This window comes from Saimiri boliviensis, chromosome 1 (genome assembly GCF_048565385.1).
Source record: "Saimiri boliviensis isolate mSaiBol1 chromosome 1, mSaiBol1.pri, whole genome shotgun sequence".
Lineage (NCBI taxonomy): Eukaryota > Metazoa > Chordata > Mammalia > Primates > Cebidae > Saimiri > Saimiri boliviensis.
This window is the reverse complement of record NC_133449.1, coordinates 269,287,245-269,431,423: the sequence shown is the minus strand read 5'-3', so window position 1 is coordinate 269,431,423 and position 144,179 is coordinate 269,287,245. Positions and strand designations below refer to the sequence as shown.

General features: G+C 42.0%; 1 protein-coding gene across 2 annotated transcripts; it reads left to right on the top strand.

Annotated features, from left to right (window-relative positions):
* Positions 1-46,601: 46,601 nt before the first annotated feature.
* Positions 46,602-110,033, top strand: NPR3 (natriuretic peptide receptor 3). 2 transcript variants are annotated; one of them, XM_074386737.1, is made up of 8 exons: positions 46,602-47,927; positions 58,518-58,640; positions 64,982-65,148; positions 97,369-97,504; positions 101,968-102,062; positions 104,587-104,722; positions 106,515-106,602; positions 107,932-110,033. In XM_074386737.1, the coding sequence occupies exons 1-8, from the start codon at positions 47,159-47,161 to the stop codon at positions 108,041-108,043; spliced, it is 1,626 nt and encodes a 541-aa protein (XP_074242838.1). In that variant the 5' UTR covers positions 46,602-47,158; the 3' UTR covers positions 108,044-110,033. The 2 variants fall into 2 exon arrangements, with proteins under 2 accessions (XP_074242838.1, XP_003936260.1); XM_003936211.4 differs by having other exon boundaries at positions 46,603-47,927; positions 106,518-106,602.
* The last annotated feature ends 34,146 nt before the right edge of the window (positions 110,034-144,179 follow it).

Below are 144,179 nucleotides of genomic sequence, written 5' to 3'. Positions count from 1 at the left end.
CCAGCGGTCTCATGTTGCAGCGTGTCGTCATTTCAGTGTGTGCTCTGACTCATCCACAGGTAAGGAAGAGGAAAATTGCTTCTGTGCTCCAGTGCACAGACAGTTGTTAGTTGCTCCTGAAATTTTCACTGTAAGACCCCAAAATCATAGCACAGGAATACATCTTGAAATAAAAACACAAACATTTCAATAAAAGGAATGGATGAGGGGGAAATTATTTAGTTAGTTACAGAGATGTCGATTATCTTCATGAACAACCATCCTTTTGTTAGATGATAAAAGTTATTACATATCTAATCCACTGTTGTGATCTATAAAAGCTAGAGACAGTTTCCAACTTTCAAAAGTAAAGATCATTGTACAGAAAGTAACCACTTTATTAATTCAACACTGTAAACATTTGCTGTATCTTAAAGCTCAAGTGTGTAACATCCTGTGTTTTAAAATTATTATTATTATTATTATTATTATTTTGAGACAAAGTCTCACTCTGTTGTCCATGCTGGAGTGCAATGGCACAATCTTAGCTCACTGCAACCTCTGCCTCCTAGGTTCAAGTGATTCTCTGGCCTCAGCCTCCAGAGTAGCTGGGATTACAGGTGCCCACCACCACACCTGGCTAAATTTTGTATTTTTATTAGAGACAGGGTTTCACAATGTTGGCCAGACTGGTCTCAAACTACTGACCTCAGGTGATCCACCCACCTCGGCCTCCCAAAGTGCTGGGATTACGGGTGTGAGCCACTGCACCGGGCCTTGTCTTGTTTTATTATACTTACTCTGTGTTTTTGGTTCAGATACTTCAAGAAAAAGTGGCCTATTTGCATTTCAAATTCTAGAATTAAATCTTACTTATGATTCGGATGTTCTGCTGATTGTCTCAAGGCTGCTATTTGGTGATGTATTTTTGACACGATGTCAGGAATGTTGTGTAAAAAAAGAAAAAACCAACAGCTTGAGAAACCTGAGTCAAACTGAGGCAAGCATGAGCAAACTGCATCCAAATGAGAAAGAAATGTGCAGTTTCCACCAGCCATTTAAAAAGGCAGAGTTTTTGTTTTATTGAATTTCATTGCATGAAATTAATTCCAACATTATTGAGTGGCTATTGCATACTCTCTATTCAGTAGCCTTGGGTTGGCATATGGGGATAAGTTCAACATTCTCATTCTTGCCCTCAGCAAGTCTGAAATTCAGAAATACCATTGTTGATATTTTCTTCTAAAGTTTGATTCAATTTGATGATGACTGAGGGCTTAATGTGTTCCATGCAACATACTAAGCATTTGAAAGTCATTATGGCACCTGAAGTCAGGAGTTTGAGACCAGCCTGACCCATGGCAAAATCCTGTCTCTACTAATAATACAAAAATTAGCTGGGCATGGTGACACTGTAGTCCCAGCTGCTTGGGAGACTGAGGCAGGAGAATTGCTTGAACCTGGGAGGCGGAGGTTGCAGTGAGCAGAGGGCGCACCATTGCACTCCAGCCTGGTTGAGCAGAGTGAGACTCTATCAAAAACAAACAAACAAACAAACAAACCAAAACACGGTATTAAAAATGGAATATGTAGTTTATTAATACTGTAAGATACCACTGAGGTGTTTACAAATACAAGAATTAAATTATCTTTCAGAATGCTGATGTTTTCTGGAAAAGGAAATGCTGTGAGGCCACAGGGATGCTACCATCTTTCCATCATGGGGTCCCTTCCCTCTCGGAACCTTGGAGCATGTGCTGTATTTTGTTCAAACCATCACTGAGTTTGTTGGGATGCCTTTTTCACAGGGTGGTCAGTCTTTGGGACACTTGCGTTAGTCCGTGACTATTTTCAGTTTTATTGGACACTCAGCATAGGGCAAGATGGCTCCAGGAGCTGGGGAATTGCTTTCTTTTATTCACATATTACTTATTAGATTTCATTTAGGAAACAGTAGTGCCTGTAAGTAATTATCTCCCACCCCCAATGTTATAGAAAATAATAACCAGATCCTTTAAAGTTCATCATAGTAGGAGAACATCCTGGGGGGAGGAGCAGCTGGATCTCACAGCCCCGGTGTTGGTCCCCCAAGGCTAGCCGTCTTGTGGAGGGTCTCATGTGTAGTCTGCCGCTGCCTCTACCCTGGGTGGAGTAGGGATGGGAGTGGAGACTATCATTTCCTTTTTAATAAAGCTGGCTTCAACAGAGAAGCGTGGGCCTTTCACTCATGCCCTATGGCCCAGTCCAGCCAAGGCTCTGTCATTCATGAGACACTTTCATCAAAGCAGTGGCATGACCAAAGGCAGAGGCTTACTGACTGTGGCAGGGAGCACAGAAGCCTTTGGACAAATCTTCCCTGTTTACGGTTCACTGGTGAGAGCTTCCTCACTGTCCAGTTCCTGTTGAAGATACCTGATGTTGAAGATACCTGAAGCTGCCAAGTTCTAACTCGAGAGAATGGCTAAGCTCCGTCTCTCTAGTTCCCGTTTCCCTCGCAACTGGTTACTTCAGCCATGACCACCCACCCCGCTCAGAGGAGGCCAGAGATGGCCGTGGAGGCAGAACTCCAGCATGACGAACATGCCAGAATGTCCTTCAACGTTTAGTAACAGGATGGCCCCTTTCCAGGAGTCATCACTACCTTGGTCCATGGATATGGCTAAGGGGTGAGTCACGTGTCTTTCCAGTGTTTGAGATTAAGCATGTTAAGGCCTCTTTGTGGGATATGTAGTTCATGTGTCATTTTTTTTTTTTTTTTTTTTTTTTTTTTTTGAGATGGAGTCTCACACTGTCGCCTGGGCTGGAGTACAGTGGTGCAGTCTCAGCTCACTGCAACCTCCGACTCCTGGGTTCAAGCAATTCTTCTGCCTCAGCCTCCCATGTAGCTGGAATTACAGGCACCCGCCACCATGCCCAGCTAATTTTTGTATTTTCAGCAGATACAGGGTTTCACCATGTTGACCAGGATGGTCTCGATCTCTTGACCTCGTAATCCACCTGCCTTGGCCTCCCAAAGTACTGGGATTATAGGTATGAGCCACCATGCCCAGCCCACGTGTCATCTTTCTATCTGGGCCCTAGGTGATATTCCCTTTCAACATCAGCCCATTTCCTCTTGCATCATTCTTCCCACATGACAGATATCCAGTGCCTTCAATAATGACATCAAAAGGGATGCTGAAAAACAGATCAGAACTTGCTTGGATAACTTATTTTTCCTAATTACTAGACAACACTAGACAACATGAAAATGTATCCTAAAACCCCTACAGGCTTACCGGTAGTTGCAAGCAACAATGAAAGGTCTAAAAATATTTACACTTAGACATTATGAGCATTCAATCTTTGTGACATTTTTAAAAATTCTGTTTTCATACTTGCATTTTTATCTACCAAATAAAAATTGGATAGAAAATGTTTGAGTTCATGAAAGAGAAACTTAGCAATAAAAACCAAGATTTAATTACTTTTTCTAAACAAACTGAAGCTATAATGCTCAGCCTCCTGCTGTCACTCTTTATAGCAGATCCTCAGTCTGAGGTCTGGGGCGAGGACGCCAGTTTCCAATCCCGTTCCTGACTCTCAGCAATCAGGATCCGCTTTGGACATTCCTTTGAAGAACTCAGACCCACTCTCTGAAAGAGAAAATGACAGAAACATAGAGCCCTGTGATCTCATTTGAGATGAGGCAAGTGTTCAAAAGGAATTTTTATTAACAGATGATAGGAAAGGCCAGGAAGACAGACTCAGTTTCTCTTTGAATGTTTAATTTCTGTGCTTCCAGTCTGGTGTATTTGAGCATGATGATAGCTGCGAGCAAAACCTCCTCAATTCACCGATGTCTTGGAATTAAAACAAACCTCTGCATCATCCTTTCACACAGCAAGCATTTGTCAAGGATCACCTGTGAGCATAGTGCACCAGAGAGGTCCTGAGGCACACAGGAGAGGCAAGCTACATCCTCCTGGCTCCAAAGGGTTTACCGTCAGGACCTCCACTGGGGTGAACAGTTCCTCGAAGGAGCTAAACGGCAGGTGGTTTAGCCTAGTGGCCTTGGTAGGGAGAAGGGCGGCTGTGCATTAGAGCCGTTTGGAATGAATTGGGGTTGCGTGTCCTGCAGGACCTGAGCTGCCGGGTGGTTTACAGCTATATGAAATAGTATGCCAAGGGGACAATATGGCTGTGCGGATTCCTGGCTTCTGCAGGAAATAGCCAGAAAGCAAGTTATTTAGATGACTCAATAAAAAGAAGAAATGGAGACCTATGCTTCTTGACTAAACGTGGCTTATTCACAGGAGGATGAGGCGAGGAGAGGAGAGAAAGGGGGGAAAAGCGTGTATGTGCAGGTTAGTTAGTACAAGCACATTAATCAAAGAGGCAGATGGGGTTGCCCAGAAAGGGAAAATCTCAAGGCGAATGCACCAGAATGGCCTGATGATGACAGAAAAGTTCTAACACGATGCCTGATGAATCTACACCACCTCTCCTGGAAAGACTCAGAGGACTTTGTGATGTTATGAAATTAATTTTTTTTTTTTTTTAGTTGGAGTCTCGCTCTATAGCCCAGGCTGGAGTGCAGTGGCACGATCTCGGCTCACTGCAACCTCTGCCTCCCGGGTTCCGGTTCAAGCAATTCTCCTACCTCAACTTCCCAAGTAGCTGGGATTACAGGCACCTGCCACCACGCCTGGCTGATTTTTGTATTTTTTAGTAGAGATGGGGTTTCACCATGTTGACCAATCTGGTCTTGAACTCCTGACCTCATGATCTGCCCACCTCAGCCTCCCTAAGTGCTGGGATTATAGGTGTGAGCCACCACGCCCAGCCAAATTAATTTTTATTAAGTGTGTTTAACACCCTAAAATACATTCCAATCTCAGTGATCTCTCTTCTGCTATTAATTTATTCCAGCTCTTTCTAAACTATCCATGGGAATCTTCCCATCCCCCATTTACCAATCCTTTGAGTCCTCAGGCTTAGCTGATTTTATCTAATCTGCAAGGTGGCAGTGTGTAACGGTCAGTAGATGCCACTGTCTAATAGTGAAAGTGTCCACTCAACCAGCTGGTAGGTCAAAAGCTTCAGGTTCCCTGATGGATTAGCTCCCTGCTTGGTTGTCTGTGTAAGGTCTCAAATCTGTGCATAGTATTTACTTAAGTCAGGGATGTAGCCACCTCTCCATTTCAGAGATGACGTTAGAGCTGTGATTTGCCCCGGCCTCTGGCTGTAGCACATTGCCTCATGCACTAAGAAGCCACAGTTGCCCTTCAAGGCTGATTCAATGGCATTTCATGGCATCTAACCCTGGCCCATTGCCCTCTGGACTTAGGTCTGTAAGTTGTGGCCAAAATCTGAGCTCGGAAGATGGAGACGGGATCAGGTACCACATGGTCCTGAGTGCAGGAGCCAGTCTGAGTATGTCCCGTCACTTGATAGCAGACAGACACTCTTCATCAGCTACTCAGGACTCCAGGCGCCAGGAAGCAAGTTGAGGTCAGGGAGTTTGTTTTATCTACTGATTTGGAAAAATATTTAGCCTCCCTGGAACAGAGATGTGCATTCCGTGTGCCTGAAGCCATGAAATTTGGCAAGTCCCATATCAGATACCTAAAACTGTTATACAACTCAGTATAATTTACACTGTAAGGCTGCCAGAGGGAACTAGGTCTTTCTCTTGGTCCAAAAGTCTGCTCTGACAATTCTAAGGGCCCAACAATCAATATCAGTCATCAACAACAACAATAACAGTAATAATGCTATCCATTGCCTATGTTTCACCTATTCAAGGCCGGTAGCTTTGGGTAATCAGAAGTGAGAATTTGGCTGAGAGGGACATGTGAGTGACTCGTGCAACAGTTTGGCCATCTTACAAATGAAGACATAGGTGCCTGATAGTGTGAATTAGAATGAAAACATCTCCCAAGCTAGCATTTCTTCCACAATGGGCTCTTGCTGCCAGAAAAGAAAAGCTATCTTTCATGCCATGTTTCACCAAAGAGGCCATTGCACATCTGACAATTTTTTTTCAAAATTGTTTCTTTTTACATTTAAATGTTTGTTTTTCCTAACCACTAGACCACCAGGGAAAAATTGTTTTTTAAAACCTTAATTCTGCCACTTAATTTTACATGGGATGTGTGAATCTGCAGGGGCAAGAACTTAAAACTGTGCTCTCTAGGGAAATAACACTTACAATGGAAAGGCAAACTCAGAATCAGTGTGTGTAGCACTCACCTTTCAGACAACTAATGGTGACTGTGGTGCGTGTACGTATATGGGTGCAGATCTGTCAAAGAGCATCCATTTTAGATTAAACAGCTCTGGGTTCCACTTGAGACTCAGCAAATTCTTCAGTTTTCTTGTATGGATTTTCCATTCATCACACCAAAGTCTATTCTGTGAAATGGTAATTTTGCAGAATAGGAAAAAAAGATCACAAGAAAAAAAAGGAAATCGCAGTTAAATAAATGTAGTTCAAGTGGCAATGGTTAAATGAAGTTTAATCCTAGGGTCACTCAGCGCCTTTAAAATATTAAAATACAATGTGGCTGTCAAAGAAGTAACAACATATAAATTAAAATGCAATGAATACCCAAGAGTTTCCCAAACTTATCTGACTATGAACATTTTTTTTTTTCATAGAGCCACTCATGAAATTGATGAATTTAGGGAAATCCTATGTTCCTCTGGACTTCAGGTTGAAAGTAATGAAACCAAACATTAGCTTAGGCAAAAAAGAGAAAACCATTTGCTCCACACCAAATCGCATCAAAGGCAGGACGAGGCTGGAGGTAGCCTCCTGGACAGCTGGAGTAGCTGATAATAGTTAATATTTATTGTGAGGTGACCATGTGCCGGGCTCTGTTCAGCATGCTTCTTGTGCATTAATTCATTCAATCCTCACAACAGGTCCGTGAGTTAAGTACTATTATTATTTTTTTACAGCAGAGGAAACTCGGGTTTAAAGAGGTTCAGTTTCCCAAGGTTGCCTAGGCAGTCTGACTCTGAGCCACACTTGGAACCACTGACCTTGTGCTTCTCCAGGGACTTAAGTGCTGTCAAAGTTTATCTTTTCTGCATGACTCTTGCGTCCTTGGGCCTATTTAATTCTCTTCAACCAGCTTTCCCCATGAGACAGAGACCTGGCTCCCACCTCTCAGCCTGCCCCCTACCTCCTTCCCGGGAAAGGGCTTCCTCTTCCAATTCCTATTAAAAAACATTCTGGCCTGGGCGTGGTGGCTCACGTCTGTAATCCCAGCACTTTGGGAGGCCAAGGCAGGCGGATCTTTTGAGGTCAGGAGTTAGAGATCAGCCTTTCCTAAACACACACACACACACACACACACACACACACACACACAATTAGGTGGGCGTAGCGGTGCACGCCTGTAGTCTTAGCTACGTGGGAGGCTGAGGTGGCACAACTGCTTGATCCTGCAGGCAGAGGCTGTAGTGAAGCTGAGATTATCGTGCCACGGTGCTCCTCCAGCCTGGGTGACAGAGCTAGACTACATCTCAAAACAACAGCAACAACAACAGCAACAAAACATTCTGGAGAAGAGCTATGATGAGCCCCTGACTTGAGGTCATGTGCTGAACCTTGGGCCATTCACTAGGGTAGAGAGGTGGGTGGGGTGTTCTCATCAGCTCAGCTCACATACCACTATTGTGGCCAGGAGAGCAGTGAACTGTGATGGCCACTTCCACTATATCAGCATGATCATTACGGGTGATAGGGAGCAGTTCTCTGAAAGAAAGAAGGTATGTTTTCTAGAGGAGGTGGCCAGGGACACTGATATTCTGAACTGTGACATACCTGGGGATTTTAGAAACAAATGGGGTATGTGTGTGTAGCTGCCAGCATGGTTCCTGGTGCTGCAAGAGGCTGTTGATTCATCGTGGCTACATTTCTATTCAGGTTGCAGAAGAGAAAGACTTTCTTTTTAATGTGCAAATGCTTAATTAAGCAGGTGGAAGAACTAGCTAGGAAGGCTGCTTTGTACAACCAGTCCCATAGTTAAAAAAAGACAGCCAGGTCAAGGTCTAGGTCTGAGAGGTCAGGCCAAGCTGGCAGACAAACAAAACAAGTTCAGGGGATCGTGTGGCAAGATCCAAATTTATCATAAAGCACAGACATGTTCATGGAACAGGCCAGGGTCAATCTCAGAGGTCCAATTTGAGTGAGAGGGCATGGGCAGGGGTCCAGACAGGCAGATGGACCAGCCCACAGCAAGGTCTGGAGGAACCCACTCGGGCTGGAGTGCAGGATCCCATTGGGGTAGAGGTTAGGGAGCCATCCCCAGAGGCAGAACAGGGAGACAGAGAATCTCAGATTCCAAGATAAGGCAAGTGTGTACCGAGTGAAGTCAGGGGTTTTCTATGGAGCCAAGTGATGCCACAGAGAATTTCCTCCAAGCCCTAGAAGAGAAAGTCGACATACACCACCCATTGAGTTACTTCCACCAGCTATACCCACATATCCCAAAGTCAGCATGGACCACTTGCAGTAATGGGTTTCTGAATCCCAAAGAGGGGCATGTGTGGTACTCGCTGGCCGATAGCTTCAGTTCTGAAGGACAGCTCTTCTCAGGCCTGTCTTGTTTCCTCGCCCTTTCGCTTTGCATTACCCAGCTCCGTGCGCAGGATCGGTGAGGCGCGCTGCCTCCTCTTCTGTGATGATCCACCGGGTAGATCCTCACCCACCTTTGCTGTTGTAGCATCTACTACTGCTGCTGTGAAAAATGACCATGGACCTAGTGGCTTAAAGCAATGCACATTTATTATCTAGCAGTTCTAGAGATCAGAACTCAAAAATGGGTCTCACTGGGCTCCTGTCAAGGAGCTGGGAAGGCTGTGTTCCTTCTGGACACCCTTTCCCTGCTCTTTTTTTTTTTTTTTTTAACCTCCATTTTACAACAAACAGTTCAGGTTTTTTTTTTTTTTTTTTTAAGGTAAGGTCTCTCTGTGTTGCCCAGACTTGTCTTGAACTCCTGAGCTCAAGCGATCCTCCTGCCTCGGTTTCCCAAAATGCTGGGATTACAGGTGTGAGCCACTGTACCCAGACCCTCTTCCTGCTCTTTCCAGCTTCTAGAGGCATCTGCATTCCTTGGCTTATGGTGCCCTCCTCCGCCTGTGGAGGCAGCAGCGCAGCCTCTTCCAGTGTCTGACCTGACTCTCCGCCTCCCTCTTGTAAGGGACCTTATGATTACATTGGACTGTCCCCTCCCCCATAATCCAGGATAATTGCCTCATCTCAAAGTCCTTAACTTGATTGTACCTACAAAGTCCCTTCTGGTATGTGAGGAAACATATGCACAGGTATCAAGGATTAGGATGTGGACATCTTTGGGGGTTCGTTAATCAGTCCACCAACGTTGTCATGTTCACCTTTAAACCTCATTTCCCAGTGCACACATCTCCACAGTGTTTCCGTTGGCCCGTCTCAGGTTTCATAAACACCTGCAGACGTACCACGGGGATGGAAGCTTGTGTGCCTGGTGCTAGTTGCTCTTTGTGGAGGAGGGTGGGGCTAGAAGGTAGGTGCTGTCCCTGAGTGAGGTGGGCTTCTGGAAGAGCTGTTGCATTTGGTAAGGCCTCATTACCCAGAGACCCCCACCGTTACATTTTCCTTTACAAAGGCAACGATCTCTTAGCAGCTTCTGTTGAGAACTAGTCCTACCGAGCTATTATACTTAAGCAGATTTTACGGAAAAGCAAATGGGACTGATAGGTCTTTTTGAAAAAAACTCTCACACTTGTGCTCTAGGAAATATGCATGATCATAGTCTTGTTTGTAACGGTGAAAAAATCAGAGACAACTAAAACTTCCCTCAGTAGCAGAAAGGACAAAGAAACTACTGATAAACCTGTAGTAATCACTATAAATGAATTAGAAGTGCGTATGTTAATATGGAAAAATATCAGGAATAGAATGTTAAGTGAAAAAAACCCCAAGTTATACAATCGTATTGTCTATGGTTATGTGCGTAGGAGGTAAAAGTGTAAAAATATGTCTGGGATGGAAAGACCCCCCACTTCAGAGTAGGGGGTCCCACTGGACAGGAGGGTCAGAATGGGACTGGAGAAGGCCACAGAGAGGACAATAGTCCCACTGGTAAATTTAAATTTCATTTCTTTTTCTTTTTTTTTTTTTTTGAGATGGGAGTCTTGCTCTGTTGCCCAGGCTGGAGTGCAGTGGTGTGATCTCAGCTCACCGCAACCTCCACCTCCTGGGTTCAAGTTATTCTCCTGCCTCAGCCTCCTTAGTAACTGGGACTACAGGCATACACCACCATGCCCAGCTAATTTTTTGTATTTTTAGTAGAGATGGGGTTTCACTATGTTGGCCAGGCTGGTCTTGAACTCCTGACCTCAGGTGATCCACCCGCCTTGGCCTCCCAAAGTGTTGTGATTACAGGTGTGAGCCACTGCACCTGGCCCATTTCATTTCTTTAACAAAAAACTGGATCGAATATGGCAAAATGAAAATATGTGTTATGGCTAATGGCAGGCATCATGTGTTTGTTATAGCATTCTCTATATTCTCTGTATAGTTTGAAATATTTAATAATAAAGAAATAACTCATTTAAAATCTAAAAAAAGACATACCTTAGCTATTTGAAGTGTTTTTAAAAGCAACATTTAAAAAAATAATAGAATGTTAAAAAGGAATTTCAACTACTCCCATTATAGAGTAGACCGAATACACAGCCAATTAATGATTTATAATTTTTCAACACTGTATTTTGACTTAAAGACAGATTTAGCATCCAAAGTTTAAGCTTTTTAATGATTACATAATTAGCCAATTAGTAATTGGTTTACTTGCCTTTCTAAACAGCACAGCGAGAATGCATTCTCTCGTTTTCTTTCTTTTTCTTTTTTTTGAGATGAAGTCTTGCTCTTGTCGCCCAGGCTGGAGTGCAGTGGTGCAATCTTGGCTCACTGCCACCTCCGCCTGCTGGGTTCAAGCAATTCTCCTGCCTCAGCCTTCTCAGCATCTGGGATTACAGGCACCCACCACCATGCCTGGCTAATTTTTTGTATTTTTAGTAGAGATGGGATTTTATCATGCTGTTTGGGCTGGCCTCTGACTCCTGACCTTATGACCCAACTGCTTCTGCCTCCCAAAGTGCTGGGATTACAGGCGTGAGCCGTGAGCCTCAGAGCCCAGCCTCATTTTCTTTTTATGCAAAAATCCACTTGAAAAAGGAATAGGGATTTTTATATTGACTCTAATTCTTACCGCAGACCTTTCTAATGTGAGTTCAGCATAAACTTGTTTTAGTAGCATAAAATTGGCTTTTTAGATTTTTTTTCCTCCAGAGACTTATGCAACAGACATTAATTTTCTCTATGAAACTAGATGGGAAAATATGTTAGTTAAAAATTTTATAATGAATACAGAGTTAGATCTCTTCACTATGGCAATATTGAATCAATCAAACTTTACCCAAATAATGATATGAGAATTCAGCTTTACCAGTTCTACATTTCTGCCTTATACAAAATGTTACAGGCAAATTTAAAAGTAATTGCCATTTAGAAATTTAATCGAATACCCTGCCCCTTCTTTTCTAGTCCCCTCGTACTTTGTATACTTACACTGCAAGTATCACATTGAATTAATTTTTTAGTCTTCCAAAATTGCAAGGATGAAGTTCCTGACACCTTGTAGAGTAAGATTTTTCTTTTCTTTTTTTTTTTTTTTTTTTTTTTTTTTGAGATGGAGTCTGGCTCTTTCGCCCAGGCTGGAAAGCAATGGCACGATCTTGGCTCACTGCAACTTCTGCCTCCTGGGTTGAAGCAATTCTCCGTCCTCAGCCTCCTGAGTAGCTGGGGTTATAGGCATCTGCCCCCATGCCTGGCTAATTTTTTGTGTTTTTAGTAGAGATGGGGTTTCACTATGTTTGCCAGGCTGGTCTTGAACTCCTGACCTCGTGTTCCGTTCACCTCAGCCTCCTAAAGTGCTGGGATTACATGTGTGAGCCACCGTGCCCGGCTGCTGAGTAAGAAAATTTGTAGATGAAAAACATGATTTTATGGAGTTGAGGGCGTGCAATTAGAAGTGAACAAATAAAAGTCATACAATTTGTTTTGTCATTCACAAAGTTAAAGCAATAAAGATAATACATTCAGGGTGGCTGTTAGGCCGTACAACTTCTCTGTTTGAAATTTAGAAGGCACCTCTTTCTCTGGGTGGTTACAGCCCCAACTGGACAGGTGCCCTACTGCAGGGCACAGCCTGCTTGAGCATGCGTGGCTGAGAAGGATTACTCATAACATTTTACAAATCTTAAAAGAGTAATATGAGTACGATACAGTTTAAATTTGCAACCCCTTGCCTGAAACGTTGTAGGATTTCTCTCCTCTGCACTTGCACTAATACGGATGCAGATTTATCTGGCTTTAATGAAACAACATATACAGTAAGAGGCATTTTACTTCATCTGGGTCCGTGTGTCTCTTCAAATGGGGTCTGTGAGTCAGGACTGTTGACAGTCATTTCCCACACTCACCCATGGTTTCAAATATGATGCCTCCAGCCCAACAGAGCCTGGGCAGTGGAGGTGGAAGCAGGTGTCTGCTCAGGGCAGTCATCCATAGGGTGCTCAGGCAACAGGAATACAGAGGGGCAGCATAGGTTGGTTGTGCAGATAGAAAACAGCCTTGAGTAGAGATAAATAACTTGAGGCTGGGCGTGGTGACTCAGGCCTGTAATCCCAGCAGTTTGAGCAGGCAAAGCAGGAGGATCACTTGAGCCCAGGAGTTCGAGACTAACCTGGCGTCTCTGTCTCTCTCTCTCTTTCTCTTTCTCTCCACACACGTGTGTGTGTGTGTGTGTGTGTGTGTGTGTGTGTGTGTGTGTGTATGTGTGTATTTGGAGTCTCACTGCGTCGCCCAGGCTGGAGTGCAGTGGTGTAATCTTGGCTCACTGCAACCTCTGCCTCCTGGGTTCAAGCGATTCTCCCACCTCAGCCTCCCGAGTAGCTGGGATTACAGACATGTGCCACCATGCCCGGCTAATTTTTTCTATTTTTAGTAAAGATGGGGTTTCACCATGTTGCCCAGGCTGGTCTCAAACTCCTGACCTCAGGTGATCCGCCGCCCTTGGCCTCCCAAAGTGCTGGGATTACAGGCATGAGCCACCGTGCCCAGCCCTGTCTCCTAAATACGTTTGCAGCACCTCCTCATGCAGTCTCATCCAGTCAGCAGCCCCAGGGAACTGGAATTCTGAAACCGAGTGAAGTGAGGCACGGGCAACTTCCTCACAAATGATTTACTTTATTATTTAACATGCCCCCAATCACTGGCTAGGATTAGAAAAGGATTTCACACCAGTAACTCCAATTCCAATCCAACACCATGGGGCTCATTCATCCTTTCCATATTTGTACCTCTCTTCGGCACGATAAACCTGGCTCTCACTATCTTCACTTCAGTCCTTTGATGGACCCCTCTGCATATAACCAGTCTGCCGTGCCTTGCCCTGTATAGGTGCCCTTCTTGCTCCGAGGGTACTGACACCCCTTGCTGGGCCCCTCCACAAAGACCTTCCCTTGCCCCAGCGTCCCACCTGCCTCCTCCCCGCAGGGATCCCTCCGCCTCACTCCGGCTCTGACGCACCCCACTGGCCTGCCCCACGTGTGAACGCTGTTCTTGTTGGACTCAGCTCCCTGCTCTGGGCCATTAGGGCTCTTTCATCTTCTGGTGAAGATGCCTGCCTTGTTCCGCCTTGCCTAGTAGCTTTAGGACTGAATGGTTTGAGATGAAAAGAGAAGGCAAGGGGAAGAACAATTACAAGCACCTTTATTTTTAGAGACAGGGTCTCGGCCAGATGTGCTGGCTCACTCCTTTAATCCCAGCACTTTGGAAGGCCGAGGCAGGCGGATCGCTGGAGCTCAGGAGTTTGAGACCAGCGTGGTCAACATGGAAAGACCCTGACTGTACAAAAATAAATAAATAAATAAATAAATAAATAAATAAATAAATAAATAAAAATTAGCTGGGTGTGGTGGCATGCACCTGTAGTCCCAGCTACTCAGGAGGCTGAGGTGGGAGGATGGTTTGCGCTCAGGAGATAGAGGTTGTGGTGAGCTGAGATTGAGCCACTGTACTCTAACCTGGGTGACAGCGCCAGACCCTGTCTCAAAAACAAAACAAAAAAAGAGATAAAGTCTCATTCTGTCACCCAGGCTGGAGTGCAGTGGTGTAACCATGGCTCACTGCAGCCTCCCGGGCTCAAGTGACCCTCACGTCTCAGCCTTCCTAGTAGCAGGGATTGCAGGTTCATTCCACCACACCCAGCTAATTGTATTTATTTTTATAGAGATGGGGTGTCCCTGTGTTTCCCAGCCTGGTCTTGAACTCCTGAGCTCAAACAATCTTCTGGCATCGGCCTTCCAAAGTGCTGGGATTCCAGGCATTAGCCACTGTGCCCAACCTATGTATACTTTTTAATAATATAACCCTTAACCCCACTAAAGAAATGTTGAACCATTTGAAAAAATAGTGTTAATATGAAACCGTGCTAAATTGTCCTGCCTGGGGCATCTTTGTGTCACCGCTGAGCCCTGGCTGTTAGACCAGGGCTATGTACATCTCCCTTCCTCCCTTCTGGACAATGCAATCCCCAGGACATAGGCTTCTCTCAGCTTCCTTCATCTTCCTGGACTTCACTGCAGAAGTGCTCTGTGATCCACTTTCCTTTTCCATTTTCGACTATCCCATTTCTACCATGTTCTTCCTTTTCTAAATATGCCTATCGGGAATGACTGGTTTACTGGCATCAGAATTCTCAGGCTTGCCAAGGAGATGGACTGCAGTGAAGGTTTGTTGCTAGAATTTGTTTATCAGGAACTTGTGAGAGAGTTTCTAGACATGTTTATCCCCGAGTCTGGAGCTTTTTCATAAGTACTTTTTTTTTTTTTTTTTTTTTTTGAGACAGAGTCTCACTCTGCTGCCCAGGCTGGAGTGCAGTGGAGCAATCTCAGCTCACCACAACTTCCACCTTCTGGGTTCAATTGACTCTCGTGCCTCAGTCTCTCAAGTAGCTGGGATTACAGGCATGCACAATACACCCAGCTAATTTTTGTTATTTTTGGTAAAAAGGAGGTTTCACCTTGTTGGCCAAGCTGGTCTCAAACTCTTGACCTCAGGTGATCCTCCCACCTTGGCCTCCTAAAATTCTAGGATTACAGGTCTGAGCTACCATGCCCAGCCTTGTTTTTTGAGACTTGGCATTCTAACTGGCACATCACAGGCAAGTGATGATCTTCGAAAAATGTTGAAAAAATAATTTTTTTTTGTTTTGAGACAGAGCCTTGCTCTGTTGCCCAGGCTGGAGTGCAGTGGTGTGATGTTGGCTCACTGCAACCTCTGCCTCCTGGGTTCAAGTGATTCTCCTACTTCAGTTTCCTGAGTAGCTGGGAATATAGGCACATGCCAACCATGCCCAGCTAGTTTTGTATTTTTAGGTTTCACCATGTTGGCCAGGATGGTCTCGATCTCTTGACCTCGTGATCCACCTGGCTCGGCCTCCCAAAGTGCTGGGATTACAGGCGTGAGCCTCTGTACCTGGCCAGGAATGTTGAATTGTAACAAGTGATCTTGACCAGTATTATGCCCCACGCTTGAATACCTGCTGAGCTAAAACTGGAAAAAGTGTTGATTCCAGTCTGCTGACTTTTAGTCGATTGAGTGGCTTGTCCTTTTGTGTGTGGGAACTAGTCACCCCGGCCTTATTAATAAAACATGGAGGGAAGACAGACCCTCTTCTGGAATGGATAAGAGTGAGCCAAGTGCCGTGTCTGACTGTGCACATGGGGGCCGCTGCGGCAGAATCACCATGTGTCCGTTTTCTTTAGGAGAGGTTTTTTCAGGTCCAGATCCAGGCTGTGCTGTTCTGTACGTCACTGGACATTGGAGCAGTGGGCGGTCTTGCTCCCAGGTTAGGAGTGCAGACCTCGAGTCTGGAGACACACGCAGGCCACAGTCTTTTCTTTCCTCGTGCTGGAGGGCAGGCTGGGCCAAGGAATTCTGCTTGGAGCACAGGGATCTGGATGGGATTATGACTGACCACACACGGTGTTTTTAAAGACTCAGTAACCCGCTTGGCAAACGTATGAGCACAGAAATGTGTTCTGATGTCTTTGGGGCCTCAGAACAATTCTACAGTTCTGTGGGTGGAGGGAGGAGTTTTCCCTGAAGGGAGTAGAGAGTCCAACTACCAGTCATCCTGAAAAGAGGCTAGACTTGGAGGAGGTAGTCAGGACATAGGAGGTGGGCCTCAGCCTGAGCTGGAAGAATAGCTTTCTCCTTTCTCTGAGGCCTCTGGTTATATAAGCTGGGCTGCCTTCCAGAAACCTCCTGCCGTGGTGGGGTGCCCTGGGCCACGTGACCTTAAGACAGATGGGAATGGACTCAGGACAAGGTGCAGTAATTTAATGTGTTCTCTATGTTGTATTTATTTTCTGTGATTTCAGAAACGCACACACACGCACGCACACACACACGCACGCGCACACACACACACGCACACACACACACATATACACACACACACACGTTTTTGTTCTGGTCACCTAGAATGGAAAAAAAAAAAAGACCCTGAAGCTGTGGTAGATTTAATCACCTGTAAAATAGGAAAAATAGGACATACTGCTTCAGGTTGCTGGTGAGTTGGGTGGGATAGCGCGTTTGGGCCTCTTTCGTCTTGCTTGGAGCACTCCATTCCAATCAAACAAAACCTGTTCTTGACTCCATGTTTCTTTCTTGATAAGCATGCTTGTATACATCCTGCTGCCTCACAGCATTTTACTACTTGGTTCATCCAAAATTGTTGTAAAGAAATGATGACATAAAATAAAATGATGAACCGTCAAAGTGGGCTGGGCACAGTGGCTCACACCTATAATCCCAGCACTTTGGGAGGCCGAGGTGGGAGGATTACTTGAGCCCAGGAGTTCAAGACCAGTCTGGGCAACATGGGAAGACCTTGTCTCTACAAAAAATGCAAAAATTAGTGGGACATGATGGTGCTCACCTGTAATCCCAGTTACTAGGGAGGCTGAGGTGTGAGGCCCAGGAGGCAGAGGTTGCAGTGAGCTGAGATCGCACTACTGCACTCCAGCCTGGGCTACAGTGAGACCCTGAATCAAAACAAACAAACAAACAAATGAAATCTCCCCAAACCCTAAGAAACTAACGTCAAAGTGAAAAGAACTTTAGAAATGCTCTAGTTGAGTTTCCTGATAAGGCTATGTTTGTTTTCCAGTGGGACAAGTCTTTGTTGTATGGGACTGCCCTCCCGTCACAGGGCATGTAGCAATTCCCAGTTCTCTTATTTTTTTTGATGACCAAAAACACCCCACACATTTCCAAATGTCCCTGGGAAAGGAGAAAATATTGTTCCTGCTGAGAATCACTAACACCTTTATTTTCACTAAAGGATAGGCAGGCCTAAGAGGTCACATGACTTGCCAAAATGACAGAGTGAATTAAAGAGCTAGAAAAAGAAACCCAGGTCTCCAACTCCTGCAGGTGAGTCTTACCATCCTCCGTCGAGTTAGAAAATGAAGACCGTGACAGGCTTGACACTTCCTATAAGATACTCCCCTCACCCCCAACTTAACACCAACTGAGGGTTAATCCATAGATTTCCTGATATTTCTAAAATTTTCTAATTTGTTTCACCTCAGGTACTATAAAAGGTGAGACTGAAAAGTGAGAGATGATGCAGAAATCTCTAAAAATTTTTGTGTTATCACCCAACTCTTCCCTCACTTTGAACTGTGTGCAAACACTTTAACTTGCCCAACCCTACATTCTTAGAGTATGACCAACTTCATCAGAGGAGTTTTCATACAATGTTGACAGAACATTTTATCAAATATACAATGTTGACAGAACATTTTATCCTAAATGTATTACTGTTAAAGGCAAATTCTTTGAATATCTCGCTGTAGAAGTTAAGGATGATTACAGTTTGTGTAAAATGAAACTGAATATCGGGAACCACCCTTCATAAATGAAGTACGTTAACTAGTTCTTTTAATCTACTTAGTAGGAATCATTTTGACCTGTTGAACTAGCACACACAAGACTGCTTTTTCTTATGGGGGTGACATGAGAACTACTCTCTCCTGAAATATTCTCAGTTCTGTTTGTTCATGTTTCCAATATACTTGTAAACAAGGAATAATTATGAATGAAAGAGATGGACTCTACCAGCAAAAATGAAAATCTCTCTTACTGTAATATACATGGGCACCTAGATAAATCATAACATGCTAATATTAAAATTTTTGAGATTATTTTAGGAAAATACATCCAAAATTTAAACATTCTTTCAGAATTATCCTTACCTCACATGTGAAAGCATTTCTTTTCGACCATCAGTTCTTTTTCCTTTTATTTTAGGTGTCATAATTCTTAATCTAATTCAGCCATAAAATTTAGAATAATTTTTAGAATTTATTTAGAAAGTCAATGCATGTGAAATTTGGTCATGTTGAGTTCATCTTTTTAAATAAATCAGAATGTTCACTTAGCCTTTATGGATCAAAAATGTTTCAAAATCAAGTACTGCATTTTATAATCAGTAGAAAGTAAACTTCTCCATATGTGCCTTTACTTAGAGGAATATCTAGATAATTATTAGCAATTAATTTTACTGTTTCTATTTTTAGGATGCATATTTTCTTTTTTAGTGTGAATTATAATTTTTTTTCTTTGAGGCAGAGTCTTACTCTGTCACCAGGCACCAGGCTGGAGTGCAATGGTGTGATCTAGGCTCACTGCAACCTCCACCTCCTGGGTTCAAGTAATTCTTCTGCCTCAGCCTCCCAAGTAGCTGGAATTACAGGTGCGAGCCACCACACCCAGCTACTTTTTGCATTTTTGTAGAGACAGGGTTTCACCATCTTCGTCAGGATGGTCTCGATCTCTTGACCTCATGATCTGCCTGTCTCAGCCTCCTAAAGTGCTGGGATTACAGGTGTGAGCCACTGTGACCTGCATGAATTATAATTATACTCTGATATATTTATTACAATTATAAAATAACCTGTAGTAAACAATAATTGTACATTTAAAAATAAAGTATATAATTGCATTGTGTGTAATACAAAGAATAAATGTTTGAGGTGACGAGTAACTCATTTACTCTGATGTGGTTACATATTGTGTGTCTGTATCAAAATAACCCATATATAACATATATATGTGTATATATATATATATATATGTGCACTATGTACACACAAAAATTTTTAAAAAATTTAAGTAAGAATAAAAATTGTGACATGGGAACAATATTCTTCAACTTATTTGCTGTTTACAGCCACTGGAAAGAGAGACTAGAGATGTCATTCAGCTCTGTTACCAGATAGTATATTGTTACCATCTTTTACCTACACCCTCGAGTAAGGTGAGATAGGTGAAAGTTGGTGGCGTAATAGCACTTCATTCAAGGCACAATAATTTTAACACATTAACAATTTTTTAAAAAAAATTAAGTTCACACATAATCTTAAAAGATAATTTTAAAATTTACTGCATTTTATTACATTTATTTTATTACCTAAATGTATAATTGGCAAAACAATTCACTACTACAATTCAGATTGTTTTCTCTCACTGTAATGCAAAGTATTACCTGAACACCTACCTCATGCATATATGATGCATATTTCTAATTAGAGAAATGATCTGAATTCCAACATCTACCCTATGAACTCAGTTTACTTATTTGGATACCATTTGACAATGAAGCTAAGTAAGTTAATGTAATCATAGAAATGAGAGGTTTCATCTACTTAATGGCAATTATCAAGAGGCTGTAAGGTATTTTCATTTTTAAAATGATAGTATGCAAATAGCAAGGGCATAAGAACTGTCAGAATACCTTTGGAAATTTTACAGCAAATGTATATATAGGAATTTATAGAAGTGAATGATTACAATACTCTTTGAAAGGTTCATCTTAGGAGGCCACACGTTCATTCTAAGAATGATGTTAAGTGCTCTGTTTCTCAAACTGGGTGTCATGATCCTTTGGATTCCAAGGATATCTTCTCTGATAACCATGAGTTCTCCATATGAATGTTTAAAATCTACATTTATATTTTAAAAGAAATCTTTAAAAATGTCATATCAGCATATTATAGATCATCTGGGTTACCATCTCATAACTGAGTACTGGTAAGGATTTTTTTTTTCTTTTTTAACAGAATCTTGCTCTGTTGCCCAGGCTGGAGTGCAGTGGCGCGATCTCGGCTCACTACAACCTCTGCCTCCTGGGTTCAAGTGATTCTCCTGCCTTAGGCTCCCGAGTAGCTGGGATTACAGGCACATGCCACCACACCCGGCTAACTTTTGTATTTTTAGTAGAGACAGGGTTTCACCATATTGGTCAGGCTGGTCTCGAACTCCTGACCTAGTGATCCACCCACCTCAGCCTCCCAAAGTGTTGGGATTATGGGCGTGAGCCACGGCGCCTTGGCCATTGGCAAGGATTTTTATGCCCCTGTTTGCATTTGTGTTTCCAATTCCCCATCAAATACTACTAGTCTATCATGGGCTAATAAGAAAAGACCAGAGATATTTTCACACCAAATGGGAGGTCAAGAAAGGACTTGGCTCTTCTTATCCCAAGGTTTTCTAGTAGATTGAAGGGATAAAGTGGTGGGAGAATTGAGTTATCACAACACATGCAATAGCATAGCAGTCCTGAACCCCAAAATACTTGTAATGTAGCAGTTGTATTATATTCACATTGGGAGTAGCAGATCAGTTTCAGAAAGGTATCATCTTTCAAGTTATACAGGTAATTTGAATAATATTGGTTTTGTCATTTCATTTGAATTGCACTAAAAGTTATTGTGGATTTATAATTTTATAAGTGCTATAAATCCAAGGATGATTATCCCTGGTTTTATGTTGGTACACACCTAAGTAATGTGGCAGTAAAAAGTATTTTAAGACAACACTAGATGGTTTGTAGGAGCTTTTCTTTTAAACATTTTTATTTTTTAAATTAAAAGTGGTTCTTTTGATACAACAAAAAGTGATCCTTTTAAGAAACAGTGGTCTGAACATTTTGAACTATTTCTTTAGAAATTGCCTCTATAGTGCATCTTTTAAAATATTTTCAATAGGATAAATCTTGCTCCTCCAATGGTGGATGTGTTAAAGCCACTGTAGCAGACATCTTGTATTTGCCTGCTCAGTGTCCATGAAACCTTTTGCCTTCCGTGTTTCTTTCTGGAATGCAGTCTTGGTGGAACTGTCAATCACAGCGCCCCATCTCCCTCATCCCGTATTCCCTGGCCAAGGGCTGGACAGGGTATCCAAGTGATGGCAGCCAGACTCTTGCTGGAATTTGAGGCTTGAAGTGGAGTGACACAAGAACTGAAAATAGTTGAAGCTGATTCATCCCAATGGTGGCGGCCCCGAGAGTCTGTCCCATTAGTTACTGTGATGTCATTCTCTGGTTTTGACTGGAGTCTGTCTTTCTCAAGACTGGCTGATCAGCAGTTGCTTTACTTCTGTGGACACTGGTTACCTTTCAACAAATCCTGTTATTTTTGGTTAATTTAGCCAGAGTCGCTTTCTGTTACATGCAGCTCTTGGCAGAGTCATAAAGAGTAGACATCTGGCAAAAAGGCTGAGTGACAATGCTAGGGTATTTTGTTTGGGGTCACCCAAATATGTGGAACTGAAATCATAAAAATTAAAATATAGGTGTAGCCATTATTGGGGCTACTCATCTGGCTGCATTCTATTAACACTGTTGAAAGAGCTATGCTGTCTACGGCTTTAGGATCAAATAGAGCTGTCTGTCTCACTTACCAGCTGAGTATAACGTTGAGTATGTTACTTGGACTCTGTAAGCCTAAGCTTTGTCATGATTTCCTCATGAGGATAATAACAGCATTGTTGTGAAGATTAAATATTATACATAAGACACATAGCAAACATCAAAAATATAAATTATTGTTGTTATGATTTTGATGTTTGACAGTCACTGAGTTATATGCTGAGGATGCAAAAGTAAGAGAAAAGAAATATAAATCACTCATATTTTTCTTGGAAAAACATTGAATTTGTTTGGAAGAAGTATGCTTACATTCTGCTTCAACTGGAACGCAAGATCCCCAAGGGAGTGCTTAATTAACAGCTGAGTTGGAGTAGAAAAGAGAAATTCCTGCTGGCAAAGTAGGGGAAGACACAGTGTTTGGAAGCCAAAGAATGACAGAGTGGAGATTTTAGGGTGAAAGTTATATAATATGATCCTTTTCCCTGACTCCACAGTATTTATCAAAGACTACTAAAATTTCACAAAATGATCATTGTAGTTCAATTTTAAAAATAGAAACCGAGAATCAGGTTTGCACCCTGGTTGCCTTGGATACAGAATGGAAAACCCAGCATATGTAAAATGCAAGGAACGGTTGTCATCTGTTATATTTCTACTGTGTTACATGGGACTATTGAACTCGGGGACAGCACCCTGTTATTATTTACGTTAGTTCATTTATGTTCCAAAAACATACTCGAAGCAGGATTTTGGGATTGGGTTGTGTATACGTTCAAGAACACAGAGATTATTTCCTTCAGAGGGGTAAGGGGAAAACAGGATGTGGGTAATTCATGGCACGTGGTGGCATCATGATTACTCAGATCATCACTGTGAGTTATGAAGCCATGAAGTGCAGATGAAGGGAGAGGTGTGGGAACATCCAGTGGCTATCGGACTTAGTGGCTATGTTGATGTAGTGGTGTTTGTAAAGATTGTGAAGTCACCTGACTTCTTTTGACAAACCTAGATGGTATAAGAGAAAAGAAAAGCTATGAATGCAAAATTGAGAACGCACATAGGGAAGCAGACGGCCCCATGGCAGCTTTGAGGGAATCCTACATCTTTTGTAATTGCAGGGTTGGTGCAGCTAAGGGTCAAGGGGGAAACGTCTCAGCAGCAACTGAAGGCTAAAACCCGCCAGACTTCTTACCCTAGGGTAGAGGCACTGTTGGGCTTGATTTAGACATGAGCCGTGGGATGAAGACATTTGAGCAGATATGGACAAAGCTGAGAAGTTGGCACCTGTAAATTCCTCTTAACTCTCTTGCTAGCACAGAAACAAACCATTCTCTGCAAGAAGTCTTTTAAATGGGAACACCCGGCAGTTGCCTCCCGTGCTAATGGTACCACTCATCACCTCTAGGCCTATACAAGAGTTAAAACCCAACAGAGACCAGATGGAGAGGTACAAAGCCTGGTGGCTGGGGAGAGAGCCTGTGCACAGAGTTATGATGCTGATCTGTGTTGATGGGAGTTTGGGGAGCATACGTGAGTATGGATTTTAAAGGCATTAGACTAAAAAGGATATCATTGAAAACCCTTTTGCTCAAATTTATTAATGTAAGAGGACTCATTCAGGATTCTGGATTTAATGTGTTGGCTTTAGCTCCTAGGAGTCAAATTAATAGTGTACTTAATTGGCTGATCAAAGTCTGGACTCAGCCATAGTGTAACAGATTGCATTTTCCAAAGTACTGCGTTTGGAATATACATCCAGGTCCAATGCTTAGTCCTAGGTCTAAGCCAGTTCTGCTCTCTATTGTAACATGGTTTGGAGGATTTTTGATCATTTTCGTATCCCATTATACCAATGAACCTCATGGTCAGGAAGTAACAAACTTTTCTGCGGCCTTAGCAAGACACATGTATGCCACAGGAAGAAAAATAAACCCCTTAACAAGAAAGTTTAGGGCCTTGCCATCTTGGTATGTTTCTAGAGTAAAGTGATCTGGACATTTACAGATATTTCTTCTAAATTAAGAGACAGGTTGTTGTACCTTCCCTTGCTCAGAATGAGGCTTAAAGCTTGGTGAGCCTCTTTAAATCTTGGAGGTACTTATACCCCATTGGGTTGCTTTGACTCATTTAATGGGCAACCCACAGGGTACCAGTTTTGAATGGGGCCTGAAATAAGAAACGGCTCCACAGCAGGTTCCGGCCACTTGAGCTTTGGGGCCTGGCAAAACTGACAGTAGAAGAAAATATGTTAGGGAAAAGAAACCCTAGTCAAATAAAAGCAAATGCGATTTTTATTACCCTCGGGTACCCTTCCTGCAGTCCAGAAAGTAAAAATTGCGTTACTGAAAGATCCTTTGTCTCAGTGCTAATTTTTCTTTGCGGCATTGAGCATCTATTTCCAGCAGGCTCCTAACACACTTTTAAGGGAACATTCTTATTGACTCCAGGTACAATGTTGCATAGAAGATCTCTGGATCTTGTTCATTTTGCTTGACTAACTTTCTGCCTGTTGATAAGGAGCTCCCATTTTCCCCACCCTCTTTTTACAGGCATGTAAATTCTTTCTTTCAGAAAAGTAGATCATATAGAGCATGGAATTTCATAACTTAAAATTTTAATTAACTTGATATACGTTAATTAACTCATTATTCTTCAGCATTATTTTAAACACCTGTTTTGTGTTTTGTTGTATGGATATCTCATTATTTAATTACCATCTTGACTTTTGAATATTTAGGCTATTTTTTTTTTTCCTGAGACAGAGTCTGGCTCTGTCGCCCAGGCTGAAGTGCTGTGGCACGATCTCAGCTCACTGCAACCTCCACCTCCCAGGTTCAAGCAATTCTCCTGCCTCAGCCTCCCGAGTAGCTGGGGTTACAGGCATACACCACCATATATTTTTAGTAGAGTCGGGGTTTCACCATGTTGGCCAGACTGGTCTCGGACTCCTGACCTCATGATTCACCCACCTTGGCCTCCCAAAGTGCTGGCATTATAGGCATGAGCCACTGTGCCTGAACTTTTTAGGCTATTTTTAATGACTAGCTACTAGGACAGATGTTGCTGATCAACACATTTACATTTTTGTTTTATTATTTTATTTTATTTTTCTTCTTTTTTTGAGACAGGATCTCACTCTGACACTCAAGCTAGAGTGCGGTGGTGCAGTCATTACTCTACGCCCCAGGCCCAAGCCATCCTCCCACCTAAGCTTCCCCAGAAGCTGGGACTACAGGTGCAAGCCACTACACCCAGCTAGTTTTTGTACTTTTTGTGGTGACAAGATCTCACTACATTACCCAGGCTGGTCTTAAACTCCTGGGCTCAAACAATCCACACATTTTGGCCTCCCAGAGTGCTAGGGTTACAGGGGTGAGCCACTGCACTGGGCTTAAAAGTTTTATTTTAAAATTACAAACCTAGTAAAGGAAGAAAACTTATCTGAAAGTAATACGTCTTTTAATAAAAGACTATTAATATCGAACTACACCCCCACCCCCACCCCCACCCCCACCCCCACCCCATACACACACTTTTTAAAAAATTGGGGAGGTAGGCCAGGTGCCTGTAATCCTAGTACTTTGGGAGGCCAAGGAAGGTAGATTACCTGAGGTCAGGAGTTCAAGACCAGCATGACCAACATGGAGGAACCCTGGTTCTACTAAAAACTACAATATTAGCCCGGTGTGGTGGCTCATGCCTGTAATCCCAGTCACTCGGGAGGCAGAGGCAGGAGAATCACTTGAACCCGGGAGGTGGAAGTTGTGGTGAGCTGAGATTGAGCCATTTCACTCCAGACTGGTCAACAAGAGCGAAACTCTGTTTAAACAAACAAACAAAACAAAAAACCCAAAACACCCATCTGTCCTTACAACAGTGTAAAACTTCCTGTGCTTACTCCTACTTATGTGAGTTAGGCAATTAGTTGAGTAACACATCCCATCAGCACCTGGAAATGTCCAGAACAGAACCATATGAAAAAGCCATGGATAGTATCCATTTCCCCTGTGTTTTTCATATGAGTTGCCAAACATCCGCTAGCAGGTCTACCATAAATTTTGGTTTTGGTTAATTTTGCCAAAGAACAACTTGCCTGCTGGTTGTGTTAATAACGTTTTTTATTTTCTATATTTTTGAAATCTTGTGGGATTTTGTAGATTGGGGAAAGACTGCCCCTCCTACTCTATGTAACCCAGTGCCCTCTGAGATTATTCAAACTATCCAACCCTACACTTGCTCAAACATGCCTACTTTGCCTTATTCATTCCTTTCCAGGGAAACAACAATAAAAGCTCCAGGTCATGTTTTTTCCTTTGCTCTTGCCTTCTGAGGACCTCAGGGTTTCCCTGTGTGACTCTGCCTGTCATGGCATGTCCCCCTGCTGTTGGAAAATGTAAGTAATAAAGTCCTCTTTCAAAGGCAATTTGTCTCTGTATCTGTCACCTTACCACACCTGATTAAAACAAATCTCAGTTTCTTTTATTTCATTTTATTATTATTATTATTTTTGAAATGGAGTTTCACTTTTGTTGCTAATGCTGGAGTGCAATCATGTGATGTCATCTCACCACAACCTCTGCCTCCCCGGTTCAAGTGATTCTCCTGCCTCAGCCTCCTGAATAGCTGGGATTACAGGCATGCACCATTGCACCTGGCTAATTTTGTGTTATTAGTAGAGATGGGGTTTCTCTATGTTGGTCAGGCTGGTCTTGAACTCCTGACTTCAGGTGTTCCACCTGTCTCAGCCTCCCAAAGTGCTGGGATTACAGGTGTGAGCCACCACGCCTGGCCTATTTTATTTTATTTGAGACAGGGTCTCACTCTGTCACCCACAGTGGGGTGTAGTAGCACCATCATAGTTCACTGTAGCCTCAAACTCCTGGATACAAATGATCCCCCTGCCTCAGCCTCCGAGTAGCTAGAACTATAGGCACATCCCACCACACAGAGCTAATATTTTAATTTAATTTAATTTTTTCTAGAGATGAGGTCTCGTTATGTTGCCTAGGCTGATTTTAAACTCTTGGCCTCAAATGATCTACCTGTCTTGGCCTCCCAAAGTGCTGGGATTCCTTGCATGAGCCCTGGCCCTGGGTACATTTTAGAACACCCTCTTTCCTTAATTCTAAACATTTTGAAGCTGCCTGGGGTCCCAGTTCCATGACAGTCCTCAGCGTGTTTTCCCAGTGCATAGCAATATTCACACAGGGCTGGTATGCATCTGAGGTTTAAGGATTGCTCCAGCCTCAAGGCTCTGTGCATTGTTTGCACAAAGTTTCTTCCATAATACAGAAAGCCCTTTAGGTATTGTGATTTGTTTTTATTTGTCTTGGTTTTTAACTGTCTGCATGACTTTTTCTTATTCAAAAGAATAAAGCAATCTATTATTTTGCTTCACTGTCTTTGAATAGCTGCATGAAACAAGAGGCCTTCTGGATTTTATATGATGAAAATATGTCTATAGCCACTCCAATGTAAATTTTACACAATGCGAATCTTTCCCCAAGGCCCAGCAACTAGACGTGTAAAAGATGTGTCAAGCAAAGCCTCTGCTTGATCTCCATAGCTCTGGCAGATTAAAAATAACTCCCACTGAGAAATAGAGGCATGCAGGCTCACAGTGAGACTATGAAACACAGGGACTTCTAAGAAAGCACGTGATTCTCTAGGAAAGGACAAATCAAACAAATAGAACCAAAAGACTAAGAGAATATGACAAACTATTTTCCACTGGGCGTGATGGATCACTCCTGTAATCCCAGCACTTTGAAAGGCCGAGGTGGGCGGATCACCTGAGGTCAGGAGTTTGAGACCAGCCTGGCCAACGTGGTGAAATGCTGTCTCTACCAAAAATACAAAAAGTAGCAGAGTGTGGTGGTGTACACTTGTAATCCCAGCTACTTGGGAGGCTGAGGGAGGAGAATCGTTTGAACCTGGAAGACAGAGGTGCAGTGAGACGAGATCGTGACATTGTACTCCAGTCTGGGCAACAGAGTGAGACTCTCTCTCAAAAAAAAAAAAAAAAAAAAGGATAAATGGTTAAAATGAAAAAACTTTGACAATAACTTAAAAAAATTTTTTATTATACTTTAAGTTCTGGCATACGTGTGCATACCATGCAGGTTTGTTACATAGGTATACACATACATTGGTGGTGGTTTGCTGCATCCATTGCACCTTCATCTACATTAGGTATTTCTCCTAATGCTATCCCTCCGCAATCCCCCCACCCCCTGCTATCCCTCCCCTAGCCCCCAACCCCCAGGCTCTGGTGTGTGATATTTCCTTCGCTGTGCTCCTGTGTTCTCATTGTTCAACATGCACTTATGAGTGAGGACATGTGGTGTTTGGTTTTCTGCTCTTGTGTCAGTTTGCTGAGAATAATGGTTTCCAGTTTCATCCATGTCCCTGAAAAGGACACAAACTCATCCTTTTTAGGGCTGCATAGTATTCCCTGGTGTATATGTGCCACATTTTCTTTATTCAGGTTGCCATTGATGGGCATTTATTTGGGTTGGTTCCAAGTCTTTGTTATTGTGAACAGTGCTACAGTGAACACATGTGTGCAAGTGTCTCTATAATTGAATGATTTATAATCCTTTGGTTATATACCCAGTAATGGGATTGCTGGGTCAAATGGAATTTCTATTTCTAGATCCTTGAGGAATCGCCACACTGTCTTCCACAATGGTTGAACTAACTTATACTCCCACCAACAGTGTAAAAGTGTTCCTATTTCTCCACATCCTCTCCAGCATCTATTGTCTCCAGATTTTTTAATGATAGCCATTTTAACTGGCGTGAGGTGGTATCTCAGTGTGGTTTTGATTTGCATTTCTCTAATAATCACTGATGATGAGCTTTTTTTTTTTTTTTTTTTTTTTTTTTTTAGACAGAGTTTCACTCTTGTTACCCAGGCTGGAGTGCAATGGCATGATCTCGGCTCACCACAACCTCCGCCTCCTGGGTTCAGGCAATTCTCCTGCCTCAGCCTCCTGAGTAGCTGGGATTACAGGCACGTGCCACCGTGCCCAGCTAATTTTTTGTATTTTTAATAGAGACGGGGTTTCACCATGTTGACCAGGATGGCCTCGATCTCTTGACCTCGTGATCCACCCGCCTCGGCCTCCCAAAGTGCTGGGATTACAGGCTTGAGCCACCGCGCCCGGCCGATGAGCTTTTTTTCATATTTGTTGGTTGTATAAATGTCTTCTTTGGGGAAGTGTCTGTTCATATCCTTTGCCCACTTTTTGATGGGGTTGTTTTTTTTTCTTGTAAATTTGTTTAAGTTCTACATGGGTTATGAATATTAGCCCTTTGTCAGATGAGTAGATTGTGAAATTTTTTTCCCATTCTGTTGGTTGCCGGTTTCTTTTGCTGTGCAGTTTCTTTTGCTGTGCAGAAGCTCTTAAGTTGAATTAGATCCCATTTGTCTATTTTGGCGTTTGTTGCCATTGCTTTTAGTGTTTTACTCATGAAGTCCTTGCTCATGCCTATGTCTTGAATGGTATTGCCTAGGTTTTCCTTTACAGTTTTTATGAAGTTAGGCCTCATGTTTAAATCTTTAATCCATCTAGAGTTAATTTTTGTATAAGGTGTAAGGAAGGGATCCAGTTTCAGCTTTCTGCACATGACTAGCCAGTTTTCCCAACACCATTTATTTATTTATTTATTTTTTGGAGATGGAGTTTTGCTCTTGTTATCCAGGCTGGAGTACAATGGTGCGATCTCGGCTCACTACAACCTCCGCCTCCTGGGTTCAGGCAATTCTCCTACCTCAGCCTCCTGAGTAGCTGGGATTACAGGCATGCACCACCATGGCCAGCTGATTTTTTTGTATTTTTAGTAGAGACGGGGTTTCACCATGTTGACCAGGATGGTCTTGATCTCTTGACCTCGTGATCCACCCGCCTCGGCCTCCCAAAGTGCTGGGATTACAGCCTTGAGCCACCGTGCCCGGCCCCAACACCATTTATTAAACAGAGAATCCTTTCCCCGTTGCTTGTTTTTGTCAGGGTTGTCAAAGATCAGATGGTTGCAGTTGTGTGGTGTTCTTTCTGAGGAGTCTGTTCTGTTCTGTTGGTCTATATATCTGTTTTGGTACCAGTACTATGCTGTTTTGATTACAGTAGCCTCATAATATAGTTTGAAGTCAGGTAGCATGATGCCTCCAGCTTTGTGTGTTTTTTTTTTTGTTTGTTTTTTGTTTTTTGCTTAGGATTGTATTGGCTATGCAGGCTCTTTTTTGGTTGCATATGAAGTTTAAGGTGGTTTTTCCAATTCTGTGAAGAAAAGCATTGGTATCTTGATGGGGATAGCACTGAATCTATAAATTACTTTGGCCAGTATGGCCATTTTTATGATATTGATTCTTCCTAACCATGATCATGGAACGTTTTTCCATCTGTTTGTGTCCTCTCTTATTTCCTTAAGCAGTGCTTTGTAGTTCTCCTTGAAGAGGTCCTTCACATTTCTTGTTAGTCGTATTCCTCAGTATTTGATTCTCTTTGTAGCAATTGCAAATGGGATTTCACTCATGATTTGGCTCTCTGTCTGTTATTGGTGTATAGGAATGCTTGTGATTTTTGCACATTGATTTTGTATCCTGAGACTTTGCTGAAGTTGCTTATCAGTTTAAGGAGATTTTGGGCTGAGACGATGGGGTCTTCTAAATATACAATCATGTTGTCTGCAAATAGAGACAATTTGATTTCCTCCTTTCCTAATTGAATACCCTTTGTTTCTTTTTCTTGCCTGATTGCTCTTGCTAGAACTTCCAATACTATATTGAATAGGAGTGGTGAGAGAGGGCATCCTTGTCTAGTGCCAGATTTCAAAGGGAATGCTTCCAGTTTTTGCCTGTTGAGTATGATATTGGCTGTGGGTTTGTCAGAAATATTTTTTATTAATTTGAGATATATTTCATCGACACCTAGTTTATTGAGAGTCTTTAGCATAAAGGGCTGTTGAATTTTGTCAAAGGCCTTCTCTGCATATATTGAGATAATCATGTGGTTTTTCTGTTTGGTTCTGTATATGTTTTGCTTATAGGCTTGCGTAAGTTGAACCAGCCTTGCATCCCTGGGTTGAAGCCTACTTGATCATGATGGATAAGCTTTTTGATGTGCTGTTGCAATTGGTTTGCCAGTATTTTATTGAAGATTTTTGCGTCTATGTTCATCATGGATATTGGCCTGAAGCTTTATTTTCTTGTTAAGTCTCTGCAGGGTTTTGGTATCAGTATGATGCTGGTCTCATAAAATGATTTGGGAAGGATTCCCTCTTTTTGGATTGTTTGGAATAGTTTCAGAAGGAATGGCACCGGCTCCTCTTTGTATGTCTGGTAGAATTCAGCTGTGAACCCATCTGGACCTGGACTTTTTTTGGTTGGTAGGCTCTTAATTGCTGCCTCAACTTCAGACCTTGTTATTGTTCTATTCAAGGTTTCAACTTCTTCCTGGTTTAGGTTTTGGAGGGTGCAAGTGTCCAGGAATTTATCCATTTCTTCTAGGTTTACTGGTTTATGTGCATAGAGTTGTTTGTAGTAATCTCTGATGATGGTTTTTATTTCTGTGGAATCTGTGGTGATATCCCCTTTATCATTTTTTATTGCATCTATTTGATGATTCTCTCTCTTCTTTTTTATTAATCTGGCTAGTGGTCTATTTTGTTGATCTTCTCCAAAAACAAGCTCCTGGATTTGTTGATTTTTTGGAGGGTTTTTGTGTGTCTCTATCTCCTTCAGTTCTGCTGTGATCTTAGTTATTTCTTGTCTTCTGCTAGCTTTTGAGGTTTTTTTTTTATTTTTTATTTTTTATCTTGCTCCTCTAGCTCTTTCAATTTTGATGATAAGGGGTCGATTTTAGATCTTTCCTTGCTTCTCATGTGGGCATTTATTGCTATAAATCTTCCTTTAGACACTGTTTTAAATGTGTCCCAGAGATTCTGGTATGTTGTGTCTTCTTTCTCATTGGATTCGAAGAACATCTTTATTTCTGCCTTCATTTCATTGTTTATCCAGTCAACATTCAAGAGCCAGTTGTTCAGTTTCCATGAAATTGTGCAGTTCTGTGTTTCTGAATTCTGAGTTCTAATTTGATTGCACTGTGGTCTGAGAGACTGTTATGATTTCTGTTTTTTTTTTTGCATTTGCTGATGAGTGATTTACTTCCAATTATGTGGTCAATTTTAGAGTAGGTGTGATGTGGTGCTGAGAAGAATGTATATTTTGTGGATTTGGGGTGGAGAGTTCTGTAAATGTCTATTAGGTTTGCTTGGTCCAGGTCTCAGTTCAAGTCCTGGATATCCTTGTAAATTTTCTAACCTGTTGATCTGTCTAATATTGACAGTGGATGGTTGGTTAAAGTCTCCCACTATTAGTGTGTGGAAATCTAAGTCTCTTTGTAGGTCATTAAGAACTTGCTTTATGTATCTGGGTGTTCCTGTATTGGGTGTGCATATATTTAGGATTGTTAGCTCTTCTCGTTGCATTGATCTTTTTACCATTATACAATGCCCTTCTTTTCCTCTTTTGGTCTTGGTTGGTTTAAAGTCTATTTTATCATAGACTAGGATTGCAACTCCTGCTTTTTTTTGCTCTCCATTTGCTTGGTAAATCTTCCTCCATCCCTTTATTTTGAGCCTATGTGTATCCTTGCATGTGAGATGGGTTTCCTGGATATGGCACACTGATGGGTTTTGACTTTTTATGGAAATTTGCCAGTCTGTGTCTTTTAATTGGGGCATTTAGCCCATTTGCATTTAAGGTCAATATTGTTATGTGTGAATTTGATCCTGCCATTTTGATGCTAGCTGGTTGTTTTGCCTTTTAATTGATACAGTTTCTTCATTGTGTCAATGCTCTTTACCATTTGGTACATTTTTGGAGTGGCTGGTACTGGTTGTTCCTTTCTATGTTTAGTGCCTTTTTCAGGAGCTCTTGTAAAGCAGGCCTGATGGTGATGAAATCTCTGAGCAATTGCTTGTTTGTGAAGGATTTTATTTCTCCTTCACTTATTAAGCTTGGTTTGGCTGGATATGAAATTCTAGGTTGAAAATTCTTTTCTTTAAGGATGTTGAATATTGGTCCCCACTCTCTTCTGGCTTGTAGGGTTTCTGCCAAGAGATCTGTTGTGAGTCTGATGGGCTTCTCTTTGTGGAAAACCCGACTTTTCTCTCTGGCTGCACTTAGCATTTTTTCCTTCATATTAACCTGGTGAATCTGATGATTATGTGCCTTGGGGTTGCTCTTCTTGAGGAATATCTTTGTGGTGTTCTCTGTATTTCCTGGACTAAAATACTGGCCTGCCTTGTTAGATTGGGGAAGTTTTCCTGGATAATATCCTGAAGAGTGTTTTTCAGCTTGGATTCATTCTCTCCATCACAGTCAGGTACACCTATCAAACGTAGATTAGGTCTTTTCACATAATCTCATATTTCTTGGAGGCTTTGTTCATTTCTTTTCACTCTTTTTTCTCTATTCTTGCCTTCTCGTTTTATTTCATTGATCTTCAATCTCTGATATTCTTTCTTCTGCTTGGTCAATTCGGCTATTGAAACTTGTGTATTCCTTGTGAAGTTCTCGTGTTGTGTTTTTTAACTACATTAATTCATTTATATTCCTCTCTAAGCTGTTTATTTTTGTTAGCATTTTGTCAAACCTTTTTTCAAGGTTCTTAGTTTCTTTGCATTGTATTAGAACATGTTCATTTAGCTCTGAGAAGTTTGTTATTACCCACCTTCTGAATCCTGTTTCTGTCAATTCATCACACTCATTCTCCATCCAGCCTTGTTCTCTTGCTGGTGAGGAGTTATGATCTCTTGGAGGAGGAGAGGCCTTCTGGTTTTTGGTGTTTTCATCCTTTTTGCACTGGTTTCTTCCCATCTCTGTGGATTTATCTACCTATGGTCTGTGGTCTTTGTAGCTGGTGACTTTCAGATGGGGTCTCTGAGTGGTTGTCTGTTTGTTGATGATAAAGTTATTTCTTTTTGTTTCTTAGTTTTCATTCTAACACTCAGGCGCCTATGCTCTAGTACTGCTGGAGGTCCACTCCAAACACTGCTTGCCTGGGGATCACCTCCAGCAGCTGCAGAATAGTAAGGGTTGCTGCCGGTTTCTCTTCTGCTATCTTTGTTCCAGAAGGATACCCACCAGGTGTCAGCCTGAACTCTCCTTTATGAAGTGACTCTTTGGCTACATGGGGGTCAGAGGTGCTTGAGGAGACAGCCTGTCCCTTATGGGAGCTCAAGTGCTGAGCTGTGAGCTCCGTTGTTCCAAGCTGCTGTGGACTCTGCCCAGCTGCTGTGTAAACTTCCTTGCAGTTTTTTAAATAGGGGTATAGTTAGAACTGCCTGGGTAATGGTGGTCTGCCTCAGTAATGGCGGACTGTCTCTGTAATGATGGACAGCCTTGGTAATGGCAGACTGCCTCGGTAATGGTGGACTGCCTTGGTAATGGTGGACTGCCTCGGTAATGGCGGACTGCCTCGGTAAAGGCAGACTGCCTCAGTAATGGCGGACTGCCTTGGTAGTGGTGGACTGCCTCGGTAGGGCCGATGCCCTGCCCCCCACAGAGCTGGACTGACCTGGGTTCATCTGCGCTTGCTGTGAATCTCTCAATCCAGAGCATTTCAGATTGTTGGTCTTTGTGGGGGTGGGGCTGGCTGAGCCAGATCACCTGACTCCCTGTTTCAGTCCCCTTCTGTTCAGTTGAATGGGCGACTCTGTCTCCCAGGTGTTCCAGTCACCAGTTGAAATGGTGCCCAGATTTGTGTGAGTTTTTGTGTGGAGACCCACTGTGCAGGCTGAAACAGCCACACTGGCAACTCATGGTGCTTTTCCACCCGGGAATCTTCTGGTCTGTGGGCAGTAAAAATCCATTTGGAAATGTGGTGATTGCTCACCTTCTGCATTTTCGCTGGGAACTGCAATCCAGAGCTGTTCCTATTCGGCCATCTTGGATCCGAGTCCTGCTATTCTTATATTGAAAATTTTTGCACCCAAGTTCATCAGAAATATTTGCTGTAGTTTTTTTTTTTTTTTTTTTTTTTTTTTGTCTTTCTCTGGTTTTGGTTCAGGGGCAACACTGGCCTCATAGTGTGAGTTTGCAAGAATTCTTTCCTCTTTGATTTTTCAGAGTAATTTGGGTAGGATTGGTATTAGTTCTTCTTTAATTATTTGGTAAAATTCAGCAGTGAAACCATTGGGTCCTGGGCTTTTCTTTGCTGAGAAACATTTTATTATGGCTTTAATCTTGTTACTTGTTATTGATCTGTTCAGGTTTTGGATTTCTTCATTATTCAATCTTGGTAGATTGCATGTGTCTAGGAATGTATCAATTTCTTCTAGATTTTCCAATTTATTGGCATATGGCTGCTCATAGTGGCCTCTAATGATCCTTTGAATTTCTGTGGTATCAGTTGTAATGTCTCCTTTTTCATCTCTCATTTTGTTTATTCAGGTATTCTTGTTTTTTTTTTTTTTCTTAGTCTTGTTAAAGTTTTGTTGATTTTCTTCATTTTTTCAAATCACCAACTTTTCATTTTGTTCATCTTTTGTATTGTTTTCTTTGTTTCCATTTCATTTATTTCTGCTCTGATCATTATTATTTCTTTTTTTCTACCCATTTTGGGTTTGATTTGCTCTTCCTTTTCTAGTTCTTTCAGATGCATCATTAGGTTGTTTAATTGAAGTTTTTCTACTTTTCTTTTGTGTAGGTTCTTATAGCGATGGACTTTCCTCTTAGTACTGCTTTCACTGTATCCCAAAGGTTTTGGTATGTTGTATTCCATTATCCTTTGTTTCAAGCAATTCTAAAATTTCCTTCTTAATTTCTTCATTAACCCACTGGTCATTCAGGAGCATATTGTTTAATTTACATGTGGTTATATAGTTTTCAAAATTCCCCTTAGTTTTGATTTCAAATTTTATTCCATTGTGGTCAGAGAAGATACTTGATTTAATTTCAATTTTTTTTTGAAATTTTAAAGACTTGTTTTGTGACTTAACATATGGTCTTTCCTTAAGAATGATTCACGTGCTGAGGAGAAGAATGTGTATTCTGCAGCCATTGGATGAAATGTTCTATAAATATTTATTAGGTCAATTTGGTCTCTAGTGCAGATTAAGGTCAATGTTTCTTGTTTGATATTCTGTTTGGATGATTTGTCAAAGGCTGAAAGTGGGATGTTGAAGTTTCCACCTATTATTGTATTGAGATCTTTCTCTCTAGGTCTAATAATCTTTACTTTATACATCTTGGTTCTCCAGAGTTGGGTGCATATATTTGCAATTGTTATATACTCTTGCTGAATTGACCCCTTTATCATTATATAATTACCTTGTTTGTCTCTTTTTGTAGTTTCTATCTTAAAATCTATTTTGTGTGATGTAAGTGTAGCTACTCCTGCTCTTTTTTGGTTTCTATTTGCATGTAATATCTTTTCCATTCCTTTATTTTCAGTCTATTTGTGTCTTTGCAGACAAAATATATTTCTCATACACAACAGATTGTTGACTCTTGTCTTTTAAAATCCATTCAGCCAGTTTATGTCTTTTGATTGAAGAGTTTAATCCATTTACATTCAGTGTTATTATTGATAAATAAGGACTTAACTCCTGCCAGTTTGTTATTAGTTTTCTGGTTATTTTGTGGTCTTCTCTGCTTTCATTTTTGTTTGTCTTCCTTTTAGTGAAGGTGATTTTCTCTGATGGTATGTTTTAATTTTTTGCTTTTTATTTTGTATGTATCTGTTATATGTTTTTTGATTTGAGGTTACCATGATGCCTGCAAATAATATAATCCATTTATTTTAGACTGATGGCAACTTACCACTGATTGCATAAAGAAACTAATAAACAAGAAAAAAGCAAACTAACAAAAACTCTGCATTTAGGCTGGGCGCGGTGGCTCAAGCCTGTAATCCCAGCACTTTGGGAGGCCGAGGCGGGTGGATCACGAGGTCGAGAGATCGAGACCATCCTGGTCAACATGGTGAAACCCTGTCTCTACTAAAAATACAAAAAAATTAGCTGGGCATGGTGGCGCGTGCCTGTAATCCCAGCTACTCAGAAGGCTGAGGCAGGAGAATTGCCTGAACCCAGGAGGCGGAGGTTGCGGTGAGCCGAGATCGCGCCATTGCACTCCAGCCTGGGTGACAAGAGCGAAACTCCATCTCAAAAAAAAAAAAAAAAAAAACAAAAAAACAAAAAACAAAACAAAAAAACCCAAAACTCTGCATTTAATTTTTTTATTTTACTTTCATTTCTGGAATTTTCTCTTTTTCTCTTGCTGCTTTTAGGATACTTTCTTTACCCTTGACAATTGGAAGTTTTATTATTAAATGTGTTGAGGTCTTTTTTGGGTTAAATCTGCTTGGTGTTCCATAACCTTCTTATTACTGAATATTGATATCTTTCTCTAGGTTTGGAAAGTTCTCTGTTATTATATTTTTGAATAAACTTTCTTCCCATCACTCTCTCTACTTCCTCTTTAAGGCCAGTAACTCTTAGATTTGACCCTCTAAAGCTATTTTCTAGATCTGGTAGATTGTGCTTCTTTTTGTAAAAATTATTTTTTGTTTCCTCTGACTATGTATTTTCAAATATCCTGTCTTCATGTTCACTAATTCTTTCTTCTGTATGATCACTTCTGCTGTTCAGAGACTCTGATGCATTCTTTAGTATATCAATTGCATTGTCAACTCTAGAATTTTTCTTTGATTATTTTAAATTATTTCAATCGCTTTGTTGAATTTATCAGATAGGACTGTGAATTCCTTCCCTGTGTTATCTTGGAGTTCATTGAGCTTCCTCAAAACAGCTATTTTGAATTCTCTGTCTGAAAGATCACACATCTTTGTCTCCCCAGGATTGGTCCCTGTTGCCTTATTTAGTTTATTTGGTGAGGTCATGTTTTCTTAAATGATCTTGATGCTTGTGGATGTTTATCAGTGCCTTGGCACTGAAGAGTTAAGTATCTATTGTAGTCTGTGCATTCTGGGCTTTCTTACACACATCCTTCTTGGAAAGACATTCCACGTATTCAAAGGGACTTGGGCATTATAATCTAAGTTTTTGGTCACTGCATCTGCATCTGCATTAGGGGAAACCCTAAGCTCAATAATGCTGTGGCTTTTGCAGACTTATATAGGTACTGGCTTGGTGGTCTTGGATAACATATGAAAGAATTCTCTGGATTGCCAGGCAGAGACTCTTCCATTTACTTTCTCCCAAACAAATGGAGTCTCTCTCTCTCTCTCTCTCTCTCTCTCTCTTTCTCTCCCCCTCCCTCCCTCCCTCCCTCTCTGTGATGAGCTGCCTGAAGCTGAGGAGGGGTGACATAAGCACCCCTGTGGTGGCCGCCACCACTGGGATTGTGCTGGGTCAGACATGAAGCCAGCACAGCACTGGGTATTGGCCAAGGTCTGTAGTAACCACTGCCTTGCTAACAGTTAGTTTGCTCAAGGCCCTAGGGCTCTACATTTAGCAGGTGGAAAAACCAGCAAGACTTGTGTTCTCTTCATGCTGGTGAGCTCCCCCTAGCCCCGGGTGGCTCCAGAGGTACCAACCAGGAGCCAAGGCCTAAAGTTGGAAACCTTAGAATCTACCTGGTGCTCTATTCTACTGCGGCTGAGCAGGTACCCAAGCCACATGACAAATTCTGTTCCACTGTTCCCTTCCCTTTCCATAAGCAAAGGAATCCTTGCCTGTCATCATCTCACTTCAGTATTATAATGAGTACTTTGGGATTATGATGAGTACTTCCTGGCCACTGCTGATGTTCATTCATGGCCCAAGGACTCTTCAGTCAGATTGTCATAAATGCTGCCAGGCCTGGGAGTTTCCCTTGAGGGCACTAGGCTCCCCTCTGACCAATGAATGTCCAGAAATGCCATCCAATGGTATCTTGGGGGTCTCCATTTCCAAGAGCCAAGCCCTGGAATTGGGGACCCCAAGAGCCCACTTAGTGTTCTATGCCACTGTGGCCAAGCTGGTACTTAAGCTTTGAGACAAAGCACGCTCTACTATTCCTTTTCCTTTTCTCAAGCAGAAAGAGTCTCTCCAAGTAGCTACTATGACTGGGAATGTGCTGGGTCACACCTAAAGCCAGCATAGCCCTGGGTTTCACCAAAGGTCCACAGCAAATACTTCCTGGCTATTACTGCTGACTATTCAGGGCCAAAGTGCTCTTTAGTCTGCAGGTGATGAATCCTGCCAGGACTAGGTTCTTCTCCTCAAGGCAGCAGCTTCCTTCCTTGCCTAGAGTATGTCTAGAAATGTCATCTGGGAGTTGAGCCTGGAATGGGGGCCTCAGGACTCCTTCTGGTGACTTTTCCTACTGTGGCTGAGCTAGTATCCAAGCTGCAAGACAGCACTGGGTATTACCCAAGGTCTGTAGTACCCACGGCCTGTTTTCTCTTCCATTTCTTCTTCTCGAGTGAAAGGAAGGAGTCTCTCGTGGAACTGTAAGCTGCACTGCCTGTGGTTGGGAGGGGTGGTGCAAGAATTGCTTTGGCTACCCCGGCTGGTGTCTCACTAGGTCATGTGTCCCCCATGTCCACTGACTCCAGGCACCACGTCCACAGCATAGCACAGGGACTTGCCCGCAAATTGCAGTCCCTGTGGCCTAGACTGCCTTTCAGGTTTATTTAGGATGCAGAGCACTTTAGCCCACTGTGGCAAGGCTTGTTGTATCTTAGCTTCCAACCACAAGGATGGATGATTCCCCTCTGGTTAGGGCTAGTGTAAATGTTCCCTACATGGGCACTGGCTGAGTTCTGCTCAGTGTTACTTTCTGCTGTTAAAGGACAGCACTGAGTCCCAATGCAAAGTCTCACTGTCATTGCACTCTCTCTCTCAAGTGCACAGCTTCTCTCTCCACACCACGTGGCTGCTGCTGGGGGATGGAGGAAGGGTGGCATTGGCAATTCAAGGCTGTGTTTCCTTCCCTCTTTAGTGTCTCTTTCAGTGATATGAAATGAAAACCACGTACTGTGATTTCTTATCTGGTTTTTGGTTCTTGTGAAGGTTCTTTGTGTGCGTGTGTGTGTAGTTGCTCTATTTGGTATTCCTGTGGGGAGGACAACAGTGGAGGCTTCTATTTAGCCAGCTTGCTCTGTCTCCCAATTGATATCTCTATTTTAGAAGTGAGAAAACTGAGAGAAGTGAGAAAATGAAGGTGAAACATGTTAGGTGATAATGTGCAGGCATGTTTATGAGGCTTCTAAATGCATCAGTACCGCTCTAGAGACTGGATCCCAAGCCAGACATATTTTCCTGCAAATGGTAACAAAGTTTGTTGTAATCATAAATATGAGGAATGTTATGGAAACGGAGATGGGAGAGGAGATCATGTCTGACTGTTACTAACAGTGTGAGGAAGAAAGTAGAGCAGCACAAGAGAGTAAGACCCAATGGCTCTGCAACACGCACTGGCATTTGCACATGGTCCTGCCCATTTCCTACACTCCTCAGGCAGTGCAGGAAAGTTTCCTAAAATTTGATTGTACATATTTATGTGCTTTCTCAAATCGTTTTTGGAAGAATCATTTACAATCAAATAAACCACTTAAATACAGTCAATATTGGTATGCATGAAGTCGAACTGCATATAAGGGGTCTTCGAAAATTTTGTGGAATATGTGTATTATGAAAAAAGCTATGCATAAATTTCAGAATTATTTTGTAACAAAATAAACTTATACTAACTTTTTATGACATGTCTGAATAGGATTTAGTTTGAGGCACTATCAGAGCAAAATGAATTCTGCTAAAATTGAAGCAAGAAGAAACATTAAATTTATGGTGACTCTTGGGTGGAAAAATGGTGAAGTGCTTTACAAAAAGCCTGTAAGGACAATGCCTTAAGGAAATCAGAAGTTTGCAAATAGATAGCTCATTTTGAGAAGGGACAAGATGATGTTGATAATGAAGCCCATTATCAACATAATGTGGTGGCAGACCATCCAAATCAAGTTTTGAGAAACAAAAAAACAACAACAAATAACCTTGTTTTTGCTTGTATCAGTCCATTCTCACACTGCTGTAAAGAAATACCTGAGATTGGGCAATTTATAAAGAAAAGATGTTTTATTGGCTCACTGTTCTGCAGGCTGTGCGGGAAGCAAGATGATGGCCATTTGCTCAGTTTCTGGGGAGGCCTCAGGAAACTTACAATCATGGTAGAAGGCAAAGGGGAAGTAGGCATGTCATACATGACTGGAGCAGGAGGAAGAGAGATGGTTAGTAGGAGATGCTACACACTTTTAAACAACTAGATTTTATGAGAACTCTATCACCATGGCAGCACCAAGGGGGATGGTGTTAAACCACGAGAAACTGCTCCCATGACCCAATCACCTCCCACCAGGCCACTTCTGAAATACTGAGAGTTACAATTCAACATGAGATGTGGTCAGGGACACAGATCCAAACTCTATCAATGCTGTAATTCATGAAGACCCGTGATTAACATCAGAAACAGCAATCAACACCATAGATATCTAAATTGGTTCAGCTTACATATTTCCAATGGAAAAATTAAGGCCCAGCAAATATTTCAGCCAACAGGTGCCAAAACTGTTGCAACCAGATTCGTTGTAGACAAAAGTGGAACTTTCAATGGAAATTTTAAGCAAGTGAAAGATCCCAAAGCATTTGTTTGGAGAATTGTAACAGGACAATATAGTTTGAATATATGTCCCTGCCAAATTTCATGTTGAATTGTAATCACCAATGCTGGTGGTGGGGCCTGGTGGGAGATGTTTGCGTCATGGGGGTGTATCCCTCATGACTTGGTGCTGTCCCTGGCAATAGTGAGTGAGTTCTCATGAGATCTGGTTATTTAACTGTGTGGCACCTCCCGGGCAACCCTCGACCCTCTCTCAGCTGTGAGATGCCTGCTCCCCTTTCACCTTCTGCCATGCTTGTAAGCTTGCTGAGGCCCTCATCAGAAACCAAGCAGATTCGGTTGCCATGCTTCTTGTACATCCTGCAGAACCATGAGCCACTGCAATGTCTTTTCTTTATAAATTACCCAGTCTCAGGTATTTCCTTATGTTACTGCAAGAATGGCTTAATACACAGGAGATGAAACACTGCTTTACCGACATGATCCTGAAAACAAACACAATCAAAGTAGTGGCTACTAAGAAGTGGAAGTGGTCGAGAGCAAAGGTCATAGCAATGGTTTCTTGGAATGCTTAAGGCATTTTGCTTGTTGACTTTCTGGAGGATAACTTTTGTTTATTGTGAGAGTGTTTTGACCAAGTCAGCCAAAACTTCAGCAGAGAAGTATCTGGGAAAGCTTCACCAGAGACTTCTTCCCTACCATGACAATACTCCTGCTCATTCCACTCATCAGACAAGGGTGATTTTGTGAGAATTTTGATGGAAAATCATTAGGTATCCACATTATAGTCCCAATTTGGCTCCTTCTGACTTCTCTTTGTTTCCTGATCTTAAATAAATCTGTGAAGGGCACTCATTTTTCTTCAGTTAATAAAGATTGCATTGACATGGTTAAGTTTCCAGGACCCTTAGTTTTTTTAGGGCTAAACTACATGGTTGGTATCACCACTCAGAAGAGTGTCTTGAATGATGGTTGAGAAATGAAGTTCATATTTTAAATTTTTATCTTTTAATTCCATTTTCCAGCTTTTTAAGTCCCCCCACATACTCACTTTTTTTGTGAATATGATAATCTACATCAAGTAATTTGTCTATAAATCAATGATATGAAATTTCTTCATATAGTTTGCAAATCTCATGCCAGTATTCAGGTTAAATCACAACTAGGTCATACATTTTTCAGAAGTCTTTCTAATGTCACTTTGCCTCAGAACATCTTCAAAGAAGTGAAAGATTGTAGTTGATGGAAATCTAAGAGGGTTATAATAGAGAAACAACTCTGTTTTTTCAAAAGAACCCCTTAAGGTCACAGTTAGCTGTGGCTTATGATAAAATGGAATCACAGAAAATATAAAATTATTATTATTTATAGTGTTGGCAAATTAAAATCATAGATTTGTATAATAGAAGAAAAGGATAATTTAATAAAGTCCCTGCTAAGGAAACTGAGAATCTAGAGACAAAGTTTTAATTTAATTTTTTGGCATCCATTAATTTTTTCTCCCCATTTCTTGAATGGGTCCCTCTAAAACAACAACTATATGTTAAGAATGAAATCTCAACACTCATTACATTACATAAATATTCTTGAATTATTTGTTATGTTCTTTCATCTTTTCTGCCTCTAGGGGGGAGTGTGTTTTCAACAATTCTGTCCTCAGAAGGTATTTTATTGTGGGCCACAGGCTTCACAGGGGTATTCTTGAATACAACATTAGGGTTGGCTCAACAAGGGAGAAGAGGCCCTTTGAAAATCTGGATGGGCTTTTACTTTAGAAGTTGCAGCCAGGATGCCAAGTGACAAGAGTTACAGAGACTGTTACAGTTGGTGGAGAAAACTTCTGATAGAATTTCTAACAATACTTCACAGAACCACATGTTAGGTTGCCTATATTAGTGGTGTCTTTCCTGGTAGTGAGAAATAACATAAAGACAGTAATTTCATTTTGTAGAGCTGGAAAACAAACTGTTGAATACTCTGTGGAAAACTTGCCACCTTAGTGTAGTAGCTTAAAAAAACACAAAAAACCCAAACAACGAAACATGGCTTGTGGCTGTTAAGTAAAACATTTCTAGGCCTCACAAAAAGTCTATTAGTTTCTGAAATATCATGTTTAGGGCCAACATTGCCTTTCTTTCAAATGGCTGATTTTCTTTTATTTTGCATCATTTTCTCGTATCTTTCCTTTGCTTCCTTCAACAACTGAATCCAGAAAGGAAGCAGCCAGTAAAAAGGTTATCACTCTTTTGAATGTTAAAAAAGTACTTCTTTTTTCCCCATTTTGGTGTTTTAAAGAATTGAAAGAAATAGTATTTAAAAATTGAGTCAAAGAAATGTTATTTCTATTTTTTTCCTCTTTTTTTTTTCTTTTGGTTTGTTTTTGTGATTAAAGTGCTGCAAAAATTCTATCATAAAATATTATTTTTGGGTTTATTGTGCTGTATTAGCCTCAAAACTTTGCCATATATATATATATATATATATATATGATATAAAGAATATCACATATATCACACATATATATATGATATAAAGAATGTTATTACTTAGAGTAGGAATTAGCTTTGTTCCTAACACTTTTTACATGATGTCACTGGTGGTCCATGCTTTATTTTAAGTCCAATCCCATTTAAAAATATTCTCAGGGGATGAAGACGTCCCTTTTGGATCTTAATTCGTCTAGAGAGTGAGGGGTGTCAGGATGGGTGACTTCTTAAGTCTTCTGGCCTGAAGATTTAGAACTACATATTTGCACAAACTTTCAGTTGGTTACAAAAATTCTAATTTGATGGAAAGTAAACAAACTTATAACATTAAAATCCATACACTTATGTTCCTTGGTGGGTCTTCTTATAATCTTGTGACTCTTTTCATTTGAAAAGCTTTAAAAAATTTTTTCACTTTTGCTCATTGGAATTTTTAAGGGGGTGTTTTGAGCCTCAGCATAGAGCATAACACGGGCTTTTTGTTTTTTGTTCTGCTGGGTGGTTTGGGGGCTCTTCCCTTCCGCAGCTTGGTCTTGTTGGTGCTCTTAAGTGTGACAAGCTGCAAGTCGACGGCTCCGGTCCAGAAGGAGAGGCTACGGGGCACTCACCCTACCGTAAGCGCCTGTTGAACTGCAGGCGAGGCTGGCTAGCATCTGGGATGACACAGGCGTTCACACCGGGGCCACTGAAACCCCAGACTCTCCGAGCAAACGCACACCAGACACGGCCGAATCAAATCGCCATCGACTGGTGTTCCCCACACGCAGGGCACACCGCGGAGTAATAGGAAACCCTGGTTCCTTCATGTCTCCTGGTAACCAGTTTTGAAATCCATTAAGACCCTTGGAATTGGAGATTTAGCCCTTGTTTTGTTGCTGTCAGTTTTTTTTTTTTTTTAAACCTATGCTGCCATAAACGTAAACGCCTGTCCTTCTGCAAATTCAGGAAAGAATTAATTGTGAAGCACTAAAGCTCAATTTCCAGTCTGTGTGTATTACCCTGTTGGTCGAATGACATTTTATATAGATGTCTCTTTTGCTCCCTAGTTAGTGGCTCTAATCAAATAAATGAAAGTTCTCACAGGAATTAGAAGCTCGTACATAGCAGTGAAGATTTCGGGATCACAGTGCAGTAATCTGAAATCTAAATGACCCAGAAGCTGAAACGTTACCCACAATCACACTGACGGTTCCAGAAAGAGCTACAGGACAGTGCTGCTAAGGGCGGCGAGCGCGGACGCCAGAAGCTGCCACATCCCCAGAACCCCCAGTTTGCCTTTTCACCGCCAAAAGTGAGAGAACCAGAGCGCGTTGAGGCCTCGGAGCAGAATCGCAGCGTCTGGGATTCCGGGTTGAGTCGGGTGCAAGTGTCTGCCGAAAGAGGGCGTTGGTCTGAGACGAAAAGAAAACGTGTGGACACGGGCGCTTAGTCAAATGAAAGACCGTTTTAACATATTTTCAATGGATTTCGATTTGCGGGACTTAATTGTCAGAATTCTCCCGCCCAGTGTAGCACGTTCACATTGCAAATGACTCGGGTGCAGTAGGCACAGGAGGTCCAGTTCCATCTTGACCCGCCCCGCGGCGCGGCTGACTCCGGCGATGCTCCTCTGGTCACGGACTCTTCCAGAGCCGCTTCCCTCCGGTCTCCACCGCTGTTGTGGCTGTGGCCAGTGGTAGGACTGGGTCTCTGAGACAGGACCTTTCTTGGCGTCGCAGAACCCCAGCACGGTGCCTCGCGCGCTCCAGAGGAGGAACGCTTGGATGTCTGAGCGCTCAGGTTGGAGGGGAGCGTGCATCGGACCAAGGGGACCTGCCGGGAACGTTTTGGGAAAGACAGTCTCTTTATTTAGATACCTGGTTTAGCAAACAAAGCCCCGAGGACGCTTTGGGGATGCTTTCCGAGCTTTGTGACACCTCCAGAAGTTGAACCTTTCGCTTGCCTTTGGGAGCAACAAGTTTCACTTTCCTGCTCTCAGTGCGCGGGCAGAGGGTCTGTGAACTGGGACACCGTGGGCCCGGCATCGCTGCGATACCAGAGCGAACCTGCGTGGCCCAGCAGGAGGGGCTGAAGCGGGGCTGAGGAAGGCGGGGTGTGGGTGACGCCCGGGTCAGCAAGGCAAACCAGGTCCGCGAAGGAGCCATCTGCACTGGGACCTTGATACTGGTTCCCTGACCTTGCGCGGAGGGACCAGGAAGATCAGGTGCTCGCCCCGCGTGGGTGCGTCAGGAGGGAATGTGGCCGGAATGAGAAAGGTGAGAGAAAGCTGCATCTGAGGATTTTTGCACCGAAACCACAATTTCTAGAACCATTCCTCTCCCCGAGTCTTTGTTTTGTGCATGGTGTGTGTGTGTGTGTGTGTGTGTGTGTGTGTGCGCGCGCGCGTGCGCGCATTTCTCTACTTTCAAGCACATTTCCTTCTCTAAAGTCGGGAGCTGGAGAGCGTGGCAAGGGAGAGGCGGGGATCTCAGGCGCGCGGCGTGGTGGGGGCTCTCGCCGAGGCAGACGTGGGCGATTTCAGGTTTAAGGAAAAGGCAGAGGGCTGGCAGCGAGTGGGGGTTAGGGACAGGGGAGCGATGGGTAGGGAAGGGGTGCGGGGAGGAGCCCTGATGTAAGAATGTTAATGAGAGACTCCCCCAGCCCAGTCCCCACCTTTCCCCACCCCCACCCACCCCACCCGCTGGAAATACAAGCCCGGCCTCGGCGCGCCGTGTGTGGTGACACGCTCAGCCGCTGCCACGCTATTTAAACGCGGGCTATGGATCCAGGAACCGGCGCGAATCAATGAGATCAAACGCGAGGCAGATGCACCGTCAATTACAAACACTTAGACAAGGCTAACTTTTTTTTTTTCTTTTACAAAAACGCTTTCAAAGGCAACCTTAGCAACGCCCAAATAAGAAGCCACCTCTAAACAAAATAGTATGTGTATGAAAAGAGGGCGAATATATATATGTATGTATATTACAGACGCACAGGTTTACACCAGGTGAACTTTTTCTTTTTCTTTTCTTTCTTTCTTTCTTTCTTTTTTTTCTTTTTTTAAAGAAAAACTAGTGACATTGAAGAGAAGGACTCTTCCTCTCTATCTTCTGGCGCGCCAGTGAAGGGGGTATTCTATTTTCTTAAAGCGCCCAAGGGGGCGCAGGGACCTCGGAGAGAAGAGTGGGGAGGAAAGAGAAAGGGTGGGTAGGGGGCACAGGGCGAGTCGGCGGCGAGGGCAAGCGCTTTCTTGCGGCACGATGCGGTCTCTGCTGGTGCTCACTTTCACCCCGTGCGTCCTGCTCGGCTGGGCGTTGCTGGCCGGCGGCACTGGTGGCCGTGGCTTTGGCGGCGGCGGCGGGGGCGCGGGCGTAGGCGGCGGACGCCGGGAGAGAGAGGCGCTACCGCCGGAGAAGATCGAGGCGCTGGTGTTACTGCCCCAGGATAACTCGTACTTGTTCTCGCTGACCCGGGTGCGGCCGGCCATCGAGTATGCTCTGCGCAGCGTGGAGGGCAACGGGACCGGGAGGAGGCTTCTGCCCCCCGGCACTCGCTTCCAGGTGGCCTACGAGGACTCGGACTGTGGCAACCGTGCGCTCTTCAGCTTGGTGGACCGCGTGGCGGCGGCGCAGGGCGCCAAGCCGGACCTTATCCTGGGGCCGGTGTGCGAGTATGCTGCAGCGCCAGTGGCCCGGCTTGCGTCGCACTGGGACCTGCCCATGCTGTCGGCCGGGGCGCTGGCCGCCGGCTTCCAGCGAAAGGACTCTGAGTACTCGCACCTCACGCGCGTGGCGCCCGCCTACGCCAAGATGGGCGAGATGATGCTCGCCCTGTTCCGCCACCACCACTGGAGCCGCGCGGTGCTGGTCTACAGCGATGACAAGCTGGAGCGGAACTGCTACTTCACCCTCGAAGGGGTCCACAAGGTCTTCGAGGAGGAGGATTTGCACACTTCCATCTACAGTTTCGACGAGACCAAAGACTTGGACCTGGAAGACATCGTGCGCAATATCCAGGCCAGTGAGAGAGGTGAGCAGGAGTGCGTCCCGGGCCCCAGGCCCTAACCCAACAGCTCTCCTTGGCTCTCCCTACACTCCCGTCCACTCTGCAGACCCCACTCCCCTCTGCGGCGCTAAGGGCGGGTGCGCGCCGGCAGTTGTTTAGGTGTGCGCTGTGTGGCTGCGACGACCTTTGACGACTGCCCATCGCGGTCGCGGGGTGTTTGTAGAGGGCCCCAGGGAGGTGAAGAGTTTGGAGGGGAGAGCGTCTGAGTCCGCAGCTCCTGTCCTACAGGTGCTGTGAAACCACTTGGGTTTCTTACTTGATTTCCACTTTGCCGGCGCCCGGCTGGCGATTAGGGGGCGCACTCCCAGTGCCTGGCTCCAACCAGGGTCTGAAGCATCGGAGGCGGAAAGAGCTTGTTCCCCAGTCCTCTGCCGGCATGCGTCCGCTCATAGGGCGGAAATGTCCGCGGACGCCCGGCAGCCAGGCGTCGCCACTTGGCTCGCCTGCTGTCGGGGTTTCACTGACTGCTGTTTCCACAGACCCCTGGTTTCTTTTAAAGGCTTGTTGAATCACTCTTCTCATTCCTTTCATTTCCATTCCAGCCCCTTATAAACGAGCTTCTGTGGCCTCCACCAAAAATGCCCCTGTGTGTCTGGACTCTGGCGACACTCACTTCCCCCAGCGCGTTCTGCATCGCAGTCTCTAATGCGCCCAGAGCTAAGCTTTGTGGGAGCGCCTTTTGAAGAAACGGGCGCTGAATCTTCTTTCCACCTGTCTCCCAGGTTTTATCCATGAGACTTTGGGTACTGGAATAAAATCAAACTGGACAAAGAACTCGAGGCTGAGGATGTGGCTATGGCTGCAGGGAGCGGGTGGATGCGGGTGTGTAATTGACACTGTGGCCCATTTTACTGTAGGGTAGCATCCAAGGGAAGGCGGGTTGAGATCCCAGCATAGCGCAGCTCCCTCCTCCCTTGAGTCCTGGACTGAGGGCACGGCGTTGAGGGAATCTGGTCTCTGCTCCCTTCGGCGCGCACGCGCCTGGAATTTGAGCAGTGCAATCCCGGCAAAGCTCCCCGAGACCCCAGGGCCTAGCGGATGAGACCGAAGGGGAGCGGAGCTCAGCCAGGCGGGGGGCGAATCCACAACTTGGCTTGGCCGGGCACCTGGGCGCTGGTCATAGGGGAGAGCGCAACCTGAGGCCGAGGGCCCCACGAATAGATGAGAGTGGGCAGAGAAGCCATTGATAATGGCGCTGCAGCCATTGCCTTGCGATCCTGGCCACTTCGGACTCACCCTTTAGATCAAAGAGGCGAGAGGTGTTTGACAGTGAGAAAGCAGGGCCAGGGTTTGAGCTCTCGAACTCCAGGCTGGGTGCCGAATCCCTGCCAGACAAGCAGGCGGGTCGCAGGCTTCGCTGATTATGAAAAAGGACACCTGTATCCAATGGCTGCGGACTTGCCACGGCTCGGCAAGGAACCCACATCTACGCTCCCAACTCCCAGTTGCCGGGTTACCGCAGCCTCAATCGGGGAGTCTGCGCCCCGGGCTGCAATGGCTCCTGGAACCTGCTTCTTCAGTTCTCGGCTTTCGAGGGCAAGGAGCTAGAAATCAGAGACTTATCAAGGCGGGCAGGGGCTGGGGGTGTGTCCCCCTACGGGCGAGATCCGCAGTTTGCTGACAGGTCCGTGATGCCACTGCCCGGTAGGTCCCAATGTCAGCGGCTGCCTCATCGCACGTGGCCTAGTATACTAAACCAAGGGCAGTGTGACTCCAGAGGAGGGCAGATCGCGGCCCGGGGCCCCTCAGCCTCACAGTGGCGGCTGAGGCCTGGGGGTAGGCGGGCAGCGGTGTCCTGGCGGGCCTGGGGACTGGTGCGCCCTGGGCTTCAGAGGATTAGGCTGCAGTCGGCTGTTGGAAATTACTTTTTAATTCCAAAAGCCTCATAGAGGTTCCGAGGTCTCTTTGCTCTCCCCACCGCCAAGTTTGCATTAAGTGGTGAAAATTGGCCTAACTGACCTGTGTATTTTACAAGTGATAAGATTAAGATCTTACAATTCTTACTCTAAAAAATATTTCCAACAGTGACCTGGCAGATATTTAGACATATGAAACAAAACAGTTTCTCCTCTAATCTTCCCCGCCCTTCCACCCCGAAATTCCTTATATCAGGAGAGAAAGTTGCTTGATAACAAAGCTCTCTTAGGGGACCTTTTACAGACACAGTGAATCACAGTTACTTTGCCATACGCAATTAATGCATTAAATAGGGCTTCAGAATATGGTTGCAGCGGAGTTTGTGGCTCAGTCACTGGACTGCTAGGAAACCCCTGTACCTCAAGCCCCTCAGGTAAAGTGGGGGTAGTCAGAGCACCCACATCTTTGGGAAGCTGGGAGGCTTAGGGGAGCTAACACAGGAATGCGTGGGAGCAGTGCCAGATGAATACGAAGTGCTCAATAAATGAGCAGTTTCATTGTAGTTACTATTTTATATATGACCATGATCAACTTTACCCCAGGGGTGAGGCCAGGCTTTGGGAAAGAATGCTGGGCTGAGATGCAGATGCTTCTGGATTTGGCTGGTCTTCTTATCTGAAATTTCTTCTCTGTGAAACAATGTGTGGGGTGAGAATCAGGCCTCTTCAAACTGATATTCTTACCCAAGTGTGAAATGCAACTGACAGTATTTTTGCTTTTGAAAATTCCCTATTAAGCATTATGAATTAGAGTAGAGGGAGTTTCTCCCTCTTTTGGTGAGAATGTTGGTATTACTTTTTTTGGACTTAAGTTTCTCTTTAAAACCAAATCACAAATGTTTCAATTTCTTAACAAGTAAAAAACTGAACATGCCAGTATCTCAAATAATAAAATGACTAAAATTTCACTTGGCATACTGTAGAAAGAAAGACTAAGGGACATCCACTATTTCTTTATTTTAGAGATTTACCATCTAAGTCAATAATTTAAAGTCATTTTTTCCTGTCATGTCTTTCGCTAATACCACTACAATAAACAGGACTGAACATGCATTATTTTTAAAAACAATTATCTTTATTTAAAATGAATTCACTTATACAGCCAGCTACTGCCTTCATGTTCCACACACTTAACAATAAATTTAGTTTTAAAGAGACAGGCTTAGAAATAATTTTTTTCAAGTAATAAAAGTCAGTAGTTGTTTTGTGGATGCACTTTATATGATGCAGAACCAGAAGTATCCTGGTTTATACCAAGAACTGTAGTTTTGTAGTTTTAGTTATTAGTATGTCATTAATCTAGGCCTGCATAATGACCATAGAGATAACAGTATTTAATCAATACAAGAGTCGTTTATTTTTAGAATTAGTCTGGGGTAAATGATTGAGTGGTCAATCAGCAGTATTTTTAAGGAAAGAACCCATGATAAGTGTAAAATAACACAGGAGGAGGGAAAAGAAGAGCTTTGTAGGCTGCAGTGTGGAAATTCTAAAGGCCTTTGGAGTAGATGGAGCTTTATGAACAACAGATATAAAGATGCAATCTCCATTTTGCAATGATATCCATTGCTATGTAGGTAGAAACAGCCATAGACAAACCTTTTCTGAAAAAAATTAGATTTTCTTTATACCAAAGTTTAGCTCTACAGCTATAGAAAGTGAGAAAACTACACAAGACTTAAGAGGAGAGAAAGGTTCCTGTCTCCTACTCACCATGTTTCACTTTCTAGAAGCAACCATTTTCAATTCTTGTTAGTTGTTCCTGTAGGTGTTGGCCTTTGTATCTTTTAATAACATACTACTTTTTTTTTTTTTTTTCTTTTTCAGTTTTAGGTCTTATCTCTTGGAATACCAGTGGAAGAAAATTTTCTTCTCGGTCATTCTACTGCTTGTTAACCACACGTGCAAGCTTTCTTTCCAGTCATATTTCCAATAAGGTTGTTTCCAAATTTTTTTCCGGAGGCTGAGGCAGGAGGATTGCTTGAGTCCAAGAGTTTGATGCTATAGATTGCACTATTTGAATAACCACTGCATTCCAGCCTGGGCAACATAGCTAGACCCCATCTCTTGAACAGCTTTTTTTTTTTTTTAAGTTAGCTCAGTATTCAATATAAATATTATCATTAATTTCTAAGTGATACTTAAGGTTAAGTCATATAGGCTCTTATGTTGACATTTTCTTTTTCCTCCTACTTATTTTCCACAGAATTTAAAAAGTTTGTTTTTGTTTATTTGCTTAATTTACTATGGATTTATAATTAGATAATCTTCTAATTCTTTATTTCAAGTCTCCTGAGTTGTTTCAGTTAGTTATTTTCCAGGTATTTTGCACAATTGCCACTCTGGGTTCTTCAATATTCTCCTGGGGCTTCCATCACCTCTCTGTTGAGCTAGATCCCTGTGTGTTCCTCTTTTTTGATTATGGTTTTGTTTTGGTGGAGCACATCCTCCAAGAGCTTTCTGAGAAAGATTGGGTAAGGCTTAAATTTTGAGAGCTTTTGTGACTGGAACATTTTCATCATAACTTTATACATAATTATAATATTCTAAGTTGGAAATAATTTTTCCTCAAAATGTGGCAGCATTGCTTTACTGTCTTCTAAATTCTAACATTGCTATTAGGAAGCTGGAGTCAGTTTGGATTCTGAACTTACTGTTTGTTGTTTTGCTTTCCTGGAAATATTTAAAATCTTCTCCTCTTCCTTATGTACTCAGTAGGCCTATTTTATCCAGAAACTCATATCTTGTAATTCTGGGAATACTTCTTAAATTATTTCTGTGATAATTGTATCCTTTTTATTTACTCTATTTTCTCTTTCTAGGTTTTTGTTTTCTTATATGGATGCTAGACCTCTTGGATTGATCCTCTACTTTTCTTACCTTCTATTTACTGTTTTTTTTTTTTTTTTTTTTTTTTTTTTTTTTCTAAATTCATCTTGTTTGGGTATTTCCTAGGCCATTTCCAAAGTTACTGCTGAGTTTTTCCATTTTGTTATCACAGTTTCAGTGTGCAGGATATGGCATACTCTGTTTTGCTTCCATGCAGTAATAGCCCTCTTTTCCTTCTAAGTTTAGAATTAACTGGAAGATGGGTATAGGAGTCAGATGGAGAATATGAAAATATCCTTATTATTGATAAAATCAGTTAGAGAACATGGATTTAGATCCATTTCCAAAAGGGCCTGCTTGCTATTACTTCCTTCCAGAATTAGGCAGGAATATCTATTCAGTCACAGATAATGCCATGTAGCTGCAGATCCCCCCTGCTAACTTCTGACCATGTGACACAAGAAGCCCGGGACATGGGCTCTCTGCAAACAGCCACAACCCAAGTAAAAGGAAAAAAAGACTGAGCCAGTATACTGAGTTTTAGGCTCAACAATCAGACATCTCACTTTTTTTTTTTCTCTTGTTGTGGGTGAGGGGAGGGTAAATGAAAGCACATTGAGAGATGAGAAATGTTAGCCCATTAGAAATTTCTTCTAATGAAAACTTGAAATTTCTTCCAATGGAAACTTGAAATTTGGGAAATAAATATCCCCCCAATTCAGGCATACTATGTGGAATGTTTTTGATACTCTGAATTGACTACTATAGCCACCTCTTTGCATTTCTCTCTGCTGTTCTTAGAGTGATTGCAAGAACATGATGCAATAGTGAGAAGCCATTTACAGAAGTCGTTGTGAGAACCAGATGATGGGGGTGGCATGGAACATCAAAAGCTCTTTGGCAAGGAGGAGAAAATAGAGTCGATTGAAAAAAGTCTATACATAAAGTTAGAGTTACACCATCTCCTCTCTTTTAGAATTTCAACAATTTGACCTAAAATTAATATTTATATATTTAACTATATCGTGATACAACAAAAACTTCCTCAATTAACCTCCATTTATGCGGGTCGCAGGATTAGCTGACGTTCTTTGTTCTCTGTATATCTTATCACTTCTTGGTAGGCGTTGGCAGCTAGTATCGTTCTTCTGAGTATGCTGCACACTTCTCATTCTTATATATGCATCAAATATCCGAATATATAAACTTCATATATTTTCTGAGTTGTCCCCAAGTCTGTTGATGCTGGTTGTGCTCATTATGATAAATCCATAATTTAATTAGTTATTATATAAATTAATAAAACATGAGCAGGATGAGAAAGCTACTTTAATAAAAAATTATTCTAAACCTTTCGATTGTATAAAGGCAAGTTACTAAAAATACTTGCTGTTCAGTTAGGCATGAATGAGACAACTCTAAGAGATTGGGGAGCATCATAGAAATCTAGGATCATGCACTCTGACTGCTGGGCCAGTGTTATTAGGTGCTTGCTCCAGTTTGAACTGAAACTAGATGATGATGTGCATTGTGTGTTTGGTTTATTCAAGAAAGACAATGCTCTGCCCATGAACTTGGAAATTAGGGATTCCTCTTGAGTCTTAAATCACATGACCAACACAAAATGGATAAGGTCTAAAATAATCAAAATCTGCTTAGATAGATACAGTACCTGTCTACTTGCTTAGTCTAAGTGGGTACTAACATTTAGAAAAAGAAAGTAGGCTGAGTGTGGTGTCTCATGCCTGTAATCCCAGCACTTTGGGAGGACAAGGTGGGCAGATTACTTGAGGCCAGGAGTTTGAGACCAGCCTTGTCAACATGGAGAAACTCTATCTGTACAAAAAATACAAAAATTAGCTGGATGTGGTAACACACACGTGTAGTCCCAGCTACATGGGAGGCGCTGAGGTGGGAGGATTGCTTGAGCCCAGGAGATGGAGGTTGCAGTGAGCCAAGATTAAGCCACTGCACCCCAGCCTGGGTGACAGAGTGAGAGAGTGTCTCCAAAAAAACAACAAAAAACAAAGAATGTGTCCTTCAGAAGGACTTGGTGGTGGTGGGTTATGTCTTCATTTGTTTTCTGTTGCTATGACAAAATACCACAGACTGGGTAATTTATAAAGAAAATAAGTTTATGGCCAGGTGCAGTGGCTCACACCTGTAACCTGAGCACTTTGGGAGGCTGGGGTGTGTGGATTGCCTGAGGTCAGGTGTTCAAGACCATCCTGGCTAACATGGTGAAACCCCATTTCTACTAAAAGTACTAAAATTAGCTGGGCATGGTGGTGGGCACTTGTAATCCAGGCTACTTGGGAGGCTAAGGCAGGAGAATCCCTTGAATTCAGGAGGCAGAGGTTTCAGTGATCTGAGATTTTGCTATTGTACTCCAACCTGGGTACAATGGAGCGAAACTCCATCTCAGAAAAAAAAAAAAAAAAAAAAAAAGAAATAAAAAGAAAAGAAAAGAAAAGAAGTTTGTTAGCTTATGGTTCTAGAGGCTAGGGAGTCTAAGAGCATGGTGCTGGCATCTTGTGAGGGCCTTCTTGTTGTGTCATAACACTATGGAGGGCATCACATGGTGAGAGAGCAAGTGTGTTCCAGCTTAGGTCTCTCTTCCTTTTCTAAACTGCCAGTCCCATCTTGGGGACCCACCTCATGACCTTATCTAATTCTAAGTATCTATCAAAGGCCCCATCTCCAAATACTACCAACATTTGATTTTGAGCATTAGGTTTCCATCACGTGAAATCGGGGGAGCACAACTAAACTATAGCAGGAAGAGAGAGAAGGAGATGAACCAGGAATGTAAAAATAGAAAAAAAAGTGCCACAGAGGCCAGTGTTTAGGAAAACTTCAGGCAAAGTTTAGGAAAGCTTGTCCTCTGGTCCTCGGACCCTGCCTGTTTGGTCCTGGACCAGATGTATGTCTTAGATGGATGCCTAAGATCATCAAATTTTGGTGCCTTTAACACCCTGAATCCTCCATTGGCCTCCCTGATTCTGATTTCATCCTTACCTGCAACCTACTGTTTATAATTTGTCTCTCCAGTTAGTTGGAATGTTGAAACAAGTATATTCATAACCATTCTGGCCCTCATTGAATTTAAGTAGTCTGCATTTCAGATTACCTAACCATATCCGAGTTAGGTTATCGGAAACTTGCCCCTAAGCAATGACTCTACTCTCTATATGTTGATAGAATCAGGTTCTGCATCTTGGGATTGAGAGCCATACCCTGGACTATGATCACTTGATCAAAAAATGATGAGGGCTGCTTGGTGGCCAGTCAGCCAGAGCTTCCTGGAGCCTCCTGGAGACATCCGCTCTTGGAATCCACATTCTTCCAACTTGTCCAGCCTCAGTCTCTTGTTGAATTTTTTATGGGACATTTTGGCATTTTGTTCATTTAAGAGGCTAGAATCAAATCAGAGGTAAAACAAGGGTCTAAGTCATAACAAATAATTAGGAGTTTCTTTGAAAAGTTCCTTACTGAGGCATCTTGGAATTTGATTATTTATCCCAGATATATAACTATATTTTCAGGCAGAAACAACACCTACTCCCATAGTTATAGATCTTTAGGAAGTTTGTATTGTTTTAGAAACTTTTTCTCTAGAGCTTTTATGCTGTACACCAAGCCCTTTTGGGGTATGAAATGTCAGAGTCGTGATCCAACACTGAATTAACGTGCGCAGTAAACTAAATATCAACAAGAGCCCAACCTCCATGCCGGTTGCCAAGGCCTCTTTGGCATAGCCTGAAGTTTGTTTTGCGTCTTTCAGCACCCATGCTTTTACAAAGAACATACACATCTTGGAGGGCTGGCATGCACCATGATAATGCGGTTTATAGCACCCAGGTCTCTCCAGTCTCTCCTCTGCACAGTATGTGTGCAGCAAAACACAGTGGTCCCGGTTACGGAAACCTGGGTCTATCAACAGGGATCAAATTGACTGGGTAATGGTCAAGCCCTACTTCACTCCAGCCTGTGTAGCCCTTATGTGGTAGGCAACAATATCCAACTGGAGAGGGTTTCGAGTTGTGTAAAGCCTCTTGAATCCAACAGTGTGGATATAAACTGAGAGAACATGAGAGATACCTGGAATCTTATAAAACATTTCTTACGTATGTAGAGACAACCTGAAAATAATGTGTTAAAATTCAAGCAGCAGAAAGCTTGTAGCACTCCCTGAATCCTCTGATTTGCCAAGTGAATGTTCTCTCTAAAACCATTGAGTTTGCTTTTTCAGAACAATGCGTTTACCATGCTATTAAGTATAAAAAACAGTTGACAATTTGCACTGTCTTATGTTGGGCAAATCAGGTGATATATTTGATGCTTTTTTTTTAAACAAAGAACTTTATTTTTAAATAATCTTGCATTTTTGGAAAAGATGTAAGAAAGTATAAAGAACTGGTCGTCCAAGCTTCACTTAAGAGTTTCCTCAGCCGGGCGCGGTGGCTCAAGCCTGTAATCCCAGCACTTTGGGAGGCTGAGGCGGGTGGATCACGAGGTCAAGAGATCGAGACCATCCTGGTCAACATGGTGAAACCCCTTCTCTACTAAAGATACAAAAAAAAAAAATTAGCTGGGCATGGTGGCACGTGCCTGTAATCCCAGCTACTCAGGAGGCTGAGGCAGGAGAATTGCTTGAACCCAGGAGGAGGAGGTTGTGGTGAGCCGAGATGGCGCCATTGCACTCCAGCCTGGGTAACAAGAGCGAAACTCCATCTCAAAAAAAAAAAAAAGTTTCCTCAATTGTAATATTTTGCCACATTAGATTTATGATTTCAAGTATCTTCCTTTCCCTCTCCTCTCCTCTCCCCTCCCTTCCCATCCATTCCCCTTCTCTTTTCTATCTACCTCTATCAATATATGTGTACATATACATACACACACAGATAATACTTTTTTTTTTTTTTTTGAGATGGAGTTTCGCTCTTGTTACCCAGGCTAGAGTGCAATGGCGCGATCTCGGCTCACCACAACCTCCGCCTCCTGGGTTCAAGCAATTCTCCTGCCTCAGCCTCCTGAGTAGCTGGGATTACAGGCACGTGCCACCATGCCCAGCTACTTTTTTGTATTTTTAGTAGAGACGGGGTTTCACCATGTTGACCAGGATGGTTTATGAGCCATTTGAAAGTACAGAATCATGCTTATTTATCCCAAACATTCAAGTGTGTGTTTCCTAAGAACAAGGACATTCACTTACATAACCACAGTATAATTATGAAAGGTAATAACTTTAACAGAAACAGAATTCTATTATCTAGTGTATGGAACTTATTCAAATTTCACCAATCATCTTCATAATGCCCTTTATAGCAAAACATTATTTATTTATTTTAAGGTTCAGAATCCAATCCAGCATCACACATTGCAGTCAGTTGCCTATTGCTTTAAGTCTCTTTCAGTCTAGAACATGTCTTTAGCCCGACTTTGTTGTTCATGAAATTGAGCATTTTAAAGAGCATAGGCCGATTTTCTACAGACTGTCCTCCAAGTTGGGTTTATGGCTGTCTCCTGATTAGATGTGGGCTGCCCATCTGGATGTTTTTGGTCCTCGGAGTGTTATTCCAGGTGTCTCGTGAGTCTCATGGTTGGTAATGTTGGCTTCCATCTCTTGGTTATGGGGGTGTCGGCTAGGTTCCTCCATGGTCCATTTGTAGTTAACAAGTGATTGTGAGGAGAGACTTCAGGACCATACAAGTATCCTGTTCCTTGTCAGATGTCCCTTACTGGTGTCAGTGATCTCGAAGTGCTCTGCAAAGGGGCGCCTCACGTGTGTTGTTTGTTCCTTCCCCAGTGGTGATCATGTGTGCGAGCAGTGACACCATCCGGAACATCATGCTGGAGGCGCACAGGCATGGCATGACCAGTGGAGACTACGCCTTCTTCAACATTGAGCTCTTCAACAGCTCTTCCTATGGTAACTCTGCTTCCACTTTCCCCTCCTCTGCTAAGGTTCCAAGAGAGATTGTCAGGTACCCATGAATGGTGGGTTGGATAAAGAATATGTGGTATGTAAACACCAGGGGATACTACGCAGCCATAGAAAAGAATGGAATCATGTCCTTTGCAGCAATAGCAATGGAGCTGGAGGCCATGATCCAAACAAATTAATGCAGGAACAGAAAACCAAACACTGCATGTTCTCACTTATAAGTGTGAACTAAATACTGAGCAAACTTGGACATAAACATGGGAGCAACAGACACTGGGGACTCCTGGGGGTCATGGGGGTGGGTTAAAAAAACCCTGTTGGGTACTATGTTCACTACCTGGGTGATGGGATCCAGACTCCAGATCATCACACAATATTCCCATGTAAAAATCTGCACATGTACCCCCTGTATCTAGAATAAAAGCTGAAATAAAAAACAAGGGGGTTGTGAGAAAGAGTCAAAAAATTGAATTATGCCCATAAATGTGATTTCCATAAATGCAAGTTTGGAAATTTGTGACTCTGAACACTCCTACAACTTCTCAAATTTCTTGAATTAGCTTCATCTCCAACAATTGAATTAAGGCAAAAAAATGCCATGTACCTGTGATGTCAAGACATCTGTCTGGGAATAAGCATAGCCCACTCCTATAGTCACTTTAAATGGTCATAAATCTATGTCCCAACGACCCCGTGTCCAGTGCATTTCCAACTGCACATTGCTATCATCATGATACCATCATGATCGGAATAATTTCAGTGAGATTTGGGCAGAACTTTTAATAGAATGGAATAGACTAGAACATAACACTATGGAACAGGTAAAGGTGTATCATACTTAGCATGTGTATTGTTTTAGAAAACTTTTACTTTAGTAATATTATTGTGGATTTGTGTGTATAGGTGCATGCTACACCTATGTTTGCAATGGGTCACAGTGTGAAATAAAATAACTGTTACTGCAAATTGAGGTAAAAATCATTTGAAGGCCACTGATCCCCCTCCCCTCTTTCTTCCAGATTACTGCACCTTAAACCACTCCTATATAGAAGTTGTGAACCACCAGTGTACAGGGTTGAAAGCATTTAATTCCCTATAATGAACCTGGGGAAGTTTGTGGGTTCTTATGATGGAGGGTGTTTAAGGAGGTCATCAAGATAACAGGTACAAGAAATTTCTCCCCCTAACGTAGTTAGGGCTCTCTCTGAAGCAGACAGTGTAAGGCCACAGAACATTTTCTCAAACACTGCATGCTGGCTGTTCAGAGCTGAGCACTTGTAGGGGAAGTGTAAGTTTGTATATCACAAATGGCATGTTTACACTGAGCTTCGCTTCCCAGTTCTCGCTGAAGAGACAGAGCTGGACAGGATCTAAATCTTAAAACATACGCCCGTGTTTCCTGCTCTGACATCCTGGCTTACTGGAGCAGTACATCATTGTGCATAGACAGACAATAAAACACACTTTTCATGGAGATAAAGAAAAGTCAATGAAACAAAAGTAGCCACTGCTTCCTGTAGCGGATCACACTGGAGATTTGAGGCTTGCAAGATAAACACTTGTTTTGTCATCCTTGCTTCCATGATGGTCTTTTCCCCTCTCGGGGTCGTTTGGAGAAGGTGCGTGTAAGTTAAGGAAGGCAATTATTTTCTCCCCTTAAATGACCACCAGAGCTGAAGATCCACAGTACGGTGGGGTTAGGCCAGGTGAAGGCTAAGCCTTCATTTCTTGGGCAGATTCTGTGATGGTTCAACTACCCATTCAGGTAATATATGTTGAAAGCTTACCATGTGCTAGGTCCTTGGTAAGTGCTGGGAGCTACAGGATTGCACAGTTAACCCCAGCGTGGGTACCCATTATTGGCTGCAGCTCTTCAGCCACAGGATTGCTGAGTGCAGGGCTCGGTGCTGAGCAGGCTACCTTCCTCTTTCATAAATATTCCTCACCCAATGCAAGCTTGGGTGTTTAACACATTATTAGTATCCACCACTCCTCTGCAAGTGCTTTCCTCAAGGTCACCAGTGAGCTGCTCATTACCAAATCCATTAGCCTTACCTGAGACCCTGCTTCCATGCCTCCACAGCAGCGCCACCCAGTGGAACTTCCTGCAGTGACGGCTATGTTCCCGTCTGTGCTGCCCAATATGGTAGCTACCAGCCACACGTGGCTATTGAGCACTTTAAGTACTGCACGTGTGACTGAAGAGCTGAATTTTTAATTTTAATTAAATTTAAATAGTCACACGTGTGGCTAGTGGCTACCCTGTGAGACAGCAGGTCTCTAGAGCATTCGATCTGGTTGCCATCCTTCAATTTCTGGTAACCCTATGCTCTTAGCTTTGGTGACACAGCATTCTTCTGGTTCTCTGTTAGCTCCGGTCTGTCTCTTCTTACTCCTTTTGCCCACTAAAAATAGCATCCCCCAAAGTGTCTGTGCCCTGCCCTTCTCCCTCTGCTTTCTGCACTCTCTTTCATATCTGGCGAGGCAGACCCCCGCTTCTAACTTGGAGCCGTGTGGAAATGACACCCAGTATGGTCTCTAGTCCTCATTCCTTTTTTTGGCTTTGGACTAGTATTTCCGCCTCTAGCCTGGTGGTCACTTGGGCATTCTTGGATTTATCATACCCCTAACTGAAATAATCATTTCCATGTCCTCCTAACCCCTCCTCCTCCATCTGGCTCTGCTGCTTCCTTAATGATAACCTGTTTTCTTTTTCTCCTTGGCGTCATCTGTGACATGCTTCCCTTTCTGTTGTCCCTCACTCCCTAGCTATTGTACAGTCTTGAGATTCCCTCATGCACAGCCCTCTACCTTTGTTCTCAAAGGCTCTCTCTCTTTTTTGATAATAAAAGTAGTCAATGGTTATTATTGAAAATTTTCTATATTTGAAAAAAAAAGAAAAGAAAACTTGCTCATAATTGTAACCATCCCGAGAACCATTTTTGGTGTGACTTCCCACATATAACCTTCCCTAACCTCTTGCCTGGATTACTGTGGCTGTGAACGCTCAGTATCTCCCCCACTCTAATCCACTGCTATTTCCCAAGGCTGATTCTCATCATGTCACTCTTCTGTTCTGCTCATAAATCTCCAGAGGCACCCAGTTGTCTACTGCATTAAGTTCGTCCCTACTGATGGGGCGTCATGCCAAGCCGACCTCTGCTTTCCTCGTGCTCAACAGCCGGGATAAGGGAGATGTTACTGACACAGCACTGTTAGAAATGTCCACAAAAAGCTGGAAGGCACAGTATCAGTTATGGTTGGGAATAGATATCTATTTAGGTTTGCTCACATTTATTAAGCACTACTATTTCTATTCTTTTTTCTAGGAAGCAAAACTCTGGGCTGGCTCATGCCTGTAATCCCAACATTTTGGGAGGCTGTGGCAGGTGGATCACTTGAGATCAGGAGTTCAAAATCAGCCTGGCCAAAATGGTGAAACCCCATCTCTACTAAAAATACAAAAACTAGCTGAGTGTGGTGGCGCATGTTTGTAATCCCAGCAACTTGGGAGGCTGAGGCAGAATTGCTTGAACCCTGGAGGCGAAGGTTGCAGTAAGCAGAGATTGTGCCACTGCACTCCAGCCTGGGTGACAGAGCGAGACTCTATCTCGAAAAACAAAAACAAAAACAAAAACAAAACAACAACAAAAATAGGAAAACAAAACCCCAAAGCCATTTCCTTTTAGATTGTGGTAGACAGATTTATTGTACTGGATTTTACTTCTTTGCAAATTAAAAAAAAATGTTTTTGCCCATTTCAGTCCCTGAGACGGTTGCAGTTTCTATTCCTATCTGTATTTTCTAATTACATAGCATACAACTCTATGGAGTTAAGCATTTCCCTTCTTAGACCCCTGGAGAGAACTTTTTTCCAGATCTGAGAAACTCATACCCGCTTTGCTTTAGACATCACCTCTACTGAGTCTTGATACTTAGAGTCAATTAAAAATGAATCAATAACTATTTATTGCATGCCTGCAAGCAATGGGCTCCTCCACTGAACAAAGGTGTCCTGGGCATTCTCAGAATTTGGGGTCTTCCTGGCAGTGGACTTGGCCCCTTAGCAAAGGCCAGATCGTCTTGGTGAGTGAGCATCCAGCTGGTTTTACCTGCGTGGTGGCTCACTGGCTGGAGCACGGGTATGGCTTGGCTCACACTGAGGCCTCCACAGTGTCTGGGAGGTTTCATGGGAGAGGAGGAGGGACTTTGTCAAGTTTTGCTCAGTGGCCTGAAATTTAATCTTGTGCTCATTGAGCACAGATTTAGTTCCTACTGAATTCTGTCCTCAGCTGTGTCTTGCTTATCTTTTAACAGCTCCCTGACACATGTAAGCAATTAATAAATGGTTGCTATTATTAGGATTATGATTATCCAGACAGCTCTGCAAACATTTTCTTTGTCTCTGCCTTTTTTCAGGCCCTAGATGAAGCACCCAGCTGCCTCCTCGCTGTCAGGCACGTTTGCACCTTCGCCTGGGCTGTGCTGTAGGCTCAGCCAAGCATGTCTTTCCACCCTCCTCTCCTCCTGTTAAAATCCTGTTCACACAGTTAGGACCCGGCTAATGCTTCTTCCTTACATGCAGCCTTCCCCCAGGTTAGATTGTCCTCCTCTATACTCTATGTTGTTTCTTTGTACCACCCCGCCGTAGTAAGCTGTGGTCCGACCTGTGATAACCTCAGTTGTTTACATATCACACGCTCAGCATCTCTCTTGAATGTGGCGGAGACTGTATTTACAATGCCCACCCTGCCAATCTCAGGACCTTGCATAGTTCATACATGTTTGTCTGATTCAGGCTGTCATAGAAATTCCAAAGCCAACAGGTCTTTGTTGAACTTCTTCAGGAAGAGTAGAGTGAGTGCCACAAAGTCCCGGCCACGAACCCCAGAGATATTCTCACTGCTTAGCTGTCGGGTTCGAGGCCTCTGCCAAGGATGTGGGGGCTCTGGGCAAGCAGATGACTTTGGCATTGGACACCAGCAAGTGGAGTTCCTTATATTTTCAGAGATCTCCAGGAATCATAATAGCAATTCATAGAAAAAAATAGCTCATTGTTAAAAGTCAGAGGCCCGCCTTGTCTTTTGGGGCCCTGTAAGCCACATGTTTTCTTGAAAATAAAATAATGAAGAGAAAAATAATTATGCTTATTCATGTAATTTGACTTTGCATTTGTAAAAGAGAGACCTGTGAAACACTGGGCTACCCAGCTTCCCTGTGCATCAGTTTCCTTATCTGTAAAATAGAGAGGATCATAGTACCCATATCACGGGGTCTTGTGAGGAGTAAATGTTTTTATACATATAAAGTGCTCAACAAATAGAGCTTTTATTATTATTGTATATGTGCTTCAGAAATGTTATCATTTTTAATTTCATTACCACAAATGCACTAATGGAAATTTTCTAATAAATAATTTCTATGATGTTGCCAGCACTAGAGAGATACAAATCTTTGAGTTGACCTAAGCAACCACTCACCCTGAAAAGATTCAAGAAATATCAGTAATCTCAAACTTCTTTCTTTTACAGCACTAACTTTCTAATAGTTGTGCTTATCTATTGTCATGTGTTGCTGTGACCTGCTGCCCCACGCCCACATAACATCAGGTTTATTATACCACACTAGCCACTTGATTCACCTTCACAGTTGCTTGTAGGTGTTAAAAAAGAAGTGTAGGCTGGGCGTGGTGGCTCACGCCTGTAATCCCAGCACTTTGGGAGGCCAAGGCGGGAAGATCACGAGGTCAAGAGATCAAGACCATCCTGGCCCACATGGTGAAACCCTGTCTGTACTAAAAATACAAAAATTAGCCAGGTGTAAGGGCACATGCCTGTCGTCCCAGCTACTTGGGAGGCTTAGGCAGGAGAATAGCTTAAACCCAGGAGGTGGAGGTTGTGATGAGACGAGACAGTGCCTCTGCACTGCAGCCTGGTGATAGAGTGAGACTCCGACTCAAAAAAAAAAAAAAAAAAAAAAAAAAAAAGTGTGAATGGCTAGGAGTAAAAACTGAATTCTTTCTCCTACAGTGCTGTAATTTTGGGGGTGGGCAGGGCTGAAAATCACAGTTACGTGGTTATCAAGTCAATGACCTCAACAGTACTCTTCTTTCTCGCCCACATTTCAAAGGAACACATGTTTAGAGGGCCTCCTTCTCCTTTAATGGTCTTGACATTGTTGCATCACACCTAAGTGCAAAACTATAACAATACCTCTCATCCTGGTTGCCAAACTAACAAGCAGGGGACACATGGCAGTTGTAAAGGGAGAATGGCCTCTTTATGGTGGCTGGCTTAGAATTATAAATATTTTTTTTTCTTCTGTAGGAGATGGCTCGTGGAAGAGAGGAGACAAACACGACTTTGAAGCTAAGCAAGCATACTCATCCCTCCAGACGGTCACTCTGCTGAGGACAGTGAAGCCTGAGTTTGAGAAGTTTTCCATGGAGGTGAAAAGTTCTGTTGAGAAACAAGGGCTCAATGAGGAGGATTACGTAAGTGCCTGATTATGAGCCTGGACCTTCAGCATCCTGAAAACAGTCTTCTAATTAAATCAGAGATGACAGAGTGTCTCATTCTGAGCCATTCAAAAATTCCTAGGTTCAGGTCTGATGTCACTGTTGCCTTCTGTTGTTTTTTTTTTGTCTTTCTTTCTGGGTGGTTTTCTTCTTTCCTTCCCCAATATACCCACTATCATTCTATCCTTCACTTACACTTTTTCAGCTGCTGCAGGAAGGACATTTGCTTTTTTGTGGGCACTTGTGGTGGCTGAGTAGAATGTCTGTAGACTTCCATCACATAAGTGACTAAGAGGGTTTTGGGGGAGAAGAAGGACGAAGGCATGCCAAAGGTTTGCATGCCTAATTTTTCCAAAGCTTGGTGGCAGCAGATATTTGGGGTTTTAGGAGACTCTTGCTTTTGGCAGCCTGGCTTAGCTTTCTGGCCAGTCTGCTTGTGGACGGTGCTGTCGTCTCTTTCTGCTGGAAGTTGCTTCCTACTCACGTACTGCAGGGCCTCGAACCCCGTAAGTGCTGTTGTTACTAGTGCATTTCAAGAGTGGACAAGAGTCAGAACCTTAGATCAGACTGAGGATTAAGCAGAGGGATTCATCTATGAGGTGGCGCCATGGGCAGCTGACCACACCTCACTTGGCATTATTGTTTTGGCTGCCTCTGACGTGTTTTGCCGCATGGCCAACATGCCAGTCCTGCAAATCCTTTCTCAGAGCAGGATGAGCAGCTGGTCTTCAAAACGAATCACTCTACAGCATCCAAAACTGGAAAGGAGCACCTTCTTCCTCCTCTTCTTTCTTTTGGGGCAACGTTTCACCCTGTGATCATGGCTCACTGCAGCCTCAAACTCCTGGGCTCATGCGATCCTCCCAGTTCAGCCTCCTGAGTAGCTGGGACCACAGGTGCATACCACCATGCCCAGCTAATTAGGACCACCTTCTTAATGATAGGCATGTGGCTTGGATAGTCCCTGCCCAGACTGGATAATAATCAAGTTCATAAGAGATGGCCACTTCCAAACAGGATTTCTCCTAGTTTCTCTACTTGAAGTACCACAGAGTACTGGCCTTGGCCTCAGAGCTGCCTTCATAGCCTAGATCTAGCACTTCTGAGCTGTGTGATCTTGAGAAAATTGCTCAGTTTCCCTGATCCAAATAACTTTTTCATGTTGGGAGGATTTCAGATCATTTACCTGAAGCATTTAGCACTATCCCTGTCAGAAAGTTAGTACAAAATACATGGTACCTCTTTTGTACCATTGTTGCAAGGTTATGCCTGTCTTTATAGGAATTTGTTATCAAATGACATACAAAGGGTCTTATAAACATATTTATTAATGTTTTAAGTGTTACATATACTATAATCACATCATTTAAAATACCTTTTGACTTTTTAAATCAGTGCTATCTGGTAGTTACACAATATGAGCCAAAAAAAAGTGAGCCAGATATGTAATTTAAAATGTTCTAGTAGACACATCTGAAAAAGTGAAAAAAACAGGTGAAATCTTAATAATATATTCTAATTAGCACAATATAAACTTAGTAGCATTTCAACATGTAATCAATTAAAAATTTTTAGTGAGATTTTAATATATTTCTTATACTAAGTCTTGGAAATCCAGTGTGATTTTGAACTTACAGTGTGTGACGCCCTTGTTCAAGTGCTGCATAGCCACACATGACTAGGGGCTACCACATTGGACAGCATGTTCGGAATGATGAAAGAAGTAGGGTTTTTACCTACATTTAAGGAAACATATGATATTGTTGTCACCATCCAAATCCTTTGTCTCAGGAATATGAAAGAACACAAAAGGGACTGAGCTTTCTTCAGTAGTGCTACCAAAGGTAGCCTGGGCCATTACTGAAAACATCAAACTCTTTTACATATGCCTCTGTATATTATTTTTCTTCATTAGGTTCATATTAATTTTATGGCTCAAAAACTTAACAATGGTGCCATGTCATCTGGTTTCCTCTCATTGGGCAAAAGTTGGCATCCCAGCCAGGAGTGGTGGCTGACGTCTGTAATCCTAGCACTCTGGGAGCCTGAGGCAGGAGATTGCTTGAGCTCAGGAGATGAAGACCAGCTTGGGCAACATGGTGAAACCTCATCTCTACAAAAAATACAAAAATTAGCCAGGCATGGTGGCATACACTTGTTCCAGCTACTTGGGAGGCTGAGGTAGGAGGATCACCTGAACCCAGGGTGGTCGAGGCTGCAGTGAGCCGTGATTGTACCACTGTACTCCAGCTTGGGTGGCAGAGTAAGACCATGTCTCAAAGAAAAAGATGACATCCCGCTACTGGGTAATTCTTGGTTATCTGTTACTCTGTGTTCATAATATTAAATCTTATTTTAATGGTAGTCTAAAAAAAGTCACTGGAAAGGTATACTTACTACAAAGATTTATAGCACATTCTAAAACAAATTAAGAACACTTTTGAGATTATTTGCAGCCCTAGATTACCACACTGCTTCTCTCTGATCGTGGGCCTGTTGAAACTGACTTTATAAATAAATAAAAATTAGAATTTTAAGTAGAAGTTAGACTTAACTATAAATTATTCCAATTCTGAATGTATGTCCATCTTTTGTATGTATGTATGTAGGTTTTAGTGGGGCCCTTCTTTTTGTTTTTTGAGATGAGGTCTCCCTGTGTTGCTCAGACTGCTCCCAGGCTCTAGTGATCCTCTTGCCTTAGACTTTGGAGTAGGTGGGATTATAGATGCACATCACCACACCTGGCTGAGCTGGGCTCTTGTGAGTACCAGTTGCAGTGTTTATCAGGTTGGGTTAGACTCGTGGTCCTGGTGAGTATCACGGGAAGGAACTATGGGAGCCAAAGAGCTAGCACCTGTGTGGCTGGGTTCCCGGAGACTAGTCCTTGATCTAGTGTGGTGGGAGAGTCTGCAGGGGTCTACGGTCTTCTCTCTAGGCTCAGTTTTTTCACTTCTCTTATTTGTGCTAATGAGTTGTCTTATCTGCTAACTTAAAACTCCAGTTCATGATGTCCATCATGAACTCTTCGTTCTCTGCTATCCATCTTGAGTCTGGCAACTTTGGTGGACTCCTATTTGTTCTAAAATTTACCATGGGTTTTCTAAAGAATCACATGACCTAGGAATAGTGACAATTTTGTCTCTTTTTAATTCTTCTACTTTTAAGTATGCTTAATTGAAAGTATACTTAAGAAGCCAGGCCCAGTGGTACATGCCTGTATTCCCAGGTACTTGGGAAGCTGAGGTGGGAGGATTGCTTGAGTACAGGAGTTTGAGCCCAGACTGGGTTACATATCAAGACCTCATTTCTAAAAAAATAAGTAAATAAAGTAACTTTAAAAAGTATAATTAAATATGTATATACTTAATTGAATTTAAGTATTAAGTATGTTGAATTAAAATTAAATACAATTAATTAAATTAAAACTTTAAATGGCCCTGGGTGGGGTCCCAATATTGTATTAATTATAAGCAGTGATAGTGGGCATCTTAACTTTAATGTAAAGAACATATAACAGAGTTCATATCTGCTCACATCACTGCTTAAGCATGATGCTTGCTGTGGGGTTTGGGGGACAGTCCTTATTTGATTGTGGAAATTTCCTTTTCTGTCTTGTTAGTGAAGGTTTTTTTCATTCGTTGATTCCTTCTAATATGATAACTGGAACAAAAATAGCACATCAAGCATCAAGGTTTGTATAATGTAGGTTAAGGAAAATCTTTGGACATGGGTTTTTTACTTTAGGCATTATATATTGTATGATACCCCTGACTGTATTTCATATATGCTAGTATTGCGTTCATCATATTACCATGTTATGAGTATCCTTGGAAAGGTTATGATCTTCTGAAAAGAAAAAATTTGAAACTTTAAAATATTTACAGACAATACTGAAGTATTTGGAGGATAGAGTAGCAATAATGTTTTTAGTAAAATTAACGTTCCATATTTGTAACTTACTAAATTTTGATGGATTAATGCAATTTTGTTTCTGTAAAATTGATCTCTTCCCTTTCCATTTCTTATCCTCTCTCTTTTTAACTGACTTTCTAATAGAGATAATCGCACATTTACATGCAGTTTTGAGATGTGATACAGAGAGATTCCTTGTATACATTCCCCAGTTTCCCACAATGGGGACATTTTGGAAAATTATAAGATCACAACCAGGATATTGACATGGATACAATGCAATTCTTATGCTCAGATTTCCCCAGTTTTACCTATATTCTTTGTGTGTGTGTGTGTGTGTGTGTGTGTGTATTAAGTTCTATGCAATTTTATTATCTGTGTCAATTTGAGTGTTTGAATTTTATCAAATACCTATTCTTACACATATTGTGCATATTGTGATACTGTTTTTCTTTATTTTCTTATAAAGTTGTGATGTGAGTTGCATTAGTAGATGTTTCTGATCGTAACCATTTCGGCACTCCTAGAATAACTTTGGATCCTCTCTACCTCAAGACTGAGTTGTTCTATTTCCCAGTTCATATTTTGGAGAATATACTTACGGTTGAACCTACACATGCCTGCCTTGGCAGAGATTTTCAGGCTGGTTTGTCTCAAGTGCTATTCGCAGCCTGTAAATTAGCTTCTCTGGGTCCAGTGTCCATTCCTGTTTCCCTCACCTTGGGCGGTACATGTGTGTGGTATGATAGAAGAGAGGGTTGTTTAGGGCTGGTCTATCACTGGGGCTGTAAGTGTTGCATATACTATAATTGTCTAGTTATTAGTAGATGCATTTTTTTCTTATGATCTAAATGCTGAGAGTATGTGTATCTCATGACAGTGTCCCCACCATTCCTATGGGTAATATAATATTAAAAATGCATTTGCCCTTTTACTAGTGAACCTAGGGGAAATCTATTCCATTCTGATGCATTATGTTTTAATGAGGCCCAGTGGCCACCACTGGAGGCAGTATAGCCCAATGGTTACAAACACAGGCTTGGGATTTCATAAACCTGGCTGCCTCTTACAATTCTTATCTTGGGCACCTTTCTGAGACTTAGTGTGTTAGTTTATTGGCTATCAAATGGGGATAACAATTTTTAAATGACAAAGTTGTTGAAGTAACTCGAGAATTGTATAAGAATAATATTCACCACATGCCATGCATTCATTGGATGGTATGCCTTCATTGGTGCTTACCAATGATGAATACCTACCGTGTTGAATACTTGGTAAGCATTCATTGGATGGTAGCTGTCATTTCTCTTACTCTTGTTTCTTGTATCCCAGGATGATGTGTATGGCACTCTTGCATGCCTACTACACCCAGAACTCTTACCCATTCTTCAGACTGTAACTCAAACACCACTTCCTCAGGACAGGCTTTCCTGACACTCCAGACTATCTCATGGCACTCTGTTCTTTTCTATCACAGCACACCTCTCAGGTTGTAATTACACACCGTTATGTGGATATTCTGATTAACCTTTTTCTTCTCTAGTAAACTCTATGACAGCAGGTACTACCTTCGTTTCTGCCCACTCTTGCATTCCCTTACTGTGTACATGACACGTAGGAAGTGGCCAAAGTGCCTATTATTATTATGATTATGCTTATTGTTTTGTTATTATTGAATAGAAAGGACATCAAATCAAACCGACTTCCTGTACAGTGGTGGAAACTGAGGCTGAGAAAGGTGGGGTGGGCTTTCCAAATGTAACCAGTATATTGCAGTCTGTACAGTGATGTTGGCTGGTGGTGGAGTCCTATGCTTAGACTTTATTGGGCACATGAAACCAAGTAAGTATTCAGTTTCACTTATACCATGGGAGATAGTGTGGGGATAGTAACAAGGTTTCACAGCGGGGGTTCTGAGGACCATCTGGAGGTCATTTGAAATCTAAAGTGAGAAGTAAAGCCCAGCTGCAGAGGCTCTCAAGTGTCAGTGGGGCTCTAGATATGGCTCAGACAAGTTTTTGCCAAGTGCCTGCCTGGCCTTTTCTGGTGGTTTCTATTGGGTTGCCCATATGTGCAGTGGCCCTCACTCAAGGGCATCTTAATGGAGATGCTTGGCCTCTGCCTATGAGCGGTTCCAATTCCAGAGCACTGGTATTTGGTTTTAGAATGCACTGTGTGGTGGCCAAGCCAAGATTAGTTGCATCCCCTGACTCCTGCCTGGGTCAGTGACTTTCTTTTTCCACTACATCAGTCTGACCCTTTTAACAACAATGTACCCCATAAAAGGGCAAACCATGACCTGAAGATTATGTGTCTCAGGCTCTACAAGTGAGCCTGGAAGGCAACACAGGCTGACATATTTCCTTCCTTTCCCTGCTCCCCACCTGCCCAAATACACATTTGTAAAATACTGGTTTTTCTTTCTTCTTTCAGACACTTGACAAGTCTGGCTAGGACTTCATCTCTGCCTCATCCTCAATGACCTGTTTTTCCTATTTTTTTTCTGTAGTGTAAATCATCATTCCCTTGATCATCAGATGCTGTTTACTGAGTGCTCCAGGAAGTATGGCTGTGAGCCTGATCCTGGACAATGAGTGGTCCCATCTGGGGTGGGATCCTCACTCCCTAAAAATACTTGAGCAAGTATATAAATATCCATGGCTGTAAGCTCGAGGGGCCCATGAGAGCTGCATTCCTATGCCAGCATGCACATAAAACACCACATACCTTAGCGTAAAGCACTCCAACATGCTGGTGATAATCACAGGAGTCTGGACAGTTTATCTTGTAGCAGATCAAATGTAATATATACGTGAAAATATTCATTTCTAGAGAATTGAAATTAAACAGTGAGTTCACTTTGTTTAGTAAGAGATACCTTTCAAATTCATTCATGTTTTCATGAGCTTGTTAGGTGGATGAGGTTTTTTGATGTAGGATGTGTTGACTCTTCATAATTATGTACAAAATGTGTGTAAATGCACATGTATATACTTTTGGAGAGAAGGGTTGTCACCCATCATCTGATTCTTAATGGGGGTCAGAGTGCAAAAAGTAGAAAATCTTTGAACTAGACCATGCCTTGTCAGAATTCCATTCATCCAGTTACTGCTCTGAGCCGTTTATTCACGTGGATAGGGTACTACAACATTGTGCCTGTCAGGTTGCACTGAAAAATCACTCCCTTGGAAGAAACTAAAGAAAGACCTATATGCTCAAATTCTACCTTATTTTACATGATAAAAACCATTAGACATATTCATTCATTTATTCTGGACTATGGAGACAGTTCAGTCTTTTCAATTCCCAGTGTTTTTGCATTATGCTTTTAACAGTAGACTTAAATTTGTCCCTGCTACTATTTCCCATGTTAGACTGAGTCAGTGTTGGAGACACGTTTTCCCCTCAGTCAGCTTGTTTGGCTTTTCTGCCCTGTAAATCCCACTTTTGGCTTGAACCACTCTCCTGATTGTGTTTGGAACTTTTGAGACCCATTCACTGACTGGCCCTTTAACAGTTGGTTCTGTCTTTGGGTGAAGTTCACATTCCTTCCCTCATATTGTTGTTATGTAAGTAAAAATAATACCCAAATTTCTAGATTGAAAGCGCCTGATATAATGAATTAAAAAAAAAAAACCCACACTGAGTTAAAAAATATATTCATAGTACTAAAGAGTTAGAGGTAAGCATGAATCTCCTTTTCTGCTCTTCTCTACTTCTAACTCCCATTTCCCTAGAGATAATCATCATTAATGTTTTATCTGCTATTCTGCTGTTTCTTTCCAAGTTTGTAAAATTGATTATTCATACTGCTGTTTTTGATAGTAAAAATTTTGATATTATCTCTTGAATTCCTAAAGTGGAAAAAGATTTAGCTAGATCTTTTACATACTCTTTCTCTGCCAGTTCTTCCTTTTCGTTCTATCTTCCCAATATTTTATAACATAGTTTCTGGTTAAAAATACATTCACAAAATAAAATGTGAAGAAAAGCTAAAAAAAATTCAGAGCTTTTGTTATTATGACCATATAAATATTTATAGTAGAACCACATAATATTCTCTAATTACATATCCTTTCTAGTACAGCTTTTTGTTTCCTCTGGGCTTACTAATTGTCTTAGTTTTTTATTTGCTTCTGTGTAGTTCTTACTGTTTCATTTTCATTCTCTCAGCCAAACATTTTAGATAATGTTAATTTTTAACCCTGTATCTTCCTGCTCTAGAGTAATTTCTTCCTCCAATACCACCTGGAAATGTTCTTCAGTTCTCTCTTAAATCTCTTTTCTTGGGTATTGAATCTTCTTTCTTAAATTTACCCTTGGTTTTGAAGAAGATAGGAGGCATACATCAAAATTTTTTTTTTGAGATGAGATCTCAGTCTGTCATCCAGGCTGGAGAGCAATGATGCCATCTTGGCTCACTGCAACATCCACCTCCTAGGCTCAAGAGACCCTCCCACCTCAACCTTCCATGTAGCTAGGACTGTAGGCATGCTCTCCACATCTAGAGGCCCACTGACACTTGAGAGCTTCTTGTATTTTCAGTAGAGACAGGGTTTCATCATGTTTCCCAAGCTGGTCTTAAATTCCTAGGTTCAAGCAATCCGACCACCTTGGCCTCCCAAAGTTCTGGGATTATAGGTGTGAGCCATCATGTCTGGCAGGAAAATCTTTTATTTTTATTTTTTTAGAGATGGGGTCTTGCTATGTTGCTCAGGCTGGAGTGCATTGGCTATTCACAGGCGTGATCCCACTACTGATCAGCACAGGAGTTTTGACCTGTTCCATTTCCAACCTGGGCTGGTTCACCCCTCCTTAGGCAATCTGGTGGTCCCTGATCCCAGGAGGTTCACCATATTTATGTCAAACTTAGTGTGGACACCCCATCAGCATAGTGCATTACAGCCCAGAACTCTTGGGCTCAAGCGATCCTCCTACCTCAGTCTCCAGAGTAGCTGGGACTACAGGCATGTGCCACCACACCCAGTGGAAAATCTTTTGCGACTCTGAGTATCAGAAACATTTTGTTTTAGTCTTACATTTAATTGACAGTTTAGCTGGGTATAAAATTTTCTTTGAAGATTATTTTCCTTCAAAATTTTGATGCTATTACTGTACTGTTTTGTAGCTTTTGGGTACTATTCTGATCCTTTATCTTTTTCATGCTTGCTTTTTTGCCATCTCTAGAAGCTTTTAGTATTTTCCCTGTATTGTTGATTGTATCAGTCAGGATCTAGTCAGGAAAATAGAGCCTATGCCAGGTGATTCAACAGGAATTTTATATGAATAATTATCTTTAAGGGGTAGAAAGAGTTGAGATGACAAGTGGAAGAATAAGGCAAGTCAGAGATTAGCAACAAGAGAAAGCCATTACCACCTGCAGAGCTGGAAAGACCAAGGAAGAGATAGTTTTCCCAAGACTCAAAGTTAGGGTTGTCCATGTGAGCTAAAATGATGGAGTAAATGCAGCTTCTTCTAGAAATGCTGCCCAAGGCAAAGAGAAAGTGGGAAAAATATCCTTGCTTTTTTTTCTTTCTGGCACTAGTTTCCCACCAGTGCTTCTTCTTGCCTGAATCAAATAGATGTCAGCTGACAGGGAATGGCACGTGGAGGAGTCATTTTCATATGATATAGGGCAGAGCAAAGCAGATGAAGGGAGGGGAATAAATTGGAGGGGGTGAAATAGGCAGACAATTGGACTCATGGGTGTTTTGAAATTTCACAATGATGTGTTTTTACATCCCTGTTCTGAGCACTTTTTGCTTGCTTTTTCTGGAATTTTAAAATGAGATGTTGGCTCTTTTCAGCTGATTCTCTAATTTTTTTCTCCTATTTTCCAATTCTTCTTTTTCTTTTACTTTCTGAGAAACTGACTCAACTTTATCTTCCAGCCTGTTTATTGAATTTTAAATTTTTGCTATCATATGTTTAATTTCCAAGAGCTCTGTCTTGTTTTCTATGCCCCCCTTTTAAAGCATAGCACTTTGTCTTGTTTCCTGTATACAATATTTTATCTTTCTGAGTACATGCTTTTGTCAGTTGTAGAATACACTTTAAAAAAATATTTTTACTTATCCAAAGTTGAGATTCATTTTATAATTGGTGATTGTCATAATTTAATAAGCATAATTTTTTCTTTCTAAGGGCAACTTAGAAAAAAAGGTGCTTCTTACAATTGCAGGTATATTACATTTGTTGAGATAAAGTATTTTTCACTGAGAACTAAATCAGAAGGAAAAAAAGAGATGTTTGTTTTTTTTAAATTTTCTTTTACTTTCTCCATAGTGTATGTCTTTCTTTTTTCTATTAATTTTGATCTCTTTCTCTTTTATATTATAAACATTTCTTAAACTTTTGGTAATCCTTTGCTGTCTGTTTGTATTTAAGTGTGAGCCACTATGGAGTTCTCCAGAAGCTCTCTGTGGATGAGTGAAACTTGTTATAGTAGTGAACTTTATAATAATGGATCAAGCTTGTTTTTCAAAAGGTTATCCCAAATACGAATATCTGGAAGTTCCTTATGTTAGGTTGGTCAGTTTCAAAATTCTCCTCCAAATCCCTTCTTTAGGGCCATAATGCTTCTCTATATTCTGGCGGCCTAGGAAGTGAGAGTCTTACTTTTAGGACTGCAGACTTATTACTTAAACACAATTTTCAGTTTTATGCTTCACCCAATCTTGAGCTGTGCCTGGTATCTTCCTGTTCAGTTCTTTTTTGCTTCTGCATCTTCAGACAATAAAACTACTGCCTTTTACCTAGATAGGATGGGGCACTTTCTTCTCTGTATAAGGTTAGGAAGGAGATGTGACTCAATTTAAGGGTGAAAAATGGGATATTTACATAAAAATAATTAGGAGAGCTCTTTATACAGACTTTCAACTAATCTTGCTACTTTCAGTGCCACTGCATCCCCCACCTCCAGAGCTAATGGTGACTCCAATTCTAGAGCTTCTGAACTGGAGTGGCTTTGCTTCTTGTTGGAGTTCCTGCCACCCTCCTGTGTACACTTCAGTTGTAGGTTGTAGTTTTTCAGCTCTATTGAGTCAGTTACCCTTCCCAACTTCCAGCATTTTGTTGATATTTCTCATCTGTGATTTCCTTTCTCTACTCTTTAGACTTGTAGGTTTATGCTTTAAAATTTTTATTTATTTAATTTTAGTGGGGATTTTAGAGGAAATCTATGTTTATATGGCTGTGATTTAATGGAAGTCTCTTCCGTATTGTTGAATCTCAGTACCATGCAATTGTTCCAAGATGGTGGTGCCATTTTTTGAGGGGTGGAGATGGGGTGGGAAATAATCTTATCAAAGCAAGGGAAAGAGAGAGAGTATATGTTTGAGAGAGCGAGTAAACATACGTTTTGGTCAAAAATGCTCTAGCTCCTTTAGAAATTCCCATTTGGTTATAGTTTCCTTTTAATGGCTGCTTTTCTTGATTTACTAGCTCAGTGCATTCTTTTACCCTTGTGGACATAGCTGACTTCTGTGATTCTTTACAAGCTATTACACATAAGCAAAACACATGAACAATAATGCATGCCAATTGCTTTGCCAGGTAACAACAAAAAGGGTAGTCTCTTGCAGGTTTGTCACCTTGGTATATGAAGACTGTTGATTTTACTTTATGTTTGGGGCTCTTCCTCTAACATAGCTCTTTGCTGACTTTTAAAAATGTGTCTTTTGTACATGGACAGGAAAATAATCTGGAGATCCTGTTCCCAGTGTAATTAGACCTTTAGGCTTTAAAGTAGATTTTAAAAAATTGAGCTGACTCAATTTTAAGGTGAAAAAAAAAGGGGGATATTTACATATAAGTAATCAAAGCTATTTGTGTCCTGGCAGGTTATTTGTAGTTTATCATAATGTAATGTAGCAATTTTATACCCTTTCTAGAATCTGTTAGAACTCTTTTGTTATAAAATAAGATAGAAAAAAGGTGAAAAATATTTGAGGATATAAATTTGTTGAAAGGGCCCCAGTTAGCTTCCAATATACCCTTAGAGAGCAGAGACCAATTCCTCTGAAATGGATCCACCTTGTAGTAATCTCCATTGTTGCAGACAGCATCCTTCCAGTTTCAGAGGAGGAATGCAGGGTCCTGACTGTGGCCAAGCACAGCAGCCTTGGGCCGAGAAAGCCCTTGGCGAGGTCCCTCGTCTTCCTGGTGCTTCCTCTGTTGTGCAGCCAGATATTTGAACCCCCACCACAAGGAGCCTTCCCATTCTCAGGATTTTGTTGTTACATGCAGACAAACATTGTTTTCCTATAGGCTAAATTCAGAGGCTGAGTTTCATTGTCATTATCTGGGTATGGAACGTACTTAGTCCTTATTGACAAATCACAGAGTCTCAGTAATTACAGCCACCCCTTCTCATCTCCTATTTGAGGAAGAGAATGTTATTACCATCAGGTATTGTGCTGCTTGTCACACTACATCAGGAACATCTCTTGGAAATTTTCATTACTCTGGGTTTAAAATACAAAGGACTAGCTTTTCTTCAGCTCTAAACTGTCACCGTTCTATGGTGTGTAACTGTCTCTTCATGCAAAACCCACCGTTGTATATACAAATTAAGTAATTGCAATGTTCTGTGTCCAATTTGTGTTTGCAAAGATACAGCTGCAAGTGTAGTTTTGCAAACACAAAATTAGAGCCTAGTTTTTAAAAGTGGGTCAGAATTTCTCCAATGAATTTCAGAGATTGGATCTTTTGGGGTTTTATTTCATTAAAGAAAGTTGTGTTACTTGTAAAGAACATGTAAAGTACATTTAAAATAAAATAATGCTGCATCCTTAGTACTTTGGCTTTCAAATTCAGCTTCATACTTCTTAATGAGACCTCTGTTCTTGTTTTGGGGTAGAATTTGGTAAATGCTGTTTTTACTTCTAACCAGGTATTCTGAGCAGGGGGTGATTTTGTAACCGTGGATATTTGCTCGTTTGAGGTTAGCAGGCCACCCATAGCTTGTTTTTTTTTCCCCTTATTTAAAGTTGAAAATTTAACTAATTAAACAAATACCCCAGTAGTAACCAATGCACAGCAGTATTGTTAGGGAGGTGGGGTGTGTATTTGGGCATCCCCTCTCTCAAGGTCTCCTCTGACACTCAAATATGAAACAGGAGGTTGAGGAGCAGGTGGCTTATCTAGCCAATGTGTTTGAAAGGGACTGGGTTTAATAAGTAATTGTTTAGAATAGCCCAGACATTATGTGTTGGAAAGTCTAAAATGTTGAAAAACAATCCTTTAATTTCCTTAAATGAGGGAGAAGGCCCAGGATTAAAGTTGTTTAAACCAACTTGGGGCTAAGTATGGTGGCTCACACCTGTAATCCCAGCACTTTGGGAGGCCGAGGTGGATGGATCACCTGAGGTCAGGAGTTCAAGACCAGCCAGGCCAACATGGTGAAACCCCGTTTCTACTAAAAATACAAAAAAGTTAGCTGGCATGGTGGTGGGAGCCTGTAATCGCAGCTACTCAGGAGGCTGAGGCAGGAGAATTGCTTGAACCTGCCTCAGAAGGCTGAGGTTGCAGTGAGCCAAGATCACGCCACTGCACTCCAGCCTAGGCAACAAGAGCAAGACTCTGCCTCCAAACAAACAAACACCAAAAAGTGAAAAACCCAAAAACCAACTTGGATTTTGACACTAGTTTTGCACAGGAGCAGTATGGGAGATGACATTATTTGAAAAGTTATCAGATCCTCAGTAAAATCTTGGCCAGACACTTCCAACCCTCTTGTCTTATATGATGTCATTTAATTAAAATTGTATACTCCTACAGAAAGATTTCTAAGTTGACTATTCAGTCAACCTAATGGGAGAAATAAAATGAAGCTGTATTTGCTCCACTTCCGGCGAGACTGCCAGGCGGGGCTTCTGTGCGGGAGCTGCATCTGGATAGAAGGGGTCTTCCCCCTCCCGTCCTTTGCCGTCCTTCCCTTTCTTTAAAGTCAGCCAGGGAATAATTTGTCCAGATAAAAAGGTCCTTTCAGGCACTGGAGGGCTTTGCTAATTGTATCTGAGAGAATAAAGGTAAACCACACACTGGCTTTTAACAACAGAAAAATAATGAGTTCTCATGACAACATGTTTAATAAGATTAGTTTTATTAGGACAATGTAATCAAGTGAATTGAGGTGCTGCTCAAGGAATGGCTGATTAAAAGCCATTCATTTTTTCTACCAAAAGAACTATTAGCTGGCTTTCAGAACACATTTAAATAAAGAGGTATTAAAATCTAAAAAAATACACCACTCCCATTTTCTTGGAATAAATGGGAAACTTGTTTATTCCTGTAATCTTTAATTAGCTTTGGTTGTACTAAATTAGAATATTTGAAGAACTTGGGAATCTCCTGATTAGAGTGTTTTTTGTTTGTAAATAAATATTTGCTTTCCATTAGCACATATTGGCAGGTGTGGATTTCTTAATTGCAAAAATACTATTGAAGTGGCACAGTCTGAAAATGTGGAGAGCCACAATACCTGTGAAAAAGGTCTTTTCCAAGCAATGCACTTCATTTTGTCCTTCTGAAAGACAGTCACTGTTTTTTTTCTATTGTGTGTGATGATGTAATTACTTTCAGTTAGAAAGACTTTCTGTGGTAATGGTGACAATATACTTAAATATGCATGACTGAAGTAGCAATACAGTGTGGAAATATGTTTCATAATGGAAATGCCATGCGGGTTTCTTTCTTAATTTTTTTTCCTGTAGGAAGGAGAAGGGCAGTTCAGTTAATTTGGCCAGCTTCTTCAGAATTGAAACACAATTTAACTTCTTGTTAGAATAGTTCAATCACTTAAAATATGAACTGCAGACACATTACCAGTTCAGCCTGTAGAAAGAACATGCATCAGCTCCAGCAGCTGTACCCATCGGTGTAACTGAAGGAGTCTGAGGCAGAACTGCAGAGGATAAAAGCTCAGATTTCCTTTTTTTTTTTTTTTTCCCTCCCTTTCTCACTCCAATGCCTCTGAGCACCTCAGGGTCTCAACATTGTTTTTTTTTTTTTTTTTTCTCAACTTGGTGAGGAACTCTTTTGCACAAAATATTAGAGGTTCAGTAGATTAGCTTTATGAGGACGTTGCATTTAAAGGAGGAACCTGGAAAAGGAGGTCTTAAAGTAAATGAATCTAAAGGTGAGATTTTGCTGTCAGGAGTTGATTCACTGTGTTAAGAGAGCTGTGCTCATGAGACATGTCTTCAGTCAGACCACCTGATGGCTACATTCACAACTTAAACTCCCTTGCATGAAGTTTTCCATTGCACTAGTAAAGCAGAAGCAAAATTACTCTGCATTTTAGATCATTTGACAGGACCCAGAGAGGCACACCCATGTAGTCAGCCTTCCAGCTTGGAAGAAGAGAGGCTGACAGGCCACTGCCAGCTTCCTTGGTGTTTGATGCTGACAGCAGCCACAGATTTTTAAATTCTTAGGGCAGAGTTCTGGTTCATAAGGCCTGGCCATTGATGCTGCCATCCATGTGGGTAGATGTGGTGGGGGAGCCCAAGGTAGTGGTTCAGTACATATTAATTGATCGGCATTAAAACAATCGATGACCCAAGGCCGTGCCACCTTGTGTGCCAGAGACTTTAATCTGTTAAATGAAGTAAACCATACTGAGTTGCTCTTAGAAGTTATGAAAAATGATTGTAAAGGGTTTTTTTTTCTTTTTTTAATCTCAAGCACTTTGAGTGACAGTATCCAAAGAAAACAGCCTCAGCAGCCGAGTGCGGAACATCCTGTGTCCCTGTAAGCAGAGTGCATGCAGTAACAGTTTTAAGTGATATCCTTTCTGGGTTCCAGCTAATTGTTAAAAGAGAGGAACTAGAATATAATATACTGCTGGGGATTCAACCTTCTTACTGTTTATAAAATTTAAAAGGAGCTCAAGCTGTAGGAAATTAGTTTGGATTAGTATTTATCTTCTGATTTTTTTTTTCTTCTGGAGTGAAATTGCTTCCTCTATAAAGATCTTAGAAAATCTTGCCCCACAGACTGTGATTTGGAGGTGGGGAAGGGGGTGCACAGAGTATTATTTTTTGTGTCATAAACAATATGACTATTGGCCGAAATTTGAAGACCTTTCTTTTTCTTCCATTTTTATTTTTTCATTTTCTTTTTTTAACTGGCTCTTCAGCTCAGATGAAGACCTTTATTAATTATTTCTTCTACTCAGATATCTCTATGTGGGATAATTATGAAATCACTGGTGTCGGAAAGTTGTGTTTCTACCCTATCTTAAAGATCTTAAAGAGATTTATTTGTTAGTCAACAATTCTGTGTGAGATTGATATACCAATTTTCCCACTGTTGCCACACGTATTATATTTATTTCGATCTCAGGTTATTTTCCCTTTTCTGTACTCATTGGTGACATGTATTTATGGCAATCATATAATTAGAATTCCTTGGATTGAACAGATTTCAGGTGTGGTTTATTTGCCCTCTCAGTGCACATATATTTTGCTGACCACTTGACTCTCTCTGTCAGCATGCTTATAGTTAAACCTGAAGATGGTTGGTGACTGAACCCGCATGCACACCATCCGGCACTCACTGAGCTTCTCCTCTGGGTAAGGTATTATACTATATGCTGTGAGGACAATTTAGCACCTGTATTGGGGGCCCATGGCGGGTCAAAATAGATGAATAGAGATGAGCCTTTTAAGCGAGGCAAATATGGGGAATCCAAGCTTGGAATTAGAGATGCATTAGACACATTTAAGAAATAGTGAAATAATCCCACTTGAGTGGAGGAATTTCTTAGAGGAGCGGTTTGGAAAGATCTGTGTCTTTTCGAAATTTGTTACTTCCTTGACTGCCAAAACACGATCATCTCCAAGTTCTCTACCTACATTGCTGTGTCCTTCTTAATATTCTTTGATGACGCCTCTTTTTCACTTGCTCCACAAATATTGATGTTTCCCCAGGTTTTTCCCTTGGCCCTTTTCTCTCTAAACACCATTTCTGTGCAACACATCTGCTTGCCTGAGCAGGATGTTCACCTTTATGTGGATAACACCTAACTTTCCATCTCTGACTCCAACCTCTCTCCTGAGTGACAGCCCCCACTTCTGGTTTCCCACTGGCACCTCTGCCTGAACAGCACTATGTCTATCTACGTCATCTCATATTGGAGACTGCTCTATTCAGAGCTCTGTGACCAAGCCTAGAAGAGGAATCAAGGGAGACGAAAGTCTGAGTTCAAAGAACTTATTTTGCCCAGAGAAGAGTGTAGGCAGGCAAGGGAGTAGTAGTAAAAAGTATGGTTTCCAAGGATTTTGAAAATCGAGCCATTCCAGGCGATAATAACTTCCATGGGTTTACGGCTTGAAGGGTGACCTATGGAACAGTGGCATTAGCATCATGTGAGAGATTGTAGAAACGAAGAATCTTAGTCCCCCATTCCTTAGACCTACTGAATCATAATCTGCATTTTAACAAAATCTTCAGGAGGCACTGTTTGCATAGTAAAGCCAGAGAGACATTGGTAGAGAGTACGTGCAAAAAAGTGAGTTGATGAAATTGAATGGAGATGAAATAATGGCAGGCAAGGAACCAAGAGGCTCCAGTGGTGTTGAATGAATGGATAATGCACAGGGGCATTGAAGTGGCTCCCTAGGAATGCAGTAGAATGTGGGTGGAGAGGAAGAATGTGAGCTGACTGCTGACCTCCATAATGTATTCATTATGCCCTGAGAGCGAGGGAAGGGCCCTTGCATCAGATAATAGAGTGATATTTGACATAAAAGATTATTGATGTCTCAGTTCTTTGAGAACACTCTGGTTAAGATTTTTTTCCCCCTTAAATTCTGCATCTCAGGTCTTAAAAAATTATAGCAGATCCTTAAATAAGGATGAATTGTCTTTATCAGCAGTGGATCTAAAGAGATTAAGCTTTCTTTTCTGGCTTTATGTCAATTTACAAAATTCTTTTCAACAATCCTAAGACTGACTTTAACAATCTAGTATCCAGTGTTATTATTACTTTTTTTTGTTCTTTTTATGGCTCATATTTTCCTGACAGTTAATTAAAGGTTGTGTTTGCTAGGGCAAACTTTCTTTCTTTCTTTTAATCCCTACTGATATGCAGATAACATTTTGGAACTCTATACTTGCTAGAGAAGTCATATTAAGTCTTCTAAAGAAGAGGCTGATATACTTGGAATTCTATCCCTGGGGGTAAGTTAGCTGTTTAGGGAGATGTGTTGCTTGATAAACACAGGGACGCTGATGATAAAGGTGCTCGTTTGGCATTAGGCAACTTCAGTTCTAGTTGCAGCTCCATCCTTCCCTCTGCATCAGTTGGATGAATCAGGCAACTGTTGTGGGCTTTTCTCATTTACAGTTTACTAGCTGTACTGTTTGAGGTCTAAATTCCCTTCCAGTTGTAAAATTTTGTGATCTATAATTTTCTGAGGCTGTTAAAAATGCCTAGAAGGTTGAGAGGTTGAGATACGTGTACCCAGGAGTCTCTCTTGGATGGTGGCCAATACATTTATTGGGCTCCGGTCATTCTACCTGTCAAAATATTGGGAATATCTTTATGATTCCAAATCATGATATATCTGCATCTGTTATAGTCTGTATGGTTTTGGTAAATTTCTTAAGAGAAATAAGTCTCACCACATCAGTAGAGTATGTTAACCTTAAAGGTTTCAAAAAAGAAATAGAGTATCTTTTAATTGCCCAAAGGAGTAAAACAACTTTCTTACGAAATAGGCTAAAAAGATCAGTCTCTTTAAAATATATAAGATAGCATGATCCAACCTTGTAAAGACTATGGGACATTTCTTGAAATTTGAAGACAATGTAATTCTCAAACTGAAGGGATACTTTCAGGATAATTACAAGAAATTATTGTTTTTCCTGTTAGTTTATAAGCATATTAAATTCACTATTTCCATAGTTTCCAAAGACTTTTAAAATGGGTTCCAGAATGATTTAGATCAGTTCATTCTGATGGATCGCAAATGGGAATAAGAGAGTGTTGATCATTTGGTGTGCTGTCCTACCCTTTTAGGTTGACATTTGAGATCTACCACTGTCTTTTTTTTTTTTTTTTTGAATTTTTTTTTCCCCTAAGGGTTTAGAAAAGCAGCACATGTCTTTTGTTTGTTTGTTTGTTGTTTAAAAGAATTATTTTGGTTAAATGATGAGAAAACAGTACTGGACTGAACAGAAATATAAATGTTGACATTATTAATGGGTTTTCATATGTTCTAAATGCACTGACTGTGGAAAATCTACAATTTTCAAGATATAGGTTGTTCATTTAGGAAATTGATTGATACACAAAACTTTTAAACATGGCAAATTTCAAATATTCATGAATAGAAAATCCAGTAAAGGGAAACTCCATGCCCCTATCACTCAGATCCTACAATTATCAGCTCAGTCTAATTTGATTTATAACCTTTCCCATACTCTCACATCCTGACAATTTTGAGGCAGATCTAAGGCATCATATTTCATCTGTAAATATTTTGGTATGTATCTAAAAGATAAGGTTTTTTATTATTTTGTCAAAATCTGTATGCAATGAAATATGTAGCTCTTAATTGTAAAATGTGATCAACTTTGCTAGAAGTATATGTCCTTGTAAGCACCACTCCAATAAAGATATAGGATATTTGCAGGATCATATACTGTTTGTTCATGTCCCTTTCCAATCAATTACCATCTCCATAAGCAGCCATTCTTGTTTCTATTACTATGCATTAGTTTTGTCCAGTTTTGAATTCATACAGCACATATTGTATCATGTGGTTTATACTCTTGTGTTGGCTTCTTTTACCTTATATGCTGCTTTTGAGATTTTGCATGGTGATGCATGTATTAGTAGTTCATTCTTTTTAAAAAAGTTGCTGAGTACTACTACGGTGTACAAATACACCACAATTTGTTTATTTATTCTTCTGTTGATGGACATTTGGATTTTTTCCAGTTTGGAGCTATTGGGACCATAGCTGCAGTGAACATTTTTGTAGAAGTCTTTTTGTGGATCCATGCTTTCATTTCTGTTGAGTAAATATCCAGGAATGGAACTGCTGCATCATAGCACAGATGCATGTTTAACTTTATAAGAAGTTGTCAAAGTAGTATAATTTTACATTCCCACCAGCAATGTATGGAGTTACAGTTGTTCTACAACCTTATCTACATTTGATGTTGTCAGCTTTTTAATTTTAGCTACTCTGATGGATGTGAAATGCTACCTTGCTGTGGTTTAAATTGTGCCCCCTGATGACAAGTGGTTTGGAGCTGCTTTTCATGTGCTTGTTGGCTACTTCACTTTTGTGACCTGTCTGTTGAAATACTTTGCCCATTTAAAAATTAGGCTGACTTGTTGTTGTTTGAAAGAGTTGTGTCTTACATTTAAGTCTTAAATCCATCTTGAGTTAATTTTTGTATAAGATGTAAGGAAGGGGTCCAGTTTCAGTTTTCTGCATATGGCTAGCCAGTTTTCCCAACACTGTTTATTAAATAGGAAATCTTTTTTCCTTCACTTGTTTTTGTCAGGTTTGTCAAAGATCAGATGGTTGTCGATGTGTGGCATTATTTCTGAGGCCTCTGTTCTGTTCCATTGATCTATATATCTGTTTTGGTATCAGTATCGTGCTGTTTTGGTTACTGTAGCCTTGTAGTATAGTTTGAAGTCAGGTAGTGTGATGCCTCCAGCTTTGTTCTTTAGCCATCTTTTATTTATTTTTTGAGACAGAGTCTTACTCTGTTGCCTAGGCTGGAGTTCCGTGGCTCACTTTCAGCTCATTGCAATTCTGCCTCCTGGGTTCAAACAGTTACCCTGCCTCATCTTCCCGAGTAGCTGGGATTACAGGCAATGACCACTTTGCCCAGCTAATTTTTGTATTTGTTTTCTTTTTTAGTAGAGATGGGGTTTCACCATGTTGGCCAGGCTGGTCTTGAACTCCTGACCTCAAGTGACCTGCCTGCCTTGGCCTCCCAAAGTGCTGGCATTACCGACATGAGCCATCGTGCCTGGCCTCTTTGGACATATTTTTAAAATGTCTCTAAACATATTTATAATAGCCACTTTAAAGCTCTTATCTGCTAATTTCAACATTTAAATCATCTCCAGGTTACTTTCTATTCATGATATTTTTCTCGAGTATGTCACCTCTCCAGCCCCTGCATGTCCACTATATTTTGACTTTATACTGGATGTTGTGGATAATATGTTATAAAGATTGTATTCATAGTGTTTATTTGAAGAGTAAATTTTTGTTCTAGCAGGTGGATAAATTACTTATGGACATCTTTGAATTTTGGAAACTTGGTTTTGTTCTTTCTTAGGGTTGCACTGTTTTGGTTTTGCTTTTAGTCTTAGGATGAATTGTTAGTCTTTGGACATAGTCTTGACTCCTAATGTGTGGTCCTTTTGTAGGGTTTTAGTGGAAAGTCTGAGGCATTCCCCAATTTCCTCTAGCTCTGTGGGGTTCAAACTCCAAACTCTTCTGTGCAGAGGGCAGCAGTTCAGATGTTCCTCAGTGTCTCAGCCTGCCCTCTGTCTGCTGACTTCTGATGTCTCCATTGTGCTTGCGCAGTTTAGGAATTAACCACGGACAACAGAAGTTTATGAAAAGACTTGGGTGTTCCTTTCTCTGTGGCTCTGTTCTTCCCAGGATTTACTCCCTTGATACCAGCTCTCACCTATGTCTTCTGATCTTTAAAGCCAAGAAGCTTGTGACCTCCTTGAGTGTTAGCTGCCCCCTACCCTCGGGGGTAAAGCCCTGACAATTTAGTTTCCAAGCAGTATCATCTCTTATTTTGAGAGTCAAATCTCTGCTAGCTACTGTCTGCTTTTGGTCAATTTCTAGTGCCTTCAACTAGTTCTTCAAAAAATTTGGCTGGGCCCAGTGGTTCATGTCTGTAATCCTAGCATTTTTGGAGACCAAAGAGGGCAGATTACCTGAGGTCAGGAGTTCGAGATCAGCATGGCCAACATGGTGAAACCTGGTCTCTACTAAAAGTACAAAAATTAGCCAGGTATGGTGGCGGGTGCCTGTAGTCCCAGCTACTAGGGAGGCTGAGGCTGGAAAATCACTTGAACCTGGGAGGCAGAGGTTGCAGTGAGCCAAGATCATGCCACTGCACTCCAGCCTGGGGGACAAGAGGGAGACTCTGTATCAAAAAAAAAAAAAAAAAAAAAAGTTGTCCAGGATAGAAATATTTTTGAAGAGTTAACCTGATACAAACTATGCCTCCACATAGATAGAAATATTTTTGAAGAGAGTTAACCTGATACAAACTATGCCTCCACAACTGAAACTCTCTTTTTAAAAACAACAATATTTATACTAATGACACCCAAAAGTTAACCAATGATTCCTTAATTTCACCCATAATCAGTATTCCAAATGTAGAGAATGAAGGTTCTCACGAGGGAGATAATATTTAGTTTAGCTTTTTTCTTTTTGTTAGAGCAAACTTGATAGGAAAGGTTTCTAAAAAAATGGGTTTGCTCATTCACTGGCTAAGAGGCATATTGTTATTAGGTTGGTGCAGACGTAATTGCAGTTTTTGCCATTACTTTTGATGGTCTAGGGGTGGTAACATCTTCCCACCGTTTTCACCGGCCCTGGCGTTCTTAACCATCCTTTGTAGGTTTTTGCCATTAAAAGTAATGGCAAAAAGTGCAATTACTAATCGTTGTAGGATGAGCATCTCTGTCTCGGTATTAAAGCCTGGATGTCTTCCCCTTCACAGCAGCTGCTGAACCAGTTTTATGGTAATGTCAGGTATTCAGGACACAGTCAAGAGCAAAGAAGTCCGTGACAAAGGCCTCTGAGCAGCTAAAATAGACACATAATCGATTAATTTTATCACAGGGGAATCTTTCAAATCCTCACTCAGAACCTATTTACCCCAATTTTAAGTACAAGCATAAGAGGCCTTGTGATTTCTTCCCCTAGCTTATAGAACATTAGAGGGAGTGACAGAGAGGGGATGATGGCGTGCTACAGGCAGGCACAATGACAGTGGCAGGAAGTGACTGGGGACAGTGGCATGAATTTCAGTGAGTGCAGTCTCTGTATTTGACGCAGGGCTAGGTCCCAGGCTAACAAAGATACCTGAGGTTTGGCTTGTGCATCAAGGAGCTTGTGTGGTATCAAGGTACACAGATGTGCAAAATGGACTGGTGAATGAAATTATCAAAACTTTCAATGAGTGCAGTTATGGAAGGAAGGAGGAATTGGATGGTTCAGAGAAAGCTTCAGCGAGAGGTTCAAGCGGCTCACATAAGGTTGATCTCTGTCCGTAAGGGTCGTTGGAGGATACAGACGACATGTTGAAAGGAAATAAAATGGAACCTATAAATAAAGGCACCATTTACAAAGCTATGTTAAGAAAAACCTGCAAAAGATGGTTAAGAACCCCGGGGCCTATGAACATGGTAGGAAGCTATTACCACCCCTAGACTGGAAGAAGCAAGAGGAGGAAATGTTTCCAGAGCCTGCAAGGCCTGTGGCCGCTGAGCGGATCTGCCTGTGGCCTCTGGTCTGGGAGAGCAGGCTCCTGGCATCCCTGCTTTATCTCCCATATCCTCTCACCTCCTGCCAGTCCAACCGGAAGCCAGAGGACGGGAGCGGCCACCATTGGTGCTGTGTGTATATGTCAGCTTCCCAGGGCACAGAGCTGGCTGGAGAAGGGTGGGAAGTGGACTGGAGGGGTAACCTGAGAATACCCAGCAAAGTTGAGTAGAATTTTGTTTTAGGTGACATGTGGCCCTCGGGGAGGGCAGTCCACGCCCCAGGGCTAAGGTGTGAAGTACTTCAAGACATGCTCAGAAAATCCAAGTGGTTTTGTAAGAAGTGAAGCACAGAGTTCATCTTGGGGGTGGTTAGCAATGGACAGTGCTCCTCTCCCTCCTGAAGCATTTAGACTGCATTTGTGAGCTGTTGAGAACCCTAGAGGTCCCCAGCAGCAAGGGGACCAGCAGCCAAGGGGAGAAAGCGTGGCAGGAAGGAGTGAGGTTCTCAGCTCATGTTCCACCAGCGCAGACGAAGAAATAATATCTGAAAAACACAAGTCTGATGTCATCATTGTGTAGACAGCACAATCCCCACCTCAATAGTGATGGAAGCGACTGGACTGTTCATGATCATGGCCTTATATATCACAGGCAGCATATTTCTGTTACCAAGGCAGCAACATCTGTGGTTCATTTTGGGAGCTTTTCCAATCAAAGGTCTTTGGATTATATAAAAAGTTTTAATACTTAGAGAAATGACATTAAGGAACCTGGAAAATTTGCTTATATGAAATATCTTTTTTTCTGGATGAGGCTGGGTAAATGAAGTTTTGCTACCTTTATTATTAATGTTATTTATGAAGGTCGTTATTATGATTATCACTCTGAAATAAAGACCCTTCAGAACCAAAGTCATCTTATTTCACAGTAAGTGCTAGTTGGAAAACATGTAATCGGTAGATCTTTTATTACCTGCTGGAGTTGTTGATGTGTTTAGCTGCTATGTGAGGTTGGACACTCATCCTTCATATCTGGCTTATTTAAAGGCATCTTTGGTGAGTTTACAACTTAGCAGAAATCCTTATTCACTCGAGCTGATTCCGGAGTCAAGCTGTTGTTTGCTGCTGGTTTAAAGACTACGTTGAGACGAGGGACAGTTAGTTTATTGTCTCAGGGCCTGTCTTGTCCTTTCTCTTCCATCTTCTGCCCTCTCATTCCCTCTCCAGGGGCAGGTTCTGGCCCTTGCTTACCCTGATGATGGGTTGGAGGTTGACTCAGTCACAGGAACTGAAGGACGTTGTCAGTCCTAGTCTTGTGTCGTTTGTCTCTCCCAGTGTACCTGCTCACTTGCAGAGCCACCCAGTTATTGGCCAATTAAAAATAGAAATTGGAGCACAAAACTGTTTTCTCATATTTGCTGGCTGAACAGATGTGTCAATAGAATGAATGTTATAACTGGGCAAGTCAGCTTTAGACTCTTAAAAACCTGCCCACTCAACGTGTTCTTGAGTTTTGACCCCATCCACTGACCAAGATCTCTTTTTCCTGTTAGGATGTTAGCCAGAGTATCTGTCATAGGAGAATAGCAGTACCCATCTACGAATGTTTTGTAAGGCACAACAGAGCTCAGTCTATGTTTACATAACTCCTAGTATATAGTAGGTGTTCAATAAAATTTGGCTATTATAATTATTGCCCAGCAGTGAAGAGAACTGCTTGACTTTGTTTAATTTAGCATTTTGTAAACCTGTTTAACCAAAATACTGCTATTTCTAGAACCATTCATTAACATTTCAAGGAATGCTACTGTTCCATGGAATGCAGTTTGGGAAACTCTGAATTAAGAATTGGACAAAATTAAACTGTCGGAGTTGGGGTTCTGGATCTTAGCTCAGTCCTCACCACATCTTGAAATTGCTTAAATAAAAACAGGGAAGTTTCATTTTAGGATATAAAACAGAAATGAAAAAAAAAAGTCACCCTTATAAAAACCTGTATTTTTGTTCATCTCTTCTTTGTAAACATGAATCTAGGTGACTCAAGAAATTCAAGGGAAGCTGTCTGAAGTTCTCAGGACTGGTTTAAGAGGGTATCATCAAGTCAGAGAAATTAGAATTCCATGCTCCTTCTGATTTTGGCCTATCAGAAGTAATGAAGCCAGAGACTGCCCCTCTCCTTTTTCCCTGTCTCCATCTCCCTTTGACCCAGTCACCCTCCTCCTGTCCGCATCTCTGCCCGGCACAGCTGCAGGGTGAGTGGGATGCAGCTCCGGCTCCTGCTCCCGCCCTTCTCCTTTTGGGTTTTGGTTTATGCCTTTGCCCACTTCGACTTCGTGCCTTGACAGGACACAGCCCCTGGGAAGAGAGGCCTGCATGTGTCCCGAGAGGTCCTGTAGGGATGGGGTCCCCAGCCTTCCAGAGGCATGTCTGGTTGGCACTGGTGAATCATCAAGGCCTAGGACAGGCATCACGCAGTTGCTCATCTGAAGGCCAGGAACGATTATGTCAGTACCTGTGTACATTTCTCAAGTAAGCCTTCAAGAGGGTGATGGGATGAGAAGCATCTGTAGAAGTTGCATGCATGACACATCCAAAGGGCAAATATATCGGATGACCATATTCCCTGCGTGAGCCTTCGGAGAGTTTTCAAAAGTCATTCTCACTTACCTGTGCTCCATACTTACAAATTCCAAACATCAGTGCCCACAGAGACCTCATTGCTTCTCACCAACAGGACCAGCGTTCCTTGCTGAGGCTGTGCTCATGCCTCTGGGTTCCGTGTGCCAGCTCTGTGACCCTCTGCTCTCCCTGTCATTATAGGAGGTGAATGAGGGCCCTCACTCTACCTACTGATCTTCCTAAGACTGCTTTTGTTTAATGATCAAGTCTGTTCTCGGTGATGAGAGGAGAGAACAAGTCTGTAGGCGGCCACACTTCAAGAAGGTCCATGTTAATTTGCCAGCCCAGGGAATTGCTGCTGGTGCAGAGCTGAGCCCATGATGGGGACAGTTATTTGAGAAACTTAGGTCAGACCCTACCCCAAGTAAGTTCTAACTTCAGTATGGGGAGCAAGAAGTATGCCAGGGGGTTCAGTGACGCTTCCACTGTGCACAGAGTTGTAGATGAAGACCCCGGTTCTCTCCCTCCTGTGCTTCCTGACTGTCAGCCACCTGCCCTTTGCATTTTCCCAGAGTTCCACTGGGATAGGGGTGCAGATTTTCAGCTTAACTTTCCTCAAGGCTAAAATAAGTCAAGTGACCAAGTGTGAATTCCATGAAGGTAGGCACATTATAGAACAGACATTGGGGTCACTGTCAGTAAGAAAGAGACCTCCCTCTGTTTGGTGATGAGGAGGTTGTCATGCTACTTGGTTGATGGCAGTTGCTGCTGTGACCATAAATTGTACACTTGATTTAATGCTTTAAAAGGAAATTGAAGTACAGGTACTGTATTACGTTTGTAAAGTGTTCATCAAATGCAGAATATTCTTTAAGCTTTGCGCTATGCACACAGCATCCCCAGACCACTTGCTTCTGTTATCTACCACCTCTAGTGGTCCAGGCAGGCTGGACCAGTTTCATTTCATAATCAGAGAAGGTGGTTCGACCACTGTTCATTATGACAGGGGACAAGCCTGTGATGGGCCCATCTCCTCTCTTACCTACTTTCCATCCAAATTTCCCTTTTCCCCATCTCCCCTTCAACCCAACGGGTGGTTAGATGGCATGTCTTTTCCAAGGGACTCTTGAGAAATGCTGCCCGGCACCCTCAGCTTCCCTCCTTTGCCCTGGGAACCACTGGTCTGTGGTAGGGAAGGTAGAACCACTGTGTGCTATGCTTGAGTTCCTGTGAACACCACAGGCAGAGCTTCAGGATAGCCTAGCTGAGCTTTGAACTTGGTCATTTTCTTCCAGCAGCCTCTATCTGAGAGCTCGACAGGCTTTCTCAGGTATCCAGGCATCCCCAAGAGCTGGATCACTCTCACTTTACAGAACAGCTGAGGCCCGCAGCATTCTACGCTGACTTGTTTGGAGCACAGGCATTGAGGAATTCATCTCACTATGAATTTGTGTCTTCAGAGAGAAGTGAGAGCAACATGGCTCACTGCCACGGTTGGGAGCCAGGCCATGAGCAGCGACGCTTTATGATCAGTTAGAAAATAAAAGCAGCAACAACATGATTTCTATTCAGCTGTCCTCGTGATAGAGGGTCTAAAAAATCATTCATAAATAGATGTGGCTGGCGGGTGCTTTCAGAGAGGAAGGCCGGGGCAAAAACAGTGTTGTTCCATTCTGACCAGCTGCGGAGGTCAGAATCAAGAGAATGGAGATGACAGGCCTGGCACAGTGGCTCATGCCTGTAATCTCAGCACTTTGGGAGGCTGAGGTGTGCAGATCACTTGAGCTTCAGTTTGAGACTAGCCTGGGCAACATGGCGAAACTACGTCTCTACAAAAAATACAAAAATCAACCAGATTTGTTGGTGCATGCCTGTAATCCCAGCTACTTTGGGGGGCTGAGGCAGGAGGATCACTTGAACAGGGGAGGCCAAGGCTGCAGTGAGCTGAGATTGCATCACCGCACTCCAGCCTGGGTGACAAAGTGAGACTCTGTTTTTTAAAAAAAGGACATAGAAATGAAAGGAAAGAAAGTGAATGCCCTCTTGTCATGCTACCTTGTTCTGGCAAGAATAAGTGGAAAATGGTGAATGCTTTTCATCTCATTGGAAAGTCCCTTTGTTTGATAAACAGCACCAGTAATGATTACCCCGGAGCTTGGCTCTCATCGAGGCCCATGTCACAACTTTGCAACTCGCATGCCCAGAGCCCATCTGTGCGTTCATAGATAGCAGCAGTGCTGCTTGGTGGAGATTGGAAACTGCATTGTTCTCTTCTCCCAGTTTTCGGAGAATCTAGTAGAGGAAATGGCTGCATGCAGGAACTTAATTAGGACTTAGAGCTGATGACGGTAAGGAAAACTTCCTGGCAATAAACGATGCTAATTACTAGAACAGGATGCTCCTTGTGGGAATCCCACCTGTTACCTGTGATAGGTAATGACAGCATGACCTGTGTTAGTCAGGACTTGGACGTTCAGGTTCAAGTGTTGTTCTGTCCACAGGCAGGGGACACATCAGCTGATCTTGCCACTTTCAGCCTGGAGGTCCATTAGAATGTGTTCCTAAGGCAACTTCATACTTTTTTCCCCTCTCTTATATTTTCTTAATTTGCACATTTAATTTTCAGTGTCTACAATGTGCTAATGGGCTTTCCTCCCACTAAGAATCACGTGTAGAGTGCAAATGTTCTTCTGGAGAAAAACCAGTCTTTTGGGCTTTGCTTCTGGCTTGAGGTCCTATGAGGTAGGTGTTATGAAACTTCCGCTGCAGTGGGTGGGTGCCAGCGAAGCTCAGCGGGGTCAGCAGCTCTCCTGCTAATTTTGGCAGGAGAGGGAGACACTCAGCCACCCTGAGAAGAAAGAAGGTAAATCTTGTGATCCATTTGCAAATCAAGCTAGAAGGCGTTTTCAGACCTGGGCGTGTATTCAGGGCCTATCTATTTCCTTCTACCATCAAACCTGTAAGGACAAAAGTAACTCAAGTTCTTTGTTCTCCACCATGTAATCTTTCTTCCTATCCTGGATTGTAGAGGGGGCAGCTCAGATGGCATGTCAAGAAAGAAGGAAGGGGAAGGGCTAGACAGGATGTGGTGCTGGGCGCACAGTCCGTGCTTTGGCGATCAGCATCCACATGTGGTCCTGGGTTAGGATTTCGAGGAGGGAGCAGAAGGAGTAGGATGAGAAGTGGATGGGTGATGCCCAGTGGCTGGTGCTTCAGAATTTAAGCAAGCCCTGTCTTGATAACTCAGGAACAAGGAGCTTGCAGGGCACAACCCTTGTACAGGAAGTATAGAATGCAGGAGGACTGAGGAGAGCAGTGAATGCTCTTTCAATCTTCACAGTAAGAAGGGGATTTGATCAGAGCTTTTCGAGGGCACTTGGCATCACCCACAGGCCATGACTCTGTGATTCTCTGACTCCCCCTGTAGCAGGCTGGCTTCTATAAAATTATCAAAGAAAAGCTAGACCTTGAACTTAAAAAAAAAAAACTGGCCTGAGAATGAAATTACACCGCTAAAGTTCGCTTATTAGAATTCATCAGCATGCAGACTTTCTCAGCCATAATGACTTCATGGCCTAAGTGGAAATTGCATATTCCTTTGGAAAATCAAAGTGGCACAGCCAAATGAGCAGAAAATTCTTTAACTAGCAGATGCTATTTCTACATTATTTTTCTTTGACTGAAGAAATAATCACTCTGACATTTAAGCTTGAGAGCTAAGAGTAAGAGCCAGAATCTATCAGTTGCTTCCATGGTCCCAGGAACTATTTTCGGTGTTTCACATGCACTAGTTCATTTAATCCTCAGAAGAGCTCTCTGATGGTACTAAACCCCCACTTAACAGATGAGGAAACTGAAGATTAGAGAGATTAAGTACCCTGTCAGGGCTAGGACTGGACTGTGGGTCCAGCCAGCCAACTCCAAGCTCTCTTGCAAACCAGCTCTCCTTCCCACCACCCTCCGCCACTTGCAGAGGGTCAGCAGATGACCACTTGAACTGCACCTGCCATACTAGAGTGGAATCAAGAGCTTGGTGTTGTGGAAGAAAGAGAACTGTCTAGGATACAAACAGCATGACCAGTAACTTATGTGATACCTGTAAGAAAATCACTTGTTTTTTGAATACTGCCATTAAGAATTTGAAACTAAGCATGATCTCTAAGTGAATAATTCTCTATCTCTAGATCCTGCTTAGTTTCGAAAGCTAACAGTGAATGCTGACTCTGCCAGACACTATTTGAAGTCTTTTACATTTATTAATGTGTTTAAACCTAACGGCATCCCCATGAGATAGGTACTGTAATTTTTCTCATTTTCCAGATGAGGAAACCAGAACACAACTAGGAAGTGGCAGAGCTGGAAAGGAGGCCCAGGATTTTTAACCATTATTTTAGACTGCTTCTCAAGCACTAGGTTTTGGCAAAAACCTGAAATACCTGCTTCTGTGATGCAAACAGGACTCCCCATCCTAGGGGTGGATAGGTCAAGTAGATCCAGCAGCTGAGGTGTGTCTGTTGTGAATGTTCATGCTCTGAATCAGGTGATGCCGAAGGTCACTTGCAGCTCTCTTCCCACAAGGCCTCCTTCTAGAGATGCGGTGGGTGCTGGGTTTTCCCCACTAAGCCGTGCCAGGTGGTCATCTACAGAACGCTCAGTTCATTCTGCATCATTGGCATTTCATCATTGACACTTTTTTTCTGATATAAGAAGTCTTGGATTTTTTATACTTTTTGTATAGAGTTTGTTTGTAAGCCTTTTGGTGTTTCAAGATTGTATTTGCTCATTTCATATCCAATGAATGTTTTAATGGGTTTAAATGTGGGACTGGAATTTACCAAAATCTGCTTTTAATGTAGGTAAGGGGTGAACTAACATGATTGGGTGTCTGCTGAAGACAGTCCAAGTTCCTCAGTGTGGTCTCTGGATTCTCGATGATCTGACTCTCTTTACCTCTCCATCCCTGTCTCTTGGTGTGACCCTGTTTCTCCTGCTCCCAGCCTGGTAAAACATTTGCACTTCCCCAAATAGACCAGGCTGTGAAAATGCTCCATGACTGTGTCTTTGCCTGCACCTGAGAAACATGTCTTCATCTTCAAAACTCAGTTCAACTTCTGTCACTGCTTTTAAGCCTCTCTTGCTGTTCTTCTCCAGCCTGTCAGATGGGCCACTCCCTTTCTGGTATTTATACTATATTCTGAACAGACCACGAGCACAGCACAGACTCCAATACTTTAGAGCTTATAAAATATCATGATAGCCTTGGCTTCTATTTGTTGAGAATTTGATGTGTGCCAGGCATGATAATACCAAGCATTTTATTTAACAGAATTCTTGCAACTACCTCTTGAAGTAAGGTACTAGTCTCATGGTCAATATACAGATGATAAAAGCAAGGCTCAAAGAGATGAAGTGACTTCCCCAAGTCCACATGACCAGTGTTTATGTTATAAAACTTGAGGTTTCCTGAGGGCAAGGGCTGTATTATGTGAATCAGGGCTCAACTGGGATATACCAATAGTCCAAGCCTATTTTCCATTCCTGTCCTTGGATAGGGCTAGGGAGCAGTTAGATGTATGCAAAACACAAATTGGAAAGAGAGACTGACATTCTTACTAATGGCAGACAGCACACAATGCTAGGCAGGCAGGCAGAAGTTACAGCATCCACTCTTCTTTGCACCCAAAGCACCAGCACTCTGATATCAACAGTTGCTGAATATAAGCGAATGGATCCCTACTGTTTCTTAGTTATGCTCCACATTCAGAGAATGGAGAGAATGTGGGGCTGTTGAAGGTGGAGTAGACTTCAAGGGGGAGGCTGAACTCATATAAGCTTGAGATAGAGGCAGATGTAGGGAAGGAGGAGGGGACTGGACCAAAAGGGACCATTGGCAAAGGTGGGCACATTTGAAATACTTGACCTGGCTAATGGGTACAGTTTTCTTGACTTCTGAAATAGGCTCTCCAAATTCCCCAACTGAGGAAGGGTTTTTCCCCCTGAGCCATGCCAGGAAATTCATGGCATGATTCTTGTTAGCGCCCCCTCTGCCCACCTGTGCCAAGGCTAACAGACCTCAAGTATAACTCATTAATCCTTTGGATTGCTCATCTTATTTCTGACATGAGTCACGCGGTGTTTTGGCTCACCCGTCTGTGGTTTTCTTTACAGGTGAACATGTTTGTTGAAGGATTCCACGACGCCATCCTCCTCTATGTCTTGGCTCTACACGAAGTACTCAGAGCTGGTTACAGCAAGAAGGATGGAGGGAAAATTATCCAGCAGACATGGAATAGAACATTCGAAGGTGGGGGTTCCATCTATAAGGCAATGACATGGGGCCAATTGAGCTGCTTCTTTTCTGGTTCTGTTTTTCTCTGTTGCAGCTGTGGGGCCTTTCCAACATCTTGCTTTTCTCAGCTGTAAAGCAGAGATAACACAGATATCCACTTTATATTCATTTCTTCATTCAACAATGTTCACTGAGCACCTACTATATGCCAGGTGCTGTGCAAGGTGCTGAGGATTCAGCAGTGAACTAAAGATATTTCATGCAATCATTCGAGCTCACATGCTAGTGCGGGGGAAAAGCAACAAACAATGAATACAGTACACCTTTCAGGGCTGTAAAATAAGGTCGGCTAGGGAGCTGGAAAGTGCCAGCAAGGAGGAGTGGGACTGCTAGTTTCGAGTGGTCGGGGAAGGTCTCTGTGAGAGTGAAGTTGAGAAGAGACCCAAGGGAAGTGAGGGGGAAGCTCTGTAGATGTTCAGGAGAGAGCATTCCAGAGGGAGTGGCAAACATGAAGATGAGTGCATCTGGGAGACTGTGGAGTGTCCCCAGAGAGAGCAACATGGCCAGTGTGGACACCAAGTGTGAGAGGCAGCGTGATAGTTACCAAAGCCTGAGAGGTAATGGGGCCAGATCATGCAGACCTGGGAGGCTCGCTGAGGTCTTTGGGCTCTACCTGGGTGAGACAGAAAGTCACCTGAGGTTTTGGAGTGACATGATCTGCCTTGTATGTTTAAAAGGGGTTCTTATGGCTGCTCTGTGGAAAATAAACTATATATGCTTATGGGTATCACTTGAGAAGCGGTGACAGTAAAAATTGCTGAACCCGGGTTCAGAAAAACCTGCATCCCCCCACTAACTAGTAACCTTGTCCTCTGAGCTTCTCCTTCTTTACCTGTATGAGGAGGAGGCTAGGCTAGTTGATGACTAACAAGAACTCTTTCCGTTTTACATCATGCTCGCTCTTCCTTTGAGCCCTTTCATGCATTGGGGTATGCCTGTATCTATTTGTAATGCAACTAGTGACGTTTCTCAATGGCGGGAGCAAGTACTGTCAAGTTTAGATTTGGGGCATGTGTTTTTTGAGTTGGGACTCCTGGGCTTCCACTCCCTCAGTTTGTCTTCAGTTCTTAGAAAGGACAGGACAGGACAGTAGGAGAGGTGGAGCTCCAGCTGGAGTTGTCTGGGCAATAGCTACCGTGGCAATTCGATTTCATTTCTCTCTGGTGGTTTTAGTGGATGCCATGTCTTACTCAAAGCCAGAGCGACATCTTCCTTAGCGTTAGCCAGGTTGTAGTCCATGGGTGAGTAGACCCCCAGGATTATCTCACTTTACTTCTGACTGCTTCAGCTGAGGAGCTGGAATCCAATAGGAAAATTCAGGGGTCACATTAGGACAAAGCCAAATTTCCCAGAAGTTTTGCACAATACACTGAGAACATGGCATCTGTGGACACAAGCTCGGTCGGCCACATCCCATTCTTAGCTATTACTCACTACGTGGTGTGGTCATTTGTTCTTGGTCCTCTGACAGAGGGACAGGAGCCAGAGGTGGGGGATGCCGGAGGGCGCCACTGAGGGAGGTTGTTAAGGGAAGGGTAGATGGCCATGATGGCTGGAATGTATTTCGGTTAGAGCCAGGGCCTGGGCTTAGTTTTCCCATAGGCAAATCCTAACGTCCCTGTTCTAGGGCCAGGTCTACACAGGCAATAAAGAGAATTAGGAATATCAGTATAAGGGATCAGGTTCATCCTGAACCAATCAACTGTGTAGTTCAGTCTACAATTAGAATCTCATCCGTTTGAATGTAAAGATAATTGAGACCAAAGTAAGTTTTCGGCTTGAACTGCTTGGAGAGCTCATTTTGTTTGCTAAGCAGTGGTCCACTGGATTGTAGGCCTAAAAGGAACTCTAAGGTATCTGTATGAAGAAAAACTCAAACCTTCCTAAAATTAGAAACAATTTTAACTTTAATAGTCACCTTTAAGTGACCATTAAGTTGTCAAGGGAAAAATACTCTGGCTGCAATTTGACAAATTTGGCTTTTATTGCCATGAAACCTGTGATCAACTCTCATTTTCAATAAATGGCCTGGGAAGAAAGTGGATTTCCTCTGTGTGAGAGGTCAGAGTGACAAGGTAAATAAGACTGTGGCTTAAACTTTGAGCCCCACTACAGGCAAATAGGAATGAGAGTGGAAAGTCTCATTAGTTATGCGCAGGAAAATTCTGCTGTAAGCCTGACAATCTCACCCTATGTATGATACTCTTAGGTGAAGTCTCACTTTGCTAATTGGCCACGCTGAGGATTCTCACCCCATTTCTTGGCAGAATTGCAATAGCTTAAAGGTATAATGAGGTCGTAAATTATGAGGACCATCTCATCTTATAAAATACTCTGCAAAATACTTAGCAGGACACAACATCACAAACAACTCTCAACAGAATGGCATATGGTTGTGGATGATCAATAAGTTTTTTTTTTTTTTTAAACGTATTTATCACTTAAGAGTTTTATAGGCTGTCAAGGACACACAAGTTGATGGTCGGTGTATCCTTTGTAACCAGTCTATATTAAGAAGACAAAAAAATCAAAGTGAATGGTAACTTCCATTCTGTTTCCGGCAAAGTAAACCAAAGTCTGGAAAAATCAGTGGGCCTTCAAACCACAACCCAAAGGACAGTAAACCCAAATACCTGCTCTCTCCAAGCCACACTGGAGGATGGAACTTTCCCTTGGGATCCTTTTTCCCAGACATTCGTTTTACTAGAAGAGTCAGTACTTCCAGAGAGAACCAAATCAATAGAAAGGCCAATTAAAAATTACACTGAACTCTCCCCAGTTGAAAAGGAACAGCTTTAGTTAGTTAGAATGGGACTGATGTAGGCATTCTCTTATTTAGTGAATGAAAATTATGATATAGACATATATATTTATATATTTTTTCTTGAGACGGAGTCTCACCCTGTTGCCTAGGCTGGTGTGCAGTGGCGTGATCTTGGCTCGCTGCAACCTCCACCTCTCTGATTCAAGTGATTCTCCTGCCTCAGCCTCCCAAGTAGGTGGGATTGCAGGTGCACACCAGCATCTCCAGCTAATTTTTTGTATCTTTAGTAGAGGCAGGGTTTCACCATGTTGGCCAGGGTAGTCTCGATCTCCTGACCTCGTGATCTGCCCTCCTCGGCCTTCCAAAGTGCTGCGATTACAGGCGTGAGCCACTGTGCCGTGTTGATATAGACAGGCCACCCCGTTCTGGCCTTCTGTGTCACTGACTCCCTTTATCCTCAGGGACCATCTTCCCAGAAATCTCACAATTCCTCTGGTCTCTTTGGGCCTCTATGCCTTGGTAGATACACCTAGGACCGCCTTTTGGCCTCTCTTCCATTTCTTGATTACTGCTTGCCCAGTCTTAGACGTCCTCCAACATCCCTATAAAATTCCTGCTATTTCACTGAGTCCCTCCTGATTCTTCAAATTGATGTTCACAGAGGCTACTCCTCTGAGTGATGTGGGCATGGTCAGATGTTCTCTGCCAAGATTAATTATAAAATAAATCATAGTAATAATAGTGATCGTAATAACAACAGTAGATGAAAACAATTAACTTGTCTTAAAAGCGTTGGAAGTGCTTTATTTGTTTTATCTCATTTAATCTGCATGGCCTCTTGGTAGGGAGGTACTATTATGCCCATTTTACAGTTGTGGAGACTGAGGCCTAGAGGGCTAAGTACCTTGTCCGAGGTCATGGAGCTATGTAAATGTGAAATCTGGGGTTTGAATGCAAGTGGTTAGATTCTGGTGTGAACAAGCTAAATTCACAGTCCAGGCTGCCCCTCTCTTGAGCAGAGAATGTGTTCGATTCATCTTTGCTTCAGCTGCAGCACTAATTCAGCACGAAGCGTCCAAAGAACATTTGGATAAACAATCAGTGAAGACCTCAACTGGGAAAAAGAAGAATGGCTCTTCTTAGGTATTGGCTCCGGCGACCCACGAAGCAGGTCCGTTGCTCTCCTGTGTATTAAAGCAGCCTGGAGAAAAGCACATTCACTGAGTCCTAGGCCTGGAATGATTTTTCTTTTATAATATTCATCCAACGATAATGCAAACCCATGACAAATCTATAAATGTGCCCCACCTTCACTTCGAACTCTGCAATTAAAAATAATTAATACAAAACTCTGGGATAAGCATGCTGCTTCCAGGATTAGCCTTAATCTTTTTTCAAACATAACCCCAAAGAAGATCATTTATTTCTTTTTCTTTTCATTTTTAAATGGAGAAATGTTAAGAATTAAGGAATGCAGACGCAGATGAAATTACAATGTCTTTCCAAAACGCCAACAAAAATGGTCAGAGTCTGATGAGATTCCCTGTGGCATGAGTTTGTTTAAAAAATCCTGTCAATTCATTCTCTTGTTTTTGTTGGCAGACAGAGGTATTTTAAGTAACCAACATTGAGTTCTTCACTTCTGGTCCTGTAGGTATCGCCGGGCAGGTGTCCATAGATGCCAACGGAGACCGATACGGGGATTTCTCTGTGATCGCCATGACTGACGTGGAGGCGGGCACTCAGGAGGTGAGCACGTGAGACCTCCTCTCCAGTTGCTCTTTCTGCTCCTGGCTACTCTGAGGAATGCATTTGTTCTCATGGCCAAAGAGCTGTCTCCATGCAGCTTCCAAGTAAAAATGAGTTGAAAAATCTTACCTTTTAGTTGAGGATATCAAGGAAGACTTCAGGAGATGGTTCCATGTTTATTGTAAGTGGGGAAATCCTACCTTTCAAGTGGCCAAGAATCACACCCTAGTCTTATGCATGAGGGTCATCGGGTGAAATCAGTAAAGTGAAACTGCATTCCCTCCCTTAAGATTTGAGCTTTTTTTGGGGAAGGGTGGGAGGGTGAGTGGTTACAAACTCAACATGTGTTAATGTTTCAAAAGATGATGTAGCTTCAGGATAACATCGTGAAGAGAAAAGAGTGCCCTGGACATAAAGATGAGTCTCCTGTGCTTGGGAGTGTGAACTCTGCTTCAGTTTCCTTAGCTGTAACGTAGAAATCATAATGTCTTCCTGGCTGATCTCACATGATTATTGTCATGGGAACAGATCAAATGAAGCCTGGAAAAGTACTATCTACATTTTAAATCATAAATATACATATAAAATTATACAAATATGCAGTACTTCAGCAAAGAATGCCACTTCCTCTGTTCAGAGCAAATGAAACCTAGAAAAGTACTCTCTGCATTTTAAATTATAAATATACATATAAAAGTATACAGATGTGCAGTGCTTCAGCAAAGAATGCCCTTTCCCCTGTTTCCTTGATTGCCAGCTCCCAGGGTTGTCATTCCAGTGCCCTTCATGGGACCTGGCGTATGGGACTTGCTGTTTTCCTCTTTGTTTTTCCTGTTTATCAGGTTGCTGCAAAAGTAACCGTGGCTTTTTCATCATTATTTTTAATCATTTATTTTTAATGGCCAAAACCTCAATTACTTTGCATCAACCTAATAAATGCCTGGCTCTTGTGGGAAGTGCTGAAGCAGCAGGACTCACCCTCACTATGTTTAATGAATGATTTTTTTTTTTTTTTTTTGCCCACTGAGTGGTCTGGGTCTCATCTGTATTCCTGGTTCCCCCTGGGAAAGGTGGGTTGAGACAGTTCACTGTGAGGTTGCAGGGGAGAAGGTGTATAAAGCCCTTGGCAAGTGCCCGGTATACCCCAGTGATGGTTATATTTTGGTGGTGATCTGGACTTCCTCTTATTAAGACCTGATGTGGCCTGCGAGAACCTGCCGCGCCTCGGCCAGGAGAGGGGGAGGAGACGTCACCAGCCACTCGGAAGCCATGTGCTTGCTTTCAGACAAAAGAGAAATGACTCCCGAGAACCTGGGTGGGAAGTCACTTCTAGATCAGGGGTTGAGGAGCTGATCAAACGATCATTTTAACCAGAAACTGAGGGATGGCCATGGAATTAAACCATAACAGAATACCGATTTTCCAGGGGCCAGAGGAGCCAATTAAGAGAGAGAGAGAATTCGGCCTGGAAATTGGAGTGCAAATAGGGTGGATTCATCAGAGAGGAGAGTGCAACTTTTTTTTTTTTTTTGAGACAGAGTTTCACTCTGTCGCCAAGCGCCAAGGCTGGAGTGCAGTGGCACAATCTCGGCTCCATGCAACCTCTGCCTCCTGGGTTCAAGTGATTCTCCTGCCTCAGCCTCCTGAGTAGCTGGGATTACAGGTGCCCACCACCATGCCCCACTAATTTTTATATTTTTAGTGGAGACAGGGTTTCACCATGTTGGCCAGGCTGGTCTTGCTCTCCTGACCTTATGATCCACCTGCCTCCCAAAGTGTTGGGATGACAGGCTGGAAAGTGCAGCTACTGAAGGAATAGTTTGCCTCCTGGAAGTGGTGAGACAGGAGGTTCCTGAAAGATGCACTTTAATTATATGTTGAACAATTGAGGGCTTTGAAGCTGGGTACCTGTCATATGCTTAACTCTGGTACACAGTGGACCCTGGCTGTCCTTCACTTGCCCCTGAAAGTAACTTGGGCCTTACAATAATGGCTGATGGGGTAGGCTGCTCTGGGTCAGATGGGTGGGGCAGTTCCCTATCCGATGAACAAAACAAAAGCCAAGAATTCCTGAGACTGTTGTTTTCCTAGGGGAAAAAAATCCTCCCTTTCCACTAGGTGGTAGCGACTGAAGAATCCTAAGGGCAGCTCTGGCCGGGCTGGGCGTTTAGTGAGGGCAGGTCCCAGGGGCACCACTCTCCCTGCTTCCCACATCCTTCTGCTCTGGCATGACCACTCTTCATGCCCTCTTGAGAGCACCATTAGCAAACTCAAATGTTCACTAACAAGGTCCCCAGAACACACACCATGACCATCAGTGTGGAAGACAGAGGAACCTGCCCAATGTATCCCGATTTTCTGAAGCACCTGCTGTCCTTGCCCTGGAGACAGTGATTTGATGACATGCCCAGAGGCAGCTGGTTTAGATCAGGCTGTGCATTTTGGGGAGGAGTTGTGGAAGGCTGTGAGCTTTGTGCCTCCTTTGACCTTTCTGTTTGTATATTTGTTTTTTGCCTCTATATAGGTTATTGGTGATTACTTTGGAAAAGAAGGTCGTTTTGAAATGCGGCCGAATGTCAAATATCCTTGGGGCCCTTTAAAACTGGGAATAGATGAAACCCGGATTGTAGAGCACACAAACAGTTCTCCCTGCAAATCGTGTAAGTCCAGAGACTTAATTTGCTATTCATGCCATCACCTCTAAGCTCAGTGTAATATAAGTTTGAAACCCAAGTGTTTCTGGGGGCTTACATTTTGGAAGTTCACATTTCTTTCTCTGATGTGGTAAAATGCATGGGAACAGTTCACGAACTGGCATTTTGCCCTTATCAGAGGCTTTCAGGTTTTCCTTCCCTTCCAGCCTTCTCTTCCACAATGGGAGAATGTTTCTCCCTATTTGTACATCTCTTACTGTAATCTCTTGGCTAGTTCATGTTTCCACTTTTAGAGAAAATAAAAATATCAGTTAGTAAATGTCATTCACTTATTCTTCTCTCATAGCAAGTCTCGTTCTGATTTTCCAAGTTTGTGGTTACTTTCCGGCTCCTCAGAACCAAAGAGACAACGCCCCTTAAACATCTGAACATTTACACATTGGCAAATAAGTGTAAAATATATTATTTATGAACAGCTTTGTATGTAAGTAGAGAAACAAGTGGATGTTCTCATACGTAGCTTATAAATGGGAAAGTTGTTAGAAATCATTGTTTTAGAGAATAAGGTAGTGAGGGAGAACAAAGTGAATATAGATCTTTCAGGAGGCCAGTTGGTCATTTTAGGCAAATACATGTGTGCTTCTGAAAGCATCTTTTAAACTGTCAGGTATTTATGTCTATGCAATAATTATGGGAAGGAATGAAGGAGGCATTGTGTTAAGAACACCCTGGGGAGATTGGGCCTGCATTTGAAATCCCACTATTGTCACTTGCTGGCTTTGTGACCCTAGGAGTGTTCCTTCAGCTTTTTAACCCTCAGTTTTCCAGTGTAAAGAGAAAGAAATGTGCCCAACGCATAAGGCTGTTTTGAGGATTACACACTACGATGCATTGCAAACCTCATACTAAACTCTAGGTACAAGTTAACTATTTATCATTTTTATATAACTGGGACACTACTGAACTTGATTGTTTCAAATTGTTATCCACATTTGCACATTTTGACGTGAGACTCTGGCTTTGGTGAGAGAATATCTAAAAACAGAACATTGACCCAATGAATTTTTCATCAAATCTTCCAGCATTTTGAAGTGCCATCATCCATCCGTGAAAATAAGAAGCCCTGGGTCAGTGTCCTGGTCCATCTGGTTGTCTTCTTTGACTTTATTTTTTTATTTTTGAGATGGAGTCTCACTATGTCACTCAGGCTGGAGTGCAGTGGCGCGATTTTGGCTCACTGCAACCTCTACCTCTTGGGTTCAAGTGATTCTCCTGCCTCAGCCTCCTGAGTAGCTGCGATTAAAGGTGCTTGTCACCACATCCAGCTAATTTTTGTATTTTTAGTAGAGATGGGGTTTCACCAGGTTGGCCAGACTGGTCTCGAACTCCTGACCTCAGATGATCCACCCACCTTGGCCTCCCAATTCTTTGACTTTAAACTCTAAAGAGAGTGGCTATATCTGAAATCTTCTGTTCTAGTTTTCCTTTGATTCTTGAATTTGCTTCTGTTTTCATTGTGTCCATTCTCAATAGTGTGCTTGTTTATCTAGCACTTTCTCAAATGTTTCTTAAGCTTTGCACTAGGCAAATCAAACCAAACTAAACCAAAACAACAACAACAACCCCCCCCCCCGCCAAAAAAAGCTAAATGTAGGGTTCCTTAGAAAATATTCCTGAAAAAAAAAAGGAAAAATTGCCTCCAGTGGGAAATCGAGGAACATTTTGCAATGAATGAAATTTGAGGCATTTCCAATTGTATCTCAAAATGAAACCTGGTTATCTAGGCTTCTTTTTCAAGCAGGTGGCCTAGAAGAATCGGCAGTGACAGGAATTGTTGTGGGGGCCTTACTAGGAGCTGGCTTGCTAATGGCCTTCTACTTTTTCAGGTGAGGACCATTTGTAAAGGTACAATTCACTCTCCTCTACTGTCTTTGTCATTGTTTTTGCATGATTCTCTTTGTGACTTGTCCACATCCTTCTTTTAGCCAAGAAACATGGTGGTTAAAAAATCTAAGCCATTCTCTTGGCGTGACCCCAGGTTTGGTAGTCAGTGGGTTAGCATACTGGGTGCTAGGGTCATGGGTTTTGATTACACCTCACTGTGGGACCGAGAGCTGCTGCTGTACTTTGATCACAGATTTTTATTTTTATTTTTCTGAGATGGAGTCTCACTCAGTCTTGCCCAGGCTGGAGTGCAGTGGCAGGATTTCTGCTCACTGCAACTCCGCCTTCTGGGCTCAAGCGATTCTCCTGCCTCTACCTCATCAGTAACTGGGACTACAGGTGCAGGCCACCATGCTTGGCTAATTTTTTATATTTTTAGTAGAGACAGGGTTTTACCATGTTGGCCAGGCTGGTCTTGAACTCTTGACCTCAAGTGATGCATCTGCCTTAGCGTCCCAAAGTGCTGGGATTACAGGTCTGAGCCACCGTCCTTTGATCACAGATATTCTCACAAGAATTCCTACCGCTCACCAAGTGAAGCAGTGAGGAGGGAATCTGGATAAAGGGGGGAAATCAACTTCCCCTTTCTCAGGCTTTCTCTAATTCGGAAATAGGTGCCTGGGCCCACCTTAAAGACAAGGAGGGAGCTCTGCATAGCCCGTACTCTCAGGCACATCTGTGCTCAGTATTTGGAGAGCTCATATTCTCACTCACCACTGTGGTTAAGCCTCAAGGCTTGCAAAATTGTAATAATGTACGCGTGTTCAAGGTACTGATTGTTCTGCCCCGTGAGGGTGGCCCATTCCTTTGTAATCTTTGGTGGTTGAGTTTGTGGTTTATTCATAAGCCATTAGAGCAAGGTTTCTTTATTTCTACATGAAATTGTAACTGGGCGTATGTGACCCTTTGTGGGAACAATTGTATTACTGTTCCTTTGGTCACAGTACACGTAGTTTGATTTTTATCTAGGACATATCCTGGGAGGCAGGGAGAACTTTTGTGGCCGAATAGACAGACTTAACCCCCAAGGCACCCAGGGAAGAAGGGGAAGGCTTGTTCTGTGGTATTTGGGAAAGCATGCCAATTTTCTCTCCTGAATCAGGGCATCATGCCTGGGGCACACTACTTTAATCTCTAACCAGGGTTTCATATTCCGTCACTTCTCATTTATCAACTCGAACCCAGATGTCCCTTGAGGGCACTCTTTGTAAGAGAAATCATGGTATTTTGTGACCAAGTTTTATTACGACATTCACTTTTTCTTTACTCAGGAAGAAATACAGAATAACCATTGAGAGGCGAAACCAGCAAGAAGAAAGTAATCTTGGAAAACATCGGGAGTTACGGGAAGATTCCATCAGATCCCATTTTTCAGTGGCTTAAGGGAAGGCTCCCCCTCCCCCTAACACTTTTTTTTCTGCCTGAGATTCTTTAAGGAGATAGAGGGGAGGAAAGAAATCAATGAAATAGAAGGGGCATTCTTGAAGAATTCATTATTTTAAGCAGTTAGTCATTTCATTTAAAAATTTCTTTAGAAGCTCAGGAACTATTAATCACCGTCTGCCTCCAGGCCTTTCATCTCATGACAAACAAATATAATCATAATATCATGTCACTCTGCTAAATGTTCACACTGTTTCAAGAGCATATGATTAGGTTTATGTTTTTAAAATCTGATGTCTCCATATCTTGATGACTTTTGGGAGCATTTCACACAAGGGTATAAAACATGATTTACTTAAATGAAATGTTTTGTAGCTAGAATAAAATATTTTTACAAGTAGAACATTCTTGGAAAGAATTTAACACCCAATAAGGGGAAAATGTAATGAAAAATCTCAAGGTTGGAAATACAGCCTTACTCTCTCTATAGCTGGAGGACAGATTAGTGGTTGAAGACGTCTCTGTCCAATGTCTACATTCAGGTTCTGACTTCATATCTTGAAAGAGGATTTCCTCCCTGTCTTTTACAGTGTATCATAAAAGCTACTCTGGAAAGTTGTAAATATAAGTGACAGGTGGAAGGATTTACAGATGAAAAGCAAGTCTAAAATGTTTTCTTTTCGATGTAAAAAAAGTCCTATTTCACACTAACATTTTATTTTACAAGTATTTTAATCTTATATTTTGGTATTAGAAAAATTTATCTATTTTTTCATTTTGAAGATTAACTTTTGCTTATATTTTAAAAGCATGGGTCAAGTGTACAACAAACCAATGATGGTGAAAAACACTTCTCTTTCTCCCCTGTTTCCCTCTCCCTTGGCCACAGCCAAATACGAATTGCTGCTTTAATTACAGAGATGTGGAAATGTATTCAGGTGACAAACTCTCCAGGAATACATCAAAATTTTAACTCTTTTGCATTTTTACTGTTTAACTGTTTTAAGTGCAAGTTATTTTAGGGTGACACTCCTTCCAATTCTGGCCAAATGATGAGTTTCAAGATCAAGAGTGAAAAGTTATTAGAATTAAACAGATCTTTACAAAGGAAGGTAGCCCTTTTCTCTCAAGAACAACTTTGTTGAGAGTTACAACTTGACAGCAAGTACAGAAATGACAAATGTAAAACTTTTACACATGGCGTTTGCCAAAGTTCCCAGTGACGATTTTGGTTAAAAGAGGGAACCTAAATATTTACTCTATTCCCTTTCAGTTAACTCCACAGAACTTTGTAGTCGTCTGTAAATAACTGTAAGAGTGGGTTAGGTGTGCAGATAAGGAATTTGGATAAAGTTGAGTAAGTTTTTACTGGGTATCTGCTTTGCACCCAGTAGTCTGCACATGAGTTTAAACTCAGGTCACCACTTTCATTTTATACTTTACGGAGAAGATAGACAGTGAGAGAGGAAGGGGAAGCTGTCATGTCAGTGCGCCGTCTTAGAATTACATAACTGGGGTCTTTCCTCAATAACATTTTGAGCAGCTGAAAAATAGTTTAAAAATTATCTTAATATCTATTAAAGGCCATGTCTATGCAGGAAACAAGAGAGTTTGAGCAATCCCTTGGTGGTGATGAAGGTGGTTCACACAAGTAACAGTGGAGGTAAAGGTAACCGTAAGCTGCCTGTCCTAGAGCTGGCCCATGTGTGTGTGCTTCCCTGGAGAAGTCTGCTTCTGTTGCTCCCACTTGAGTCACAGTTAACAGATTATTTCTCTGTGAGGCATATTTCTCCTCTCTTGTTTAAAATATGGGAGCTGGGAGGCAGCTGAGAGGGTGTGATAAATTAAGTACAGGCAACTGAAACAACTCTGTTGTAGTTCTCTATGCTGGATGCAAAGGGAAAAGTGTTGAATTCCAAAAATTATAGAAGAGGGCAAGAAGCGCTAACTCCAGAAATTCTAGTGCAGGAAGAGAGTTTGAGAAGTAAAATCCAGGAGCGCAAAGCACTGGACCGCTTGGGACTCCCCAGAGTGAAAAAGCATGAAAGGACTGTATCCACTTTAGTTACTTGAATTGGAGAGCTTGTTTCTCTCTCATTTTTATTTTTCAATGATTCAAAGTTGAACCATCAACTTTATATTTTAGAGATATTCGTTTTTTCTTGTGCTTGTAAAAAAATTTACATTTCAAGTCTATGTGCTTATTACGGGGGGAAAAATAATCTACCTGGTTGCAGTCTTTGAGTATAACCACATCTAACCTTTTAAAAATTTATATAGCAGCCCATTGACGCTGACATTTTTAGAACAAATATATTCCATTTTAACGTCAGGTAGAGGAATAGTCCTAAACTTAATATGATAGCTCTAGATAAAGCCTTAAAGATAAGTGAGAATTTAGTATTCTAAAAATGGCAGAACAAATCATGAGGTTTCTGGATGTCATACCAATGTAAAATCAATTCTCATGTTAAGATTGGTTGCTTATTTACATGTCAGTCATCTACTTTTTCTTCCTTGAAATTGGCATATGAATTACAAAAACTCTGTTAAGTTTGGAAAATTCCATTAAGTTGGAAACGTTGGTTAAAAGTGTAGGTGCTTGGCCCCAGGTTATCCTGGTTTCAGATCTCAAGATTAGTTTGGGGGATTTATATTCCTAACTGCTAAGCAACATCTTTGACAACTAGTGATTTATACTCTACTGGTAGTCCTAGGTCATATAGTAAAATAAATAGGGCCTTAGTTCTTAAGTCATCCTATACATTTTTACCCTGAAATCCAGGGTGTTCAGATTTCAAAAGTGATACTTTAAATACAGATTTCAAAATGTATTTTCGCATCCAAACTTCAGCTGACACTGATACAGGTCAACATGTGTAGACACTTATTGATGTTGTCTTACGGCCATCGTCGTCTTCTTAGATTTTTGGGTAAGGGTGCTGGGTAGGGGGAGACTCAGAAATGAAGGCATTCCCCAGAAAACTATCTGGAAAGAATTTTCTGTATAGAGTCCATCTCTCTCCCAAGACTGACCACAGGTTTCATGAGGAAGCCCCTGAAAACATCACATTTCTCTGAAGAACCATCCATTTGTCTTTTTCTGAACCACATGCATGGTTCCACAGGCCCTACTGTAATTCTTTACATTTCAGAACCTGTGTTTAATGGAGGGAAGACAGACATGCATGGAAAAAGAACGCCTCCTTTTCTCCTTTCTCTTAAATTCAAAGACGTTTGCTTTGGAATGCCCCCACTTCTCCCTATTCATAGGCTTTTAGAATCATTAATTTACTCAAGGCACGTGTGCCTTCTTTGCCCCAAATGCACCACTTTCCTTTTAGTTACGGCTGATTTTGGGTGTGTGTGTGTATGATACGCAGTCAACGATGAGATGAAGGCCATTGCGTAGATCTCATGCAGACAGTGATGGATTCAGAAAGTAGGTTCCAGTGGTGTTTCTACCTTCTTGTAAGCAAGTATACAATGGCTATTTGTGGAAGTCTCTTTGGGAGACCAAATAGAGTATTATGCCACTGTGAGTGTTTATAGACTGGAAAGAACAAGCACCTGTGTTTCTTGGGACACAAAGCACTCAGATCCTGAGTGGATGCAGACACAAGGGTAAATGCCAGCCCAAATTAGGCCTATGTACATTTCATGGGTTTCATTTAATCATAACCCATGGTTTGGGGCTACCTGAGGAAGCTGGTAACAAGCTGAATTTCTTATTCGGTGGAAAAAACTGAAACTGTCTAAAAACACAGGATATGTTTTAGGGGCAATTGTGAAAGCAGAGAGAATGAGATGATGCTGTTCAGAGGGACCGACTTCTTTTTCAGTTGTCTCTAGAACTGAAGAATAATCAATAATGTAGTCCCCCTTCAACAGTACTCAGCAAGAAGCGTGGGACATACTCAGCTACTCAGCAAGGAGAATCAGGAGCTTGATATTCTAAAAGAAACAGAAGAGGGTATCTTTGCCCACTGCCACTGTCTTTACTGCCCCTCTGCCCCCCACATCCACATCCAGCATTTCTCCAAGGATGTGTCAGCATCTTGCCCATACAGGTAGAAATTTGGGAGTAGGCCTCCATAATTCTTCGGGGGAAGAAAGACTAGTGCTGGTTCTAAGAATGCAGCTGGCTTTTCATCAGAACCCTTATGCTAACTTGACCACACTTGCTCTTGGGGAAGTTCGAGCCTGCTATGTGCATAAACTCCAACAAGCCTGGCTTTGGTGTTCAGCATGCAGATTCCATAAATGTTTCTTGTAGGCGTACCCCACAGCTAGACTGCAGGATTAAATAACCTCCAAAAGGCGCTGGATTGGAGTTTGTTCAAATTTCTCATTAACCACTAATGTTAATTCATACCAAATGCAAAGTATTATAAACCAGCGGATGCTGTTAATATTCATGTTTTAAGCTACTTCAAAGGCAATGAAAGGGTTTCAATGGGAGCCAGGTCTTGCGAGTGAACATCCATTTTCTAATAGCTCTGTGATGTATCAGGTGCAAGATGATTCGTAAGGGAGAGATTTGAACAAGCAGAATTACGTGTTAGCAAAAATGCTGCATTGCTTTATTCATGTTTAAAGACCTACATTTCTATGCACAAGGAATAAAGGGCCCACTTACCAGTGTAAATCACAACATAGGCTACCAAAATATTTCTTCTTTGCTAGGAGAACAAAGCTGTCACAGTGTGTAAGAGTTGGACAGAGACCGCTAAAAAAGAGGCAAATTTAGGTTTTGAAACAGGGTGTCCTGTTTATTGTTTAATGCCAAGATCTGAAAATCTTCAGTGTCTTCTAAGATGGCGATGAAGCAGCCCGTCAATAGCATGCGGCTGCTGTGAGTTTGTTTATTGCAGACCTTTGTGAGGGGTCCTGGGATTCTGAGCTTTGTTCCCTGTGCATGGTTGATAACTGAAACCAAGAGAACTTGGGATAGACCCTGTGGCAGATCAATTCTGTGACCTCTGTCTTCTGGCCACATTATTCATTGTTCATTTAAGTACAGGACTACCAAACAGTACAAACCTATCATGAGTCTGGTAGAAATGTAAAAGTAAAAACTGCACAAGTTACATACAGTTTATTATTCTTAATGTACAACTATCTGCATATAATGTGATTTAATTTATTGTTGTTTCGTGTAGGAAAGGAGAACTAGTGACTGTGGATAAAACCCCTGTTTTGTATAATATATTTTATTTCTTGTGCAAACTGGTCATTCAAAATACCTACTTCATTTGGTGTTTGGATATAAATGTGTACGTGTCCTTGTAAATGTTTCTATTAAGCAAGAATGCCACATACTCAGAATATAACAATGTGTGCTCATTAAAAAATACATCCCACGGAAAACTTTTCCTGTTTATAATTCAACCAGCATACACTGCACATATCCATATTCTTTGAGGTCTTTGTGCTCTCCTGGGACTTGTTTAAGTAAAAGAGCAATCGGTGGGTCCGATGCATTTTAATGTTTGAGGGGTATACCCAAGAAAAGACTCAAGAATTTCTGCCAAGTAAAGGCAAATCTACAGAATTTTTAAAAGACAGCAACCCTTGAATTGGCAGGTAAGGGAAGAAACCTTCATGTAATAGTAACCTTCATCTTGAGTCAGTACAGCTCGAGAGCACTTCATGGTTGACCTCATCGACTCATGTTATTAAGTCCGTTGCCACTTTAAAGAGATCCTAAGTCAATTTTGTCACTTTAAAGACCTCCCCAGGTTCCAGCATACTAAGCACATTAACCAGCCTCCAGCATCTCCAGTTGCCTCTGGGTTATAAAAAGCTGCTTCACCATCTGGGAAGTTACTTAGGATTTATTTTAAGTCCAAGAAACACGTAGCGATGTGCATGGTTGGAGCACTGTTCCCCTGGTCCTGCTGCTGCTGCCGCCGCCACCACCAATGAAGTCCCCAGACAACACCACAAATGCCACTCAAACTCCTCATGTTTGAGGAGATTCTGCTGACTCGGGGTGGGGTGGGGTAGGGTAGGAGGGTATGGCAGGAATGAAGGGTAGAGCCAGCAAACCTCCTCTGCAAACCAAGCTCTCCCGCTGTGACTTTCCCATCTCTGTTTTGGGAAACATGACCTCCTTGAATCTCTGCACCCGCTTCCTACCTCCCCAGTTCCCTCTGAATTTCATTTCATGCATAACCAACATCTCATGATAGGCCAAAGAGGCCTCATGACTGGCTCTTGGGGCTGTGCCCACTGAAGGAGCTCTAGGAAGCTCCAAACACCATTGATTTTGAGCTCTGATGTAACCCTAAATCAGGAGCATCTGGCATTGACTTAAATAGCAACTCCTATGGTGGGAGGTACTAATGGCCACGTGTTTTTAAAAAATATAGCTATTTTTTTGGACCTCCCCCCCCAAAAAAAAATAGAAGTCTTGGTCTATCACCCGGGCTGGAGTGCAATGGCACAATCTCAGCTCATTGCAACCTCTGCCTCCCAGGTTAAAACGATTCTCCTGCCTCAGCCTCCTGACTAGCTGGGAATTACAGGCATGTGCCACCACGCCCAGCTAATTTTTGTATTTTTAGCAGAGATGAGGTTTCACCATGTTGGTCAGGGTGGTCTTAAACTCCTGACCACAGGTGATCTACCCACCTCAGCCTCCCAAACTGCCAGGATTACAGGCATGAGCCACCGCACGTGGCCAAAAAATAGCCATTTTATAGACCATCCATTAGCATCAAACTAGTGTCAAGAAAAAAATTCCCTTTGCAGGCCTTGTGCAACCCTGTCGATCATTAGCTGCCGAAGTTCTTGAGGAGTGGAGAGGAGGAGGAACATGAGTAGGGCATGATGTGCTATGTGCTTTGTAGTAACCCATCGTGCCATTTTCTCATGCCCTTCCAGTCATTTCCATTTCATAGATGGGGACACTCTGGAGCCAGACTCCTGGGGTTCATAGCCCGGCTCTGATCCTTGTGTGAAAATGAGGATAATACTAATTCTAGCCTCACTAGGCTACTGTGAGAACTTTACGCTTAGGATTCTACCTGGCATGTAGCGAAACATTCAGTGGAATTGCTATTACACTCTCCTGTCTTCTTGGATAAGGAGACAAACCTCTCAGTTGGCAATTTTTGAGGCCTTTAAGGCCAAAGGAATTTCTGCTGTTGAAAGCCCGGCAGCCCACATTTCTTTCTTTTCATTTTGGCTTGATGACAAGTAGCCTCAACCTCTTGGAGGATGAGATGAAGTGCAAGAGGTCCCTCTCCTGTACACCGCCCCTCTCCAAAGGGTCCCGACAAGGGCCAAGAAAGGGACAGCGATGGCTACATTGCCTCTGGAGCTTTCAGAAGGTCTGCGCAGCTTTACTCAAATCTGTTTCCTCCTTAGAGTGTGGGCACCAACTCTGGAGCAGCGGGCCACACCTGCTGTACCCGCTTTCTACCCCTTGCTTTCTCCCCTAGTGGAGACGGGCCCTTTGGAATTTATTCCCCCACTGCTGTGATCGGTCAGAGCAATACCTGCCATGACATGGAGGACTCATGTGTCCTAAAGAAGAGCCTCCCACCTCGCTGCCCTCAGCCCCGGGCTTTCCTCAGAATGCTGGCATTTTGTCCTAAATGCAACAGTAGCACCTCATTAAGGGTGTTGGTGGGTAGGGGATTTCCTAGTGTAGACAAAGGAGGTTTTTATTCTACTCCTACTCCAATGGCCCAAGACAGATCAGGTGTCACACAGGCTGGCAGAGAATGCTGCATTAAAGTGACCTTCCTGGACTAGAGGACATGAAGTTCCTGGTGCCCACAGGGTCCTCCTCCTCCCAGTGCTAGCAGCTACAAAGACCAGGATAGAGATGACACCTGCTCTTCCGGAAGGGCCTCTGACAGTTCAGTTCAGAATGAGGATGGGACAAAGAAGATCTGGGAGGCTTACTTCAGGCTGTCATCCCCTCCATCCCATGCACAGTGACCCCTGCTAGGTCCCGTCTGGTGGCACACAGACTGGTTCTGTGGAATCCTTGAGAAGAACCTGCGGTGCACGAAGAGACTGGAGTTCCCCCAGTGGGAACCTCTTGGAACTGAAGATATGCTTTCAGGCAAATATCCAGCAAGAGGCTGAATCTCAACAGAACTCGCCACCTGCATCTTAACCAGGCACTACTTTATGACTATTCTCAGCATTTTATTCAGAAGGAAAATGAAGACAGCAGAATATATGCCATTCTCAATTTGATGACACTAGCTACTTATTGATAGCCTTCTGCATGCCAAGGTTGGGCTTAAGCACCTTAGATGTGCACATGTATTGCACTCTCACCGCACCCCTATGAGCTAGGACTGTGGTTATCCTCTTCATCTTAGAAATGCATAAACTAAGCACAGAGAGGTTAAGTAACTTGCCCAAGGTCTCGCGGTTACATCATGGCAGAGCTTGGCTTTGAACTCAGGCTGCTGGCTGTAGGCAGTGGCTACGCCAAATGGCTCGATCCATTAGTGGTCATTTTTAGTCTTCTATGAGTGACCTCCCTTCCTTTTCATCACCTCACATCCATCTTTCCCTCTCCATTTTCACTGCACTAAACAAGGTCCTCATCATCTTATCTCCAAATGAGAGGAAGCGGCCTCCTAACTCTGCTCCTTCCAAGCTCTCCTCTTTCATATAACTGCCATCTCATCCTTCCTGAAATACTGCGCTGATAATGTTACTCCTGATAGAGGAATTAAGAAGAAATGACTTAGGCAGATAGTAAGGGTTTGGGAGTCCTCGGTAAGACTTTTCTTTTTAATTAAAAGCAACTCCAAATCATTTTCTAACAGAGAGCAGCCTGCAAGCTAGGAGCTTCCCTGGGTGAATGCCAGCAGGAACTAAGGACTATGCATGCTGAAGATGGCGGCTCAGTCTCCCCTTCTCTGCCAGCCACGTGTACTGTAAAGGAGCAGAGGCTGCCAATCAACTGGAAAAGCCGTTTGCATAAGAAGTTTAGACCAGACTTCCTCGCGCACTACGTAGGTGTCATACCTGATGGAACGAATCTGTGAGCCTAGGTACATCAGACACTGTCTTTTCCAGCCTGCCTATAAAATCTGCTGCAGGCTGCCGCTGCTTCCCTTTTTGGACATCTCTTTCTCTTTGGCAAGGAGCTGCGCTCCTCTCTCCTTTCTCCTGTCTGTTAAACTTTCCACTCCTTAACCCACCCACATATGTCCATATCCTGAATTCCTTCTCAGTGCTAGACAAGGAACCCCAGAGTACATATCCAAGACAGTGTAGCCGTTTCACTCCCTTGCTCAAAAACCTTTAAGTACTCCATTCCCAACAGATCAAGTTCCATATTCTATGCCTGATGTCCAAAGCCCTACAACCTCAGTCTTGCTGCATTGATTTATTTTCATTCATGATTGCTTCGCAGTTAAGTTGTGCTGTATTTGACTTAACTGAAATTGATTTATTTCCCTGCCCTTTCCTGCCTGAAACTCTCAATTCCTATTGTTTCTCCTGCCTGAAAAATCCTTTGCTTTCTAATTGAGTCCACTCATCTGCAGTTTAAAATCCTATTTCCTCTGTAAGCTTCCCTGCTCCCTCTAACCTCAATTGAGCTCTACCTTATTTTGTGTCTCAGGGGCTATGAGTGGGTGGTCGGCAGATTCGTTTTGTTTGGTCAACCAGTTTTCAGAAAGAAACGGAATGTGAATGTCTTTGGATGGGGCGAGTGCTTTTGATTTGCCAGCCTCCCTAGGCTCCTGATTGTCTTAAACCCAACTCTCTTCACCAACTTATTTTAGGGCTTTGCAAACCCTGTGTGTACGGCTAATTGGTGAGCTCTTCTCTCCTCTATTGCTGCCTTATCCTTTCGACATCATAATTTCCACATCGCTGGTCTTCAGAGAATTCCATGACACTGTAGATTTGTCTTTTTGTTTAGCTTCTTTATTAAGTAGTAAGTGATTCCAAAACAAAATATTTGCTGTACCAGGGGAATTATTACTCGAAGAGAAACTCCGTAGCATTTTTGTAATGCTAACACTCCATAATAAGTCTGCATTGTGAAATCAGATTTTCTGAAAACCGGATTATTCTTAAGTGGCCTCCCACAAGCAGGACTCTAAGAGATGGTAAATCCCTGCTTTTCTATTTGCTAGCTCTGTGGCCTCTGCAAACCATAAGACCTTCCTGGGCCTCAGTTTCTGCCTTTCTGCAATAAATCAGGAGGATAATAACTCCTTTGTAGGGTTTTCAAGTAATGACTGATATGCACCAGAAACTCAATAGACTGGAGCCATTAATATTTTCATGAGATAAACCTTATTTACTTAGTGCCTCAAGCCGCTGGATTCCTGGTGTTAAGACTGGCCCATAACAGAGGCCCTGGGGCCTCTTTAGTGAGCAGCTCATGGCAGGTACATTCTCATTCTCATCCTCATCCTCATTCCACAGATGAGGACAGTGAGGCACACCCAAGGTTGTGGGTGTGAGGCTCCTCTCTGGAGCAAGGATGAGAGCTCATGTGTGTTACACGGACTGTCTTCCACACACTGGGCTAAGCCTCAGGTCTCACACAATCCTCACTGAAGCCTCATGAGGCAGGCACTGTGGTCATCTCTGAGACACAGAGTGGTTAAACAGCTTGCCCTGGTCACCCAGCCAGGAAATGACAGGGCCAGAACCCGACAGCCGGGAGTCTGGCAGCAGAGCCCAGGTGCTTCTCCACTCCGATGGCTGCAGTGGCACCGCTGGGGGTCTCCATGGTGCATGCCTTAAGAATAACGGAGGACCCTCTGGAGGCCCTGCCACCTTTCATCCCCTGTTGCCTGCTGCCCTATGGTACATCAATCATGATGAGAGGAAAAGAGCGCCTTTACAGCAGAATTGAGGATCGCACTTCAAGGCTTCCTAGACTGGTACCAATTCAGAGTTTTACCAGTCTGTGCTGAAATAAAGAAAAATTAGGATGAATTAAGATGATGTAGGGAAGTGCTCATAAACATAAACTGATTCAATATTTAAATATCAGGTTTTTTTTTTTTTTTGGAGACAGTCTTGCTTTGTCGCCCAGGCTGGAGTGCAGTGGTGTGATCTCAGCTCACTGAACCCTCTGCCTTCCTCAGGCTCAAGTGATCCTCCCACCTCAGCTTCCTAAGTAGGAGGGACTACAGGTGCATGACACACACCTGGCAAATTTTTGCATTTTTTTTTTTTTTGGATGGAGATGGGGTTTTGCCACATTGCCCAGGCTGGTCTCAAACTCCTGGGTTCAAGTGGCCCTCCCACCTCAGCCTCCCAAGGTGCTGGGATTATGGGGGTGAGCCATCACACCCAGTCTTAAATATCAAATATTAAACATCAATACTTACAACAGTATGTAAAGCTTTTTTCTCACATTATAACTTCATGATTTTGTGTATGAATTATGAAAATACCCTTTCTGTTAAAAACGATAGTGATAATAGTGGGTTTTTCTTTTATAATAAAAATGTTTTATCTGACAAAATAAGTTGGCAAACTTACTTTTTTTGGACATGGATGAAATTCATAAAATCGATGAATCTAGAAACATTGCTTCAGACTTTTGCTGCATTCAATGACATCATGTCTGCTGGCTTACTCATTGTAACATGAGACTGTGTCTTGTCTTCTGGGCATCAGGATTCAGCTTTTTCCTCTTTTCATATCCCAGTGACTTAGAGCTATCTGTTCAGTAAATCCCTGCTGGCTGATTCTTCTAAGGGCCACACAAAACCTGTGTCCCAGCCCAGCTTCCGAATAGCGTATCTCTGTCCTCCTGTGAAAGATCTCTCACATTCTGCCTATAGGTGAGTGATGAACAAGTCATCCTCAAACACCAAAACCGTTGGCAAAACAAACGTATCAGACCACTGCTCTTTCCTTGAAAGGTTTTCAGAGCTGCTTCATAAAACCGGGCCCCAAGGTTGAACTTTCAGCTGCATTTACAAACAGCCTCTATAGTGAAACAGATCACCATTCACCAGCTTATTATAACAACAGCAATAATGAAAGTGATAATAATGTGACAGCCCATTAGAGACATTTACTTAGTGGAGCCTTCCATGCTGCGACACTAAAACATTTTTTTTTAACTTTAAGACTTTTTAAAACTTAGCTGCTTTGACTTGAGAGAGAAAACAAGAAAAGCCTCTGACTCCAAATCGCAGCGTATTAGGGATACTTTTTGCATTTTATTCTCATTTCTACCCACCCAAGGTCCTGTAACTTCTCATTCAGGTAAGCCTTGGCTCAAAGCTATTCTTCTATTTTATTTAAGAATGAATTGGCAGTCTCTGGTTCATCTCTCTCATATAAAAGAAACCAACCCATTGGGAGTGTGCTGGAGCTGGCTCTGACTGGCTTGTGAGAACAAATGATTAAATTGTTAGAAATTTTGTGAGCTGGTTGGGAAATATGCCATTCTTGAAAAACAAAATTACAAAAACTTATAATTAAGTAAGTTTTATGAAAAGCAAAGGTAACGAATACTCAAAGCACCACTTCCTTTTTTTTTAAAAAAAAAAAAAAAACTTTTATTTTAAGTCCAGAAGTTCATGTGCAGATTTGTTACATAGGTAAACCCATGTCATGGGGGTTTGTTTTACCGATTATTTCATTGCCGAGGTATTAAGTCCTGATCCTCTCCCTTCTCTCACCCTCTGCCCTCCAATAGGACTCAGTGTGTGTTGTTCCTTCCTAGGTGTCCATGTGATCTCATTACTCAGTTCCCACTTACGAGTAAGAATATGTGGTATTTGGTTTTCTGTTCCTGTGTTAGTTTGCTAAAGATAATGGCCTCCAGCCCCATCCATGTCCCTGCAAAGTACATGATCTCATTCTTTTTATGGCTGTATAGTATTCCGTGGTGTATATATAGAACATTTTCTTTATCCAGTCTACCATTGATGGACATTTGGGTTGATTCCATGTCCTTGCTATTGTGAATAGTGCTGCAGTGAATATACGCATGCATATGTCTTTATGACAGAATAATTTATATTCCTTTGGTTATATACCCAGTAATGGGATTGCTGGGTCAAATGGTATTTCTGTTTTCAGATCTTTGAGGAATTATCACACTTTCTTCCACAATGGGCAAATTAACTTAAACTCATTGAATATACTTAAAGGAATTTATAAGCATTCCTTTTGCTCTGCAACTTCACCAGCATTTGTTATTTTTTAACTTTTCTATGATAGCCATTCTGACAAGTGTGAGATGGTATCTCACTGTAGTTTTGATTTGCATTTCTCTAATGATCAATGATGTTAAGCTTTTTTTTTTTTTTTTATATGCTTTTTGGCCACATACATGTCTTCTTTTGAAAAATGTCTGTTCATGTCCTTTGCCCCCTTTTTAAAGGGGTTTGTTTTTTTTCTTTTAAATTTGTTATTGTTTCTTATAGATGCTGGATATTAGATCTTTGTCAGATGTGTAGTTTATGGAGATTTTCTTCTGTTCTGCAGGCTGTCTCTTTACTCTGTTGATAGTTTCTTTTGCTGTGCAGAAGGTATTTAGTTTAATTAGATACTATTTGTCAATTTTTGCTTCTGTTGCAATTGCTTTTGGTGTCTTCCTCATCAAATTTTTGTCTGTTCCTTTGTCCAGAATGGTGTTGCCCAGGCTGTCTTCCAGAGTTTTTTTTTTTTTTTTTTTTTTTTTTTTTTTAATAGTTATGGGTTTGACATTTGAGTCTTTAATCCATCTTGAGTTGATTTTTGTATATGCAAAACATCACTTCCTAATAACTTTACATATTACTATTATCTGTGTTGTTGAGGTTATTTACATTTGCCTTTTTGTTCCATGGAAATCCTGTGTAATGATGGGCTCTGTGCATCTTTTTCCAACTCTGTTCCATGATTTCATGTTGGTGGCTTGAAATCGGCCATGGTATGAGTAATTACATTATGGAAATCAACAGATGCTACAAATCATAACACATTTTCCTTAGACCTGGTTGTTAGGTGCTTACCAGCACACCACTGCCTCCCATTCTCTTCTTCCTACTGGGTAGACCCAGAACCCAGCCCATCAATGATACTTCTCTTTCAGTGATACGGAATTTGACATTCTGTGATGTTAAGTATCAGAGCAGAAAAATGGCCAACCCAGGACTAGAACCCAGGGCTTCAAAAACCTAACTAGTGATGTTTTTTGCTAGAGAATTGAGGATGCCTCTGACCCTGAAAAGTATCTTGAATTTTAGGATGAACTTTCCAGCTTCATAATGGCCCTGGAGAAAGTTCTGTTCTGAGATCTGCCCAGAGATCTGAGATCTTGATTCCTGTAATAGAAATCCTTAAAATACAAAAATGCTTTTATGGCCTCAGCTGAAAGTCCAAATTGTTGTCTCACCAGAAACCTTAAGTATTTTAGTGAGGGTTGTGTGTGCATTGTACTTTGAAGAGGGGAAGGGGACACAATTTGTATGGGGAAGGGAAGGGGACACAAATGGAAGAGAATCACTAGGAATCTGACAACTGGAAACTCTGCTATTTAACCTTCCAGGACTCTTACCTCCTCCTAAATTTACTGCCCCTACTCCTACACCACTTACAAATGCATGGCACACGTGGTGGAGGTGGAAACGTAAAATATATGGAACATAAAAATTCAGTTGTAAACAATTGAAACTGTAGGCCTTCCAAGTAAGACTTCTGTCAGGGCCGGGCACGGTGGCTCAAGCCTGTAATCCCAGCACTTTGGGAGGCCAAGGCGGGTGGATCACGAGGTCAAGAGATCGAGACCATCCTGGTCAACATGGTGAAACCCCGTCTCTACTAAAAATACAAAGAATTAGCTGGGCACGGTGGTGTGTGCCTGTAATCCCAGCTACTCAGGAGGCTGAGGCAGGAGAATTGCTTGAGCCCAGGAGGCGGAGGTTGTGGTGAGCCAAGATCGTGCCATTGCACTCCAGCCTGGGTAACAAGAGCGAAACTCCGTCTCAAAAAAAAAAAAAAAAAAAAAAGACTTCTGTCTATATCAATTTCCATGATATTCTCTCTTGTGACATTTGAAATATTATATTTATAAGGTAGAACCAATCTAAGCACATTTACATTAAAACAGAGGAATTTATACAGGCTTCTCCAAGAATAATGATTATCATTTTCTAAATAGAATGAAGAATTCAGCATCATCTTTCACTTTGGAAATCATTTGTGTTAACTATATAAACCTTCAGAGATCAGATGCTATCTTTTAAAATCTCCTATAGAGAAGTCTTTTAATATACTTAATTTTATTCCTATACAATTTCTAAAAGGAATGTAATAATTGATAATAAATTAATGTCTTTTTTTTTTTGAGATGGAATATTGCTCTAACTCCTGGGCTGGAGTGCAGTGGTGTGATCCTGGCTTACTGCAACCTCCGCCTCCCAGGTTCAAGCAATTCTCCTGCTCAACCTCCTGAGTAGTTGGAACTACAGGCGCTCACCAGCATGTCTAGCTAATTTTTTTGTATTTTTAGTAGAGATGGTGTTTCACCATGAAACCAGGCTGGTCTTGAACTCCTGACCTTGAATGATCCGTCCACCTTGAACTCTCAAAGTGCTGGGATTACAGGCATGAGCCACCGCACCCGGCTCAATAAATTAATGTCTTATCTCATCTTTTCAGGATATGATCTGCATGGCCCAACTACTGCCCTTGAAGCACTAATGTTTTCTCTTTTCCTCCCTATTGGCTGAGCATGCTCAGTGTCTCCTGAGGCATTATAGCTGTGCTTCCAGAATAGTATTTCTGACTCAACACAGATTCTATTTCACACCCAATCTTCCATTACCTAAAGTTTATCTTCTTTTCTATCTTAGGACCTCAGTTAGGTACGTTGTAAATCTTTCCCTTGACAACCACAGTATACAGTGTTAATTACAGAGTGTTTAGTTGCAATATTACACTAAATAAAGAGAGTAGAGAATGTTCTTCATGCTAAGTCATAGACTTGGGTATTCAACTTGCAATGATCCTCTGATTTTTTTTTTTTTTATGTGTGTGTGAGATGGAATCTTTCTCTGTCACCAGGCTGGAGTGCAGTAGTGTGATCTTGGCTCACTGTAACTTTTGCCTCCTGAGTTCAAGCAATTCTCCTGCCTCAGCTTCCGAAGTAGCTGGAACTACAGGTGCGTGCCACCACGCCCAGCTTATTTTTGTATTTTTAGAAGAGACAGAGTTTCACCATATTGACCAGGATGGTCTTGATCTTTTGATCTCATGATCCACCAGCCTTGGCCTCCCAAAGTGCTGGGATTATGGGCGCAAGCCACCACACCCGGCCGATCTTCTGAATTTTTAAAGTATGGGTGATGCTTTGTGATATACAAATAAAGGAATGGAAATAGACAATAAAGAGAAAATGAGAGAAACCAGGACTTCAGTGGCCCTCTCGAGAGTTGGAGCATAGTTTAGAGGTTCACATGACTGTCCTCTTCATTATCATTACGTTCAAACAGGATACTGGGCCTTGCAGGGAGCTTACACTGTTTAGTTTAGCACAGATCTTGCAATGAAGAAAAGAGAAGTTCTATGTAGGTTATCTAGACAGATTTTATTATATATCGTTGTGCTCATCTATCGTGTAGAAGATACAGAATCCAGTATGTCCTAGCTCCATCGAAAGCCACTCTCTAATTCCTTCACTACATTTGGTAAGGAGGATTTGTGATGCAACTTGGACTTCTCACCCTTTGCTTGAAAAGTCCATGGTAACTCAGCTGCACTGGTGGGTCCCCAAGGGCTTCATTCTTTAAATCCCTTTCGAGTATGTACAGGAGACATTCCTGCAGCCTACTTAGGAAACTATTTCTTGAGGAACAGTCATCACATTTCTGAAAAATTATGGTGGCAGCTGATCCAAAATCTTGGCCTTGAACTCCAGCCAATGTTTTCTTGACTCCAAAATGTCCTGCCAAAACAAAGTAATTGCACAGCTGACAGAACCTCTCTTGTTACCTCGTAGGAATGACCATAATTTACAGCCTGCAATGCCAGTGGGGGTCTCCTAGTGAACTACAGCTACTCTGGGTGCATTTCAGTGAATCATCGCAGAGCTAGCTGACCTTCTCATACTCACCTTCTGAGGAAAAATGGAGTTCCCTATCTGAGGGAAATGGACACCACCGACAAGAAGCTCTGTTTTTACTGTAACCATGTGCTCTTTTCCATCTGCACGCCCCATCCAGGTACCTGGTAGTTCCCTGACTTTACAGCTCAATGCCATTTCCTGAGACCTCCAATTCTCCTCCCAGGTACTGGTCCCAGACTTGAGGTAGCTATGACCACAGCTGTCACCATAGAGATTTGTTAAAGGAAAGACATCATATTTGGCTTTAAAAATGGTAAACTCCTTCCCTCTAAAAGGAAGAACTGTTTCATTTTTGAAAGAACACTCAGAGCTTGACTGTTCTCTTAAGGTAAGGTAGGCTTTGGGCTAGGGGTCTTCTAGCCTGTAGATTCTGAATCCATTAGCCTTGGAATGGGGCACACAGGGAGAGGAGAAGATGTATTTGTAGTCTTTGTGAACCTAGGTGAGTAGAGGGGTAGCCGAAGGCCTGGAGGGGACTAAATGCTGCTAAGGCTTGAGGACCCCAAGATTTTCTAGGATCTATCATTGGAGTCAAGTGACTTTAGAGTCCTCTGCTTCCTGATAAGAAGAAATGTATCCAGAGAAGCACTGAGGTAAGTTTATCTTGTTATTCCTCAGGACCAGCCAATGGGAAGAAAAATCTGGGGTTGGTTCTGACTGGGAGGCTGAGAGTCACCCAGGTACACCGAAGAGAGGTACTTAGTCATGGTAAATTTTCCCCAAAGTATTTCTTCTCTGTTCCCGCAAGGCTGTTAAAACCCAAGTATTGATTTATGTGGATTGGTCACCTCCCCACTTGCTCGGTACCTGGAACGACGGCCCTTTGGCTCCTGCTCTTACTATGCTGGTGTTCATTTAGTTCCTTCTGCATTTCAGACCCCTGGAGCTTTCCCTTAATTTTTTGTGAGCTCAGCTATGCATTTTTATATGTATTATATAAAAAGCTATGCATTATAACAGAAGAATGCTTGCTATATTCATTCAGTATTTCTAGCTGTTCTGTAGTGGACAGTGTCCAGGTAATCATGTCCTCCATGCTGTCAGAGAAGAAGGTTTTGTGATCTGATGTAATCTGAACAAGATCCGCAGCCGATTCCTTTCTTCACTAGTAGGAAGTGTCAGGCATTGCCACAGTCCTGCATCAGGGTGTGTGAGTGTGATGAGTTTTTGCATGGGGTGGTCTGCGTTACTCTTTGAAGGAGCCGTCTGATGGAGGCTGCAGGTGACATTTTGCTGCAGGGCTCTAGGGTCTGCTGCCTGGATCACCTGTCTGAATCCTGAAACCTCTGTTGGTCTTACTTCCCACCTGGGCTCCTGTTCGTGCAGTCCACACTCAGGATCTCTGTTGCTGAGGCTCAGACCCACTGACTCACCTTGTGTTTGGTTCACTGCTGCCATGTGGTTTCTCACTGTCTGATTGTTGTGAGCTGTCGCCTTGCTCCAATCTGAAGAACCTTGTGTATCTATCCCTAGACGGTTCACCTGAAACCCAGGTTTCCCCCTGCCCTAGACCCAATCCACTCGTTTGTTAGCTCCTGGGGTGTAATAATTTCTCTTAGGTGTCTCCCCAAAATAAACAGGGGCAAATCATAGGAAGATTCTGCCTTGAAAGTTCAGGTAGCATATATTCTAAGGAAGAGAGCATTAAGTCCGTTTTATCAAAAGATGTGGATCTATCAAGATATTGAGAATTGAGGAGACTTGAAATTCTCAAAAAGGAGGACTTGTACTGCTCTATTCAGTCCCTCTGATACCCTGAGGTTCTCACTTTAGCTCTATCTGCACTTATACTCTGAAGCCCCAGTAGCTCTTACTTTACTGTAAGAGAGACAATCTCGACCCCTTACCACTCTGTGTTCCTTCTCCCACCCATTTTTCTGTTGTTTGTGAGGAAGTTCCCCACCCTATCTCTCTTGAAGTGAATTGTCAACAAAAGCATTGGCAATGCTTTTCTTTCTTTCTCTCCCTGTTACATTATGGGAATAGATATATAACATAAAATTTACCATCTTAACCATTTTCAGTGTACAGTTTAGTAGTGTTAAGTATATTTACATTGTTGTGAAACAGATCTCCAAAACTTTTTTTGTTTTGCAAACCTGGAATTCTATACCCATTCAATAACTCTCCTTTTCCTTCTGCCTCTAGGCCCTGGTAATCACCACTCTACTTTCTGTTTCTATGAATTTGACTGCTTTAGAGATTTCATATAAGTAGAATCATAACATGTTTGTCCTTTTGTGTCTGGCTTATTTCACTTAGTATAACGTCTTTAAGATTCATCCACATTGCAGCATGTGACAGTGTATCCTTCCTTTTTAAGGCTGAATAATATTCCACTGTATGTATATGCCACATTTTGTTTATTGATTTATCTGTTGATAGACACATGGGTTGCTTTCATCTTTTGACTATTGTGAATAATGCTGCTATGAACATGGGTGTCCGAACAGCTCTTGGAGACCCCACATTTAATTCTTTTTGATATCTATCCAGAAATGGGAGTCCTGGGTCATATGATAGTTCTATTTTTAATGTTTTCAGGAAGCTTAGTACTGTTTTCTGTAGCAGTTGCACCATTTTATGATTTTACTGACAGTACACAAGGGTTCCAATTTCTTCACATCCTTGCCAACACTTCTTATTTTCTGTTATTATTACTATTTTGATAGTAGCCATCTTAATGAGTATGAGAGAACAATGTCTTTCTTATACTTTTTTATGAGATTCCTGGAATTATGGATGTTTTGAAACTATTTGATTAATTAACTTTAGATCACTCAGTTCAACTTTCAAAGGCAGATGGAGATTCACATGATCTTCAAAATGCAAAGCAGTTTTGACAAATTAAGGGTTTTCTGATCAAGAATGGAAAACATTCAGAACATTCATGTTTGATTTTCATCCAAAATTGTCACTCAGTTAACATTCACCACCAAATTCCACCTGATTTCATTATGTCAACTTTATAGAGCTCTCCTTACAGGTCTTCTGTGTATTTTGCTAATGATGGAAAGACCACTTCATCTTGGCTTCTGCTTTTCTTCTGTGAGCTCATCATAGGGTCATTGTGTCACATCTTTCATACTCTTGGATTCAACTAGAGCTGCAGGAGTCTACTCCCTCCTGATCTAATTTTGGTCTTTCCTTAAACTGAAACATCTGGCTTTTTTTTTGAGGTCACAAAGGTTACTTTGGCTACCTTTAAGGAATGACCACAAGCAACATGTTGTTTTCACCCCAAATTACTTTCTTGTTCATCAGATTTTGTTTTCAGTTGATATTGAATCAGAACCTGCTGTATTTAGCTTAGCAACCTTGTGTTTCTGTTGGCATCAGCCATTCCCAAGGAGGGAAAGAGGGGCACACCTTCGGATATCTCATGTTGCCTTTCAGTCCAGTGTGACTGTCTTCTAGTACATGACTCTAAAATATTAAAAATCATAATTCTTGTATTTCCTTCTTTTCATTATCTCAAGTTGTAGCCCTGCACCCGGTCAACACAGCAAAGTACATAGCAAGGAGAGAATGTATGACTCATAATTGATGAATATTTTATTTTTTTGAGAGATAGCCCAAAGGCAACATGGTGTGCCAACATATGCTTGACCAAACACAATTAAACATTTTAGTTCAACACAATTGAATGCTTCTTGCCTTGTAGCTCATTGGCTGCTGGTACTTTGTGAATAAGTTGGTATGAGATCATGATAAGATTTGGCTGTGTCTCCATCCAAATCTCAACTTGAATTTTATCTTCCAGAATTCACACATGTTGTGGGAAGAACCCAGGGGGAGATAATTGAATCATGGGGATTGGTCTTTCCCATGCTATTCTCATGATCCTGAATAAGTCTCATGAGATCTGATCCACTTTTGCTTCTTCTTCATTTTCTCTTGCTGCCACCATGTAAGAAGTGCCTTTCACCTCCCTCCATGATTCTGAGGCCTCCTCAGCCATGTGGAACTGTAAGTCCATTTAAACCTCCTTTTCTTCCCAACCTTGGATGTGTTTTTATCAGCTTCATGAAAACAGACTAATACAGTAAATTGGTACCAGTGGAGTGGGCATTGCTGAAAAGATACCCAAAAATGTGGAAGCAACTTCGGAACTGGGTAGCAAGCAGAGACTGGAACAGGTTGAAGGGCTTAGAAGAAGACATGAAAGTGTGGGAAAGTTTGGAACTTCCTAGAGACTTGTTGAGTGGCTTTACCCAAAATGCTGATAGCAATATGGACAATAAAATCCAGTCTGAGGTGGTCTCAGATGGAGATAATGAACTTGTTAGGAACTGGAGTAAAGGTGACTCTTGTTATGTTTCAGCAGAGAGACTGGTGGCATTTTGCCCTTGCCCTAGAGGTATGTGGAACTTTGAACTTGAGAGAGATGATTTAGGGTATCTGGTGGAAAAAAATTTTAAGCAGCAAAAGCATTCAAGAGGTGACTTGGGTGCTGTTAAAGGCATCTAGTTTTATAAGGGAAGCAGAGCATAAAAGTTTGGAAAATTCACAGCCTAAGTATGTGATAGAAAAGAAAAAAAAACATTTTCTGGGGAGAAATTCAAGCCAGCTGCAGAAATTTGTGTAAGTAGAAAGGAGCCTAATGTTAATCCCCAAGACCATGGGGAAAATATCCCCAGGCCATGTCAGGGACTTTCATGGCAATGCTCCCCATCACAGGCCCAGAGGCCTAGGAGGAAAAAGTGGTTTTGTGGGCCAGGCCCTGGGTCCTTGTGCTGTGGGCAGCCAAGGAACTTGGTGCCCTGTGTCCTAGCTGTGCTAGCCATGGCTGAAAGGGGCCAATGTACAGCTCAGGCTATGACTTCAGCAAGCCTTGGCAGCTTCCATGTGGTGTTAAGCCTGCAAATGCACAGAAATCAAGAATTGAGGTTTGGAAACCTCTGTCTGGATTTCAGAAGATGTATGGGCATTCAGAGACACCTGGATGCCCAGGCAAAAGTTTGTGGCAAGGGCAGGGCCCCCAATGGAGAACCTCTGCTAGTGCAGTGTGGAAAGGAAATGTGGGATTGGCACCCCTGCACAGAGTCCCTACTGGGGCACTGCCTAGTGGAGCTGTGAGAAGAGGGTCACCATTCTCCAGACCCCAGAATGGTAGATACACCAGCAGCTTACACGGTGTGCCTGGAAAAGCTGCAGACACTCAACACCAGCCTGTGAAAGTAGCCAGGAGGGAGGCTATACCCTGCAAAGCTGCAGGGGCAGAGCTGCCCAAGACCATGGACTTTAAGTATTACTTGGATGTGAGACATGGAGTCAAAGGAGATCATTCTGGAGCTTTAAAATTTGACTGCCCCACTGGGTTTTGGACTTGCATGGGGCCTGTAACCTCTCTGATTTGGTCAATTTCTCCCATTTGGGACAGCCGTATTTACCTAATACCTGCACCCCCATTGTATGTAGGAAGTAACTAGCTTGCTTTGATTTTATAGGCTCATAGGTGAAACTGACTTGCCTTGTCTCAGATGAGACTTTAGACTCAGGACTTTTGGGTTAATGCTGAAATGAGTTAAGCCTTCAGAGGACTGTTGGGAAGGCATAATTGGTTTTGAAATGTGAGGACATGAGATTTGGAGGGGCCAGAGGTGAAATGATATGGTTTTGCTGTGTCCCCATCCAAATCACAACTTGAAATGTAACTCCCAGAATTTCCACATGTTGTAGGAGGAACCCAGGGGGAGGTAATTGAATTGTGGGGGCCAGAATTTCCCATGCTATTTTTGCGATGATGAATAAGTCTCATGAGATATGAAGGATTCATCAGGGGTTTCCGCTTTTGCTTCTTCCTCATTATCTTTTGCCACCACCATATAAGAAGTGCCTTTTGCCTCTTGCCATGATCCTCAGGCCTCCCAGCCACATGGCATTATAAGTCCAATTAAACCTCTTTTTATTCCCAGTCTCAGATGTGTCATGGGAGCAGGGTGGTAGTTCTTAAAACTGCACCCTGGTGAGGCCAAAGACTCACTCTTGACAATGCCTTGCAAAAATACCTTCACTATAATGACAGGACAAAAGAAGGGCACTTGGTAACAGTTTAGTAAGGAATCGATATGGAAAGAAAATATTTCCTTCATGACTACAACCATGGTGAGCACAAACCAGAAATCTTTAAGCACAATTCAGTGACAACAAGAAAGAGGGAAGAAAAAGGGCTTTTGGAGATGTGAATGATCAATCTGAAGCCACCATTTTTAAGGACATCTTGTTAAGTGACATCATTGTTATTGAAACCAGTTGAGTGAGTGATTCTGTTATTTGCAGCCATAAAAAAAAAAAAAAAAAAAAAAAGATTTAAAACCATGCAGCCCATGTGTAGAATTTAGTCTTTAGCAAACAATGGAGAGCTGCTAAAGTGTTTTAGAAAAAGTATAATATTGTCAGATGTGGGTTAAAGATGCTCCAGGGTATGGAGACTGGGTTGTAGGGATTTAAGAACCGGATGCATGGGTAGGGAGACATGTATTAAAGAGGACTAGTTGTGAAGGGGCAGATTAGGAGGTAGATCTTGGATATGTTAAGTGGAAGCTGCCTTTAAGTTTTCTTAGTGGACAGGCCAAGGAGTCAGTGAAATATATGCATCTGGAACTTTAGAAGTGAAATCTAAGCTGGAGAGAGATTATGTGTCATGCGAGAGAGAGAGAGAGAGAGAGAGAGAGAGAGAGAGAGAGAGAATGAGAGAGAAAGAGAGAGAGAGAGTTACTGAAGTCATGGATGTGGATAGATGGGCCTGTGGTTAGTCCTTGAGGAACTTTCCTACTTAATGGCAGGGTAGAAGGTGTGTCCTCAAAGGAAACAGAATGAAAGGCAATGTAGAGGATCTGAACACACATAGACCTAAATCTAGTCCATGGGTTTCCACTTTAGAACCCATGGGAGAGAGAACTGGACTTGATGATTCCTCAGAATTCTAATTCTGAAATCCTTGCTTCTAAGATAATTCTGATTGTTCCACATTGTGATATCAACGATAAAACCATTGAATTGTTTTTCGACTCCTGCCAATCGCAAATAATCCCTTCTGCCTTTGAACTCATATTGCATATTATGTACATAAGATGAATATGCCATTCATCTTATGACATATTCTACCTTGTAATGTGCTTATGTGTAAATATGTCTTATTTATCCTATTGGATTAGGTGTTCTCAGAGGCCAGGAATTAGGTCTTATTTATTTCTCTGCCTCTTTTCCCAGACTACTCTCCTTAATTGGCAAAGTGTTTTTGTATACTTTTGGAAATTAATACATTCTTTGGTGAATGAGTGCTTGGTAAGTAAATAAAAATACTTAGCGAAATCGTTAAAAACTTTCTTATGTTGAATTTTTGAATGTAAACTAGAACATCTGATTGAACTCCAAGGTAAATAAAAAGCCTACCCTGAGCGATCTAAAGGTCACAGAACGTGCACCTCGAGTTCCCCAACTTCCCTGCCTGGTGAACGTCCAGCTGTCTGTGTCAGGCTGTAAGGTTCCTTACTACTAATCCCTAACTTCCAGATTTCTGATTAAATTTAATGATTAAAGCACACAGAAGATAAAATAGTCCTTATTCAAATCACACATTCTTATGCCCCCAGAGTTGATCACTTTCCTATCTTCTATAGTATAGATGTCCTGACTGACAGTGGTTTGACTTAATGATTTTTTTTTAAGAATGATATGCATTCAGTAGAAACTGTATTTTGAGTAGTCATACAATCATTTTGCTTTTCACTTTTAGTACAGTATTCAATTAATTGCATGAGATATTCAACATTTTATTACAAAATAGAGGATTTTGACCAACTGTAAGTATTTAAAGTAGGCTAGGCTAAACTATGATTAGGGTGAGTATATTAAATGCATATTCATCTTCTGATATTTTCCATTTATGATGACCTTATTGGGAATTGAGGAGCATCTGTACTCCCAAATTGCATGCTTCTTTGGCTGAGGAATAAAACAATGTTGCAGTTGGCCAAAGCAGGCTCCAAAAATGGATCTGACATCAGAGGCTCATATAGCCTTGAAGATAGCAAATATTACCAGCTTGGTCCTATTATAGTACAGTTCTGTGACTGTTTTTTAACTGATATCCATCCAAAACGACACATTTAACATTCAGCTCAATTAATTACAAATCCAAGAGTTGTCAAACAATTGATACACTATTCCTTTGGGCCAATTAAATAAAGTACAGAATGGAAGACAAAGACTAAATTTATTGAAACCTATTTGCTGGGCTTTTTAACATACCTCTTTCTTTTAATAAGAGTAATAAATATATATGTATACATGCTTTCTGGTTTTGTCCACATATCCCTAAGTAATTAGAATTTGAATATTATTTGACTATTTATAGTCATTAATTTAAGATTAGAAAAAAATTAAATGATTTCAAATCCCAGTTTTTTAAGAAATCTAGATTGGCTCTTCTGTTTTTACATATTCAACAGTCCCTCAAAATTCCCTCTTTCTTAAGCCAGCAACCATTAAGTTACTCTTAAACCCACACTAAGTACTATTTAACACAGGGGACAGACAGCCAGATAGGTCTGGTTTTTAGTATCAGTAGTGTCTTTGTTGTGGAGAGATGTCGGTTCCCAAATTCTCACTACACTGTACAGACCTGTGTACCTCAGGCAACTTTATAGCTCAAACCCCATTCCTTGGGGACTTATAGCAACTTGTAAATCCATGAGGAATTTTTCAGCAAAGTTCTATTTCTTAGTTTATTTATGGATTAGACTTGTAAGAGTAGATTCATTCTAAGCCTCTAATGAGCAGGGTTTTTTTTTTTTTCTTCACACTGGAAAGAACACTTGCTTCTCTTTTTCCAGCATTCAGCTTATGATGGTTTTAGAATTTATGTTCTCAGTTATATCCCCCATTGACTTTGAAATCTTAGAAAATACTCACCATGGTTCTTACCAGGGTCCAGCACCATTCAAAGCTTTTCTTTATACAGCATTAGAAAACAGAGACCCACAAAATGATATTGCATGAGTTTGTTGGTATGCTTTACTTCTAAGATCATTGGTTCTGCTCTTCCAACCATCCAGAGGTCAAGACAGCAGTTGAATAACTGAGCAATGTCTGTTATTAGGAGCGATGAAGATAAGAGGATTTTCATGCTAAAGTTTCTCAGATTAGGCTGGAGATACATTCTTTATTCTTTTAATGGAAAAACTTGAGCTACTTTTTTTTTCTTTAAAAAAAAAACTAATAGATGCCTTTAGAAAAATGTCCATAAGAACAAGCTGGGATGTGCTAAAGGCTCCATTGACCACTCGGCTGAATATGCCAGCATCATGTCTCTGGCTGGTCAGGTCATTTCATTTAATTGACTTCTATGGGGTTATCAGTTTATGGGCTCTTTTTATTGTATACTCAAAGCTGACTTTTTTTTTTGTCTTCAATACTTGCTAATTTCTGTTCCATTATTTCTAAGCTTCATCCTTTTCTGTTTTACCTCAATTCAAATGAATTTCAAGGATACCTTCTTTTTGGACCATAAGACATAAATTCTCTTAGCTGAAAGGTCTCTTAGACTTCCCCAAGTACAATGTTCTCATTTTACAGATGAGAAAATGTAGGCACAGAGAGGGGAAGGGAATTGTCTTAGTTCCTAGGTCTTTGGAGTACCGATTCCATCACCTGCAAAAAGAGGCCATACAATATAAAGTAGAGATTAGAAAAGAGGCACATGTCTGATCAGTTTGTCCCACCACTGGATGAGCCTGTATTAGTTTTCTATGCTACGTGACAAATCATCACAAACATAGCCTCTAAAAACAATGTATGTTTACTATCACACAATGTCTGTGGGTCAGCAGTCTCATCAAGGCTTAGGTGGAGTCTCTGAATTCAGGCTGCAATAATTAAAGTATCAGCCAGGCTGCGTTCTCATCTGAAGGCCTGACTGGAGAAGTTTACACTTCCAGGCTCCTTCAGGTTATGGCAGCATTTACATCCTTTGGCTATAAAACTGCAGGATCCAGCTTCCTTCTGGCTGCAGACTGGAGGCCATTGTCAGCTCCTAGAGGTCTTCCTCACTTCCTTGCCATCTGTGCCCCCTAATGTTCCCACTTACTTCTTTAAAGCTACAAGGGAGAAAGTATAGAGCAAGATGGAGTCTTATAATGATGGTGGAAACATTGCATCACTTTTGCCATATTTTATCAGTTAGAAGCAGCCCAAGTAGCACCCAAAGTTGAGAAGAGACTATATGGGGCATAAATACTAAAAGATGAGGACCTTAGGGTCTCTACACTGTGATACCAAGCAAGTGATTTACGTGGGCTGATAGGTATAAATTTCAGGCAAACAGAATTTTCACTGTGAATTACTGTTAATTTGCAAATAAGTTTTTAGTCATGTTTCTCTGGGCTCTATCCACTGTTTCATTCATTAATAGTATTCATTTTATCAGTGACTCCATGAAGATAAAAAAACAAGTTTTTCAAATTTATGGATGAATCAGAATCTCAGCAAATAACTTGGATGATGCAATTAGGTTCCAATTTTATTTCCTTGCTAATGTAATGGGGATGCTATTTTTGATGTATATTAAAATGATTTTTGCATTTGAACTTCCCTGTATGTAACCTTCTTCTTTTCAGCTAGAGTCATCCATTTGCTTTGGAGGAAACTGGAATTATTGCAGCAGAATGCAAAGAAAAGGCAAAGCCCATCTTTTAAATTTCAAAGTAGAAGTTTTGAGCTCACAGACAGTATTCTGAAAGGCAGGCTATGGTGAGAAAGAATCAATTTTCTAAATTTTAGCTCTCGACAACATTTTTTGAGCACTGAGTTTCAGTTTAAGTAACAGGGAAGAGGGAATTTACGTATTATGTCACAGAAGCCTCTGCTATTAAGGAATGAAGGTAAGTTTACCCCTTGGGATCCCAGTGGACTGTGGAAAGAAAAACAAATGAGATAGTGAGGGTATGGAGATCAGATGCTAGGGTTCTCAGAAACCTTATTTAAGATCAAGAGTCCAAGGGCTGTGGAAATATCCAGATGGGTACATGGAAATCCAGTCATACTGGGGCTGATTGGCCTTTGTTCTTAGGTATTGCCTGAAGAAACTTGCAAACTTCTGGAATCGGCCCTGCAATTGGCCGGGCAGCCATAATTTCCAACATGGTGTATCAGACAGGTGGAGAGATGGACCTGAGGTTCCACTCCCAGCCTTCCATGATCTGTCTGTGCCATTCTTGGAATCCAGGATTCCCATATGACCTAGGGAGTGTGTGAGGTGCTCAGAGAGCTTGTAGTCAAAACAAAGGTTCATAGAGGCAGTGTTGAACCTTACCTAAGCCCTGTGATCATGGAAAACGATCAGAGGTTAAAAAAAAAAAAAAAAAAAAAAAAACCTTCACACTCCAGCGTTCTGGCAAAGGGCTCACTGCAAAGAACCATCCTTCCCTTTAGGACACAGACAAGACTCACAGACACCCTCTATTTTCCTGTGACAAGACCACCCACAGATCCTCCAAATTCCCATCCTTTGCATCATAAATAATTAGCCAAACTGCCTGTGTCTAACTGATAACTGGAACAAGAAACTTGTTCATCACACGTTGGCTGGGATTCTCTCTGTCCCCCAGGCCTCTGAACTTTATCCCATGCTCAGCTTGAAGCAGCATACATTCCCTCCTAAGAGTAGGCTGCCTTGAGGTAAAATCTTATCTTCTGATCGATCACACTGCCCTTTCATCTCACTTGCCTTGTTCATTTAAGCCTTGTTTACTCCTCTGCAGAAAAGAAAACCTGCCTTTTGCTTAACTCTTGAGATGCTTGTAGAATGTGTGATCACTGTCCTTCCCCTATTGCCACAGGACACCTTCCCTACTGCAGTAGTGCCTTCTTTTGTAATAATAATTTTGAATAAAGTCACTTCTTACTAAGTCTGGATTTGCTGTTATTTGGCAACAGCATGTGGTGAGTTGGTGACCAGAGGCAAATGGCCAGGACCACTGACTCCAGCTGTGGATGCCAGGAGGTTGACCCAAGGCTCAGATGAGGCCGCAAGATCAGACAAATTGCTTCATAGTATAGGCCAGTGGGCATCAGAGGATGTTGATTAGACTTGGAGCTCCTTTTCCATAGTCATGAGGTCTCATCATTCCCCACTTCAACCAGTTGATGTTTTAGAGAACAGGGCTGCAGTGCTCCTGAGGACTGACAACTCAGAAGAAATAAACTGTTTCTTCTAGCTTAAAAGTCTTTTTGAATGTGATATTTTACTGAAAAATGTGTGTGTGTGTGTGTGTGTGTGTGTGTGTGTGTGTGTGTGTGTGTGTATGTGTATGTGTGTGTGTTACCAGCAAGGACTTATGAGGGTGACTAACTCTGTTAAAAAATTGACATGAGGCCGGGCGCGGTGGCTCAAGCCTGTAATCCCAGCACTTTGGGAGGCTGAGGCGGGTGGATCGCGAGGTCAAGAGATCGAGACCATCCTGGTCAACGTAGTGAAACCCCGTCTCTACTAAAAATACAAAAAATTAGCTGGGCATGGTGGTGCGTGTCTGTAATCCCAGCTACTCAGGAGGCTGAGGCAGGAGAATTGCCTGAGCCCAGGAGGCGGAGGTTGTGGTGAGCCGAGATCGCGCCATTGCACTCCAGCCTGGGTAACAAGAGCGAAACTCTGTCTCAAACAACAACAACAACAACAAAAAAATTGACAAAAGCTACATTTTCTTAGTGCAGTTGACAGTAGTGTGTGCAAATTTGCCACCAGCTATACTAGAATTATGAATCAAAGAAAACAAAATAATATTCCACAGCAGTAAATATAGGATCCTGCCTTTGGGTACAAAAACATGTAAGTACAGGATGAGAATGTTTGGTTTAGGAACGGCACAGCAGTACTTAGGAAGAAAAAATTAGGGATTGTATTAGTCAGGAAGTTTTTGGTTGCAACTTACAGAAACCCAGCTGGGATTAGGCAAAAGGGCAAAAAGGGAATTTATTGGCTCTCAGAATCCAAGAACAACCAGACTAAGGGAAGGGCAGGGAAATCTTCTGGGTTTCAGGGACAAATGGGCAAGGGACACAAAAGCCCTGGGCTCCCTCCACTTCTTGTCTGGGCTGGCCTCTCTTTGGGTGGGATTCTCTCGTCTGTGTTTTATTCTCTCTTGCTACAGACCATCTTTCTGCACAGGGCAGGATTATGGCCCCTAAATACTTCTGAGTATCATCTCTTCTAACTTTTGCTAGTGAACTTAGAAGAGGCTGGCTCTTTCAGATACAGCCAGACAAGACCTGAGGAAGATTTCTGATAGGAAACCTGGTAAGGGCTCTCCTTGCAGCCAGGGAAGTGGAATCATGTCAAAAAATGGTGGTTCTCAAGATAGCCATTTACATGTGCTCACAGGGAGAGAGTAAAAGGAAGAGCTGTTTGAAATTTTCAAGAAGCAAAAGGGATTTCTGGATAAATAACTCCATAAGGTGCAAGTATAAGTGGGTGGTCATGGTTAATATGACGCTGGATACAGGATGTACTTTACATAGACGCTGGTACAGCGGAGGGTGCATCTGTGGACATAAAGATTAGGGTGCATCAGGTAGTGCACTTGGGTTGTGCTTTTGTTTTGGGGGTCATGTTTAGAGGAGATGATGGAGGTTGTTGTGAGAAAAGCAACTGGACTGGTGAGATAATTCAAACCATTCCAGATTATTTGCTAATGATTCCATCTTGAGGAAATCCTGAAAGAACCAGGAATGTTTAGATGGGAGAGGAGAAGTTCTGGGGACTGTCATCAGTGGTTTGCATTCTATATGAACTAATATATAGAGGCTTCAGAGCCACAGACTTTCACACCATATAAAGACTTTCTCACCATCAAAACCATCCAGAGTGGATGGGCCTGTATAATGGAAGAGTGAGAGAACAATATATGGAAGCACAGGATTCATTTATGCACTCCTTCATCCCTTCATTCATTCAGCAAACAGTTATTCATTAACAAGTAGACAACATTGGCAAACAGACAAGTTCTACAAGAGCAGCGCATCATGGTACTCTCTACACCTAGCACAATGTCTAGTATAGACTAGCCCTGTATTAATATTTGCCATGTGAATTGAGAATATATGAATGAATGACGGGGTGTGGCCACTGTGCTGGGTACTGGAAATGACCACAGGACTCTCAAGGAACTGATAATCTAATACCACAGGCAGCGTATCAACCAATGATGATGCCTTGTGTGCAGGGCTCTGAGGGACATGTGCACAGGTTGCTTTGAAAGATGTGTATTAGTCCATTTTCATGCTGCTGATAAAGACATGCTTGAGACTGGGTAATTTATAAAGAAAAGGAGGTACAATGGACGCACAGTTCCATGTGGCTGGGAGGTTCACAATCATGGTGGAAGGCTAAAGACATGTCTTACATGGCAGTGGCAAGAGAGAATGAGAGCCAAGCAAAAGGGGAAACCCTAATAAAACCATCAGATCTCATGAGACTTATTCACTACCATGAGAACAGTATGTGGGAAACTACCCCCATGATTCAATTTTCTCCCACAGGGTCCCTCCCACAACACGTGGGAATTATGGGAGCTACAATTCAAGATGAGATTTGGGTGGGGACACAGCCAAAGTGTTCAGGATGGTGTTGGCTAGACTAGCTTTTGCCTTGTGGTGGGGTCTAAGAATATTTTTATTTTTTCTGTGTCCCATATCAGATGAGTGGAAGTCTCTCAGTTTTTCAAGTTTTCTCAGGAAGCAAAACAAAAGGAAGTTATAACAATTGCTTCCTACTTACCTAAGAAAATGCTTTTTGCTTGTGATTTCCTCAGGACTATTCTAGGAAAGGAAGACTTGATCAGTTTCTAGAGTAGTTAATAATGCATATCTGACATTCACAAAAGCAAATGTATACTTCTTACTGGAGTTTTCCATTTGCTGAAGAAAGGAGAAACAACATGGCTTGCTTAAATTAAATACGGTCACTGTTTGAGGAATCGATCTTGAGGAAGAGAAGCAAGAGCCACTAGTAGTATTGCAAAGCATAACCCTGTTCCCGAAGACATGCTAAACCTTTGAGACCAGGACACAGGATGAAGGAGCTGAAGAATGCTCAGAACTGTTCTCAATGATTATTCCGTTTTGGGGCAAATGTACATGAAAATGATAGTACCAAAGAAACAGCTGTATGCCAGAAAAGCCTGAGCTCTGAAGAGAGGCATGGATAATTCTATTTCACCGAGTCAAGAGGATGACTGAAAATGCCAAGAGTATAGGCTCAAAGTGAAATAGATACCACTGGAAGTTCAGAAGGATGGACATGAGAGTTTCTACCCTAGGGAAACCACCCAGAATTGTAAAATGGATGTTTACATGATGAAATTGGCCATGAGCCTGTGCCACCCAGATGCAAAAACAAAACAAAAGGAAACAAAAAGACCCCAAAACTGAAAACAATTCTTTGGCCAAACTGATAATGAGTAATGATTAACAAAACGTTCTTTTCCTTGGCAAGATCCCTGGAAGAAAGACTGTATTTCCTAGGTGGCTTAAAGAGGGCTGTGTGTTCTCATGTCCTGGGGAGGTGAAGGCAGAGCTAACGCCTCTCCTATTGGTGAACTCCCTGGCTTAGGTAGTTGCTACGGGCCAGGCTGCCTCCTAATTACATTGTGATTATTTTAAAAGTGAAAAGAAAGCAGTGGCCCAGTGAGCAATTCCTCCCACGTCTCAGAACCCTCAGACCCGTGCCAGTCAGTGGCTACTTTCATGATATAATATTCCCAGAGCTTCAGAACATATCATTGACGCTACCCCGTCCCCCAAATTCCACATTACTGAGACCCAACTAGAATAAAACACACAGGAAGAAGCCACTTCTAAGCCTTATCCATTATCTAAATTTTAATATGAAAGATTTTTACTTACGGAGGAGACAGTGGGGAAGTCTGGGAATACCAAATGTTGTCAACATTTCTTTCGCCTTTGGCCCCAGGCAATTCAAGCTGACTTGTTCACAGTTTAATACATAAATAAGGCTCTATAAATAAGCAGTGAAATTAAAAGTGGCAAGCAGGGTCCCAGTAGCTGCTATTTTAGGAAGATTCTGACCACCCTGATTATCGGGAGGAGGAAGGGTGACGCCATCGGCCTTGACGACATTGACAGAGAAATGGCAAACATAATCTTTTAAACAGAGACTTTGCTTAGAAATGAATGGACTGTCTCAGATTCTCACAGTTACAGGAATTACACCAAATATGATCCAAGTTTCACTGGAAACAGTTCATGGATCAGAGAAGCATGTTTGGGGAGACAGTGGTAGAAAATTCAGTAAAAGGTATAAAATGTAAACGAAGCCTAAGAGGCTGGAGCCTTCCATGAATGCCTGCAAGGAGTCTTTCCCAACTAGAATTCTTTTGGAAAGGTGATTATGGATTTCAGTTTCACCATTTGCAGCTGAGATGTGCGTCTCCCGTGTGGGTGCTGGGCGTGCATATCCATAACATCTCTCAGTGTTCCATGCTGCTTAGCAGAAAGCATGAGTTTCTCAGATAAATGTCTGAAGAAATAAAGGAAAATCTAAAGAGAAAGAAAAGGAAATGATTCAAGGCGGAAAATGAAAGAAAGTAAAAGAAAGAAAGAAAAAGATTCTAAAGAAGCAAAGGACTCAGAATTCATGCTTGAAGAAATGCAGGTTAAACTATTTTAAGGAAATTTTTAAGGTGGCAAAGGATGTTTTGGTGGCATATACACCTTAAGCTTCAAATGGGAGTGCTTAGCTGTTTAAAAGTTAAAATGTGACTGAAAAGGAAATCGAGTAGGGCAAGTTTTAAATGGAATTATTTTTCATCTTCAAACAGGCAGACCTGTTATCTTAAAAACTAGGGTTTTTAATGACCGCAGCAAGCAAGCATACAGTTCACTCCTTGAAAGGGTCTTGCCTCACCCAGGCTGGAGTGCAGTGGCCCCACAGCCTCAAACTCCTGGGCTCAACTGATCCTCAGCCTCCCAGTGGATTTTATAGACAGGCTGATAGAGTCTTATGGCCCAAGAAGATTCAAAATGTCTCTAATTTTAATGAATTTCCGCAATCCAAAAAAAAAAAGAAAAGAAAAAAAAAATAAACAATTCCAAAGAAAATTGCCTAGAAAATAGAATGCAGACAGAAATAGAGACAGGCTTCATTTATTCTGCTTCACAGCCTGGCTGCAGCTAGGATTCATGTCTGCTTTCTTGTTCTGGAAGCAGGGGAGACTTTTTCTGTTTCGTCTCTGGGGTTATGACCAGGAGTGAGATTCTAGAATGAGCAGTGCACAGAGTCTGGCCAGGTGTAGTGATCTTAGAGAGCTAAGAGAAAGAACAGATGAAGAGTGTAAGAGGGAGCCCAGAAGGCATTCTGTGGGAAAGAATCAGGTAAGTGAGTTTATTTCCTATACATACGTCATTGTGTTTTGCAGGTTGTGAAAACTAACAGTGGATGTATGAGGTTGGTCTTGGTCCAGAGTAGGCCCTCCATACATACTTCCTGGATGAGCTCTGATAATGGAGTCCAGGGGTGGCAGAGAATTAGGCACTAAAAGACTTAAGGGAATAAATGATTTTCAAGCATATTGGTTTCAAGTTGATTTGTCAGTTACAAATCACTTTATTTGTTTGGTGAAGTGGATTCCGAAGGATCTTGTTTGCAACAGGTTTTTTTCTTGTTCTTCTGTGGTCACCGTGTAGACCACTTACTAATTCTAGACTCTTGAGTGTTTTCTTCTTGCGACTTAGAGGCCAAGCCAGAGGCATAACGTCCTGCTGGCAACACCGCTTCTGTAAGGGACCACCCTTTTCCCTCCTGTTTCTTCACTCTTCACTGCCACCACCCTTGTCACTCAGGAAGGACAGGGACTACCATGGAAAATGTGGATAACTGCTACTGCTTGCTTATGTTCACTGAAGACCTCAACTTCTGTTACTGCCATTACCCAAAATGTGCTCCTAGAAGCCCCTTTCTGGAGTCCCTATCTCACTGTCAGGAGGTCTGCTGACCACAGAAGGAACAGAAGGAAATGAAGGGGAGACCAAGAAACCACATCCTCTAGTTCTGAGTTGGAACTTGGACTGTTTTTATTTTAAAAACACAGTTGCAATTGGTGATGAGAGTTCATGGAACTATTGGGTAGTACTCTACGTCAGGCACAAAATGAGTTAAGGAGGCATCTGGGGGTTGGTTTGGAATCTAACCACAATGTTTCTATGGCAAATTGGCTGCTAATTTGCCAATAATCAACTTAGAAAAGATGATTAGAGTCAAGACATATTTACTTAGAATGAACGAAATTGATTATGGTCTAAAATTTCATATTACAGATTCTGCAAAATCTCAGATGGCTTTAACTTGCCTGAATTAGGACCTGCAAATAAAGTCTATTGAATACATCCTATTCCGGCAGCCTTTCCCTCATCACAGGCAGCTTTGCCCATAGGGAAAGAGTCAATAAAGTTTAATATTCTGGTGGCACTAACACCTCCTTCATGTTGTTTGTAGAAGCAGCAACCTTGCGCCAAGTGAACAAGAAAAGAGGAAGTTCTCGAACCACTTCCAAAGGGTTGAGGCTAAAGAATGGATGTCTACAGGCTGCCCAGAAGTCTGCCACATGGCCCAATAGTTCTACCGCTGCCGAAACCCCAAGTCTACAACTCAGGGTGGTCTGGAAGTGAAGGATTGTTTTTTTGAGAGTGGTTTCAAGAATGTAGCTCCTCACCTAATAAAAGGAATGTGCAGTGATTAACTAGCTCTAATATTAGTATCTGCAAAATAAAGAGCAATTGGGCCTGGTATGAAAGAGAACAAACCTTGCACGCACCCACTGCCAGGTAAAATCTGTTCTTTTTCAGTCATAAATCTTCCTTGGATGCCAGTGAAGAATTTTACTTCCGTCAGAAACACCAAGTGAACCAAAGAGAAAGAACATGTTGTTTTGGAGATGAAGGCATATTGAGTTGAGAGATTTTGCTGTCTTTTCTGTCTGTTTTTCTGGCTTCTTTCGGATGACATCCTTGACTTGGTCATGGCTTACATTGTTTTGCACAAGA

Coding starts and splice junctions, on each gene's coding strand:
- NPR3 (XM_074386737.1), top strand. CDS start 47,159: ATGCGGTCTCTGCTGGTGCTCACTTTCACCCCGTGCGTCCTGCTCGGC. Junction 65,149..97,368: donor GGCTCAATGAGGAGGATTAC/GTAAGTGCCTGA, acceptor TTTTCTTTACAG/GTGAACATGTTTGTTGAAGG. Junction 102,063..104,586: donor TGGAGGCGGGCACTCAGGAG/GTGAGCACGTGA, acceptor GCCTCTATATAG/GTTATTGGTGATTACTTTGG.